This window comes from Ornithodoros turicata, chromosome 7 (assembly GCF_037126465.1).
Source record: "Ornithodoros turicata isolate Travis chromosome 7, ASM3712646v1, whole genome shotgun sequence".
NCBI classification, from domain to species: domain Eukaryota; kingdom Metazoa; phylum Arthropoda; class Arachnida; order Ixodida; family Argasidae; genus Ornithodoros; species Ornithodoros turicata.
The window spans coordinates 17,045,082-17,170,855 of record NC_088207.1 but is presented as its reverse complement, the minus strand read 5'-3'; the positions used below and the strand labels follow the sequence as shown (position 1 = coordinate 17,170,855).

General features: G+C 44.8%; 5 protein-coding genes across 6 annotated transcripts; 3 read left to right on the top strand and 2 right to left on the bottom strand.

Annotated features, from left to right (window-relative positions):
• Positions 1–19,290: 19,290 nt before the first annotated feature.
• LOC135400258 (ribosome quality control complex subunit NEMF-like) lies at positions 19,291–22,393 on the bottom strand. The gene has a single exon (XM_064632039.1). It carries the CDS (start codon positions 22,251–22,253, stop codon positions 19,344–19,346), a length of 2,910 nt encoding a protein of 969 aa, XP_064488109.1. The 5' UTR covers positions 22,254–22,393; the 3' UTR covers positions 19,291–19,343.
• Positions 22,394–22,541: 148 nt separating this feature from the next.
• LOC135400259 (dnaJ homolog subfamily C member 2-like) lies at positions 22,542–48,922 on the top strand. Its single transcript, XM_064632040.1, has 17 exons — positions 22,542–22,809; positions 23,012–23,202; positions 23,266–23,341; positions 23,688–23,786; positions 24,968–25,112; positions 26,883–26,963; positions 27,034–27,099; positions 29,922–30,013; positions 31,486–31,607; positions 32,634–32,702; positions 34,131–34,300; positions 37,077–37,146; positions 40,484–40,656; positions 42,315–42,415; positions 45,516–45,629; positions 46,023–46,189; positions 48,770–48,922. The coding sequence occupies exons 1-17, from the start codon at positions 22,740–22,742 to the stop codon at positions 48,842–48,844; spliced, it is 1,881 nt and encodes a 626-aa protein (XP_064488110.1). The 5' UTR covers positions 22,542–22,739; the 3' UTR covers positions 48,845–48,922.
• Positions 48,923–67,749: 18,827 nt separating this feature from the next.
• Positions 67,750–98,414, top strand: LOC135400257 (MAP kinase-activated protein kinase 2-like). 2 transcript variants are annotated; one of them, XM_064632037.1, is made up of 10 exons: positions 67,750–68,225; positions 74,730–74,869; positions 86,808–86,872; positions 87,536–87,615; positions 87,697–87,823; positions 89,161–89,236; positions 89,951–90,075; positions 92,175–92,260; positions 95,419–95,520; positions 96,977–98,414. In XM_064632037.1, the coding sequence occupies exons 1-10, from the start codon at positions 67,842–67,844 to the stop codon at positions 97,100–97,102; spliced, it is 1,311 nt and encodes a 436-aa protein (XP_064488107.1). In that variant the 5' UTR covers positions 67,750–67,841; the 3' UTR covers positions 97,103–98,414. The 2 variants fall into 2 exon arrangements, with proteins under 2 accessions (XP_064488107.1, XP_064488108.1); XM_064632038.1 differs by having other exon boundaries at positions 67,751–68,225; positions 95,419–95,499.
• Positions 98,415–104,284: 5,870 nt separating this feature from the next.
• Positions 104,285–113,813, bottom strand: LOC135400256 (V-type proton ATPase subunit S1-like). Its single transcript, XM_064632036.1, has 9 exons — positions 113,670–113,813; positions 113,283–113,409; positions 113,167–113,217; positions 111,698–111,920; positions 111,533–111,618; positions 110,278–110,516; positions 109,567–109,617; positions 107,465–107,666; positions 104,285–105,506 (listed from the first exon to the last, which is right to left on the bottom strand). The coding sequence occupies exons 1-9, from the start codon at positions 113,786–113,788 to the stop codon at positions 105,294–105,296; spliced, it is 1,311 nt and encodes a 436-aa protein (XP_064488106.1). The 5' UTR covers positions 113,789–113,813; the 3' UTR covers positions 104,285–105,293.
• Positions 113,814–113,958: 145 nt separating this feature from the next.
• LOC135399600 (small ribosomal subunit protein uS12) lies at positions 113,959–119,573 on the top strand. Its single transcript, XM_064631325.1, has 4 exons — positions 113,959–114,012; positions 114,402–114,561; positions 114,623–114,743; positions 119,397–119,573. The coding sequence occupies exons 1-4, from the start codon at positions 114,009–114,011 to the stop codon at positions 119,541–119,543; spliced, it is 432 nt and encodes a 143-aa protein (XP_064487395.1). The 5' UTR covers positions 113,959–114,008; the 3' UTR covers positions 119,544–119,573.
• The last annotated feature ends 6,201 nt before the right edge of the window (positions 119,574–125,774 follow it).

Sequence of the window (125,774 nt, the reverse complement as noted above, 5' to 3'; positions counted from 1 at the left end):
CCCAAACACTTCCGACAACAAAACATCGAGGCTTAACAACTCTACGATCATCCTGAGTAAATGTCTGTCACTCTGCACAAGTAACATCACTAGTATTGAACCAACAAAAGTCCAATATTGGGAACTAATATTGGTCCCATATGACAATTGCAACCTGACCTAGCCAATCGCAAGGACCAATATTGGGAACGATATCGGGCAGCAAGATTTTGCGAATGACCTTCTGCTGTGCCTTCGATTGGTCCTGGATTCACAAACTGATGCCAGCCTGGTGTTTTCAGCTGGCGTTCTTATCACTAGAGAGAACTGATGTTCTGAGGCTGGAACACCATAGAAAGGACAAACACGTACAAAGCCTCAAATTGCCTAAGAAATGAACGATGAAAGATGAAAGTCACTGAAAAGGTTAGCCAGCTGTAGGACTCGAACCCACATCTTCTGGATTACCGGTAATCCGGAAGATGTGGGTTCGAGTCCTACAGCTGGCTAACCTTTTCAGTGACTTTCATCTTTCATCGTTCATTTCTTAGGCAATTTGAGTACGTGTTTGTCCTTTCTATGGTGTTCCAGCCTCAGAACATCAGTTCTCTCTTGTTCAACAGTTGCCGCTTGCGTCGATCCCGTCGTATGAATGTGTGTATGAGTGAGCAAAAATGTAAAAGTGAAAGGAGGATGAGTCAGAGAGAGTGGCTGGTTTGTCCCTTGGACGCACCCTTGGAAGTCGCTGAGAAGGCGTGTTAGCTTAGCTTAATTGGTAGAGCCCTGGACCGGTAATCCAGAAGATGTGGGTTCGAGTCCTACAGCTGGCTAACCTTTTTAGTGACTCATCTTTCATCGTTCTTATCACTGTCATGGATATAGGCCGCTGAATTTTATAATGTATGTCCTCGTACATGTGCAGGATAGCAACGCCTTCCCGAATAACACAATGGCGTCCAGAAGGCGTCCTACTAACATACTCGCTTAAATGCAATGTTAGGTTCGCAACATCACATAAATGGGTAATCGACCGAAGGCTCACTTTGAAAGGCGCTAGCATTTCCTTTTCAGGACAGGCGTCCTGTACAAATGTCCTGCTCGCCTGAGAGTCAAAATGAACGGTGAGTAGTCTGAAAATAATTAAGGCTACGGTCTCACGGTAGCCATCTTGAATTTACTTACGGACTTCCTACGGCGGGGCGCCACCGTCGCGGTTTCCGTGGATGACCCCGTTGGGGAGAAACGCGCGTGGGACAGCTACTGACTGGACCCTTTGACCTTGAGTCTCTTCTCTATGCTATTGTACCCGGTGTTTATACGTGTGTAGAAGGGACGATTGTCTTCTGAAACTGTTGTGCAAGACGGCGAGTTGATTTTCGTGCTTTCGTGTTTTGAGTGGTACGGGGGTAGCTGTCGCGCGCGTAGCGTGTGACGAAGACTGTGCAAAATATAATATATCTGAGATATATAAAAATATATATCTCAAATGCAAAATGGTCAAACAACCGTCATAAGAAATGGACGCAAATACTAAATAATTGCAGTCAGCTGTGAAGAGTTTGTTCAGTGCCGATCGGTAGCAGTTTTGTCTCAATACAGCTTACAGAAACAGTATTTCTTGAAATGAATTATGAAATTACCAGTTCTGTTGAAACTAGAAGTTCAACTCACAGTGCGCACACAAAATGATAAGAATCAAAGGAATGGCATAACCGGAGTAAAATAGGGAAGTCGACAACTATACGCTATGTAACCTGTCCGTAGCTGTAGCAGTAGTAGGCAGTGGCGTAGCCACACCTCCAAGCTGGGGGGCCAGATACGAAAACTCGCCCCCCCCCCCGCTGATCCTGTGTCGACAACACACACATACTTGTGCACACTGCAAACTGAGGATTAAGAAAATGAACGAAAATAGTTGATTTAGACGTTCACAGTACGATTACATGTATAGGCTGTCATGACCAATGAAGTAGTGTCACGAGATTGGAAGTATTTTGAAAAGCTCATACTTTGAAAACCATTCAAGAGTGCTTCTTAGATAGACGCCATGAACTGCAAGAACTTTCGCGATCGTCACACTGCCCCCCCCCCCCCACCCACATATATTATGTTCTCGGATTTGCACGATTTGTGTGGGTCGGTCCGTGGCAGGTAGGGGGGCTCGAGCCCCCCCTAGCCCCCCGTGGCTACGCCACTGCTAGAAGATGAAGATAACTTTTTTTTTTCTATTTGGCTGCGATTCGTGTTATCGCTTTGTGAGATGACGAGAGGTGTGATCTTTCGCCACGAAATGTGGTCATTTCACTAGTTTATTTCAGTCATCTCCATCGCACTACGCGGCGCTGATTGCCCACAGTTTGTCGTGAGACGATCGTTGTACTTGCGAGTAAACGGAGGAGCTGTCTACAGACTTCAGAGTTCAATCCAAGAAACTGCATTTGCATTGCAAGATAGTTATCGTGCGACAAAAATTCCTCTTAGCAAAATGGATGCGACAGCACTCCTTCCCCTTGCCTACATAATAAACATTTACCGTGGTGCTCCCTCCTTCCATGCTCCGGTTCTTCGTTCAGTTCCCCCACGTGTAGAAAACAAAGAAACTAGTTGGAAAGAAAAAGGAACGAGACAAAGACGCGCGTGCTTTGGGGAAGGGGATTGGCTTATATTCTTTTCTCTCTGGGCAATAGTATTCACGCCTAGCACCCGGTACCCGGGTTCGAATCCCGGTGCCGGCTGTGCTGTCTGGGGTTTTTCCTGGGTTTTCCTCAGACGCTTTCAGACATATGTCGGCACAGTTCCCCTAGAAGTCGGCCCAGGACGCGCATTTCCCCAGGGCGTCAGTCGTGACGTTGCCCACATACGTGAGGCCGACAACGGCAAGCCCTTTCACCATCACCACCACCACCACCCCCACCACCACCACCACCACCACCACCACCACCTAGCACTGACAATTGTTTTGTAACAGCCTGCTTTCCGCCCCTAACAGGCTTTGCTGTCATAGAAGTTGTCAGTGGCACTGGGAGACCGAAGTTGATTCGTCCTGCGCAGCGAAGGGCGCAATTGTTATGATTCGAGCCCATTGCGATAATCGCAGTTTCATTGTGATAAGTATTATAATAATAACGAATACAGTTCTATATACCATTTGACAGCAGGGCCGCTTGTCCGTCGCGTAGCGAAAAAATTGCAACGAAACAGCTGTTGTACGAAATGCCGCAAACGTTCATTGTACACGCACGCATTGCTTACTAGGGGCAAAAATAGGATGCTACGATTTTTAGTTCTGTCTACAACACTTGTTTCGATCCAAAGCCAATATGTTACTCTGTGAAAACCTTGCAAGAATGTCAGAAATACAAGCGAATAGACACTCCAGAGCCAAGCTCTAAACAACAGCTTTGTTGCGTTCCCCTGTGATTCGCTCTTACAATGAGAAATGAGATACAACAACCGAAGTAATGTCAACGCGTGCGCATTCTCGTTGTTTTTCCTCGGTCGTTCGTCCTGTGGCCATGTGTCACGTCGACCCCGTTGCAGCAGCACAGTGGATGCCAATCTCCCGTGAGGTGGTCTATTTCCAGGTCTCGCGTAACGGACTGTTACACTGGTTACACACTGGTCATTTCAGATCTATCCGCTGCGCCGTGGAAGCACTACGTAGAAGGTAAAGAGCATGTTGGTTGGAACTCATCAAAGGAAGACGTCACCTTTGTCGAGAAACACGCCCCCGGGTAGCGGTAGGGAGGATCTGTGTCAAATAAACCTGGGTTGCTAGTTGAACGCCGTCCGTGTCTGTCGTGTTTGTGTTCGTCCACCACGATGCGTCGCCGAGAAAGCACGAATTCAGCTGAAATCGCCCGCAGAGCTCTGTCGTCACTTCCGCACTTCGTTCGCATACCATGGCGCAGACGATATCCCCAGGGTTCAACTGATTTCGGTATTGTCGCTGCTGAGTAGACTTTTCATGCTGCTCTCATTCGTTTTGAGCAACGACCGCTCGTCAAAAACGCTTAGGAAACGTTCCTGGGGGGTTTCCGCGATTCTGCAGTTGTAAATGTAGAAAGGCGCGTGTAAAAAAGGGACAAATAGATTTCCCCCATTTCCTGTCTTTTTTTCTTTTTTTTCGCTAATAGAAAAATGGGGAACTCAGACTCGGTGAAAAGCATGGCGGCAAATGATGCGCAATGGTTCGTTGTGCTTTGTTTCTATGATGTTGTTTTACGCTCGATACACATAACCAACCAGCCAAGCAAATACAGCCGACAATACAGTACGAGAATACAGTAGCATTTTAGTAGTTATATTATTTTTCTCTTTGGAATACAGCGTACTGAGGAACGTAGACCGGGACAACGTCACACGCGAAATTGATACATTAGGGAAACGGCACAGGGAAATGTGACGGGGTTTTCATTTCGTCATTTCGACTGGGACATTTTACCCAACGCCGTTTCATCGAACGCCGATTTATCATCCCTTGCCTTTCGTCGTCCCTCGTCTCGGGATTTTACTGTCACGCAAAGACAATTCTCCAAAGCGTCGGGGTGCACAATCGGTTATGAAAAGCAGAAAACCTAAAAAATTCTGGTCCGCGATTAACCCATCGCAAACCACTGGTACAATATCACTGCAGGACAACGGAGATCCAATACCACCTGACCAATGCGCAGAACTGCTCAGCATCACTTTCGCTGGTGCCTTCATTGCTGAAGATTTGAGCGATATTCCTGAATGCCCACCAGCTTCTTGCCCTCACATGAACCCTATCGTCATAACTGAAAGCGGAATTCTAAGGCTCATTGATTCGCTCCCAATCTCTTCATCGTGTGGTTTCGACGGTATCAATTCAAAAATTTTAAAAGGCACTACATTGGTTTCTGCCTCTTATCTGACAGCTATCTTTCGTCAATCGCTGTCACAGGCTGCGGTTCCGGATGATTGGCGTGTGGGTAAAGTCATCCCCATTCACAAAAAGAGTGATAAGCATTCCGCAGCTAACTACCGCCCAATTTCTTTAACCAGCGTCCCATCCAAAATACTTGAGCATGTCATCCACTCAAACATAATATCATTTCTTGAAAACAATGAACTCATCTCTGCGTACCAACACGGTTTTCGCAAAAGCTTTTCTTGCGAAACTGAATTGGCCTCCTTCATCCATGATCTCCATACCAACCTTGATAACAGATTTCAAACCGACGTAATATTCTTAGATTTCTCCCGCGCTTTTGACCGTGTTCCGCACGGGCGTCTAATGTCCAAGCTACGCAGTACAAACATTGATCCTACAACGCTCTCTTGGATTTCTTCCTTTTTAACATCCCGATCCCAGTCAGTGTTTGTTAACAGTACCTTCTCGGAATCTCAACCTGTATCATCAGGCGTGCCTCAGGGCACTGTCCTAGGGCCCCTTTTGTTCTTAATATTCATCAACGATCTCCCCTTGTCAATTCAGTCATCCATTCGGCTATTCGCTGACGATTGTGTCATTTGTCGCCGCATTTCTTCAACAGAAGATCACCGCATTCTCTGTGAAGACTTGTCTTCACTCGATAAATGGTGTACGAAATGGCTCATGCCGCTTAATATTGACAAGTGTTGTTATGTTCCATTCTGCAGAACAACACCTAAGTACTTACACTCATACTCCCTTTGCGGTTCTTCAGTTCCATCTTCCACGTCCTTCAAATACCTGGGTGTTCATCTACAAAGTAACCTTTTCTGGAACACGCACATAACCTCCATTGTGAAAAAGGCTAACCGCACTCTAGGGTATCTAAAACGGCATCTTTCTACTGCTCCTCCTCACGTCAAACGCTTGGCCCACATAACACTCGCCAGGCCTCAGCTAGAGTACGCCTCTGCCGTATGGGACCCGTCCACTGCCTACCTCATCCATGATCTTGAAGCCGTCCAAAACCGCGCAGCCAGATTCATCACCAATAACGGAGGAGGAGGAGGAGGAGGAGGAGTGTCGTTGGGAGGAACCCGAGGGGTCTGCCTGCCTGATTAGGCGGCATGTTTCTCGGGAAGGGAAAGGTGGTGGAGAGGAGGAGAGGAAAGGGTGAAGTGGAAGACCGAGCGGAACCCGCTCGGGGGGAGGATAGCTGCGTCCATGGGCCGACTTCAGGGGAACTGTGCCGGCATACGCCTATTACACATCTGAGGGAAACCCAGGAAAAACCCCAGACGGCACAGCCGGCCCGCGGATTCGAACCGCGGACCTCCCAGTCTCCAAGCGCACGCGTTACCGCTGCGCCACCGGAGCTGGTATCACCAATAACTACTCACCTTATGAGAGCATCTCCTCTCTCAAGGAACGCATCGATCTCGCTTAACTGTGCATTCGTAGAAAGGTTTCGCGTTTATCATTATTTCAAAAATTTTATCACTCTCCTGCAATACGGTCACCCTACATCATTCCTGCTCATAGAATATCTTCACGTATCGACCATCAACTCAAAGTAGCACGTGTCAAATGTAACACTTCCACGTTTTCGAATTCATTTTCTCCTAAAACCATCATAGAGTGGAATAACCTCCCATCTCGTATCGTCACCATACCTGACCCATCTAGCTTTCGCGTGTCTGTTAGTAATGTATAACGTCCGTGGATAACGTCGATCTCGTCGCTGAAGTCCAACAAGCAAAGGCTGAAGGCAACCTCACCGGTGCAGTTTTTCTAGACGTAGAGAAAGCTTATGACAACGTGTTGCACAGCACCATCGTCGCGACGCTACAAGAGGCAGAAATAGGAGGTTGCGCCGCCTCATGGATCCAGGATTTTCTAGCTGACCGACGCATCTTCGTGCGCACAATGGAAGGTGACACCGCTTTCCATCCAGTCCGTCGTGGTGTCCCACAGGGAAGTGTATTGAGCCCTCTCCTCTTTAATGTTATAATGGCTTCGCTTCCCGCCCAGCTTCGTGATCATACCCGCATCACTTTGTACGCAGACGACATCTGCATATGGACCTCTGCCACCCGTCGAGACACCGTCCAACGCCGGTTACAATGCGCCTTGGATTCTATTGTAGAATACCTTGCCGACCGAGGCTTATCGGTCTCTCCTGCTAAGACCGTTGCCATGGCTTTCACCCGACGCTCATTCCAAAGGTATCCATTGTTCGTCAGTGGGACACCGCTGGACTTTGTGCCTCATTGCAAGTACCTTGGCGTGACATTAGACAGAGGCATGACGTGGTCCCGGCATGTGAAAACAATAGCCACCAAGACCAGCGGTTTTGTAAATGCTTTACGTTGCATTGCTGGATCGTCGTGGGGCCCTTCATGCGCTGACCTCCGTCACGTGCATACAGCGTTGATTCTGGGCACATTGCGGTACAGCCTGCCTGTTCTACACGGCCTCAGCATATCCGGAGAGCGTGAGCTTCTCAATATTCAGGCCCGAAGCCTCCGTGTCTGTTTGGGAGTTCCCAGAACGACAGAGACCTATTCTGTCCTGGCAGAGGCACGCGAAACTCCAGCAGGCGTCCTACGAGACGTGGAAACTCTCCGGATATATGCACGGTACCTCACACAGCATCCTTACCATCATCTTCGGCTCATTGATATTGACTGTCCGGACTCCAGCATTGGTATTGCTGTTGACCGCCTGAGAGTGCACCTCCCCACCACGCCATCAGTGCTTTCCTATGCCCCGCCGATGTGGACTCTTCGCAGGCCTCCTGTATGTGATCACATTCCTGGTCTTCTGAAGAAAAACGCTGTACCTCCCGTTGTTGCTCACCAACTTACACTGGAGCACCTTAACTTAGCGTACTCTCAACGACTCCCTGTGTACACTGACGGATCAGTGTCTCAAGGCGGATCTACTGCAGCCTTTGATATGCCAAATGAAAACCTTGAAGTGGCGCACAAGCTCCCCTACGAAACGTCATCTACAGAGTCCGAGCTCTTCGCCATACTGACAGCGTTGAACCACATAGCGGTATCACCGCCTGGCGCTTGGGTTGTGTTCACGGACAGTAAGGTGGCGCTAGAAGTTCTAGCAAATTATTGTTCCAGAACAATCGGCGGCCTAGATACCATGATAGTCGCAATATACAACCGACTTCTATCCTTTGGTCATAGCCTGTGTTTCCAATGGGTACCCAGTCACACCGGCCTGCACGGAAACACCCGCGCAGACGCCTTAGCACGTCGGGCACATGGGGACGGCACCTCCAGTAACTGTCTCCTACCACTTTCAGCCTCATCGTGTCGGTTACAGACACAGCGACTCCGTTATAACGGCACTCGGCAGTTTCAAGAGGACGCTGTCCGACTGAACGACCATCTCCGATCTATCGACCCGTCGATGGATTTCGTTGCCACACACCACTGCTCGCGTCAAGAAGCGTCCATTCTACACCGACTACGCCTTAATGTCGCCAGGACACCTCTACTCCTCTGTAAAATGGGTCTTCTCCAGTCGCCCAAATGCCCCACTTGCGCTGTTGAAGCTGATGTGCCACACCTTCTCCTCGACTGTCACAGATTCGACACCTCTCGAGCCACGCTGAGACGACGCCTACTCGAGCTGCGGTGCACGGACTTTTCTCTGGCCACTCTGCTCGGCCCAGTACGAGATCACACACAGCAGTCTGTGACCAAAGCAGTGCTGACTTTCTTGAGAGACTCAGGTCTGATGAACAGCCTGTGAACTCAGTCGTCAAATCTCATTCTTCTTCTGTGCCCCACTCTCACCTTCAACGCATTAACCTCATGCTTTCTTTTTAAAGTCATCTTCTGTGATTCATCTCATCATTCCTTCACCGTTTGTTAGTCATCTTTTTTGTCATCTTTGTCTTTAATCTACCTCATCCTTCTTTCATCATCTGGTAGTTTTTCGTTTTTTCCTACTTCTTTTTCTTTTTCTTTATTTCTTATTTCGTAATTTTCTTTATTTATTTATTTATTTATTTTTCTTTTTCTTTATTTCTTATTTCTTTATTTTCTTTATTTATTTATTTATTTCTTATTCCTTCTTATTTCTTTCTTTCTTTCTTTCTTTCTTTCTTTAATTATTCTCTTTTCTTTTTATTTATTTTTTATTATTTCTTATTTCTGGAATAGCAAGCCGACGTCCCGTTTGGCTGACCTTTCCCCGTTTTTTTTCCCTTTTCGTCTAATAAATATATCCCCCCCCCCGTGGATAACCTTTTATGCTCAGTTTTTTTTTCTTCTTCGTTGTTGTTGTTGTTGGTGTTATTGTGTTGTTTAAAATGATCCTTGTCGCTTTTTTTTTTTCCTGTAACCCACTCCTCCCATGTAACGCCCTCCCGAGGGACTCTTGGGAGTAAATAAATTGATTGATTGAAAAGCGTGAACGCAAATACAAGAAAACGTACATCTGGTAAAAACGTCTGTGATCTTGTCAGCCTGCTGGCCGGCATGAGCCCCACGCCATCACCATGTCTTCGTGTGCTTGTGTTGTTGTAATCTTGTATTTTGTTTCGTTAGAACGGATGCGGAAATGTTTTCTTCCCTGTCCCGCAATAATTATACTTGAGCCACTACATGAGGAGTTCCTCGTGGCATTCACACTTTAGGAATTAGCTAACTCTGAAATTAGCCACAGGAATACCGCTGGCAGCCTGAATAACGCGGTCAGTCGGGGACATTTTTGGAGCGGGAACGGGACATTTCGGTGTGGAAGTTTCGGTGTACGGACTTTTTTTTTTCGGGGATATTGTTTCCTACAACCATTCTTCGCTGTTTGCGAAGGCAACGCCGATAGCTACCCCTACAACACAGAAACGTCCTGCGATCGTCCCCAGGATGTCAACCCCGGACGACGATGAAATCCTCAGGAAGTTATCAACTGGTCCTCCCAGTGTTACCTCCGTGTTAAAGTGGGACTCCCGGTCATGTCACCTGCACATCCTCAAGGTGTCAACCTGGAACACTCGCAGGAGCTTGTGAGGACGACTTCACCTGCACCCACCTGTACCTCATTTTTCTGCGTATAATTTATACAAAACCAGACGCAGCCCTGATAACTTCTCTTTTTCCATACATCTTGATTAACTTCCGCAATACAATCTCGCTGTTTGTTTCTAGTACAATTCATAACAGACAACCAGTGCATTGGTTTAAAGAGAAAGCAGAGGGAAATATAAATGACGCAAAAAAAATCTTGTCAGGGGCACGAAGTCCGACCCACTCCGAAAGGTTCTTCTTCATTGAAGTATTAGGTCCACACCAATGCAAAGTCTATGTTTCTTACTCCTTTTGGTTTGAGACGTTCAGGTAGGAGCTTTGAAAGTCAAAAGCAGTGTGACAGAATCGCGCGTTTCTCTGCATTCCACAAGTAATGCGCTCCACTTATCATAGACAGTCATCCTTTTTAGATGCAGAGAATTTTACCCTGGACCACCCTTTATTTCAGAAAAATGTCAATCAGGTTCCAGGATCGGCCCTATAAGAAAACAAATGTGTTTAGAAAGTCTGAACAGGTAAACTAAACAAAGTAATATTTCTCGTCCCGCTAGCTACCCACAGGTACGGGCACAGGACGTACCGGAATGACTCTTAAAGGACAGTCCGAGAGTGTTATCCTCAGGACGTCCTGAGGATAACCTCCAAGGACGAGGACACGATGACATTGTGGGGACCTCCTGAGGACCGCGTGTGTTCTTTGGGTACGGTCATAATAATAATAATTCGAGGCTTTACGTCGCGAGACAACTCCGATCAGTTACTGTCATGAAACAGGTTCTCCGTTCATGGGCTTATCCCCTTTACTATATACTGAGCCTATACTGATATTATGACAACGTGAAGGTAATGGCAAATGCTATGAGCACGATATGGAGAAATGCAACGAAATAAAAGCAAGTTTCTCACAGATACGTAGCTGATTGACGCGTACTGTCAGTGTGACTTCCCTGAGAGAAACATGCGACGCACATGACACGCTATACTGCTATTTTCTTTTCATGTTCACTCCCAAAATCGAAAATTCTCTTTCCACACCCAAGGTCATCGAGTATAGCTTTAGAACAGGTTTGCTAACCAATTTTAGATAGCTTTTAATTATGGCACCCAAGTACTCGTAACGTTGTACTCACGCGCTTTAGCCCGAAGAGGAAAAGCCAGTTCGCCGCGTGACTCAGAAGAGGCACCCGAACATATGTATGTATATCCAATATCTTGTACATCCTCGAAGGAGGAGCAGCAGTCGCCAAGTAAAGATGCTCCAGAGCAGTCGTGTGTTTTGAGCATCTAGACGAGCGAGAAGTTGTCTACACATTGAGCACGCGACCATTAGGATATCCCGAGAAACGTTCGTCCTGAGTGTCAGCTGGATAGACTGCTTGGAGGGGACCTTGCCCCAGCATGATAAAGTTCCGAGGGGCGGTGGGGCAGACACTCAAGCCCCGACGTAGTGTGTTAGTGTATATCACACAAACAAATGTCGTTGACTAACAACGCAGTGTGGGGTTGGTATGACATTTCAGACGCGACGGAGCTACGGCAGACGAGGACAATAGGGCTGTTGCACTGAATTAAGTTTGCACAGCGCCATTTCGGGCCCAAACGGCCGCGGATCCCAACAGTAAGGAGTTCCATCAGAGGGTTTTGCATGGTGTGTCAAACGGTGTGGTGCCAAGGAAGCTACAAAACCTGTAGGAAATCAACAGAAAAAGCGGTGCTTCTTGAAAAGCGCGAACAACTCGAAACCGTGTACTTGAAAGTGCCGCGTCGTCTGCTAAACTGGGGAGTGTTGCATGATTTGGGGCGCTGATGTTGCTGCTCACTCGCGCCACCTGGCCCAGAGCAACAGGCCCATACGGAAAAGGGCGGTGTGGTGCCTTTCCGTGTGGTGTTGTCCTCGTCTGCCGTAGCTCCGTCGTGTCTAAATGCCGTTGATCACACATTTTCCGCGGCACCCTTTTTTTTTTCTTCTTGTTTTGATGGGAAAGTTATGCATCAACTTGTACAACTTCAGGAAGGTGAATTGCATTGTTGCATTTTTGGTGATACGATATGCCATGTAAAACAGTTGACATGGTTACAGAAATACCATGTTTTTATTTTTATTTTACTAAGTTATTTAACTGACTAACTACTAACTACCACGTTTTTGTGGCTTCATAAGAAGAACTATTAGCTGGGAAGCCACATATGTAAGGACGCGTACATGTTCACTTGCAAGAGTCAAGTACGTCGGCAGATGGAAGGAACGTTATACGGAAGGTTTTCGAGATTGTGCAATGCGAAAGACAAGAATACATAACACAGAAGTAGTCCCACAGCATATGCCTAATCTAATTTTATGAATCCCCCCACCCCCAAAAAAAAGGTAAATTTTATCACGATTTGCTGTTTCGTGTTCTCTCTCTCTCTTTTGTTTTTTCCTTTTGCCATAAAAAAAAGGATTTGACCGACAAAATTCCCTTGCCTACATAACGAATGTTTATCATGGTGCAGACGGTACCTGAATTCAGTCATACGCGTTACATTACGGCACACACGTGCGTGATTCGGGGCGGTTTTTTCTTTTGTGTGTTTGCGTGAGTGGCTGGACACGTTTCCTTGTCGACAGACAGTTCTGTGCGTAGCGGCGCTACTAACAGAGCAGCTCTTTTCGCTACTTTTTCAGTAGCGGAGGAGCGCTCGCGCTAAATTTCTAACCAATAGCGGAAAAATAATTCCCGCTACAAATTTTGGTAACGTGTCCGATGCTGCTACCGCTACTTTCCGGCTACTTTAGTGGGCAAGACAAAAGAAGTAACTCGTATTCCACGCCATTTCACTTCGACACGGCAGTATCCGTGTCACAATCCGGCATGACCAAAGTGATATTATCTAATTTCTGTACGCTCTTATTCTGCCTAGAATAAAGTTCAGAGCTGGTATCGACATTTTTCGTGCTTATTGTTCCTGCATAAAACAATATTTTATTGCCTAAGCGTTGTGTGCGGGCTCTACTCATCATGGTTACATGTTCGTCATAAAAAAATATCTTACGAGGCAGCTTGGCAGTAGCGCCGGTACATATTTCCTTCCGGTGGCGGTACCGCGCTACGTTTCGGATTGAGTAGCGGCGTTTCAGAGGAGTAGCGAATACCGGTACTCCGCTACCTAACTGCCGACCGAAGGGACAGGACGCAGGCAAGCTGGTGCATAACCCGGTTCCTTCCGTTCGACTAGAAACAATGAAGCAAAAAAGAAAAAAGAAATAAAGGAACAACACGAAGAAGCGTGTGTTTGGGAGACGGAAGAGAATTAGCTCGTAGCCTTTTCTGTGTTCACATTCATTGCCTAGCAGTGACAATTCTTTTGTAGGAGCCTGCTTGTTGCCCCTAACAGCTTTATCTAACACGCAGGATGTCAGTGACACTTGCAGTAACCGAATATGATTCAGCATGCGCGGCGAGGTGTGCAACTGTTCAAACGTATTGCGATAATTAGGTTCATTACGATAATTATGTTGATGATACCGATTACAGTTTTATATTCCCTTGAGACCGTGGCTGTTTGCGCACCGAAGATAGTACTGCACGAAATGCTACAGTCGTTCATTGTACCGCTAGATTTGGTCCACAGGCACACTACACGCACGTATTGCTCTCTATAGGCGCAAACATAGGGTTCTACGATTTTTAGTTCGTTCACAACAACGATTATGAGCCAAGGCAAATATGTTAGGCCGAGGACACGTTGCGAGAATGCGAGAAAGACAAACAAGGAAGCACACAAGAGACACGTTTCGAATAACAGCCTTATGCGTTCCCCCACGATTTTCTTTTACAATTAGACAGGTGGTACAACAACCGAAGGAATGTGAACGGGCGCGCTTTCCCATTATTTGTCATCTGTCCTCCTCTGGCCGTGTGCCATGCTAACCCGATTGCAGCAGGTCAGTGGTCGGAAATCTCGCGCAAGTCGGTCTATTTCCCGCTCTTGCATAACGTACTCAAAGTGATAGAAGACTTTTGTGGGAGAAGAATCTATACGATAACTTTTTCACGAGACCGCAGCTAGGACGTTGGAGATGGTTAAAAAAAAAAAAGAAGACGAGAACATGTGGTGAGACTAAAGGAATGTACGGGTCAAATTACAGGTATGTTAGTACGGGCATTGTGGTATTGCTATGAACATGCCCATGCTGAGTTCATCGTACTGCGGAAGCGGCCATTCGCTTGGCGAGGGTAAAGCAACGGGATGAGGCAGTGAGGCAACTGTAGCAAACATAGAAAAAGAGGAGATGGAACACAGCCATTAGAAATTGGTAAATGCATATATTGTTTAGGATAACATCCGGGTCGACCTGAACCGCATCACATCGTACGCTCTTGGATAGCCGCAAGTGAAAGTTGGCACCACTGTGGTAATCTGAAAAAGTCAAAATGCACAAAAACTTGGCAATGCTCTCATGGGCAGAAATGAAATATCGAAGTGAGATACACAGCAGAAGACAGTTCCAAATCTAGAGAACGCTGTCCATCCTCACCCTTTTACTCCTGTGTTGTACCTCAGACTATCAAAAAAAAATCATCGGGGGAGAGTCGTAATACAGGTGCTTCTCAGTCCTGCCCCCAGAGTCAAGGCAATGACACTAGACTAAGACCACTGATGCCTAAGACCATACAAGGGGGGGGGGGGGGGGGGGCAAAGGCCACAGTTTGGATTGCCTACGGGGAATAACAAATAAATAAGAGCAAGCGCACTGCCCCAGTACAAAGTTACAATCACTTGGTTACAACTTACCGTTTCTCTTTCGCCAGCCGCCGACGCAGCTTGCGGACTGATTTCCGACCGCAACTATGAGGCTTCCGAGGATTCTTGCACGGCCGTGTCATTGCCGCGCGTTTCCAGTTTGTGCGATGCGGCAGCAGCAACGATACTATGAACGTGCAGCCTACCGCAGTATCAACAGTTCAAATCAGAAGACGACAGTCAGCACCTGTCAACACGGCGTGAATGAATGCGTCCCGCAGCACAGCGGCGGCACAGCCAGAGCAGTACGCAACCAACGTGACGTAACGAACACAAGTGACGCAAGCGCCACCATTCGCAGAATACTGGAGTTGATCACACGGTAGTTACATGCTCCGCCACGATGTGGCCACCGAAAATCCTGTATAGTTTCGGTTTGGTCGGAATGTTTTGGAATGGCTTGGGAACGTAATAACCTGCGCTGTGCTCTTCCAATCATGCTGAAATTTTCAGCAATTGTATTGCGCATAATTGCCCATCCACTGCCACTTCTAGGCTGGTGTGGTGACATTAGAACACCTCGAAACAAGAAGCCAAAGAAAGGCATTTTTTCATGTTTTTCTGAAGGCGCTTCCGGATTATCGGCGTCATATATCAATAAGAGCGAGACGGTCCACCCTCCACGTATCACAGAACAACACAACGCAACAAATTGTGCGCCGCTATCTGCTCTCCCTTTTGCGCCAGTTTCGTACAAAGACCACCCATAATCGGAGATATTGACATGTTCCAGGCCTTATGGCGCCGCAACCGCATGCCTGGCCGAAAATCGGAAGACGGTCCCCCCGAGTCAAGAATCATAGCTTCCGAATGGCACCAGTCTCACCACCAACAGACGAAAATGAGAGCTACAGGTCTGGTACAAAGTTGCCTCTTTTTAAGAGGGGAGTGAGACCATAGCCTTAAGAAAAAGTTCAATCAGGTTCCAGGATCGCCCCAAAAACAAAACAAATGTGATTAGGGAGTCTGAGCAAGTAAATTAAACAAAATAATATTTCTCGTCCCCCCAGCTACCCACAGGTACGGGCACAGGACGTACCTGAATGACTCTTCACGGACAGTCTGCGAGTGTTATCCTTAGGACGTTCTGGGGATACACCTCGAAGGACGAGGACACGATGACACTGTGGGGACATCCTGAGGACCATGTGTGTTCTTGGGGTTTAAACCCAATGTCGTAGCTCCAGAAATATTTCTTACACCCTCATGGTATTTTGTGATTTCTGCAAGCATAAATTTTCCAACATCTCAAATATATCAAAGGTCAAAAACCAAAAAGTGTATATGTATTAGCTAGCAAGTAACTTCAAATTAACTTGTTACTTCGTTATAGCCAGCTAGTACGTAACCCCAGCTACAGTGTTGCTGACAAAGGAAGCACACACCTTCCATCACCTCCATGAAATTAGTGGCAAGGGATATGTACAGTGCCATCAACTAATGGAAGCAATAGACATTTCATAGACAACTCTCATTTAACTTGACAAGCACATGCTGCAGTGTACAAACCATTTCGCGCTTCTTTGTAGACCACTCTCACGAGGTGGCACAAGGAGTTCTGGCACTCATTCAAAGACTTCCAACGTACCAGCTGGCCATCGAGGCTCTCAATGTCTAACCACTTCCTTCACGTGCATCCACACACAGCGAGAGACTGAACCTGGCAGCAGTTGTGGAGCAACACAGAGCTAGGTGAAGTGAAAGAAGATCGCAGCAGCAAAGGGTAGAAATTGACTGACGAGACATTTAACATTTTTTGTATAGGTTCCCGAAGTGAAGAGTGAGATGCTACCAACCACCAGAGCTTGCCACCTGGAGACATGCCACCATGTATTTAAAGTAGCACAGAAGTCATTTTTAACACCCAGTTTTCTTCTCATAAAACTGTTAAGTTTGCCAGTAAGATGCATCATGCAAAGTAATTTACACCACAGAGTCATAATTATCGCAGAAATTGAATTTAAAATACGCCGCAAAAAGCGACCGTGCGCAACGGTGGTGAAGAGCAGTACCAGCCTGTGATCTGCCTGGAACCTCGCGCTGACGCTATAAGGAGAACGCTCGCTGATTGGCCTAGAAAAATGTTGTCTGCTACTCCGCTGTCGTCTGCTACTCGGCTGTTCGGGGTTCTGATAAAGCCTTTCTCCTTGCTCGGTAATGCTTCGGCCGCTCCTTCTATCCCCAATTCTCCGGGAAAACTGGCAAAACAGGTTTACGGCGGCAAAGGGACAATGTGCTGACCCCCACTGATCGGCAAACCAAAACGAGTCTCCTTATGCCGTCATCGGTGACGTGCCATCATACCTCCTCATCCTCGTTATAGCTGGAGTGGCGAGTTAAGGGTGAAGGCGCGGAGCTATGTTTATGTGAGTTCTTTTCTGGGAAACAAATTGCACACATCAAAACCTTTCGTGCTATTCGGTATAATGACACACACACTTTCATCAGATGTCTTAATCTGAAATTTTTTTGGATGGCCCTCTGTACTCCTTTAAAGGGACTATGAAATTTCCCGAACCCCCATACTTTTTTTCGATGGAAACTGTTCTTCCCGCAGAGAAACTAATATGCCACAAATTTTTCCGGACGAAATCGCTCCACTCTGCTAGGAGCGCGCGCTGGAAATGTCTCTTCCGCGTTCCTCCTCTCCCGCGCATATTTCCCTGCCGATGGTGTAACTGTACGGACCGCTCTTCGGTTCCCCGTTACGTCACCGGTGTTGCACAATGGCAAGTAATGCCGCGAGCTCGCGCTGTGGTGCCACTGCCGAAATCTGCCGATCGCGCGAAAGCTGCTGTCATGGAGATTTCCACTCCCAATGAACGCATACGCGGGATCCTACGGCGCATGTTCCTGGCGGGATTCCTCGGCTCGGCAACACGTCACGATGACGTGTTGCTGAGCCGGCCGTGGTCGCGTCAAGTTACCCGTTGTGTCTCCGCTCGGCAGCTCGTCACGGCGCGGCGCCAGCTGTCCTCCCTTCGCCGCTCCGTTTAAATTCGCTCCTGAGAAATCCGCTCGCGCGACGAAAGTAAAATTTCGGTTCTAGACTCAGAAAAATGTCTTCTTTCGAACGAAACGAAGAAAAAAATCGTTTCATAGTCCCTTTAAGAACGGCCATTTTTAGGACCGCCCCAAATTAAATTACGCAGACGGCAGTGCAAGAACCCACCTAAACCTGTGCAGTATGTTGGTTTAGTTTGTGTCTGTGTGTCAGCTGTCACCTGATGAAGTGCAAGCTCTGCACGAAGGTCTCGTTCATGTTAATTGTAATAAAGTGTTCCTACCCATTTTACCTCCCCCCAGTGTAATCACAGTTAATAGGACTTTGGCATTGCCTTTTATTTCTTTTACTGCGTTGTCATCCCTAATCTTCTATACGTGCTTCGTTTTTATGACAGCAACGAAAGTAGTTGCAGCAGTGAGATTCCACTTTATCACACCCGAGTGTCGTACGTCCACAAATATCTCCTACACCCTCGTGGTACTTTGTGATTTCTGCAAGCATAAATTTTCCAACATCTCAGCTGTCTCAAAAGTCAAGACACAAAAGGTGTATATGTATTAGGTAGCAAGTAACTTGAAATTAACTTGTTACTTTGTTAGTAACTTGGTTACAGTGTTTGCACAGTAGCTAGAAACGAGTTCATTGTCGAGTAACTTCCCCATCTCTTCATCCAATAAACCAAAAATATCCGAGGACGTCCCAGAAAAGTCGCTGACATCACATATGTCCAAGATGTCTATCAAACAGCATCTGCATGCCCACTGAGTCTGATATTGAAATTTGTCTCACTTTGTATATCCCAGGGACATGTCCAGGATGTGGAGATAATAAAGAGACAGTAAACAACAGATGTCCCAGATACGTCCACAGCGATGTTACGCCCTGGATGTTTGGATATCCTAAGGTGCAACCTGCAGATACCAATAAATATCTGGGAGACCAGGATATGGGCACTGATCAAACGATAAGGGAACTTCCCCAGGATGTCGACTAGAGAAAAACGGATGAATGTGGGACGTTTATGAAATCTTGTTCTGTAGTAATATAAAAGGTGAAAGCATAATGTAAAATAATAGCTAAAGCAGCTGGCATCGGGTTCGGACATGCGAACGCTTCCCATGCTCCCACCAAAAAGAAAGCCGTGCAGACGGACAAGGAAGTATGCCGTTCACCACCTGCCATTCAGTCTCGCAGCTGATACATAACGCAAAACATTGACACAGTAAAATGCTTCAAACTCTCGAACTCTCCTTCAAGTCAACAGCTGTTTCCATGAGTAAAATCTGTTGCTTGTAAAAGGGCTGAGAATCCAGCAAAATATCGACATCATAGTCCATTAGAAATCAGCATCTCACCCCATCAATCAACGTGACATCCTACCACATCATTAAACATGCATATTACATCCCGACCACTCAACATCACATCAATTATACACGACGTGATGGTGAATAATGTTCACGACGGCTACCACGACAAATTGCAAACCTATGGCAGTGGCTGCCTATTTGAAAGTCACCTGTAGGTCTACTGGTGCTAAGAAAGAGCGTGGAGAATCCTCTATATTGCGATAAACAACTTTATTGTCACGTAACACAATAAATTCAAACGTATCGTTGCCCTCTCACTTTCGCTTCTGAAAGTTTGGTGCAGACAGCTTCACCTTGCCTGGAAGATTCCTAGAGATGTCTAGATCTTTCACTGCCCGAACAAGATCCCTTTCCCTCGGCGTTGTAGCCTTGTCCAGCATGAACACGTTTAGCGCCGTCTTCGCCGCCTTTCCGCGACGCCCCGTTCCAGGGGTAACCTTCACTTTATGCTTGTAGTTCTGCATAGCAATATATGGTGCCGCGACAGGAACAGCAAAAATAAGCCCATCTTCCGGCACAGGGCATCCCGTCAGAGAAGCGAGGAGTCGCTTGTCCTCATCACCAGCATTAACTTCCTCTTCTACATCGTCATCTTCATCCTTTGGTGCGTCAGGATCAACCACCTTAAGCTCAGTCCCTTTCAATTCACTCGTAGCCTCTGGCAGCCTCACCGTCTGCTGTGGCTGAGGATTGGCATCCGACTTCGTCTGCAAACCAGCAGTTGCCTTGGCTTGTGAGACAGCTGCAGACTTGGCGGCCATTGCCAATTTCTTTGCTTTCTTGCCCTTGCGCTTTGGCTCCTTGGGTGCACCAGCCGATTTTAAAATTTCCATACGGAGCTGACGTTCCTCTTCGTCTTGGTCTTTATATTTTTCCTTGATCTTCTTCAGTTTACCTTTCGTACGTCGGTTCGGTACCCCACTCGGCTTGTTGCTCTCGGACGCGGGTTCAGCAGGTACATCCGGTTTCGGTTCCACTTTTGGCTTCTGCTTGACTTGCGCACTTCTGGAGGGCTGAGAGTAGACCACCTCCCCAACCTCAACTTCATCTTTTTCAGCCTCCTGAATGGTAGAAATTTCGTGAGGAAGTTTGACTACGGTGTCCGGAAATTTCGCACCTCCCATTTCAGGGTCGCCGTCAGCAGCGACGCCTTCGTCCTCCGAGCTCGACTGTTCGGAAACGGCAATCTCGGTGTCGTCTGCCGTATTGTCCGTGCCGTCCCCTTGTAGCGTGAAGTCCTCGCTGGAAGTGCGGGTTTGGCGCTCACCCCGATGCCTCTCTATGCTGTCTTCATCTAACTTGTACATGAAGCCAAATCCCATGATCAGATATGAAGGGGGCAGATAATTCTTTTTACCCCTTATCATGAAGGCACCAGGCGTCAGGAACTGACCCGTGGGCGCAGTCTTCGAAACCTGATGGTGGTACACCCACCAGGCACTGGTGACCACCTTTGCGTCCCACGCCGCACTGTAACAGATGGCCATGGTTCCCGCCTCGTTGAGAGTCTTCGGTGGCACAGGGTTGCCGCCCGGGTTCTTTATGATTATGCTACTGGCGCCGTGCAAGTCGGCGTGGACGTATACGTCGCCGGGCTTCATGTACCGTTTCACGATCATCTCGTTCTGCTGGGCGTCCCGGCCCCCTATGACCAGGTAATCTTCGGAGCTTATGAACCAGTAGAATTTCTCGAACCAGAATGCTTTCCTGGCCTTGGCGATGTTGGTCGTCAGGGCGACCTGCTTGAGGGTCTCTTTCGTTTTCTTCTCTGCAGATTTGTACGCTTTGGTTGAAGATTCTATGGTCTTCTGCTGTTTCTTTGCGGCGTGTTTCTTCTGATCGTAGTACTTCCGAGCGTTGGAGTACGCCGAAAGGTCAAGGTCAATGCTCACAAGCATGCCGTTACCCGCCGAAGTCTCGTACGGGTCTTGGAGGTACATTGTGAAGTGATTGACGTCTAATTTAAGCTCCTTGATTGCCAGTGCAACCGGATCACCCTGCTCTTGAGCTTCCTTTATCAGCACCGATATCTCATTCCACTCAATCTGATTTGCTAGTGCACTACGCAGTACCAAAAGGGCACGATCCACCAATTCCAAGTTTGTCTCGATCAGTTCAGCCTTCTTGATGTCCTCCATCTGAACGTGCTCGAGTGCAGATATCCTCTTCTCGTGGTCAATCCTAATATTCTCTAGCTTCTTCAATGCCTCCTTCTCTTGGTTATGAGCACGCAGACTGATCTTCTGCATTTCGACACTCGAAAAGAACTGATCGACAGCAGCACTAAAGCTCGGAAGCTCAACGAAAGATCCCGATTCGTGCTGCCTGTACAGGAATGGATGGAACTCGTTGTATGTGACAATCTCCGTGCTGCCATCTTCCGCAGGTTGAACACGTTTCTCCACCTTCTGGGTGATGTAACCTCGGCACGGTCGATCTTTGGCTGCATTCATAACCTCTTCGGCCTCTTGAAGACACGTCAAAATTCGCGACATGTCACGAGACACATCAATGTCTTTCCCTATTTTAGAGCCCGCGCTTAACCCTTGTCCACAAAGCACATGGTCAAGGACCGCTGGTCCGTACAGTACCTTAGGGTTTAGCACTTTTTTTATATTGTCACCGGACTTTGCAGATTGCAGGATTTCTTGGAGCTCCTCTTCTTTCAGCATCGGCTTGTCTTGTAGAGCACTCCCTACTGGGTACTTCTCCCGGACGATGAATTTTACGTCATCGTCCGTTCCTACAGTGCGTGGACGCAATATGTTTAAAATGAGGTACTCGTGGTCAGTTAAAACGATATTTCCCTTGTCGTATAACTCTAAGATGACATGGTACGCAGCTTCGTTTATACCGAACTGAATGTCGATTATGCGGTCGACACCCACTTGAGCGATGCTTTCGATGCGTTTATTCTTCAAGTGTTTCCGCAATTTCATCGAGAATCCCGATGGCTGTTGGCTCTTGGGCCAGGCATAGTCTGTCTTATGAAATCGTACCCCTGACTCTATCAACAGTACAGATTTTTCTTCTTGTCTGTTCAGTTTGAAGAGATACGTTTTGTTGTCGACATCATACACTTGAGTCACACGCATGCCGACGACAGACTCGCGCAGTTCCGAGACCATCGCCAGGATATCGACTGTGCTGAACCTCGACTTCATTTTTAGCTCGGTGAGTCTGAAGCTATTCAAAACAAATCCTGTCCTGTCTCTTTCCGCATCACAGCCGAACTCAACTTAAACGTACACGAAATCACGAAGCTACACAGCGCAAACCGCAATCACAACATGGAAACTGGATTGGATTGAATTGGCCGAACTGAACTGGCTTTCATACCTGCCGTCACGCCTCTTTTATCCGCCTAGTGTAAATTTTTTAAATCATCTTGTTAGGACACCAATAAATCACTACGTGTCGTACATTTTTGTACTGATTTCATTTTGCAATGAGCTCCACTGGATAAAAGACGAAGTCACAAAGCAGTGGTTGCTTTTGTCTCGCGACTTCCGAAATAAACACGATAAAAACACGTGCAGTGCGCGTTGCGACATTGCTTGCGCGTTTCGTGAGTTTTGAATGTCCGTGTAATTCGCAAAGTTTTCTGAAGTTTAGACACTTAGAACTAGGTATATCTATATCAGATACGAATGGCAGATGTAATAATTCTTCCCCCGTGTACCGACGATGACAAGACGGAAGTATTCAATAAAATATCTCGTACGTATTGCATGTGCCTGGCGTCTATAGCTGTCATCAATCCATTCATTCACTGTGATCATGATCGTGGCACTGTCCATTCACCAAACTCCGTTACAAGCGTGCAAACATTGAAAGTGGGTTTGAGGCACTTGTGTGAACACAACATGAGAATTTGTTGTTGAACCGGCACGAACGATTTGTTGTACATATTTGCACGCAGCATTCTCCTGCGTCTCTGTTGAAACGGTTGGAAGATGGTTCGAGTCGGTGTTTTCGAACCAAAGAGCGCGGCACACGTCGTCCGCAGCGTCACTGGATTCTGAGTCGTCCGACGAAGAGGATGTCAGCGTGGAGGAAGAGCATCCCGACGAAGTGAAGCACTTGCAGAGCCTAGATCCCAAGGACTGGAAAGTATGCTCGTTCAGTTTATTTAGTCACGAAATCATTTTGAAATGTCGACGTCTTTGCATACAGAATCAAGATCATTATCGTGTCCTAGGCCTTCATGCGAAGAGATACAGAGCTACAGAAAATGATATCAAGAGAGCATGTAAGTCTTGCCTTACACAGGTATACATTGGGGAAAGATGGGTAGGGTTAACTGGTCCTCATAAGTTGCTATAAACCTTGTTGCTTCATGCTGCAACATTTTACCTCGATTACATAATTCAAACATGCTTTTGAAAGTACATCTGTCTGTGATGTCCGTTAGCCTAATTGTTTTTTGTCAACTCTTCGTTATGATTTTAATTTGCTTCCTATCGAAATTGTTGGTTAACATTTTGCACTTGCTGAAACCCGTTTCTAAAGAAAGCTCTATAGTCCCACCTACAGCATTGTCAGGGGTGGTATGCTGGTACCTTGCACCTTTCACTCAAAGTAATTTTGTGTTGCAGATAGACGTAAGGTTTTGCTGCATCATCCAGACAAGCGCAAGACAGCCGGTGAAAAAGTGCAAGACCTGGACCACGACTATTTTTCCTGCATAACGAAAGGTAGGTAGCAGTTCTTATTTCTCAAGGTCTCTACCATGCCAGAGTGTGCTAAAGAAACGTCTTTGTGCAAACAGAATATTGCAAAACAACATACTGTGACGCGTGCAGAAAAGAGGCTTCCCGGCTGCAGCAGGTCACCCAAGCTTGTAATGTGAGCTAGTTGGTACGTCCTCACATCGGTGCTCCTTTGAGCCACGATTCACTCAGTTCTTCAGAAAATGGATGACAGGACTGAACTCCTGACAGTGTTTTCCTTCTGTGTTCTTGGGTGGGATGCGACTCTAGTACTAATATTCGCACACATAATTTTGGAGCGGAATGTCCCTTTAAGAAGTTGGCAGTCCAGGATCATTCTGTAACAGCTTGTGTGTTTGTCTTCCTTTGAATGGTCACAATAATATCGTGCAGATTTGCTTATGTTTAGGCCCTGTATATGCAACCAGCACATGTTTGTGCGCATACAGCGCCCAAAAAAACAAGGGACAAGCGCAGGACATGTCTCCTTGTCCCATGTTTTTGCGCGCTGTATACCCATGCATGCATTACCCCAACATGCCCAGATGGGCAAAGTACAGATGCCCAATGTACCGGCGCATGCAACTACTGGATAACTACGTAGCTACATAAAATTCATTAATGAACTTTGTTATATTTTTCGGGGGAAATGTGAGACAGCAGATGTGGAGGCAATTATTATTATTTGAATTCACCTTTTAAAAACTCCTGACACAAGCGGGCCGATATAAGTAAAGAAGAAAAAAAAACATAAATAAATTAAAAAAACAAGATATATATCGCCAAATTTTGGAATGCAAGCGGGCCGAAACCAGAGCTGCACACTTCTCGATTTATATCTCAAAGTACGTGTTCATTTCCGAGTGTTTAAAAAAAAAAATTGGGTGAAGTTAAATAACGACTGGCACTGATTCTGCTATATCACATCTGATTAATAAGTTGGCTAATGAATTTTGGGGCAATTAGTCGTCCAGTAGTTACATACGCTTTCCAACAGGATGTCCACCTGGCTGCTTTACTCACATGTGAAAAATGTATCTAGGTAACTCTCATAGTTTTATTATAAAAGTTCTGTAAAGGATTTTAAAAAAAATGTCCTGTAGAAATGTGAAGTCTGCAGTAGGGCCTTGGTAGAACCACTGAATGTCATCTTCCTTCTTTTGCAGCTTATGAAATCTTGGGGGTTCCTGCAAAACGTCGTTCCTACGACAGTATCGACCCGGAGTTTGACAATGAGATACCTCAGCTAACAAATGGGGCAAAGCAGAACTTCTATGCTGTGTTCACACCTGTCTTTGAGTCAAATGCCAGGTACAGTAGATCTTGGCCAGTATTTCACGTAAGATAGCTTTAGTTAAGGTAGCTCAGATATGAGGTGAGGTAAAATAAAATAACACGAGCAAATTATACAACTCCTTGTATCAATGATAATTAAGTGTGGTACTTTTGTGTGCTTTTTTTGCGTTTTCAGTAATGCTGCAGTACACTGCTTCGTTTTTGACTTATAGGCATTCAATTTTGATATGTCAAAGTTTCAAATGTCCTCCTGAGCAGTGCAATGCATGACAACACTTTGCATGAAGTGATAGAACAAATTTAAATGCTCCGATGGTATTTTATCCCAAAGTCTCTAAAACACCTGATGGATGGATGTTTGAAGTACTGTAAAACCCTTTGTTTTCGCGAGCCCATAATTTTCGTGAATTTCGTGAATCGAAACAGGGTCGCAGTTTTGAAGGCAGCTCATTCTCCCCGCAGTGTCAGCTTCAACAATGGAGACCTTTGGGAATCCGATTTTTGTCTTCTGGTCACAACTCCCGAAATTTAGGGGCCGCGAACAAATCCCGAGTGCTCAATTCGCGAAACTTGCCGGCCGCGAAAATGAAGGGTTTTACAGTATGTTTCATTGTGATATCCAGCTAAGCGTTACCAGTCTCAAGTACTGAAAGGGTTACTCCATGCCATGAATATCACTCAGCACATGCCATGGCTGTGCTTTGTATACAGTCAACCCATGTTTATTCAGGACTGGTCTTATCGGGGGGGAAACGTCCTCGTAGTGGGGCATCCACATACTGTAAACGTATTTTTATTCACGATGTATTAATTTTCGTGAACCACTTTCGGGAAGTTATTCGCGAGTATTTAATTTCGCGATTCCAGGTCTGCTTCCTTCCGCGGGATCAACGTAAAGCTGTGTTCGCTAGTACAATTTTTTCGCGATGTTTTGGCAGCCGTGAAATTCGCGAAAATTAATACATCTCAAATAAAAATACGTTTACAGTAAGTGGAACTTAGGAGTAGACGGGCCATCTGTTGCCAACAACGAGTGTTAATTTGGGAAGACAAAGGAAGAGACGTGTCAGAAGGTAGGGGGCAAGAAGGGTTACCTTCCCCCTCCCCCCCACACACTTGCCAATCTTTCATGCATAGAGATTGAATAGGGTGCACTATATTCTCTTATATGACATATCTTTGTAGGATTTGCATGTTGATCAGCATGAATTTTGAATAGTGCAGGTAACGTTTTCTAAGTGAGAAGAATTTGTAACTTTGCATGAATAATTTACTAGTAGCACTGCTACCCTTATGACACGAGAACATGTTCCTAGCTTAAATATGGATATACAGTTGAGCCCGTTTATAACAATACTATTGACGGTATCGCAAAATCTCGAAAAAGTTGACTTTATGTACGAGCTTTCGCTCTTGTATAAAGTTGTAAAGCAGGAGCTGTGTCCTTTCTCCTCAGTTATTTTCTTTGGTGCGGAATACTTAAGTTGTCCTTTCATTCTATGCTGGGGGAGCTTTATACGAACATGATCCTCGGCGCCAAATCGCCGGTCAGGGTCACATCACCAAAGTAGAATGGTACAAATAGCTTGCCGCTGAACATTCACATTTGTTGAGAGCACAATAGCATTTTATCTAGCAAACTTACAACATGCCTTTTTTTCCAAAATGTATGGTGCCTGTAGTGCCACATGTGGCTATATTTTTCTCTAACAGTATGGAACTGTCTTTCTAATCTACGTCGCAAAAGTAATGTTTTCACTCTGGCTATTTCAACAAATGTTAAAGGTGGTCCACAAAAAGGCATGTTCCCAGACTGGGTGATGACAATGCAACAAGAGATGAAGTTGACAAGTTTTACCATTTCTGGTGAGCATTTGGATAACGCCCATAGCACCTCTGTAAGTGAAACACCCCATAATGCTGTCTTTTTCTGTAGGTACAATTTTGACTCATGGCGGGAATATTCCTACTTAGACGAAGAAGAAAAGGAAAAGGGTGAAAAGTACGTACTTGCTAAAAAAAATTACCTCCTACCAGAGCTAATGTTCTAGACATCCAGTCAAGTTTCCTTCAGCATTAGCAACATCAATGTCATCTCTGTAAGGAATACGGGAGGAATACTGCGATTGTTACACATTTCGATTGTGTTTGCGAAAATTAATGACAGGGTTAAACTAGCCTCAAATTTTACAGTCTAGGTGATTAACTCACATATGGGCATCCTGGTTCCTGGTAATCAAGGTATGAGATCAAGAGGGCAGAATAATACACAGTCCAGCTTGTTGAAACAACGTCATAAAAAATAATAACGAAAGAATGAAGCACAAAGTCAGCTACTTAACTATTTAATAAGAACTATTTTACAGCACTATTTAATATGTAAGCTTTCGGGCAGAGCACAGGATTACACAGGATTAACTGATCCCCAGGTGGCTACGGCGGAACTACACTCTAAATCTCAAAACAGATAAGCACCATTTAACCAGCTGCTGCATACATAGGGCCCTGGGCTCTATACATGATGAGTAGAGCCTGAGCTTGGGCAACGAAGAAAGCATGGCGAAAGCTCAGACCAGCAGTGTTTTACTGAACAGGGAAAACAAATTACAGTCGCCGTCCGATTTTTCGGAGTCAGCAGGGATCGCGCAAATGTCTGAATAGTCGAGCAGTCCAAAAAACTGAATTTCAGTTCAAAATAAACTTAACCAAGCACTATTAGGCTGGAAAAATTTGTCGATGCTTTCCTAACGAGCTTCAAGCTCTCCTGATAACATTAGCTTCTATTTCCTGAAGCGACATTTCGTCACTCTACACTGACAGAGGCACAGCCGTCAGCGTCATCGAGTCCACAAGACTGCTTCACCTAACGCGTGTGTGCTTTGGGCGAAGCTCGCTTTACAGCGCTGTCGCGCGACTCGTGGGCGGACAGCACGTGCTGGGCCTTTTGAATCAAGGGGTTGGCCAAAAACGAAGACGCAAAAGAGTCACAACAGACCTCTTCTACTCAGAGGAATGGAAAATGAACGATCGTTGCCAATTTTTTTTGCCTCAATATTTTAGTTGGTCGATTTCTTTTGATACGAATTTCGGATGATACCAATATTTCCTGTCACCCCAAGAGAGAAATTCGCTGATGGAACGAACAGAGTCTGAAATTTTGGACGTTCTCACACATCAACTCTATGGGACCCGCGGCCGTTCCGCGAATGAGTCCGAATAATCGAGCAGGTCCAAAAAATTGGGGTCCGAAAAATCGATCGGCGACTGTATTGGCAAATTCGCATTCAGTCATTTCAGGAATTCGGTGATTTCCTGGCAGTTTCCCTGCAGTTTCCTCCTTCTTCTTTTTTTTGCCAGATTTTGAGCAATTGTGTTCGCATAGTATGTTCTCGTGGCACTTTCCAAGTGCCAGGAATTTGCCAGCTAGAACTTTTTCCACCCGGGCCTCGAAGCGACTGTGCAGCGGATTGCCCAGCGATAACCGGTGTCGTCACATCCGCACTGCGAAGGCCTTCATTGGCCAACACGTCGAAGTTCACGTGGGTGATCAGGTATGACGAGCGACCGCAATGCCGGTAGCGTGATCCGAGCAACTAAAACCACTATATCCCTTGCACTCATGCTGACGTAGCGTCAGTCGCGCCATCCAGCACGGGCGTCGGCCTAGCAATTTCCGAGCACTAGGCCGTGTTGCCTCAAGATGGCCTCCCGAATTCGCCATTAAATATGTAAATGTATTCGCAACTAACCCCAAAACTGAGTCACGTTTTAAGAAGAGGCTAAAACAGTTATTTACGAGACACGTGCAGCTACATCAAGCAGAGTCCACCAGATGTTTGCTAATCCCTCCGTAATCAGATGTTTGTGCAAGACGCGTCGTCGGAACGCAGCGGATGTTTTTTCCCACAGTGCCTCACAATTTTCACATACCGTAATTTAATGCGTATTAGCCGCGGCTTATACGCGATTTTTTTTCTTTTTCTCACAGGCGCTCTGCGGCTTATCTGATGACTATTTTTTCCTCGTATTTTCCCCATAAGCCAGCTTTAACGAAAAGGCCGACAGTGTCTCTGGAACAGCACTGCCCTGCCGATGCACGAACAGTGCGTAACAGGGACGGGTCCACATTCGAGTAGATTAATCTTCCTGGTGCATTCCCCCAAGCAGCTTTAACGAAAGTGGTGACAGTGATTTACGTCTTCTGGAAGACCACTGACCCATCAATCCATGAAAAACGCCCAACGAGGGCACAATCTGATCTTCATAGAACTCTAGAGCTGACCTTTTTGTTGTACACTATGCCAACATGGTATGTGTATGGACCACAAGATTTGTGGCCTTCTCTATGGTCTCCTTCGTCGCACAAAGCAGTTGTCTTGTGTTGCCCGCGGCTTATCTGCGAGTGCAGCTTATCTGCCAGAAACTTTTCAAAACGTTCCTAAAAATGCGTCCTGCGGTGCGGCTTATACGTGTGATATTACGGTAATTCTAAATGCGCTGCCAGGTTAGAATCTGGACAGGTTTTATACTGGCCTAATTTGTCATTAATACAATGTGAAGTTCGTCCAACGTAGACACAATGGCACTTCAGTGGGATTGAATAAACCACATTTTTGGTGCACGGAAGAAAAGAAAGAGTTCTCCGGTTTTTATCACAACCTACCCAATGTTTTGAAAAGGAAGTAAGATGGTCTAGGCGGAACCTGTAGCTCTCGTCTCTGTGTCGTGTTTTCTTCGTTGCCCACACTCAGGCTCTTCTCGCCGTGGATCCGTATGTCACATGAAAGCGTTCTTGATTTGTAAACTCCTTTTGGACATTTTCAGCCGAGACGAGAGGCGATGGATTGAAAAGCAGAATAAAGCAGCTCGTCAGAGGCTTAAAAAGGAGGAGATGCAAAGGATTCGGCAGCTGGTTGGTAAGCTGATCTTCTGGACGTTTTGACCTGGAACAGCCTTTTTTGCTCCCCAGCAGAGAGTACGTTAGTTCAAAATGTGTTATACACTAAAGTTTAGGGTTTTAGTAAAAATTGTTAGTTCGCCGTTAATATCAGGGAACGGTAATGGAAACAAAAATGGTGTAGTGGTATTACCAAAATTGGAGGTGGTAAGAATAACGGGAACGTATATCACTGTCCTTCATTACCCAAAGAGAAGCGGAAACGAAAATGATCATCCGGAATTGAATTCGGGTAATGGCTACTCCTGTTGTGCGATGAGGCAACTGACTTTTCATTTTACTTTTGTATTTTGGAGGCCCATTCCCTGTAATATACGCCTTGAGTACTACACGTGAGCACGGCAAGCGCAATATATATTGGTTCTTGATGGTGCATCTGTCACTTACTCGTCCCAGTCCACGGAAACCTGCGATTTCACCACGGCTACGGCCAGGTTTTTTACTACTGACCAGGGTGTCTACCAACCTGGAAAACAGGGAATAGTCAGGGAATTTTGATGTGACTGGAAAAGTCAGGGAATTGTCAGGGAATTTGGCTAAAAAGCAGCTGAAGTCAGGGAAAATCGCAGACAAGTGCCGTGATGATGCGCGGCGAATCACGAGTGCCGACCGGTGGTTGAGAGGCGATGCCGCAGCAACGTTACCGCGAGTAGCAGTTCACCAGTATGACAAGCTCTGACGCAGAAAAGTAGGGTAGCCTCAGTAATACTTAATAAATGGTCCGTTTTATGGGGGATCTGTATCAAAATATAGGAGCAGGCACCAAGTTCCCTTTTGTTTTTGTCAGGGAATTCGCTTGAAATAGTCAGCGAAAAACTTGAAAAGTCATGGAATTTGAAGGCTGCAGTTTGGTAGACACCCTGACTGACGGAATCCGCCTATGAATGCGACATTGGATGGAGGTCTGGCTACGCACTGCGCATTCTATACCCACTCAGCATCTCATGCTTGCTGAAATGCAAGATGCTCTCTTTAGCTTGGTATTTTCCACCGAAGAATTTGCTCATCCACCCGACATGTACTCATAGCCCGATTTTTTACGCTATTTTACGTATCCTGAAATAACATGCAATTTGTACCTTCTGAATTTCAAAAGGCGTAAAACCTAATAACACAAGGCTCTAGTCATGTGCATACTAGGAACTCCTAGGGACTAGGAACTCCTGGGCATTCTCTGATGCGTCCTATGCGCAACGATTAGTGAAGGAGCTGCTTCTTCTGTATTTTTTCATAATTTTCTGTATCCCAGCTGTTTGTGTCTTCTTTTGCTTGAAAGCATTAGGGAATAGCAAGCCCACACCGTGGCTAACCTTTCCCTTCTCTTTTTTCTTACTTTGCATTAAATATATTCCCCCCCCTAGGAACATGGAACATGGTCTGCTTTATTTTTAATTCAAAGACACAAGACAGTGATTCTTGTTTTGTTTGCAGACACAGCGTATGCATGCGACCCACGTGTGCAGAGGTTTAAGGAAGAAGATAAGGAAAAGAAACTAGCTCAGAAGAGGGCCAAGCAAGAGGCTGCAAGGCTAAAGGCTGAGGAAGAAGAGCGAGTCAGTACTCTTCCTCTTATCTGTTGCTTGCTACATAGTACCGTATTTTCACACGTATTAGCCGCGGCTTATGCGCGATTTTTTTTTCTTACGGGCGCCCTGCGGCTTATCCACCGGTGCGGCTTATCTGATGACTATTTTTTCCTGGTATTGTCCCCATACGCCGATTTGAACGAAAGGGCCGACAGTGTCTCTGGAACAGCACTGCCCTGCCGATGCTCGAACAGTGCGTAACAGGGACGGGTCCACATTGGAGTAGATTGATCTTCCTGGTGCATCCCCCCAAGCAGCTTTAAGGAAAGTGGTGACAGTGATTCACGTCTTCTGGAAGATCACTGACCCATCAGCCCACGAAAAACACCCGACAAGGGCACAATCCGATCTTGGTAGAACTCCAGAACTGACCTCCTCTGTTGTACACTGTGCCGCTCCCGGAGTATGGACTACAGGGTTTATGGCCTTCTCTATGGTCTCCTTTGTCGCACAAATCAGTGGTCTCGTATTGCCCGCGGCTTATCTGCAGGTGCGGCTTATCTGCCAGAAAATTTTCAAAACGTCCCAAAAAACGCGTCCTGCGGCTTATCTGCGGTGCGGCTTATACGCGTGAAATTACGGTATTTTTTCTGCCTTCATTTTATTTCTAAAGATAAATTACTATTTCTTTCATGAATTATGTCAACTCAAAGACTGCCTGACATAATCCATGTCATCAGTGAGATTTAAAAAAACGAAAAAAAAAACGGAGAAATTGAATTTGTCGCCCAACAAATTCTGCTTCTCCCATAAGGAACTCTCGAAATCATCAGTGAGGTGGCTATAGCCATCTCCAGGAATCTTGACATGATAGCTTTTCCGTGTTTAAGCAGAAGGTGATTCTGTGTTTTAATTTCGTTTTCTTTTCTGTTCTTTTGTTTTTTTACAATTGCGACTATTCTATGGTGCTACTATTCTGTTCCACTTGCCAGGACTTGTATATTCTGTGCGCTTCTTATGTATGCCTTGACTAAGCTCCTTGTGTACCTTCAGGCTCGCCAAGAAAGACTGGAAATTGAAAGGCTCGCAAGGGAGCAAGAGGAGGAAAATACTCGGCAACAGGTGAACTTTTTTTTGCTATCTTTGAATCTCCCTCTTTAATTTTTTTGCAAATGACTGATGTCTGATTGATGGATGATATTTGCACTGCAATAGAAGCCCCATTCCAGAAAGGAGCCACAGTGTTTGTGGAAGATAGCCAACTTAATACAACCTTAATTGCATTAGTTAATTATAATAATGATCAGGAAAATGGAGGATGCGACAGTTCCATTTTTAAAATACAGCAATCTGCATACGCAGCCATAAAATCTCTGGGCAATACCGTAGTGTGAAAAAATAACATCACTGTGGGGCAATGAATATGGATAGGTTCACATGATGCAACTTCTGCTGCAGTTTTGTTCCAGCAGTAGTTAATGCACAATTGAAGTTGCAGAAAGTACTGCAGGCTCCTTTCACATGGCGAGCAACTCGCCGCATCGTAGTGTGGAACGAACTCACGAGATGACACAAGAAAATGTCATCATCATGAAAGATGAAAGTCACTGAAAAGGTTAGCCAGCTGTAGGACTAGAACCCACATCTTCTGGATTACCGGTCCAGGGCTCTACCAATTGAGCTAAGCTAACACGCCTTCTCAGCGACTTCCAAGGGTGCGTCATCTGAAGGGACAAACCAGTCACTCTCTCTCACTCATCCTCCTTTCACTCTTACATTTTTGCACACTCATACACACATTCATACGACATTATTCGACGCAAGCCTTGAGGCCTTGTATGTGATTGTCCCTTCTATGTTATTCCAGCCTCAGAACATCAGTTCTCTCATGTCATCATCATGTTCATCCACAAGACTGAGAATGGAAAAAGAATATTATTGAGTTTGCAACGATGTATTTAAGAATGTTTCAGAAAAATGTCAAAAATGTTTTCCGTGAACCGTCGGGGGCAGCTTCCATGCTGCTCGCATGTTGTTGTCTGGGCTGCGGAGTTTATGTCTTGGAAGTGGCGCCCCGACAGCGAGCTATTGTGATTGGATGTCTTCGGAGGAGGAGCCAAGTGATTGGCAGGTTCCGTCTCAAAGTCGCATGCAAAGGGCGATCCCTCCTGCAACTCTTGCATCCAGGCCGCACAAACCATTCCTACGGCTTGCATTGTGTTGCGCTGTGTGTTGACCCTATGACTTTTCCTTGCATTTCTGACAATGCCTCTTGGTATCCTTAGCCGGACCACCAAAATAAAGTCAACACAGCCAAAGTAATCTTTATTAACTCATTGCTAGGAGTTCATAATAGAACTTAGTACATTGTGAAATGCAGAATTTGGGAATTACAACATTGCAGGAAATCAGAAGCATTAGTCGAAACAATTTAATTCAGAACGAAATCCCTCTCTCTTCTTTTTTTTTCTTTTTTCTTGGGTTTGAGTTCTGGTCTTATTTTTTGATTACTAGTAATGTAAATACACGTAATACTGTGTTGTTCAACAGAGAGAGAAAGAGAAACGTGAGAAGGAAAACCTGAAGAAACAACTGAAGAAAGAGCGCAAGACCTTGGAAACACTCTGCTCCCAAGGAGACTACTACGCAAAAGATGAGGAGGAACGAGTGCTGCACCTACAACAGTTGGATAAGCTATGCAAGCTGCTGACTCTCCAGAAGTAAGCCCCTGTTCCCATCTGGCAGACATCCTACAAAGGCCAGGCCAGTAACAGATAAAGAGCCCTGACAGAAAGCAACCGGTGAAATCATGGTGTCCCTCTGGGCTGAATAACGTGTCTTTATAACTAGAGCCTGAAGTTTTCGGGAAATATTTTTTCCTACATTCGGGGGGTAAAAATCGGGTAAATAAATGTGTGCACTAAATTCGTGCAAATTCGGGTGAAAAAACTTCCAGCACGCTAAATTCGGGGAGAAATCGGGCTCAGTTATTCAAACTAACTGAAGCGGTTCGGTACAAACGGTGATGTGACTGCATTTTTCTGCCAGACAATTAAGTTAGTGCATTCCAACAGACATCCCAGTGAGGGAAATTTGCCGGGTAAAAATCGGGTTTTGCCCTAAAGAGGCAACCTTCGATTCGGGGTGCAAATTCGGGGAAGAATCGGGTAAAACCTTAAAACGTCAGGCTCTATTTATAATCCTGCCACAATCCAAACTACGTATCTCACATATTGTATCTATCTGTGTGTTATGGTGGAAGGAACGCAAAATTGATTTATAATTTTGAGAACTATGACATGAAGTTGCACCAGCCTACTGCCTGGCAACATTGTCCCTGTAATGTTTTCCTTTTTTATGGCGTGCTAGATTGGGAGGTGCCTACGCCACTGCTTCGAGATGCTAACCTGTGCATACATTCAGTACTGAACTGCGCGTGTCTGTGTTGTAATTTTTGCATGAGATATTCACCTTAACAGTGGCAGATTTTTCAACATGAGAGGGATTTTTCTGCTGCCACACACTCATTCCAACTTTCCTGTCATGCATGTTGACTACACAGTTATGCATGCACACTGCATAAACACTCAAGTGAAAGCAATGAAATAGTGAATATGTGTCGCATTTATCAATTCTTTACGGTCGCCAACTGATTATCTGAATTCGTTTGCAGCCACCGAGCTAACTCCAGAATCAACCGATTTCCGTGTACAATGTCCCAAACTACTTCATTTGTGAGCAGCTTGAGTGTTTGTACGCATTTCGGCTCAGACTTGTCTGATGGTTCGGGATGGATAGTCTATTTTTAGTTAGGACGGGACGAATCCAGAATTTTGCGAATCCGAATCCAAGGAAGGTCCTACGAATCCACAAATCCTTCTAATCCTTTCTTTAAAGAGAGTTTAAAAAGCCAAGAAAAAAAACTTCTACTGGAGAGCGTTTTGAAGCAGAATACGATAGAATTTGTTTAATGCAACAAAAATTAAATAGTAGTTTCATTTCGGGAGAAAATATAAACCCATATAGTTTAACGTATTGTTCATCGACTACAAGAAATACATAAATTCGCGAGTCTGAATTATTTCCATAGGGCTAAAGCAACAGTCAAAAGCAAAACCACATTTACTTTTAAACTCGTAATGTAACAGTTCCTGCATGAACTCTTTCAGTCCAGAGCAACGTAAACAAAGAAACAAGAAAATAGCCGCCGCTCAATGAGGCTTTCGTCGGATTCCGGAGGCGCCAATTTGAAAAGGAAACGAACAAATGTTGTCGCTCGATTCGAAAGATTCGATTCGCCGTTTTGGGCACTAGGATTCGGATTCGCGGATTCGGTTGGCACATCCCTAATTTTTAGTATGCATTAGCAACCACAATCTGCACTTGCTCAACCAACTACACTACTGCACAGTAATACTACTCTATTATTCAGCGTGCACTGCGGCAGGTTGAGTTTTGTGAATGATATAATGCCTTCGGCAACACGTTTGCGTTGTTAAGGAGCTCTCCCGTTAAAGATAGAACATCAGAAGTAGGGCGTGACTTTTTCGGGTTAAATGCCCTTCTCAGATTCGGGGGAGGGGGGGGGGGGGGTAAAAATCAGGCGTTATTTTGAAATCTGTAATTCGGGGATAAATCGGGCTATCATCGTGCCTTCGGGTGTTATCGGGTGTTTTTTGTTTCTCCTCTTGTCTAATAAGTCCTTTCCTTTTTTTTTTTCTTTTTTTCTTTTTTTGGGTGACCTACCAGTGCTAATACCCGAAGGCATAGGTAGTGCTGACACACATGGGTGTATTTCTGGGCACGTAAGTGACATTCTTTCATGTGCTACACGTGGCGACCTTTGTTCATCTCCAGTGGAAGCGTCACTTGAGGATTTCATAGTGACTGGAATTCGGGGAAAAATTGGGTTTAACCTGAATTGGTCGGAGGTCAGTTCGGGAGGGGGGAATAACCGGGCGGAATCGGGTTTAACCCGAAAAGGTCACTCCCTAATCATAAGTGTCACCAACCTGGTGCCTTGAGCGACTGGGGGCAGGCGATACACAGTCTGTCTCTGCCTCAGTCATCACTACATCTCCTGCTCTTCTGTGTATCACAGTGGTTGTTGTGATTGCATTGATCACCGTGCACCTGAATGAAGCTGCAGTCGCAATAATTTGCTGTAAGTGTCCTCTCGCGTTTGTTTGCAGCAAGACAGGGATACATTGGCATCTTTTGAAGCCTCCTTGGCTAATTGAATAAAGGCTTTGGGAAAAAATGAGGATTTTTCACAAAAATAATTCTGAAATTTTGAGCCAGCTCTGTGGCCCCTAGAGATGTGAAATTGTGGTATATCTGCATACTCTTTATTCCTTGATGGTATTGCCTACACCGACTTTTGCAGTGACTCCCATGAGAGGTAGTCATGGAAGATAGACTACACACTACAAAGCACTGTATATGGTCAAGTTCCTTTATTGGATAATAATAATTTGAACTTTTTCATCACCATAGGTTGCAAGATATGAATGAATCTCTGCAGAGCAGTAGTGAAGAAGAGAGGAGAGGCATTTTTCTCAAGGAGGTGACCACATTTCTACTCTGTTTTCATGCATGCACATAATAATACTTACTGTTTGACTGCAGAAATAGTTGAAATTTTATCTAATCATGTTGAAGGGACACCCAATTTGTACATCGAGGAGTTGATTAGGCCAGAATTTCAGCAAAGCCTGCCTGTTTGTCTTTACGTCTGTACCTGTAAACAACAGAGAAAAATAACGTGATGGAAAGTACACATTGTTCTGAAGCTGGAACATACGAATGGACAAACACAACGCAAGCGTCAAGGTGCCTGGGTTCATGAACAGTTGAAATATGATAGCCATCGAAAAATCTCCTTGAGGCCGACAAAGGAAATGCTCAGTTTGTTTTTGCCAAGACCCGAGGAAATGTTCGAAAGTCTTCATGGAGCCGCATCATGGAAATAGCTTAGGGGACTTAGGTGCACATATTCTGTGGTTGTACCGTGGAGCTCATCTGGCGTCCGAGCGCAGGGAAGCCTTGCGAGGACACTTCCATGGAGCAAAAACTCTTCTTCAGCTCACTTGACATCTGTTGTTTTCTTTTTGCTTTCTCTTATGATTGAAAAAAAAAAAAAAAACTTGTTGAAAATGCCCGTCTGCAATCTACAACTTTTGAGTTGGCACCACGCACTTTAAAGGAGCAGCGAGGTGACATATAATGTGGCAGGAAACCCCATTTTGATCTGTCAAGGTGTCCATCACGAGTCAGCATGCAGACCGTTGTCTCTCTGCGATGTGTTGTCACTGCGCAATTTGCAAACACATAGGGACAGAGCAGCCTCGGACAGCGGATCCTCGCGTAATGTCGAAGTGTCCCCGTGCGTTTGTCCTCGTTTCTTTCCTTCGCAGCTCACGTGCTGCACATATTTGCTTGAGCCGTGCCAACCTACGTTACAACCAGAGTTATATACTATGTCACAAGGTTTCAGAGGTGTGCAAGACGGAGGCCTCGCACGCATGCTCTGAGGATCTCATTTTGCTTATCCAGAGTCAGAGCTGTAGTTTTGAACCCACAGGAGTTAGCGCTCATTGCAATAGCAATCAGTAGTGGAAGCCAGAAGTGCAAGAAATCAATGGTGCCCTTCCTTATATTCACCGGCCTTTGTTTCTGTCCCATGATCTTTCACATTTGGGAGTTCTCGGTCACTGTTGTGCAGTCCCCATGTACACCCCATCGTGTGACACATGTAGATACAATTGAACCTCTGTACTATAACGAATTTACGAATGGTCTCTTTTTTGTGTGTGTGTGTGTGTGTGTGTGTGTGTGTGTGAATGAGTGAGTGTGTGAATGTGAGAGTGAGTGAGTGTGTGAGTGAGTGAATGTGAGAGTGAGTGAGTGTGTGAGAGAGAGAGAGAGAAATAGAGAACGTCGTTCAATGAGAACACTCAAAGTAACAAGAAAAAAAATGGCCGCCGCCACCATCACCTGCGCTGTGCATGCGCAAAATGCTATTTGTCACAAAGCAGATACCAAGCTATGAAGGGCACAAAAGATCAAGTTTTATTCATCGTATAATGCTACTTACTACGTAATTTATGCACAGTGTCGGTTGAAACATTTCGCAACTCCAGATGGCCCCTGCTGCTTTCTCCCAGTTCTGCTGCGCGCTTGCGTGTCGACGTTTCTTGGCTGGTCCACTTGCATTCATGACTGCTGACAAACACACAAGGAAAAAATTCCGGGGAAAGAACGAGAGTACACTGGTGTTGAATACCGAAACAAACAAGAAATGGGTATCACACAGGCATTTCTGCCGATGGAACTTTGACCGGTGGCATTAGTGCTGCGAACAAAAACGTCAAAAGCAGCAAAAGACCACAACCTACTCTCATTGGCATCAACAAAAGCGAATTAGACTTCGCGAGAGGCCTGCAGTGCGAGTTTTCGCATCTAAAGACAAGTGTGAAGAGGCCCCTGGTGCGACGTTTTCACGAAGGCATCAACGTACTGGTAATTAGCTCCAGTGGCACACACGTCTACATGCTCCTCGGCATGCCAACAGCACGTGATCGTGACAGCAGCAGTAACCAACGAAAACTCACGTGAGGGCAGTGGAGAGGGGAAAAGTTTCTCTTCCTCTTCTTCGTTGTGAAAGGGAAAGACACGTGCAGAAGGGTTTCTTTGGCTTTCGTTGCCCAGAGACTTCGTTAAATAGAGCCGACCAAACGAACATATTTCGTTAACTCTAGCACAAAAATACATTGGCGTCTATGAGCAGAGCCTGGAATTTTTCGGGTTTTACCCGATTCTTCCCCCGAATTTGCACCCCGAATTGAAGGTTGCCTCTTTAGGGTGAAACACGATTTTTACCTGGCAAATTGCCCTCGCTGGGATGTCTGCAGGAACGTACTAACTAACTTGTTTGGCAGAAAAATTCAGTTACATCACCGTTTGTACCGAGCCACTACAGTTAGTTTGAGCAACCGAGCCCGATTTCACCCCGAATATAGCATACTGGAAGTTTTTTCACCCAAATTCGCATGAATTTAGTGCACATGTTTATTTACCCAATTTTTACGCCCCGAATTTAGAAAAAAATATTTCCCGAAATCTTCTGGCTCTATCTATGATGATGCGTACGAGTGACGGAAATTCTTCGTTAAACAGAGGATTTCGTTAAATCGACGTTTGTAGTTGAGAGGTTCAACTGTGTACATGTATTCTTGTGAGATATTGAAGTCACAGCGATGAACAGGGTTTTACGCAGGTCCCCCAAACTCACCTCGGAAAAGCGTGCAACGAAGAAGGCCGCCACTTGATACCCCACTGTTGCCGTTCCGGATCACTTCAGTGCGCTAAGTTTAGCGGCAAAATGTTTTTGTTGTTTCTACGAATGAATCTAGTCTTTATATGTCCAAATAAAATGCGTATAACAACTTTCTGTGTCGTGTTTCGCTTTTTGGTCCCGTTTTTAAACGTGTTGAGCGATCGGAAGGATCTAGTGCACGGCTGCGTGCACCGCATAGCGTACCTGTCGTACCAGGCGCAGTCGTCCATTTCTCCTTCGGTGACTTGGCCTGGCTTGGATTGTGCTTCAACTGGATCTTTAGCGCGCTACAATGCAACGCAAGCCAACGTCTGGTAACAATGGGGTATCTAAGGGCGGCCTCCGGCACTGCACGCATCGGGATAGGAACAAATACATGGGAAAATGGTGACCTTGGGGGACCTGGTTTTACGTCGCCGGGCAAAGCGACGTCCGAGCCATTGACCCTCGGGTTCTCGTTCTGAAATTGAGTGAGAGCCACGGATCCCAGGCTTCTGTTTTGTCCACCTTGTGTGCGTTTTATGTACCGTGTAGAATGTTGAAGGTCGTCGTGATGCTCTTGCAGGTGAAGGAACTGGACGACCGGTTGGAGCAGGAAAAAGCAGAGCTGATCAGCGCCAGCCAGAAAAGCTCCGCCAACCAGGCCGAGAGCCACGGCGGTCAGAAGGCGTGGCCAGCGGACGATATCCAGTTACTGGTCAAAGCTGTCAATCTCTTTCCAGCAGGCACAACTAATAGGTAATGTGAATTGTTCTTACATGCTAAAAAAAGGTGGAGGCTCTCCCATTTTTGAGAACACTGTGGCCAAAGAAGCATCTATCAGATCAGATATACAGTGCAATGCCGTTAGTTCAAACCCAAAGAGCACCGAAGATTTGTTAGAATAAAGGTGGATTCGAACTAAATGGGAGACGCGTTGTGGCTTGCTAGAGCTAGCTCACCAGCTCGCAGTTATGAGATGCCTGAAATGTAAGAGGCTCGTTTATTCCTAAATATTTATGTATAGGCAAGGATCAAAACATCTCGGGAGGGGGGGGAGGGTAGAGAATAGTCCGTGATACGTGGGTGCATTCGCTTCTTCAGCCGCAGCTCAATGAATGTCGCCCAACCAAATCACGAACATTGACTGTCATTCACACACTTTCGTTGGCTGTGTTGTGGCTTACCTGCTCTGGCCCTTGCATTCACGCAAACCATTACTGTGGCATGTTCTTCATTCCTCTGACACAAGTATTGTTTCTATAAGCAATGGTCCTGTAATAACAATTAAGTAAAGCCGGCTGCCGGCTGGCGCACAACCAGGCACTTCCAGGAGATGCACGGGTTCGCATTTCTTGAATCCTGGTTGAATAAGCTGTTGAGCACGTTCACATGTGTGAATTACTGGGCGTTTCCACCCGTTGGAATACATGGGACTCTGACGGGATCTCAGTGTCAGTTTGAGTTGTCTTGTTGCTCGAACTAACGGGATTGCATAAAGATTAGATAATAAATTAGGTTTACGTACGAAGCACATTGTATTTACTCACATACGGGACGCACCTGACTTTAGTAGCATGACCGGATCGAAAACCTATTTAATGAATAGGAAGCAGTATGTGACAGTCAGTAATGTACATTCCATTCAGCGAAGCATATCCTGTGCTGTACCGGAACGATCCATACTTGGACCCTTTCTTTTCCTTGTATACGTAAATGATCTGCCAGAATTAATGTCATCCACCATGATACTTTATGCGGACAATGCAAACATTTTTATAGAGGGCCCGTCTGTAGTTGAAATATTTTGAAAGGCCAATCTTGTTCTTGAAAAGTTCTCCTCCTGGCTTGCGACGTTATGAGCCCAGATCTTCTAACCTATGTATTAAATTATCCCAGCCTCAGATAAATTTTGGAACATTTACATATAAATACTATGCAGGGAAAAACTGCAATACTCTTCCATTAGAAATACGCAAAATTACGACCTTCTGCATTTTTAAAAGTATGATTTCTCAAGTGTTACGGACGGATTGGTTAGTTTTCTTTTTCCTTTGTGCGTGTATGTGTCTATGTGCGATTTGTTACATTTATTTTCTGTTGCACAGCTAAATATGACTCTTTTCATTGCTGCTGCAGCAATTAAATGCTTTTGTGCCTTAGTGTCCCCTTAAACAACCCCGTATCTTGTAATATTAAAAACATTCCTCCTCCTCTTGACTGAAGTAGAGGAGCTAGGCAACAGTTTTGGGTTAGCCATGCTTCTGAAAGAACCTGGTGTGAGAAAAGGAGTGCATATAAGGGAACAGTTCTGCAGGTCAAATATGTACAGTGTGCATTACTATCCCTGCTATCTCATGTTCATGATAAGTCCACAACCGTGATAGGAACTAATTCCTGCCATCAATTTCTTTCAGGTGGGAAGTAGTAGCAGCTTTCATTAATCAACACTCGACAAGTGGAATTCAAAGGAATGCCAAGGAAGTTTTAGCTAAAGCAAAGAACCTACAGAGGCTGGGTGAGAATTGCGACAAGATTTGGGGGAGGATTGGATACAACAGTGGAAACTTGGACAAGTTGGGGAAGCATACTTAAACCAGTGCAAAAGTGAACAAGAAAAGCACATTTATTACAGCTGTGTTTGTAGTGAATGGGCTTATTTTTGTTCATTTTTAATCCACAGGCTGACCACTGGTAACTTTGTCTCACAACTTAAAGCTACAAATTATTATTTGACTATCATTTATGTCATGTTGCACTGTTCTAAACCAGGGCGTTGTATGTCTGAGTAATAATAAGCTGCTATACTAGAGACAGCCACTGAAGTAAGTGCATGTTATGCATGCGGTGTATCCTAGTCACCTGTGCTTTTTTCATTGTGCCTAATCATCATCATCTAAGGTGTTGGTTTAAGGGCTGAAGTGTAAATTGGAGAGTTGTTGAACCCCTTAAGAGACCCCCAACCGAGGTGAACAAACAGCGGAGCCTTCATGTAACCACCACTCGCTTGGCTCTTGTTACTTCGTCCTCCCACAAAAACTACCAACCATTCTATTTAGGGCTTTCTTTATAGGGCACAAAGACTATGATACACCACCGATGACAACATGCAGCTGGTTTTGATCCCGTGGAGCACTTCGTAGTCTTGTTTGTTATAACGTGATACATCTTATTTGGGACACCCCATGTAAAGGTCAATTAATAGATCAGTCACGGGGTGGAAATACAAGAGAAGTCTGTAATATAAAAGAAAAAATTAGGATACGTAAACATTAGAGGTGTGCAAATATTCAAAATTTCGAATATGAATCGAACATTTGTGATATTTGATTCATATTCAAAAATTTGATATTCGAAAGTTTCAAAAATTCGTAAAAGTTTGAATATGTATTAGATTTTTGAAATATCGTAGCAGCGTCTTACAAACCTGTTGCGGGCTGGAATTTGTATGTTGGAGTAACAGTGACGAACGTGTAGCAGAACAGCTGCAAACTGACGCGCAAAGCTTCCTGGGTACACTCATCTGCAAATGCGTCCCTACACAATCGGAAACCAGAACTATTACACGGTTGTGTGCAGCCTCCATTTAAAGTTCGCTCCAGCGAAACACAAAACCACAGTACGCTTCATGCATCATCAGCACAGTCGCAGCTTTAGTGGATTGCCAAACAAACTCTGAAGATTCGTATGAGGCCTACAGTTCGGCCTAGAAGTTCTGGTTAAATATAGAAATTTTGTTGGCATTGGAACACTGCTGCCACTGCACGCACAGTCAGAACCTGCATGTCGAATGTGTTTCTTCGGTTTCAATATATGGTAGCCAGCGATACATATTAGAGTCATGGTTGTGTGTGGTAACAGCGATAATCGAAGAGAGGGACGTGACAATATTTCAACGTAGTTGCTCCAAATCCGGTGCCCTGCAACCGTATGCTAAAAAGTGACAGCTAGGAGGACAATAACGCTGCAAGTTATTTGAAACTGCACTAACTGTCGTTACAGATGATAGCGAGCCGCATGGAGCGATTTGGCTCGCAAAGTTTTGAGGTGTCTATGCAGATTTTTGCTGTGAAATGAAAGAAGTGCTGAACAAGAATGTCGCGAACACATCAATTATGTATAGGGAGTGTCTTTTTCGGGTTAAACCCGATTTCTCCCCGAATTCCAGTCACTATGAAATCCTCAAGTGACGTTTCCACTGAAGACGAACAAAGGTCGTCACGTGTAACACATGTAAGAATGGAGATGGGTAGAAATCCAGCGAACCGGTAGAATGTAAGAAGGGAGTTGCCTCAGGACAGAAGCCGCCGATATTTCGAACAGAGACTGTTCTTCTTCTGGGCCCAGAAGAAGAACAGTCTCTGTTCGAAATATCGGCGGCTTCTGTCCTGAGGCAACTCCCTTCCTACATGTAAGAATGGGTCACTTACTTTCCAAGCAATACACCCCCAGGTGTGTCAACACTGTCTATGCCTTCGGGGATTACCCCTGGAAAGTCACGTTCTCGCAAAAATAACAACAAAAGAACAAAAAAGAGAGATTGGGAAAAAAGACTTTAATAGACAAGAGGAGAAACAAACACACCCGATGACACCCGAAGGTACAATTATCGCCCGATTTCTCCCCGAATAACAGATTTAAAAATAGCGCCCGATTTTTACCCCCCCCCCCCCCCCCCCGAATCGGAGAAAGGCATTTTACCCGAAAAAGTGACTCCCTAATTATGTATGGTGAGCACAGGCAGACAACATCATCGAGGATTGCGGTTTTGCTGCGCTAATGAATGAGGCTGTTCCAAACTACCGTCATACGTGGGAGCACAGTGAAACCGTGCAGTTTCTCACCCATGCAACAAATGCGGAAGGTGTTGTCAGCGCACTTGCCACCTTCATTTTCCTTCTGAGATGTGCTCATCACACACACACACACGTTCTGAACATGTCATTGCCCTTTATTTCCATCCTGTCTGTTTCACCTGCACTGCCAACACAGATGTTCACTGTTCATAAAATATGTTTGAGGTGGAAGTTGTTTTTATGGTTTCCAGCTTGCCTCAAGAGAACAGCACATTGTTTCATCGTAAAAATAATTTTAGTGTGCGTGTGCACATAAGCTGTACGCTACGCGCATACATTAATACTAGAGCTGTACGAATATTCGAAATTTCGAACATCGAACGAATATCTGATGCCATTCGCAACCTGTTGTCAGTGTTCTAAATTTTTGAATATTTTTAGTATAGTACTAGAGAGGTAGTACTGTCGCCCTTCTGCAAGTGGGCTTCTCCTCATTACACTCGAGTGTTAGGTGAAGTTTCCTTTACACTGTTTACAATGTCCTGTCAAAAGTGTGCAACTTCTTTGGCCTCATGGTCAACAGTGTACTCTTGGCATGGCATGTGCACATTGATATGTTAGAGTTACGAAGTATTTTCCTCTCCCCCATTGAAATAAACGTGGCTTCAATGGGACCCGAGTGCCAGTTCAAATTATTGAAAAGTGCAAAGTAAGAGATTTCGAATTAGCGAGATTGCACTCTACAAAAATATAGTGGACGTTACGGAACATGTCTTCTTAGTCGTGTCTGTTTAAGGCTCTTTTTCTTTCTTTTTCTGCTAGATCCCAACTTGAAAGAAGAAGCAAACAAGAAAGCATATGAGCAGTTAGAGAAGACAGTCAAGAAGGGAGAAGTGGCATTCAAGGATGAGTCAACGCCATCTGAACGCTTTGACAGTAAGTGCACTGTGGACTCCATTTTGAGTCTTTAAATCAAGATGCAGGCAGCCTTATTCTTAAATTTCTGTGTATCTGCTAAATATTACGTTCAATAGTTCTTGCACCAGCATCATGTCTGAGTGAACACAGCATTCACTCGTTGCTTAGGTTATCTGTTTGAGTTCACCACTCTGAAAATGTGCCACTTTTTTGCACCACATGCACGAACATCAGTTGTTTTGGAAAACAAGCTTTCTGCCTTTTTTGGGATCAGGCTGAGGGCACATATGTGAACAGTGGTTTTCGTGGATAGGGCTTTGCATGGTTCCCGTCATCACACAGCAAAAGCTTGATTTGCTGCAGTTGAAAGTTCTGTACCCACTTATTGGTATATGTCTTATCTGCCTGAAGCACCAGCTGACCTGCAAGGTCTCAATCCAAGCCCATGGACTGCTGAAGAACAGCGTCTCCTGGAACAAGCCCTTAAGACGTATTCCAGTGCTACACCCGATCGGTGGGACCGCATAGCAGACTGCATCCCCAATAGGAGCAAGAAGGACTGCATTCGTAGATACAAGGCAAGTATATGTAGTAGTGAATGTAAGGCATTATTCTAAATACCACTCTTGAGATTGCCTGGACTCTTTGCTGGAGCTCATTTCGTCCGCGATCATCGCATCGGACAACACTTCATGCAACACCGTGCCCCAATCAAAAGTAGTGCACGAAATTTGAACAGTTCAAGCTAGTAGTCCATAGTATTTGCAGGCAATTTTTAGCATTATGTTTGGAATTTTCTGATGTTACCGCAGCAAGATATAGCACAAAATTGACACACTTTCATGTCAGTATTGTGGATGAGACAAAGGGTGAAACACTGCAGCAGTGAAATGTGCTGCTCAATTAAACATGTGACACGTTGCATTGTAATCCCAGTTGGAACTGAATCGCCATTCGTGGCGCTGCATTCATATCACCCATGTGTAAGGCTCTCGGTTTTCTACGATTCCGCGAAATTTCGCCGAATTCGGAATTAGTTGCAGAATCCTTCGTTGGCACAGAATTTCATGGAATCCCTTATTTTTAGAGGTGTGCGGATATTCGAGTTCTTGAATTCGGTTGGAAATCAAATATGAATCACTTAAAGTATTCGATTTGCCAATTGAATACCCAATATTAGGGTTTCTGAGTATTCCGACTATCTGCTGAATATGATCGGTAGCTCCCAAAAGTGGGCTTCACCTGGTGATTCGCTGCATGAGGTGAAGCCTGCTCTACAAAATTGAAGCCTGCTTTACGAAATTGTCCATGCTGCAGGACAAACACAGCCAGATTGTAGTTTAGCTTAAAGGAGCGATAAAAAACAAGTTCAGTACATGCTATGTTAATTTCATACTTGTTATCATAATTCAAAACTTTTATTCTCTCTGGAGCCAGAATATTAATTATACCGGACTCTTTCTCGCTTCGGCGCTAAGCAGTGAACGACGCTTCAGCTCGTGCATTGGTGATTTTAGTCGAACATGCGCGTGAACGCGCATGCCACACACGGAGCATTCCCGGATAAAAATATAGCGCTCGTTGCAAAGCGGACTGGCGTTGCTGTCCGAAGGACGTGAAGATAAATGTTGTCAGTGGAACATTTGCGAGACCTGTTGTTGGCTACGATTCAGTGAATCAGTATTGAAAAATGCAGCAGTGTGCATCATGACTAGAGCCTGAAGTTTTTGGGAAATATTTTTTTCTAAATTCGGGGGGTAAAAATCGGGTAAATAAACATGTGCACTAAATTCATGCGAATTCGGGTGAAAAAACTCCCGGTATGCTAAATTCGGGGAGAAATCGGGCTCAGTTGCTCAAACTAACTGTAATTTGTTGGTACAAACAGTGATGGAACTGCATTTGCTGGCCAAACAAGTACGTTAATGCATTCCTGCAGACATCCCAGTGAGGAGAATTTGCCGGGTAAAAATCGGGTTTCACCCTAAAGGGTGAACCTTCTATTCGGGTTGCAAATTCGGGGAAGAATCAGGTAAAACCCTAAAACTTCAGGCTCTAATCATGACGCACATATACAGAACACTATGGTCGTACCCGTTCCAGATCTACTCACGCTCGATAGGTATGCGCGCGCTTCTTCTGCTGCTCTCATTGGATGCCCCCAATCTTTGCCTCCTGGGGATCCCATTTGATGCCAAAGGCTGCTCTGTTTTCATGGCGTTTTTCTTCTAAATGGTGGCATTGTATGAATTAATTTGGTTTGGTTTGTACTAATTGAAACACGGACTTTCATTTGAGAGCAAGTTGCTTTTGCATTTTAGTGTCCCTTTAAGATAACGTTAGCCAAAGTTTGTTGTGCATACTTGGCTGAGAAAGGGGCGGCACCGCTCCCGTGCGCAGTTTAGCGCTGGCAGTGGAGTATTTTGATTTGATGACTGGAAAGTTGCCATTAAAAAGTTAACTCTTAAATAATGCCTACAGCCCAGGAACAAAAAAGGGTTTCTTAAAGTTATAACTTCCCCAGGGCATGTATTATAAACTCGTTCCTATAAAGTTTCTATAAACTCTGTAGATGCTGAAAGATCTTTCAGCAGGTATAAAATGATTGCAGGCGACAGACTGCATCGGAGGAGAATACAAGATATTATGTATGTAATACTGAGCCACAACACTGATTTGGATCTCTAATTTTGTGAAATATTTTTTTGTTCCCACATTATCCAAGAAAGTTTCCTGTTTCAAGCAAACAGTTGGCTGCTTGCAGCAGAACATCGCTGGATTTACAAGTCGGTGCCACGGAATTTTGAATTTGCCTTACCCATGCCTAGTGTTTAAAACCCATATTAACCTTACTTATTAGAAACAGCTGTTCTAGTGCCTATGAGCCAAGCTTTCCAATGGGTAGCAATGGGCTTTCTGAGGTATTCGAATCAGTGGATGGGTAGGGTGACCCCCGTAGTCAGCACGTTTAGGGCAAAATACCACGTGACAAAAAGCGCCGCGATTGCTGCAAGCAGGCACGTTTTTTCCTTTGTTCTTGCGGTCTTTAAAAGAAAAGTCAGTTTCAAAATATTTTCACCGGTGTAGCTTAGGTACAATGCCCCTGTAGTCTAGCTCCAAGTATAACCAGAGGTTCTCTCTACTTTGACAAATTGCAGGAGCTGGTGGACATGGTGCGTATCAAGAAAGCAGCTCAGGCAGCAGCGGCACAGGCAACAGGCCGTCCCAAATGATGCTGCCCTACTCCCTTAGCATTCAAATGTTTCTTGTCACTGCACTTTGGCCTATCTAATAAATTTGTTGTTCTGTCATGACCCTCCTCTTCTCAAATAGATCGACAACGCAGAGTGGGCTCTCATGGGCCTCTGAAGAAGTATAAGCCCGAGCTTGGGCAGCCCTCTCAGGCTTATATTTCTTCATGGATCTCTTCCACCAGCTGGTGTGCATTTATGCTGTCTTGTCTGTCTCCTGAAATGATAATTGCAGGGGATCATCCGAGCAGAACTGTGTGAGAGCTGTGGGGGTGTGAGAAGAACCTGTGAACCTGTGGGGGTGTGAGAAGGGATGTCAGGCGACTGGTCCCAAGAGCTAGGTTGAACGATCCAAAGATTGAGCTAGGTTGAGCAATTCGAAACGAAAGAAATTCGGAAGTACAGATGAGCACTTTTTCGTTTGACAGTTTTTGTTACAAAACTTCTCGTGCCGGAGGGTCACTTCACCTTTATCCTGCACCAGGCGGGGGCTCACCTCGGGACACAAAGCGTCTCAGGAAACTAACCTCCCTCTCCTCTTGTCGCAAGAAGTTGATCTCGTCGGGGGGGGGGATGTTTTATGGTCTGAGGTTTTCCGGGTTTTATCCCGAACTCTCCGCCCGCATCGCACATTTAGTGCTGCGGGCGGGTAAAACCAGATTTCCACCCGAACAGGAGTACTTTTGTCACGCGGCGCGGAACCGCGACGCACTACTGTGGTAGTTGAAGAGAGGGAGGGACCACCGATGGGGGAAGGAGGTTACTCCTCGTGAGGGCAAAACGCATGGGACGCGTTTTCCACAGCGTCAAAACGTCGCGTGTACACGGTGTTCTTGTACGCGCGGCGAAGAAACGCTCGCGGACCCGAAACGCATGGGACGCGGACAGAGCGAGTGACGCGCGCCAGTGTTGCCACGTTCGACGACCACAATCGTTCGTCCTCGAATGTCAGTAGTGGACAGACTCCGGCGTGAAGTAAAAAAAAAAAGATAAACGAAATCTGAGGTCACACGCACGCCGAGCGCGCGCGCATTGAGAAATGGTCGGGAAAACTGCGTCGCGCGTGTCTTCCGGCATTTCCGCGTGTGTCGCGCTCTTTCGGGATGGCTGTTCCGCCCCGTGGCCGAAACAACGCCTAGCGCCAAGCAACATGGATAGTTCTGAAAGGAAATGAGTCAAGTGACATAGTAAGCAGAACTGCCGGTGAATCGCCGGACGTAACGGACTTCCGACACTTATGTTTCCTACTTCGACGCAGAAACGAAAACGAAATCGCCGTAACCGCCTCACGTTAAGCGAAGTAGTACTTTGTACCTTGGAACAACAATGGCGGCCGTAGCATACCAACACATGCAGCGGCCGCCATTGTTGGTCCAAGGCCGAGGCGGTAAAGAGAAAACATGGCACTACAAGCGCGCACAACTCTTTTAAATCCAAAAAAAAATTCAGATTATGACATCTGATGAAAGTGTGTGTGTCATTTTACCGAATAGCGCGAAAGGTTTTGATGTGTGCAATTTGTTTCCCAGAAGAAAACAAGGCTCCGCGCGTTCACCCTTAATTCGCCACTGCGGGTATAACGAGGAGGAGAAGGTATGATGCCACGTCACCGATGACGTTACAGGGGGAACTCGATCTGGTTTGCCGGTCAATGAGGGTCAGCGCCCTGTCCCTTTCCCGCCGTAAACCAGTTTTGCCACGAGAGAACTGATGTTCTGAGGCTGGAACAACATAGAAGGGACAAATACATACAAAGGCATCTTTCACTTCATCTTTCACAGTTTTGCCAGCTCTCCCGGAGAATTGGGGATAGAAGGAGCGGCCGAATCATGACCGAGCCAGGCGTTTCTCAAAACCCCGAACAGCCGAGTAGCAGACGACAGCGGAGTAGCAGGCAACATTTCTCTGGACCAATCAGCGAGCGTACATTCTTCTTACTTCATTACTTCTCATGGTGCATCTTACTGGCCTACTTAACAGTTTTATAGGAAGAAAACAGGGTGTTAAACATATGACTTCTGTGCTACTTTAAGCCCTTTATCACCCTCTCCCAGACGAGGGAAAAACCCACGTGCCGTATCAGAAGTTCTTTGCGGCTAGTCTACTGCCTCCCCAACTCAAATGTCCGGCACATCCATGATCACGTCATCTTCAGCTGGGGACTCTGCCGGAATCTGTCTGGCCAGGGCCCGGGGTTTTAACTGCTGCACCTTTTCCACTTCCTGAGCGAGGGCCAAAGCACCACGAGGGGGAACCTGAGGGACGCTGGCTTTCTGAGGCCGTGAAGGGGTTCAGCACGATGGGTCCGCTTGTGTAATTCAGGCAGGGCACCCTGTATTTCGCATACAAACGAGCCCGCTCCTCCGGTAGAAGGCAGATTCTACATTCTACTGGATGTCGGTCCTCCAGGCATTGCCTCCGAAAGGGCTCAAGAACCAAAGGCGCGCAGGTCGCGTTCGGGAGCAGCAGCCAACGCTCACGTGTCCGACAACTGTCGAGGTGGCGACGTCGTGAACGCTCCTTGGGGGCACTTGGCCACGAGTCCCAAAAGCCAGCGGGCGTTCAAAGGGCCGCCGACGGTGACAATCACCCCGGCGCTTCGAAGAGGCGCCATGCTCCGCTGACTGACTCCCAGGAGCCCCTATAATAATAAAGAGAGAAGACAGGAGAAAATGAAGAACGCGGGAAGAAAAGAGTAACAGAACCATTACAGAAACTCAAAACCGTCATGTATTGGGGGCTACCGGTTGTATCGAAGGGGCACCGAAACCCCGCCCTCAGCAGCACCCTCATTGGTATAATGAGGTCGTGTATGGAGGGTGATTGAGAGAGTGCCTCCCGATCTGTGGCGGATGCAAGGGAGGGGGAGTAGTTTGTCGATCGTCCCCCCCCCCAAACGTTATGTTATACATTAGTTTTCCTCCTCTCCCCAATTACGCTCTTCGACAATGAAACTGCCCCACCCCCACCCAAAAAAAAGCAGAAAGGGAAAAAAACGCGACAAGCTAGAATCGGAGTCACCCTCCCATTCAAGGTGCTCTCGAAGTACCCCCATGAGTTACATGGACAGGTCTGGATTTAGTCGATGTCGCAATGTTCGCGTTCAAAGTAACCGGCGTGAGCTGCACACTCACGCGGCATGGCCCACCCACCGGTCCTTCGGAGAATGTACAAAGCCCTTCGCTGCATCAACCGATAGATGTGTCCACCTCAGGACTTGTCCAACACGGTACTTACCTGACGTCGGGCTTTGTTGTACTGGCATGCCTGCTCCAGCCGAGCGACCTCAAGATTTTCGCGCTCAGAGTGAACTGAAGTTGAGAGGATGGATGGGTGGACGGACGGACGGACGGACGGACGGATATCGGCTTTGCCTTTGTAATGGGCGGTGCGTTGACTAAGCGCCACCGGTATCAGAGTTTGTTTTGAATTTGAATCAGCGGCGTCGTTTAGCCGCAAAAGTTGCAGGACGGCAGATTCGCGTGTCCTCCTGTCTTGCAACTCTTCAAACTGTGTGAAGATGTTACACAGGTATCTTGTCTTCCAAACCCTGCACTAACTGAATCGTGAGAAAGGCACAAGCGATGCATGTGCACGGTTGCACGGTGGGCATGCGCACAAAGCGCGTCTAATTCACCTGGCGAGGGCCTCTTTTCCTGAAGTGATCTCTTATACCCCCTAGTAACAGGCTTATCTTTGCTCGTTTCCCTTCTGCAGCCACAGATATTGAAGGATGAAGAAGGAGATAACCATGTGTGTAGAACGACAAAAAGATATACTTACGCTGAAAAGATCCAAGGTGCTCTCAAACAGGAAAATAAGGAGCGCGTGTTACCTTGTAATGCAGTGCCCTTATGAATGTATGAATGTATTGAATATGGCAAGTAGTAATAGGACGTGTCCAGACTCCGGCACCCCCGCCAGGGCATCTCCACCGTCGCGTCTGGGCCGACTTCACTCGTGTATTTTTTCCCGCGCGTGGCGAGCGGCGCGTGTGCGGAGGGTCGTCCGTGTGCTTATAACATGCATAGACATGCAAAGGGGAGTCATACACAAAAAGTACAAGTTGAAATATATTTATTAAAGCCAATTGTAATGCCAGTAGTGCTGGGAATTGTGCCAATTGTAATACCAATAGTGCTGCCAACTGTGATGCCAATCAGGTGAAGGAGAAAAACCCAGCCGAAAAACCTATCACCACCCGAAACACAAGAAACAAAACGACGCGAGTGACCATTTCTTCGAGTTTTAAGTAAATTTCGTTTGAAAAATATTCGTAACTTTTAATCCACGACATAGAGAATTCGCATTACATTATAGTGTATATAGAAAATATCAATCCATTCGATTAAATTCTCTGTCATCGTGAAAGAGTTCTTAAAACCTTCGCGTGTCAAAGTGAACCAGCTAAAGCTTGCGTATTGTGAAATTACACTTTCTACAACTCAGTCCTTAAATTGCGGCACACGTTCAAATTTTAATTAAACACTGAATACTGATGTGTGATAGTCTCCACTGCTCCGGAATGTAATCTGATAAATTTTAGCAATCAATGCGCAAACAAATATCTTGTAAACAATGTGTGACTATATAGACAGCTTTTTAAACTATATCTTAAAAAAAATTGTAAGAAAGAGTGTACAGTTTTGACTTTGAAAATTTAAACAAGAAAATGATCTTTGTTGTGGAGTTTGCGTTTTGTCTCATTATGAGCTAAAAACTTATAAAATTAAAGTATGCCCTTTCCATTTGTAGTGCCTCATATGCTATGACATTATGAATAGGCTGATAGTTTTTCAGTATGGCTAATGAAAACCTCAGGTACATTTTGCGAATTCAATCTATGTTTATGTGTGATCTGTTCTGCTTTGGTTAAGCTTGCAAAAGGAATATTTACTTTTTGTAATTAAGATTACATATCTTCCATTGTGTTTATGCATAGTGCTCATCTTCATTGTATAGTGGTTAAGCATTTCTGATGACAGTTGTGTGATTCGATTCTCCCAAAATCTGATTGCGATTGTGTGCCGCGTGTTACGATGGTTAGAATTGTAGACTTCGCCTGCGCGTCATGCTTGTAAATCCTTCACTTGCATCGCGTCATTTGATAATAGATTCCTTTCAACATATTGTCAACTGTCCAACTGTTTGAGAAATATATACACTGTGCAATTTAATTCATAAAACAAGCTTTCACAAAATATTAGTAATCCTCTTTTGTGAACAAAGATTGATGTAACATGCCTCTAAATTCCAATGACCGATTCTTCTTCTACAATTCTATCCTTCGGACGTCGATGTTGTATAGAGTGTAGTCGTGTAAAACCTCTTTGAGTGTCATCGCTGATTCCATGCGAGGATCCTTGTACGTAGTGTGGAATAAACGTCTCCTTAGAAATCATTGTGTTCAATCTAGCCGTACTAATAAGCTGTTTTCGATGTGTAGAATTCATTACATTGATGACGAATATTACAATTATCTCAGTTATACAGTTGTTTATTTCGATAAATTACAGTTCTATTCCAAACTCTGAAGTTTTCGCTTGTTGTCTTGATTGATGAATTCCGGAGACATCAAATAGTTTATTCTTATTATTGGGCGCTTGAATCCGGCGTTGATTAATGCAGGCGATACGTTGTCGCCGTGTTTGTATTGCTTCAGCAGCTTGCACTTTGTTGCGATGAACTTGCACAGTCTCTTATTGATGTTTCCTTTCTTTGTATGAAGATTCTTGAATGGCGTACAAGAGAGTATTAGATGAAAATCGTCCGGTGGTCCACCGCAATTGATATGTTCGTTGAGTTTCAATAAGTGATGATACATCAGACCTTGTACAACAATATTGAACTTCTGTTCATTCGACATCATTGCAAGAACTGCTAGTAGAAAATAATTGTGTAGACGCTCTAGTGGAACATATCACATGATAAGATTTTTTAAGTACTTTCCATTTCAACCGTTAGGTGTAATTTCAACAAATCCGTAGTGAATCGCGCGATATAAACTGCTTGTATATGATAATTTGATCTGATTGCTTTCTTGATTAATGCAATGCCCATTGCAATGATTACAATTACATCTGGTCTAGTGTATTTTAATTCTTCATTAGTAAACCTCAAAAACTCCACCATCAATCCCAGTGGCCCTTCCGATGTTGACGTACAAATATTTTTATAACTATTGTAGATTCGGCATACAAGTTCTTGCACCTTCAATTCCGTAATTTGTACCATATCTCCGAATACGACCATATCTAAGACGTATTGAAATGCTGTGATAATAGAATCATTTCGGCAGGCCTCGGTGGCTCAGTCGGTAGCGTGTTCGCCTTCTGATCCCGAGATCGCGGGTTTGAACCCGACCGAGGACGCCAGCAACTTGGTGGCAGGGTACAAGTTGCTTAGACACGGCGTCTTCCGCGAGGGACGTTAAATACGGGGTGCCGTGTGGTGAGATTTCATCGCACGTCAAAGAACCCTCAGGTTGGCAAAAGCAATCCACAGACCGACTGCTGTGGCGTCGCTCATGATCTCAGTTGTCTCGCGACGTAAACACCCAATTATTATTAGAATCATTTCGCTGCTATTCTTTTTCGAAGCAGCTTTTTATCATGTCCTCCCATGACCTATGGTAGCGAGTACAAAATCCGTTTCTTACAAAAAAATGTTTCTTGTTTTGATAGTTTGTTTCGCTATTATTTTCCTGCATGTGTCTGTTGATTACACGTTGGCAGATGCGTCGTTTAGAGCGTCGTCTATTTAGTGTTAAGTCCGTGCATGTTTATCGTTTTGATAGATTGTTTTTTCAATTATTTTCCTGTGTGTACCTGTTGTTTACGTGTTGGATGTATTTATTGTTTACGTGGAGATGATGCGCCGTTCAAAGTGTTTCTCTGTTATTCAGCGTTAGCTCTGTGCTAGCCGCAGTATTAAATTCGTCATGTTTCTAGTTTTGATAGATTGTTTTTCAATTATTTTCCTTGTATCTCTTGATTATGTGTTGAATGATGCATGGGTTTGGCTCCCTTTTAGCTGTTAATCGTGTTTCTCGTTATTTCCTTGCATGTGTGCTATTCACGTCATAAGAAATTGATTAATTATGTCGTGTTGGAATATTCAACTTAGCTTCCTATATTCTTTATTATGTGTATTGCGTTTCTTCTTTTTCTCACGAATGTTGTCTTTTTCAGTATTTGCTACAAGCCCCATATTTTTGAAAGTGGTAAGGAATTATAATGAATATGAAAAAAGTGTTAAAATTTTATTTCTTGTTTCAGCTCTGGAGTCGCCTCCCCCGATATGTATGTATTATCGGAATTTGTTTAATTTGCCGTTAATATACTGTTCTCAGCCACGGCCTGCGCTGTTCACATGAGTCGACCACGGAGTCGACAGCTAAAATAGTTGTCATGTGGTTCCGTTTCGGACTGCAAATGATATTTTTCGGTGAAGGGATACTTGAAACCAAAAGTAACTCCATGCCGCCTTTTGTTGATTGTCAAGAAAGCCGAAATGTATTGTGCCGGACTTCCGGGATTTCGGGACATGAAATTACGCCCAAATCCCGGGATCTGAACCCTACCCCGGAATATTCCGACAGCACCGATTAGGAGTGCCCAAACCCTCTATTGGTACACCATATCTCTACAAGCAGCTTCTCGTTCCCTTCTTACTGGGTTGTTGTGCTGGTTAAGGTCACATTTTGGCATTACGTTGGCAACTACCCCCCCCCCCTGAAATTTCTCAGGTGACCTCACCCAGCTCGGCCACCAACACGTTCTAGTAGTGAACCCGGCGCAGCGAATTACATCTTGTACTGTTAAACTTGGGCTGTAGGACAACAGTCATGCAGATGTTCGTACCATGCATTTGTCCAAAATCATTTGAAAGGACTGTTCAATGCATATATTGCGTGCATATGCAAGCAAAAATGCGTGCAGGCACGCAAACTCAACGTGGATCATCAAAAACCATTCGCGCCCAACTCAATCAAGCAAGGTATTCTGCTTTTTTCGTCTAAGGTTTTCACCGTTGTTTGCTAGGTATTCATTGAGCTTCGTGAGATGCTATGATGAACAAGATGCTATGCTATTCTCTTGTTCAACAAGATGCTAGTCCTTTTTCTTTGTCGGACGTGTGATTATGCATCTTAATGTTAAAATGATGGCGTCCATAATGAATCTGTATTCTAATGTACTGTGTCCTAACATAATAGCAGGTACAAATAAAATGGGAAAGCTGTGCAGATATGTCACAATTGTGCCACGATACTTTCGGTGTCTAAGAAAAATTCCGTAGGTGGAACCTTCACCCCCCCCCCATCCCCCCTTGAAAGCTCGGCTACCCCCAGCAGTGAATTTCTGAGGAAATCAGTGGAGCTGCACACAGCTCTTGGGTGTGCCTGGGAAGTGGAAACTACCAGTGATGGCCAGTAGTTAACTACATGTAGTTAAACTACTAGTTAAACTACCTGATCGTTGTTCAAGAGTAGTTATCAACTACTTGCAGAAATGTAGTGTGCAACTACTAGTTAAACTACTGTTTCGAGTAGTTAACTACAGTAGTTAGGTTACTGAAGCCGCCAACTACTTCCGATTAAGCCGCAAGCTTTACGGCACGATTGTGCTTCCGACTTTTACCTTGAACTACTTGTTTGATGAGAACGGAGGTGCAGAGCAATTGTGCCGTGCATGTGTACTAAATCTGCACTTTTATCGTTGCTTGTGATTCATATTTAGGTGTCCAAGAACACTATAGAATGGGATTGGTGCTGATGGACAACGTTAAGTAGTTACAGATGTAGTTAAAATATGTTGCAGTAGTTAAAGAAGTAGTTGAAACTACCTCCCCTGAAAAGTAGTTGAACTACTAGTTAAACTACTCCATCGCTAAGTAGTTAGTAGTTGTAGTTAAACTACTGTAGAAGTAGTTAGTGGCCATCACTGGAAACTACCGCTCTGTATCGCTAACAGCGCGCTCTTCCTAAAGCCCTTCCACCCCTCCGAAATAGTGAACTCCCCCGCTTCCGCCAGCCGCGGAAGGGCGTCGCACCCAGTCGCACCCAAGAAAAAGTAAGTCGCTCGCGTGTTCCGTAAGCTTTTGTCCCAACCTGTACTTATGGCGGTAAAAAGATGTGCAAAAAATCTCATGGTTGTAGTCTACCGTCATTGCCATGTAATCTGTTCGCCGGTCGATGATTCGCTTTTAATCTCTACCTAATCTCTGACCGCCATATTTTTGCGTGTAAAACGCATGTAAAATTTTGCATGTTTTCATGGTTTTGCATGTTTTGTAGGTTCTTACATGCGTCATGTGTTTGCAAAAAAAAAAAGACACCCTGTATGGGTGTCTTTTTTTTTTATACAGATTTTTCAGAAAAAAATTATTAGGGCTATAGACATCCTGTTTTCACTTCTATCATCTCTGTGCCTGTGGACGTTCTTGGCCATCTGTTGTTCAGCCGTCGAGTGACTAATTACCTAAAAAATCGTTAATTAACTTTTTAACTATACAAGCTACAAGGTCGTCCCAATGAGAACATCTGGTCCCTTCGGTCGCCTGCTATCGTTACCGTTTTCAGAAGAAAAATCCGTTCGGTAGATCGCCCGCAAAAATTCGTGAAACATTTTTTTTATTTATTTTGTTCATTGTGCATCTTCGAAGACGCGTCTTTCCTTCACCCCCAATGTGAGAGGGTGAAGGAGCACACTATCGCCTCTTGTGTCCTGGGAAAAGATTAAAAGGAAACAGAAAATGCAACCCAAGATAAGGGCAGTTCGGATAGCGTCACGCGATACATTTCCTTTTGTTTTGTTTCCGCAAGTTCAAGCTCATCTTCGACGCATGAGCCGGCACTGTGCTCCTTCACCCTCTCACATTGGGGGTGAAGGAAAGGCGCGTCTCCGAAGATGCGCAATGAACAAAATAAAGAAAAAAATGTGTTCTTTCACAATTTTTTTGCGGGGAATCTATCGAACCGATTTTCGTTCTGAAAACGGTAACTATGTCAGCTGACCGAATGGATGTTCTCATTGGCACGACCTTGTAACTTTTGTAATTGAAAAGTTAATTAACGTTTTTTTAGGTAATTAGTCATTCAACGGTTGAGCAACACATGGCCAAGGACGTCCGCCGGCACAGAGATGATAGAAGTGAAAACAGGATGCCTATAGCCCTATAGTTTTTTAATGAAAAATCTGTATAGAAAAGACACACTGTATAATGTCCTGTGTCGTCCTTAGTGTTTTAGCACTGTTTTAGCGATTTTATCATGTGTGACCTACAGGCCCAAATTCGTACTTTATGCAATTTTTCGTTTTTTTCTTCATGCACGCACTTGCCCCGGCGACAGCATGCTGAAGTGTGCATGGCCGTTGCGCCTGTGCTGTCCGGCAGCGTCATTCACGAACAAAACGTAAATGTCATCTAAGCAAGACATGTGCATCTGTGTTCAATTCACTAAAGTGCATCGAATACGACTGCGACCTGGCGCATATAATGGTGTTGCGTCAATGTTTTCTTGACTTTGTAGTGGAGGTGGTGTTCTTCTACATGAGTCCTGACCGGTGATGATGGAATGTCTCAGCGGGCAGATGTGCGTGGCCTCACGCCAGGACGGTGCCGGTAGAACTGGCTACCAGGCGCAGTAGCGCGCGGCAGCAGGGGCGCGTCGTCTTCCACGGGCCGCCACATCACTCCCCCTCTCAGACGCGGAGCCGTGCATGCGGTTGAGGTCCGCGTCGATACTATGAAGAGGAGAATGAGGACGACTCGTGAATGGTGGACGACTGGACACACGGCTTGTGTTTGTGGCTGTTGATGCAGCAGCAGCGGGATGGCGGGAACAAGAGCGCTGCGATCCGGGCGGGTTCCAGTGATGAGATGTGAATGCTGAGTGCAGAGTGCTTGGATGCTTGAGTGGCTGCTAATTGTGTTGAATGGCGCTGAGTGCGTTGTGTGGCGTAGAGATCGTAGCTGCGTTGCTTGTTGCTGAGTAAGTGCGTTGAGTGATCGTTGCCGAGAGCTGATTGTTGCTGGGTGAGTGCGTTGCTGAGTGAGCGACAGTACCGCGACCGGTACGTAAGCGTGGATGCTGTTTGTCGCCAGAGAAGTGCCGGGGAGGACCATCGTGAAACAGGTGAAGGCCGGAAACTCGGCTTATACTGTGGTCTCCCTGCGGGTCCCGGTGCGACTTGCCTGCTAGAGGGTGGTTCGCTGCTGCGTTGCCGAAAAATTTAGGATGGTGAATGGCCGAATTACGCCGAACATGGTGTTCCGTTTCTCGTGTTCCGCCGGCTGGGTGTTCCGTTTCGGTGTATACCGTCCACCCGTAACAACCGACCGCGGCAGACAGTTCGAGTCCCATCTCTTCCGTGAGCTCTGCTGTCTCCTCGGGACCCAACACTGCCATACCCAAATGTAGGGGGGTGGAGGGTATGGTGTTGTTCCTCTACATGAGTCATGACCGTCAATGATGGAATGTCCAGCATGTCTTCCATGTCCAGCATGTCCAGCGGCAGAATGTCTTCCACGGGCCGCCACAACTTCAAGCCGATCATGGCGTTGTACAGCTTGGGACAAAAGTTTACGGAACACGGTACTGCCGTATTTCTTTATTGGAGCAGCCTCCTGCTGGATATAAGGGAGAGATCGAATAAGAAACAGGTGACTGGCTATTCTCTATCCATCTGTCAGTATGTGTGTTCGCTCCTGCTTTCTGGAATGGTGCCGCTCCCATGAAGAAATGTGACACCCCGGTGTTCCGTAAACTTTTGTCCCAAGCCGTACCTGTGCAGTGGTGGTGATGGTGAAAGGGCTCGCCGTTGTCGGCCTCACAGAGGTGGGCAATGTCACGACTGAGGCCCTGGGCCGACTTCTAAGGGAACTGTGCCGACATATATGCCTGAAAACGTCTGAGGAAAACCCCAGACAACACAACCGGCACCGGGATTCGAACCCAGGTACCTCCCAGTCTCGACGTGACATGGCCAGCACGCTAACCATTGAGCCACGCGAGCACTTGTGCAGAAACTTGGCAATACATTACCAGACGCCAACCACTCGTAACAACGTAACCACTCGACTCGTGCCCCTTCAGTCTTTGTAAGCTGCTAGGTAGGGTAAGGTGGTCTATGATGAAGACACTTGAACTATTTCGAACTATTTCGTTTTCGCTGCCAGAATAATCGCCTAAATTGTATCGCAGTTCGTTAACTGAATCCCCAAACCTTTCAGAAATGATCAAAAAATTATTGTGGTGCTAAACCAGATATTTAATTCGTACGAGCCAAGAATGACAGGCTTCATATTTTCATTAACTTACCCCACCGTATGGATAAGTTGAGGACATCAAAAAATTAATGCCGGGTTTAAATTTTGTCGTTTGTTTGGGACAGCCGAAACGGTCAGCCACGAGTAATGCACGTCGAAACACGGGACAGTGACACAGCATTATAACGACGAGGTCATATTTTATTAGCCGAGGAGCAGGAGTGAGCAATCTGTAAGTCAATGCTCGCGAAAGTTACAGATGGGACAAAAAAAAAGGCCTCTCTACCTCGACCACAGCTACAAAACAGCGTCTGACATATTTCTAGAAAGCCATGCGCAAAACGTCAACACGTTACTTCAACGTTGCCTGCAAAGCCCAGACAACGACTGTGCTCATATCCTGGTGTCACAGACGAGAAAAAATTATTGCTAAGAAGATGCAACTCGAAAAACCCAAACTGTCTTGAACTTGCCCCCCGTCTCCAAGCAGCCCCACTTTACCCTAAATGGCCTAGCTCTACATAATCAGTGGCGTATCTAGGGTGTGGCAGGTGTGGACAGGTGCCATGGGCGCCAGGTGAACAGGGGCGCCATTATGTGGTCGAGTGTGAATGTGCCAGGTCGGGCGGGTAACATGATGTCCTTCGGGATGCGTTTTCGTGTGGCCCGCACTAGGTTTCACACTACAACCTCTCTAATGGCGGGTGCTTTAGATCATTTATGAATGTGCCAGGTCGGGCACTCAACCTGGCACATTCATAAATGATCTAAAGCACCCGCCATTAGAGAGGTTGTAGTGTGAAACCTAGTGCGGGCCACACGAAAACGCATCCCGAAGGACATCATGTTACCCATGTTGCCATGGGCGCACGTAGCTCTAGATACGCCACTGTCTACATTACAAAAGAAAGCCGGAGAAAGCCCTCTTCGTTTTTCTTAAAGAAGCTGCATCGCAGACCGCTTCTAAACCTGGACTCAAAAACATTAGACACAAAAACCAAAAGTGTCACATGTCATTCACTCAAGAGCGACACTTGCTAGAGTCACTAAATAAGCTACGCTTCAGAGTATCGACGACACTGAGTTCAAAGAGCGAGCATGCGCCATCTTGTTTCCGCGCCACGCTACCCACGCGCAATGCGCACCTTGGCGCACGAAGCCATATCTATCGTGCGCGTCTAAGTCTAACAGCGACGTCCGCTTCGAGTCTAACAGAGACGCGACGTCCAGCTCCATAATCACGCAGAGCGTAAATCTGGTGCTGTCGTCGCTCCACACACATCGCTGTTGACCCGAAGGGCCAGCCGCTACAGCAGTAACGTCGGTAGCACCGTGGTCGGTAGCCATGCTGTTATCAGGTGGGAGGTGGGAGTACGGTGTGGGAGGGAGCACGAGAGATCCGGCAATGGACGTACGGGAAGTCGCGTATTAAGTCGACTCGTGTGGTTTACATGTCGGAGTTCAAGCGACGCCTGTCGTCTCAACTACCCGTCTCGAGCGACTCATTTCGACTGTGTCGACTTCTGTTTTAGGTCGACATATACCGGTTTACATGTAGCGCATCAGTCGACTTCATTAGATAAGTCGACTTTTATCGTCTTCATGTAAACGCGCCTATAAGGCGCGTTCCTTTCGTTTACACGTTCCTTTCGTTTACAAGCAGCAGTTGACGGTCTTGAGCTCACCTTGACATCCTCGGGACGCTCTTGTTGACATTACATGGATTATCGCGCAACAATCATACACGCTTCTCTATCCCACAAGGAGCATTATGTTAGCCGTCTTTGATCCTCAAATGGGGATTGGTACCGGTGTGGTGCGGAAACAAGATGGGGCCCCTACTCTCCCTTGGACATCAGTGTCGATACTCTGAAGCGTAGCTTATTTAGTGACTCTGGTGAAAGATGAAAGTCACTGAAAAGGTTAGCCAGCTGTAACCTTTTCAGTGACTTTCATCTTTCATCGTTGATTTCTTAGGCAATTTGAGGCTTTGTTTGTATCTGTCCCTTCTATGTTGTTCCAGCCTCAGAACATCAGTTTATCTCTTGTTTAGTGACTCAAACAGATGCTAAAAACTTCACCACCTATACCGCCTACAAGAAATGGAGCTGCAGGTGACATATGAAGTCACCACATATAGCTCCAGCAAACACCCAGTTATAAGAGAAGAAAATGCAACGTGTCTTTTAACGTAAGTCTACAATTTCCTCAAATCATTTACAACAAAGTGGGCGAGATCGGTAAAAAGCCCTTTAGTAAGTCGTAAATCCGTATTCCGTTATAGAGTGTAGCGCACCTCTCTACGTACTGCACGTGTATGCTAGGAGGAGGAGGAGGAGTGTGGTTGGGAGGAACCCGAGAGGTCTGCCTGCCTGATTAGGCGGCATGTTTCTCGGGAAGGGAAAGGTGGTCGAGAGGAGGAGAGGAAAGGGTGAAGTGGAGGATAGCTGCGTCCATGGGCCGACTTCAGGGGAACTGTGCCGGCATACGCCTATTACACATGTGAGGGAAACCCAGGAAAAACCCCAGACGGCACAGCCGGCCCGCGGATTCGAACCGCGGACCTCCCAGTCACCAAGCGCACGCGTTACCGCTGCGCCACCGGAGCTGGTCACGTGTATGCTACACGCACACATGTAAATGCTTCTGGAGCTTGTGACTTCCGACTCAGTCCACAGCATGGGCGTTCCCAGGATTTCTTTTACAAGGGGGGCAAAGCGTACGCCCCCCCCCCCTTTTCCTGGAAATAGGTGCTGCGGACAGTTCAGAGGTCCATATATGACATCAGAGAATAATCATGACCACCTATGTCTAAAGAGCCACAATTTTCACAAGTGACCCTGGAGCTCCGGGGAGACACCCCCTGCCTCCCAATCTCGTGGTATGCCCACGGCCCATAGCGTCACAGCACAAGCCAAATTTAGCAAGTTTTGCGACGGTATACGGATAAGTGTACAACAACACAAATAAGTGTTGGACTACGTGTCTGTTCCAGAGCCGTAGCGACGGGGGTGCGAGAGGGGCAGCCGCCCCGGGCCCCCTCGTCTGAGAGGGCGGCGAACGGCAAGCCCTAGCAAGTTGGTTGGACACAGGCTGCACAGGATAACGCGGGAAAGAACAAAAATCTGAATTTACGATCTCGACAGCGCAAACAAGAGTTCCATTTCTTTGTTTATAGTAGTGATGTCACGAACGTTTTGCGAACCCGCGGTTCGACTGCGAACCTGGTGGTTCGCAAGGTTCGACGAACCTTCGAATTTCTTGTCAGTTTCGCAAAGGTTCGCAAAAGTTCGCAGCTGAATTTAGCTGATTTTTAGCTGCTTTTTAACTTTGAGCGAAACGGACGAAAAGTAAAAAATCGAGCAATAATGAACGGTCACGTGCGCCCTCCTGTGCGAGGTACATATTTCTGCCCACGTTCGAAAGTTTCGAACTTTTGCGAACTCGAACTTTGCCAGGTTCGTGACATCACTAGTTTATAGGGCTCCTGACGGCAGTGGGAGAGGGGCGCTTTGATTTACCCTGCCCTGGGCGAAAATTTGCCTCGCTACGGCTCTGGTCTGTTCCATACAACGTAGTGTCTTAACATTTGTTATAGATCTCACAAGCCCCTCGTACAGTGCGTTCCGACAGTTGCACACTCTAAGAAAAAAAGGAGTAAAACGGGGAGTAATTGCAGTTTCTACTCCCCTAGTGTGCAATTACTCCCCATTTTAGTCCTCTAACCCAACATTTAGTCCCGACATTTACTCCCCAGGACTGCAAATTGTCACTAAACTTCGCGAATGGTCTCCTGAATGCAACAGTCTACGTAAATATGTGCCCTTGGTCAATTTGAACGACATAAGGCTGTATAACTCAGACGACGTAGCAATTTTCCAGCCACACAGAGGAAGAAACAGTTAGCGCATCTTTCTCCGCAAATTGTGCCCTAGTATGGCGCAAGATTTTATATCGCTCGATATATCACGGTTGACGGTTTGCTTCAAAGTATTTTCATGCATGCGCACCAATTATGTACCTGGGACTCTTCCAACAGCGCGTGAAATGCGGTCTTCACTCTGTGACATTCATTTACTCCCGTGCATTTACTCCCGAAAGGGACTATTTTTTGTGGCAACGCAATTACTCCCCAAAAGGAGTAAAAGTACTCCTTTTTTTCTTAGAGTGCACCTGTAAAGCAGGCACAACTGAAAAATGCAAGTATGCTGCAGCTGTTTGCTGCTACGTGAACAAAAGTGCCAACAGTTCGTGCACCAGCAAACCACGCCAATGGGAAACACCACCTGGAAAACCCAAGCGGGATACGCTGCTGTTACCCCAGGCTTCCCGCCTGCCCTTCTCCTATGGTTTGCCGAGGAAACAGTACGACTTTACTGCAGGAATCGGATCTCTCGTGTTCTTCAAGTTGTTAGAACCGTCTAGAATACAACAGTATTGTGTACCCGGCTTTCTTTTCTTTGGTAGAGGTGCCATCACAGTACAGCGGAACGGCGCAAAATACGACACACATGATCCACTAGTACGGCAGCTGGACAACAGGGGCCTGATCGGCGCTGCTGTCGCCGATCGGAACTTTAGTGGAACCAGTGATTTCCCCAGAAATTTACTTCTGGGGGGGTGCCGAGCTTTCAAGGGGGGGGGGGGATTATACTTGGTGAAGGTTCCACTTACGGAATTTTTCTTAGACACGGAAAGAATCCTGGCACAATGGTGACATATCTGCACAGCTTTCCCGGTTTATTTGTACATGATATTATGTTAGAACACAGTACATTAGAATGCATAGAATAGAAAAAGAAAAGAGACTAGCACCTTGTCTCACGAAGCTCAATGAACACCTAGCAACCAACGGTGAAAACCTTAGAATATCTCGCTAGATTGAGTTGGGCGCAAATGGTTCTTGATGATCCACATTGAGTTTACGTGCCCGCACGCATTCTTGCTCGTATATCTGCGCAATATCTGCATTGAACAGTCACTTTCAAATGATTTTGGACAAATGCATGGTACGATCATCTGCATGGTTGTGGTCCTACAGCCCAAGTTTGACAGTACAGGATGTAATTCGCTGCGCCGGACTCACTACCAGAACGTGTTGGTGGCCGAGAGGGGTGGGGTCACCTGAGAAATTTCAGGTGGGGTGTTGCAAAAATGCTCTTGGATGTCACGCGAACGTCCCCAGCATGGATTTCCCTACACCCCACCCCCACGGGGGGTGTACACCCTCCCTGCATTTTTTAAACACCTCCCCCCCTGAAATTTCTCAGGTGACCCCACCCAGCTCGGCCACCAACACGTCCTGGTAGTGAGTCCGGTGCAGCGAATTACATCCTGTACTGTCAAACTTGGGCTGTAGGACCAGAGTCATGCAGATGATCGTACCATGCAGTTGTCCAAAATCATTTGAAAGTGACTGTTCAATGCATATATTGCGCGCATATACGAGCAAGCAATATATGCGCGCGGCACGCAAACTCAATGTGGATCATCAAGAACCATTTGCGCCCAACTCAATCAAGCAAGGTATTCTGCTTTTTTCGTCTAAGGTTTTCACCGTTGGTTCCTTCATTCATTGAGCTTCGTGAGACAAGGTGCTAGTCTTTTTTCTTTGTCGGTGGCGTGATTATGCATCTTAATGTTGAAATGCCGTTCATAATGAATCCGTATTCTAATGTACTGTGTTCTAACGTAATGACATGTACAAATAAAACGGGAAAGCTGCAAATATGTCACCATTGTGCCGCGATTCTTTCCGTGTCTAAGAAACATTCCGCAAGTGGAACCTTCACCAAGCTTACCCCCCCCCCCCCCCCCAGCAGTGAATTTCTGAGGAAATCACTGGTCCCCAGGATCTGCAAACTGAGTACAATCATTCAATCACACTCAGTCACAAGAGTCCGGGTATTATTGTAAGAACGAGATAGTGAAAATTAGTCTTGTTGGTCGATAGTGTCATAGTGAGGAAACCCAAACGTTCAAAGCGCTATTTCGTATCCCGTAGACGTGCCTGGGGCATCGTGATTTTACTGGGTAAAATCACAACGCAAATCTCGTTCTGGGATATCGCGTACATATCACCTGGATAGGATGTCCGGATATTCAGGACGTTCGTGACCATGTAGGGATGTCCCTGAGATATTAATGGTTTGGTTTCTAGGTTTAACTTCTAGGTTTAAATCGTATTCTTGCACGAAATGTATTTTGGCTGTCTGGGTCAAATTAGCGTCTGCAGAATGCATTGTGTCACGTATAGAACATATCAAATGTATAAAGTCCCCATAGAACCCTTTCCGAGATACTTTTCTGGCTACGCCAGAAACTCCGAGAGTCAACCCACTCGAACTCATCCATATTTAAATTTAGCTCACATTCGTTACTTCGCGGTCCCAAGTCCAGCTATATTTCAATGGAAATCCCTTCACATATGTTCTGCTCTTGTGTGCTACCCTAGTTCCGCGGTGTGCAATGTGTAACCGCTTTACGCATACCAGGTCGCCCCCAAAGTTTGGAAAGTGGCCCAGTAGGGGGGGGGGGAAACCGGGGTATCATGATTCACCAGGAAACGCACGTGACAACGCAGCATTTTTGGACGACACGCGAAACAGCTGGCAGGTGGCGGACGGCACGGGCGACAGTCGCGCCGCCGCTGCGCTGCCGTCCCTCGCCGACGTCGGCTGGCGTCATTGCGACACAGTTGTTAACTTGTATGGAGTTTAGCGCGTGGAGAATTTCACCTCGGCTGGATACTTGGGAATACTGTCAACTCGGAGGATTTCTACCGTCGAGCCCAATCACTGTCAGTGAATCACGCTCCTCGTCCCAAGTCGCAGGCGAAAAGAGTGTGGCCGATGTTACCGTGCTCTTGAAACAGGTCGTGCACTATTTACAACGTCTCTTGGGGACTGTGCTCGAAAGTTGGGACAGTATGAACGATTTCGCTAAGCTGGGTAACGCCCGGCCCTCGCACACCCCAAAATCTTGTCCCATAAGTCACGAATACTCCATCACAGACCAAGTGTTGGGACTCGGCATAAACGGGAAAGTTGTGGAGTGTTTTCATCGGGAAACAGGCGCAAAGTACGCTCTCAAAGTAAGTTTTTCTCGTCTCCCGTTTTTCGCTTTCTGCTCCCGTAAGCGTGTTTCCTTTCGCACAACAGTCTTCTGATAGTTAGACACGCGTTAGACAAACGGAGGGGAAATATGTGTGATTCGCAAGTTCTCGGTACGAGCATTGCAAGTGAGAGTGACGAATCCGGTAATTCGCTTACGTAGTTTCCGCCCGATTTAGGGAATACCGCAGAAGAACGGCACGGATGAGATGTGGAGTGGAGGGCCACTGACGAGGTGGCGTCACCTTTACCACTTGTAAATGTCGAGCTCGTCGACCCCCAAATCGTGACGACGGTGCGAAGGTTTTCTGATCACGGATTAAGAATGTTGTTTCTCGTCACGATTGTCTTTCCCTGTATCAGAGGCTGTAGTAGTTTGAAGCGTAATTGAATACACTGTGGGATCTCTGGGTGGGACGATTGTGAAGTTCTTTGCATGGTTCGTTGCGCACAGCAGAAGTCCGTCTGCTACATTGGTCTTTCATTATGCAATCACGTGTCCATGCATGCTGCCGGAGAGGAAACCCCGCGTGCAATACTTCTTCGAAGTGGGTCATCGTGTCTTTCTTCATCTTTTTATCTTCTTCTTCTTTTCGATTGTGTGTTCGCAAAGAAGATGGACCTGACGGAAATGAAAGACCTCGCAGTGACGGAGGACGTCACCTAGACATCTGAGGTTGAGAGGAAAGTGTTATCAAGACTCTAGGAAGATAATTTAACGTTGTTTACAAAGGCTCCATTCAGCTTGCGTCTGGTGCGCGATTTCACGCGAACTTTGCAACTCGAATTGATCCTAGACATCAATCACGGTGCTGCCAAAGACATCGATCTAGATGAGAGACAGCGAGTTACCTCGACAGATAACAGCTCTTAGCTTTACATTATCATGTATTACATGCAAATATTTGATTGGAAAATGCCTTTAAAGAAATACCTCAACTTGTAATATATTCATTGTGGTACTAGAGGCTACTAAATGATTCTAGATAGCAATAAAAAACCCGGTGCAGGAGACACGGAAGGACGGTACGGATACTAAGAGCACTGAACAGTACTAAATTATATAGCACCATTTCGCTGTTGACAGCAGTGTTCTTTGGCAAAGGAGAACTATGCTGATGTGGGCTACACTGCTGAGGCCGAACGTATTATCAGTTGAGATTCTCAATATGATGAAGATTGTGCCTGTTCATCCAGTGAGAAACTATGCTTGATCAGCTGACCTTGCCACAGATTGTGCGAACAGCACTGAAAATTTGTGACACCGCTCTGATTTTGTTACCTGGTCATGGGTTGACATGCAGACTTAGGTGGGAATATTCCCCAGCGCAAGCCGTTGTGTGAATGGCCTTCAGAATTTCCTGAGGTATGAGCACGAGGCTATAATATTGTTATTATTTCTCCAGCTGTTTGTTAGCTGCACACTTTGTGCATGTGGCATGTGGCATGTGTCCTACAGCTCTCAGTCAGGAGTAACATTGCAGATGGTTTTTCGAGTTTGTCCTTTTTCCGTTTCAAAGTAGGATAGAACTGTTGACACACATGGCAATGCATGGCATAGCCTTCCAGCACATGTGTTGCGTCCTGTTTTGATGAGCGGGACTTCCACAGATGTGATTAGCACTGAAAAGCAGAAGGTTGTTTGTATTTTGTTCCCCCCATATTTTTTTTTTTTTTTTTCTGAGAAGCTGATTTGGTGAGTTTTGCTGTGCTTTGCATAGCATCCTCAAATCCAGAAGAGAAAAAAAGGATTATCGTTCCGTTTCTGAATACGAAGAAAATCGTAGAATTAAGCACCTGGAGACATATTCAGTGAACAAGCTTCCATGCAGTGACAGAAACTGAGCATACAGCGAAATATGCGACAAAACATAGGAAAATGGAGAATAAAGCAGGGGTAATGTCAAAAGAAGTCGAAAACAAAGTCATCAACTTACAGATGTGAAAGAAAGTTTGTGGCGTGCAATGACTGGAGAAGGACATAGAGGAAGTATATAGAGAGAACTGATTTGTTGCGCAGTGTCTTAATGTACACATGTGACATGAATGTTTATCCCTTGTGGCTCCACGTAGCAACTTCGGGAGCAAAGGTGGACAGTAATGTATTACTCTGTAGGCCTCTGGCTGTTGGCAGGTACTGAACAAAAAATAAACTCACTTATCACTCTTTGATGAAAATCCCTGGTTTCCTCTTTATGACAAGGAGGAGGACCAAACGTGGTGTGTCAGTGGCAGTGATGGCCACTAACTACTTCTACAGTAGTTTAACTAGTAGTTCAACTACATTTCAGGAGAGGTAGTTAAAACTACTTCTTTAAATACTGCAATGTATTGTAACTACATCTCTAGCTACTTAACTTTGTCCATCAACACCAATCCCATTCTATATAGTGTTCTTGGACACCTAAATATGAATCATATAAGCAGTGATAAAAGTGAAGAATTAGGACACATGCACGGCGCAATTGCTCTGCACCTCCGTTCTCATCAAACAAGTAGCTCAAGGTACAAGTCGGAAGCACAATCCTGCCGTAAAACTTGCGGCAAAATCGGAAGTAGTTGGCGCCTGCAGTAACCTAACTACTGTAGTGAACTACTCGAAATAGTAGTTTAACTAGTAGTTGCACACTACATTTGTGCTAGTAGTTGATAACTATTATTTAACTACAATCAGGTAGTTTAACTAGATGTAGTTAACTACTGGCCATCACTGGTCAGTCGTTTATCCAGAATCCCAAGCATGGGGTGGGGGTCATAATTATAGTTACATCATTACAGCTTACCGACATGTGTCTAAAGCTGAAATTGCAAGGTGACGCCCTGCAGGGGGTACACAGGTGGAAAAGTTAGGTGGGTGTCACTGAACATTTGGGAGGGGGGGGGGGTCTGGATAAATCACTGTTGTTTTTTTCCAGTAGGCCATGACATGTCTGGGTGTTGTTATCACCCTTTTTCTGTTCTAATGCTTTTCAGTCAAAGAAGAATGAATGAAAAAAATAAAAAATAAACGGCCTCTACACCTGAAACAAATGATCGGCTGTTTTTGTCTTGCAGTGGGAACCAGCTACTTCCGCGCTGGAATAAATCTAAAATATGCATTTCGGTACAAATTTGGGGATTATTCGAGTGATTGATACCAATAGTGCAGCGCTTTATTAGGTACTTTTTGGACAATGCAGTGCTAGAGTAATGCTAGAGTAGAGCAGTGCTAGAGTAACATATCACTTGATAGGAGAACTATCTGAAGTAATATAGATGGGTAGAAATCCAGCGAACCGGTAGAATGTAGGAAGGAGTTGCCTCAGGACAGAAGCCGCCAATATTTCGAACAGAGACTGTTCTTCTTCTGGGCACCGTCCTCATCATTGGCATGGTATTTAAAGGGTTAGGTGTGACGTGTTTAAAGGTTCATGCGAATTGTGGGTCAACAGCCCGGAGGGAAGAAAGGGTCCGTACGGGCTTTTACGGCCGGAGTGAATGGCTGCTCCTTATCTTTCGCTATGCTTGCCAATTCTTCCCTGTTGTCCCGTTTCGTCCACGTGTTCGTGAACCTTCCATTTTTCTGTAACCGGTCTGTAGCCTAGATCACTACGTTCACATAATCCCCTCCACACTCTAACAAAGCAGCCATTCACTCCTGCCGTAAAACCCCGTACGGAACCTTTCTTACCTCCGGGCTGTTGACCCACAATTCGCATGAACCTTTAAACACATCACACCTAACCCTTTAAATACCATGCCAATGATGAGGACGGTGCCCAGAAGAAGAACAGTCTCTGTTCGAAATATCGGCGGCTTCTGTCCTGAGGCAACTCCTTCCTCCTATCTGAAGTAATGACATTAATGATTGAGTTTTGCCGAATTGTGATGTCAGCTGTTTAGTAACCAATACTTTGTACATTCATGGAGGTGAGGCATTATCGAACAGTCTCCAAAGTGGTATTACAACCTTTTATAATTGCCTGCCACGTGCATGATGTCTTTTTGCTGACCTGAAAGTACTAATGGGTGGGAGCAAAGATGGAACCCAGTTTGGAACCAAAGATGGAACGATTTGTTTCACATTCTTTCGTATTTCTTTCTCACCTACATTGTTGGCAATATGGAAAACATATAGCAAGAAAAGTGGTGTGAATATATTATCAAAATTTCATGTAGGGGTATGCATTGCATCGACATATGATCAATACAGTGTGTTAAAATAAACTGTCACATTTGCTACACCTCTGACTGAGGCTGTGGAGGTTTATCCACATAAACAATGCTTTCAGTTAAAGCTTTGTGTTTTTCCTTGGATAAGATAGTGTTATGTAGAGGGCTTGTCAATCCATTTTTCAGACAACTGCGACAGAAGAAAGCTATCACAGTCGATCACTATGTCACGTAACATGATACCATAGTAGGAAGTAATACAATACTGGTTAACAAGCAGAAGTGCCACAAAGCTGTTATTACAAAGAAACAAATAGAAATAAAGAGGGAACATATATCAGTATATTACAGTCGAGAATAATAGCATAATCTATATCATGCACAATGAATTTGTAGTTGTGGGGCACACTCTGTAATCTGAAGAACATGGCCAGAATACCCCGACAGCCATCAACACTATGACCGTTCACGTTATCTTTGATGACGTCAGCTGGGATTTCACCTTACTGGTGCTGAATCACGTCATAAATTACAGCTCACTCTTTATGACAAATATTTGTCATTGAAACTAAAGAAGGAACTACATTATGTGGGCACATTGGTTTTCTCGTGCAGAGTGCCAAGTTTGGTTAGTCGGCATCAACATTTAGTACTGTGAGAGCCCTATCTCTCATGTATTTCATCCTGCGACGTCTCGCATTACTCACACCGTTGCAGTGTTTGACGGTTTGTTACACGCACTGTTTACAAATGTGCGCGCTATGCAGAAAACGTGTCCTTGCGTCGCTGTAGGTTGGTTTCTAATTGCTCTCGTCTTGAGGCGGCAGTGGAAATCCCCTCCAGAAGTTTTTGTTTTGCTGACGTATTGAGTGTGCTGCAAGAAGAGACGTGGCATGTTTATATCAGGGCAATTTTAAACGGCGGAAGGGAGCTGACGGTGGTGCCGCTCGCTACGCAATGCTGACCTCTTTACATCGCATCAGTTGATTGGGCAGGGCCTCCAAGGTCATTTTTCGGGGCGATCTTTGTAAGTTGAATTATGCAGTGGCGCGACACCGTTAAAGGTGTTGTGACAGTTGGTTTCCAGCTTTCCCAGATAAATACGAAAAACTAGTCTGTCACCCGACATCATCCCATATTCAAGTTTTCAGGTCCATGACTTGAGCAGGTACGGAGAAAAACGGCCCCGAAGAAGCGACATCGGTGACGTCACACAGCAGCAGCGAGGGAAGACGTGCGTCTCCCAAGCCAAATGGGGGAGAGGTGTCCGTGAGGTCACAGCGGGGGTCGTCATTTTGTAGCTGCGCCTATTTTTGGAACCAATCTAGCGAGAGGAAAAATTCTTTTTTCCACGGTGTTCTCATAATGAGTACGATGCATATATATTATGCTTCAACACGTCAGAGAAAGTGCCGCAACACCTTTAATAGTGAAAGCGTTTTGCGTGATAGCACCTGGTAGACTAAGTTGGGTTGGAGCAATGCTAAGTGCCATTTTGTTGCTCCTTTAAATGTCACAGACAAATTGAATGTTCGCAAGATAGCATTTAAGGGGTTTGGGGTCATTAATTTTTGCATTTCCTTTCCAAGGTAGTACTTCTTCAAGTCAAGGTAGCACTTCAAGGCAGTCTAAGTAGGACGGATAGCGTTATATATTTCCTGAAGTTTTTATCTGATTTGTGTGGCATTACTAACTTGAAAGAAATTTCTGATTGCGCATTTTAGAAGTATGTCAAGATCGAAACACCCAACCCTAGTGTTTTACAATGCCCTGCAGCCCAACAGTGTCTGTCATTGTCGCATCATTGATCATTGTGGTATTATAGGATACCTTATTGACTTCCTTTGTGATAAAATCTCATGCTCCATTTTTATCTCCCATACTTATCTTCTTCCAAGAAATAGGTATAGGAGTGCATCAATACAGCAACTAATTTGCTACTAATAATTAGATCTCTTAGTTTGAGATAAAAAAATTTTCCTGGCACAATTTGCTGAATAAGCTCTAAATAATTAACTGAGCACATCTGCTCCCAAATTAACCTTAACGAGAGGATAGATAGATAGATAAATAGAGGATGTGCTGTCATTTTTTTGTCTCCAATTCTCGAGTTATAGAAATTAACCTTGTTGAATTCTGTGACATGAACATTCGGTTGGATCAGACGTCTGCAACTGAAAGTATTGTAGGATGTGCTGGCAAGGCATAGTGAGTAGTCTGATCCAAGTGAATGTTCTACGCTGTAATCCCAAACTACTTCCTTTGATATGTTTGCTCAATTGTGTTTTATTAATGCACGTGCCAATTGTTTAAGTGTCCGCTCACTGTTGCAGGTGCTGCGAGACAGCGTGAAAGCCCGGAGAGAGGTGAACCTTCACTGGAGGGCCAGTAACTGCAAACATATTGTGAGCATTGTGGATGTTTTTGAAAATGTCTACGCAAGCAATAGGTGCCTTCTTGTTGTCATGGAATGGTGAGTTGGGTTGGTTACCCAAGATACAGTACAGATTTTTTTAGAGCAGTATATTTTGGAGGGTTCTGTGCAGTTCCTTTTCACATAAGCATGTTAACCCTTCATCTTCCCCTTAGCCCTTAACTTATTCTGTTCGGTTACTTCTTCCCCTCCATAGCTCGACAGATTCTGCAATGTCGATACAAGAGCTTGACACCTTCCGTGCTTGTTTTTCTTCGTTGCACAAAGTATGGTGTTTGATTTCGGTCACCGTTATATGCTTTTCTTTTCTCAATATGGCTAGTGACCCAGTGCAATCTCAGAGATATGTGCTCATAATTAGTGTTGGATTGTCACAGATAAAGGTGGGCCCATATGCATAACAGTTGAGTACAAGTCTCAGACTCAATCTCAACCGCCTTGCAGTGCTTTGAGCACGCGCTCACTGCTCGTGCGAGAAGCGCTGTCGAAGCTGTTGAGATTGAGTCTGAGACTCGAGCTGAACTTTTATGCAAATAGACCCTGGTTTGTATAAACATAATCTCGTGTCAGGTACTAGAGGGTGTTGTGTCCTTGCCGCAGGACCACGCTGTCGAACCGAAAATTCTTGTTCAGTTCAGGTTCAGCTCCAGAGTAGGATAAATCATGATTCCAAATTGTTTTAAATGAGCACAGAAAGCCATCTCAAAGATTTTCTGCTTCTCGTGCATTACAAAAGGATGTGACTCGACTTGACGACTAATACAAGAAATTTCTGTGTGCGCGATATTTTTCTTGTAACAAGATGCACTTGAAAGTTGGCACACATGTTCCCACTCTGATCATTATGTAGGGTGAAATGAGAAGGAGCACAACAAAATACGTCACCGGTGATGTCATTATGGTCACTCCAATCAGGATCAATGCTTCCTGCCTTTTTAAATGCGTAAGCATTAGGAGTGTCAAAATGGAAAAGGCTGTATGTATGTGTCTGCGTATGACATGGTGGAGCCCCACCGAGGCAGAGGTATAAATGGACATCTGAAGGGGATATAAGAGGGAAAATGTAAATGGAGGTAAATGATTTGAAATTGAAGTAGTTGAAGGTAATTAAGAGTAAGAGTAATTGAAGGTAATATACTTTGCATCTACAAGGATTTGCGCAGGCTAAATGTACATATGCAAATAGAGAGCTATATATACTACAGGGTCAGCATGGTGATATCGGGCCATCAAACAAAAATCAAGCAAAGTATGAAATGTTAATTGAAATTCAGTGAAACCAGCAGAGAGAAACGTTTGTGACACTCCCTTTTAAGTCCAGTCTAGCATGCAGAATACATTCTATGGGTGTTTCTCACACTCAAAGGTCTTGACGAAATTTTGCACTGAAATATGTTTTTTTTTAAATATTATTATTATTATTATTAAAAACCTATGGGAGCAGCATAGACGTTGCTGTTGCAGTTGAGTTGTGCCAGATGGACTTACTCCCAAAAAGAGTGTGTCGCCAAACGATGACTAAAATTAGTTAGTTAATTAAAATCGATTAATTATCTCTTAAATTGGGGGATTTTGGGCAAAAGTGCAATAACAGACTTTGAGACCATTCTCATTTAGAGTCATTCTAAAAAAAAACCTTGAAATGAGCTGAAAAATACTGGAACGTTCATTGCCAACTTTTGCTATGCAAGTGAGCCAAAATGACTACGATCAGGAGTGGGGAGGAGCCCCGTTAATAAGGAAACACATGTTATACCTACTGAGTATCACAAACACAGCTAGGTGAACCTCAGCTGTGGAATGAGGTACTGTACAAGTGGTGAATTTTGCAGTTTTAATAATTTACGAATTCGGATGGAGGCGTGTTTAGGGTTTCCACCTTTCGTAGCCAAGAATACCGGCTGAGGGAGAGGAGGTGGAATAGAAGGAAAGGAGGAAAGACTCGCGGGAAAGACAAGTGGGTGAGGGATGGAAGAGCACACACAGAAAACGAGAGAGAGAGAGAGAGAGAGAGAGCTCAAAATAATACGAGGAAACATATGTTCCTGTGTGTGGCTGGATCACTGATGTTAGAAATTGCAATAAACAGGCATGAACGCCACACTGGATCGTATGGAGCAACCGGATTGGACTGCCACTTACTTTGAAACACGCATCGACGCAAACAAACCCTTCTTTGCAGGCGGATATCTCACATGATGGTTGTATACGGCCTAAGTTCTAGCTGTGTCGACACAACCACTGATCTTCAGAATACAAGACTTAATGAATAACAATGATAATAATAATAATAATAATGAATAACTAAGGAAACAACTGGTGACTGCAGAGTTGGGTCTGTGCCCAAGATTTACTCAAGCTGTAGTGGAATGTTGAAGGGAAAACCCCGTAAAAGCCCTTATGAAAGGTCCTGAGCCACAAATACCGGCAAAATGCTGCCGGTATCGCCTTCCTACCGGCAACCGGCAGAGCGAGCAAATAACCAGCCGTGCCGGTATAATACCGGCCTGGTGGCAACCCTAGGCGTGTTTGAGGAATGTTTCGTGGTATGTTCATCCTGCGACAAGGGGTTTCTTACGGGTGTCACTTCTCTTGCTGGACTTCAATCTCACAGGAAAACTACATTCGCGAGATGTGCAACAATTATTTCCCCGTGAAAATTACTGCTTACACAGTATTTGACTTCCAAACCAAGTCACCCTGGTACTAGCAGTGCTCGGAAGAGCAAATCGGTTTTTCAACAAATGGGAGTGGAGAATGAAGTGTCATAGGGAGCAAATCCACTGTCACAGAGAGCGTGGGCAACACACATACTTGCTGTTGCTACAGTTCATTCTGTATTAAATGAACAAAACGCTCTGACATTTGTTTCTGCGTAAGTTTGCATGTTGACGGCATAGTGAGGTGAATAACAAATGTCATGGAAGAATGTATATAACAGAGAAGGCATGCTGGGTGATAGGGAAGTATTGCGAACATGTGGACTCGCGTTGTAAAAGGTGCTCACCTATTTTGAGCCACACGACGGCCAAAGTCAAAAACAGAATGACGACAGAATTATTCGAGGCCAATCACGCCTCGTCAGGAAAAGGAGACCGATAAGTCATGTCAGTAGCGCAAAATGGATCCCTTGAGAATGTGCATGAGCAAGACTTACGCATGCAGCGTATGCAACAGTTGAATGCATGAGTACTATTTGGGCTTTTAAATTAGTTTTACCAATTCTGTTGCATACTTTTTGTTTATCCTTGATTTAGAATGTCAAGGATAAACAGTTGAGGGTTGGCTCCTTGTCATCTGTACGCAGTTTGTGCTCCTTTGCGTCTGGTTCGTATTCAGTTTCAGGATTGTGGAAAAAAATATATCAGTCCGGGAAAAAATAACCGTTTAGTCCAGATTTTGTTCTACAACCTTCGCAGAACACATGCTTGACACATTTCCTAGTACGTTGTCCATGATACGTCAATGCCAACCACACTTCTCGGACGTTTACCAAACCATTCCACCGCCATTTTTACCATTCCACCCAGCTGTCTTCTGGGTGATAATGCCCTTGTACCGTTTTTAATGCTTACAATTTCTCAAACGACATTGGTGGTCTTAAACCAATGTAAACCTCCTCTCCATGTCTCTCTTGATGGCATTTTAACTTGCGCGCAACGTGTGCGTAATTTTGGAGCAGCGCTTGCTGGTTTAGTTTAGCATATACCGTATTTTCACGCGTATTAGCCGCGGCTTATGCGCGATTTTTTTTTCTCACGGGCGCCCTGCGGCTTATCCACCGGTGCGGCTTATCTGATGACTATTTTTTCCTGGTATTTTCCCCATACGCCGATTTTAACGAAAGGGCCGACAGTGCCTCTGGAACAGCACTGCCCTGCAGATGCACGAACAGTGCGTAACAGGGACGGGTCCACATTCGAGTAGATTGATCTTCCTGGTGCATTCCCCCAAGCAGCTTTAAGGAAAGTGGTGACAGTGATTCACGTCTTCTGGAAGATCATTGACCCATCAGTCCACGAAAAACCCCCCACAAGGGCACAATGCGATCTTGGTAGAACTCCAGAACTGACCTCCTCTGTTGTACACTGTGCCGATCCCAGAGTATGGACCACAGGGTTTATGGCCTTCTCTATGGTCTCTTTTGTCGCACAAATCAGTCGTCTCGTATTGCCCGCGGCTTATCTGCGGGTGCGGCTTATCTGCCAGAAAATTTTAAAAACGTCCCAAAAAATGCGTCCTGCGGCTTATCTGCGGTGCGGCTTATACGCGTGAAATTACGGTACACAATCTTTCTTAGTAGTTTGTTTTATTATTCCTGATCTCATTGTGTATCATTGTTTGGCAAATCATGGTCAGAGTTGCCTGTGCACCATTTAACCTCGCCTCTCTCTCTCTCTCTCACATGCCTGTGAAGCAATACAATTGTAACAACAATACAATTGTAACAAGAGTGTACAGCATGGATGCAGGCCAGCTGGTGGGCAAACCCCATTATGCAAAAAGTCTGAGTCTGTCCCTCTAGTTGTGCACAGGCTCAGGCTTTTCACATTATGGGCAATGCGACAGGCTTTTCTTTTCTTTGCACAGGTGGCATACAGCACGCATGTACTTTGTCGTAAATTCGTAAAAAATCATGAAAATCGGATGAGGAACTTGTACCTGTGGTGTTCATAATGTCAGTCCAGATCGTTGCACGACCGTGTCGTCTGCATTCTCGCAACTTCGTACAGCTTCCTCTTGCAGACAAAAGCCATTGTTTATACACCGGCATTTCATACTTAATTGTTGTGCACTATCTTTATGAGCGCCATTGCGGGAGATTGAAGATAGACCAAAAGCCAGGGGTACATCATGAGAAAAAACTTACACACACTGGCTTGACGTAACAATGAAACAAAATGTAATATGACGTTTCGATATATATATATATATATTATAAGTAGAACTCGGATGGCGTGCTGTTTTTTGATGAAGGAACGAATAACCGAGAGACACGGGACACGAAGACAAGCACAAGAGTTCTCAGTCTTTGGTCAGTCTTTGGTCAGTCAGTTGTTAGGTATTTAGGAGGTTTGTGTGTTATTAAATCATTACTGTGTCTACTGTACTTTTGTGCTTGTCTTCGTGTCCCGTGTCTCTCGGTTATTCGTTCCTTCATCATCATGCACCAGTTAGTCTGCGCCCTATCTCTTTTATCGGTACTGTTCCTTGTTTCATTCTGATGATGATGCCCGAACAGGCATCGAAACGTCATATTACATTTTGTTTCATTGTTACGTCAAGCGTGTAAGTTTTTTTTCTCATTGCAGGAGATGCAAGGGAAAGAGAAAGAGAGGGAAGAGTCAAGAAACCATTAATTACAAATGTAGATTGCAAGGAATAGTGGAAACGTAGCCATAGCTAGTTGTTTTCAAAAGCATTACCGTCTCCCGAACACATCCAGGAGACCAACCGTGAGCTTAAAAAAGATACGCTATCGAGATTTTCCTTAAATTGTATGCGCAAAAGCTCTTAGTATAAAACTCGAGACATAAGGCTGTGAATCATGAAAAGTAGAAATCTCGCCATATAAAACTACACTGGAGTCCCAGTCACTTACTTTACTGCTTTGTACTGAAAATGTTAATCCCGTATGGGTACTACATTGTGGTGGTTACAGCATTCCGCATAAAAGCTTCAAAGAGTCCCTACTATATAGTAGGCAGTGATGGCCACTAACTACTTCTACAGTAGTTTAACTATAACTACTAACTACTTCACGATGGAGTAGTTCAACTAGAAGTTCCACTACTTTTGAGGGGAGGTAGTTAAAACTACTTCTTTAACTACTGCAATGTATTTTAACTACATCTCTAACTACTTAACGTTGTCCATCAACACCAATCCCATTCTATAGTGTTCTTGGACACCTAAGTATGAATCACAAGCAGTGATAAAAGTGAAGATTTAGTACACAAGCACGGCACAATTGCTCTGCACCTCCGTTGTCATCAAACAAGTAGCTCAAGGTAAAAGTTGGAAGCACAATCGTGCAGTAAAGCTTGCGGCAAAATCGGAGGTAGTTGGCGCCTGCACTAACCTAACTACTGTAGTTAACTACTCGAAATAGTAGTTCAACTAGTAGTTACACACTACATTTCTGCAAGTAGATGATAACTACTTTTTAACTACAATCAGGTAGTCGAACTAGTAGTTTAACTACATGTAGTTAACTACTGGCCATCACCGATAGTAGGGAACCCATCCTGCATATCTTTTCAGAAACGCATTTGTAATTTTGTCAGGCCCTGATCCATTTTTCTCGTTCAAAGCTAACAGGTGAAAAAAATATTCCTTCTTTCTGAATTGGACCAATCTCTGGCTGCCTGAACAAACCCTGGGGTTGACTACCTGCAACTCGTGTGTATGAATTATATACACATACAAAAAAAAATATATTAAACTTATTAGTAGACCTGTAAAGTAATTAATTACAAGTAATTGAATTACTGTAATTAATTACTTTCTTAGTAATTAATTACTTCTGGAATTACATTATGTTTTATGTAATTGTAACTGTAATTTAATTACTTTTACAAGTAACACGTGACGCATTTTGAATTACTTTCGGAATTACTTTGAACGCTGTTCGGGAAGACCCAATGTTTAAGGTTTGGGTCAGTTCCACGCCGTTTCTTTACTTTTTTTCACAGTGATTACCCAAAGACTCGATTCGGATCGGTACATTTTTCATTTCGGTACAGATTTTTTACATTCGAATATGGAAGGAGAAAAGCTCTTGTGCCTTGGGAAAAGGAGTACGAATTGTGGGTATCGACCCGCACTTCAGCCGTTAGAGTGCTTGAAAGATCTTCCTTGTGTTCTCGAGGTGTTCATGAAGTACAATGTTGGGCTGCCCAGCAGTGCACCAGTGGAGCGTCTGTTTTCTGTTGGTGGTCTGGTTATGACAAGGAGACGTGGCAGCCTTACAGAAAATAACTTTGAGAATACCTTACTCTTGAAAGCCAATGGACGTTACAAGCTGCACTCATGATCTGCACTTTGTTCACATACCTGAACAAAGAAAGCCTTTTGACTGTGATTTTCGGCGTTTCTTTAACGTGGCAAGAGACTTGTCCTTGTGTTAGACTTCTCTAACTTGTTTTTCTACCACAAGCACAACTACCACCATCTTTCAGAACATGTGCAACAAAAGTGTACATGAAATTTTGTGGTTTGCACGTCGTTTGCATGTTGCAGTCAACTTTGTAAATGTAACTCAGTGTAATGCAATTACTTTTTCAGTAATTGTAATCGTAATTGAATTACAATAGAAAATGAGTAACTATAATTTAATTACCTTTGTGAACATGTAATTGTAATCGTAATTCAATTACTTTGGAAAAATAATTTTTACAGGTCTGCTTATTAGCCATTTTCCTACTATCCATTATTAGTATACTTTTCTACTGAATCTGTGTTATTTTAAGACTGTACCCTCAGTAATAAAAAGTGAAGCAGCAGGATTGCATTTATTGTGCATACTTCTGGAATATTCTCCCCCAGAGATTACAATTTTTAAAATGCCGTTGTTGCAATGACATGCCTCGGAACACAAAGCACATGAAAATTAGTTACTGCTACATGATGCAACAGTAAAATCGCTTTGTGCATGTTTCTGGCTGTGTCTGAATGTTTATGTCGCATTGGCCAACCTTCAAGGAGCTATAAAGGGAGCACATAGAGGCATGCAGACAGGCAAGATTACGAACAGTCCTGCACTCACTCCTGATAAAGGGGCACTTCCTCAAAGATAGGAGGCAGGATCTTGGAACACACCTTAAATATAACTTAGTTGACATTAGTGCCTATTTCATTTAGTGAAATGGGTGGAAATGGCATGATGTGGTGTGTAAAACGAAAACATGAAAGAAAAGATGGCGCACTGCATAGGCCAAACAAAAAGAGTGATTTGTTTGCCGAAAATGTCCTCTCTTTGCCTTAGATATCCTGCCTCAGGGTCCCGAGGAATATGGGTACTTTATTACAAAGCACTTGGATCATATATCTTTTTACTGCGTAATTTTTTTTTGCATTTTTATGTTATGTTATGATTGAAATTGCCTTGTATGTGCCTGTCGTTTCTCCTTTAGTTTCTTGTCCCACTCCCCTCTGTAAAGCTTATGCCCTGAGGGTACGAAAATAAAATAAAATAAATAAATGAAACGTATTGCGTCGTACTGAAGGTAGTATGCTCATATGAATTAATGAATCAGTTTAATCGGCCATTCTTGGGCACATTAAACTCATTCATTCATTCATTCATTCATATGGGCATACTACCTTCAGGAACCGTCACATGAAATATTTCATTTGTGAAGTCTGAATTTACAGAGAAAATTGCTTTACAAGAGAGCGTGCAGCGGCGACACCCTCGCCCAGCGGCCCCTCGTGTCTTGTTACGTCAGGAGGCAGAGAGTTCTTTCATTGGCCACAGAGAATCGTCTGCTAGTGAGAGTGACCAATGACAGCACCACCTAGATAGAGAAAGCCTGCGCATTGCCTCCTCTCCCTCCTTCAATTAAGAGTCAGAATTTGTCTGCTACTGCGATTCACCGTTCTGCAAATTCAAGAACCCGCGAATGATTTTTGCTCACCTGGAACCTGCAGACCTAAATATTTAGACAAAAAAAGTGCAAGGTGCTTTCCAGAAAATCAGTTTTGAGAAAGATTGAAACCATTTTGTGCTTTATTTCCAAGTTTTCCAATTGAGTACGCGGGGACGTTCAATCACGACTTGCAGACGACGGTGGTTCCTCTCCATGGCCACGACTGCTGAAAGCATGCTCGTGATTGGCTACGGCCGTTGAAAACACAATCCTGATTGGCTGACTCTTAATTGGCTGACTCACGTCGACGAATGCGAAGGCTTTCTGTCGTAATCTTAGGTGGTGTTGTCACTGGAGACATGGGAAGGGCAGCGCTGCAAAAAGGAAGAAAGTAAAAAGAACGTGCTCACTTGAGTATTGTGGAGGCACATGACGTTGCAGACTGGCAGCTGAGGGGAGCAGATTTTCTAACCCGCAAAGCTGAAAGCTCTCGTGCGCTCCAGGATTATAATCACGTTTTTGTGCGAATGTGCGTCCTAGGGCTTGTAATCCTAATTTGTAGTTCTACCGACATATTTGTTCTCATGTCTATCTGTGCTCCTTTAATGTGGCAACATTTTTGTTTTAATATACAGGGCATTTCTATAATCCTTTACAGAATTTTTATTTAAAAAGTATGGGAGCAGCATATTTGGTTGAGTTATGCAGTCGGGCGGACATCCTCTCGAAGATAGTGTGTAACTACAAGATGACTAATTACGTAAAATTCTTTAATTAACTCTAATTATGGAATTGTGGGAAAATGCAGAATGGGAGACAATCCTCATTGGAAGCCACTCTGTGTTCTAGTAATATCCGTCGCTGAATTTTGCTTTGCAAATGAGCCAGAACTGTAACATTGTGCCTTAGGAGCACTTCACTTAAATGATCACCATCACTTTAGCTGGTGGGAGAGCAGAGTGGTTGGTCTGGCCAGCCAATGGATCTGGCCAATGGATATTTCAACGCATATGCACGTTTCAGAATTTTTTAAACAAATGAAATGGTTTTCAATGAGGGTTGTCTCCCATTCTGCCTTCTCGCTTTTATCAGAAATTCCCTACTCAAATAGTTAACCGTTTTCTTACCGCTGCAAAAATGGCCATTTTTGTGTGCTCTGACAACTATATCTTTTGTGGCTGACATTATCACTTCAAAATATGTTGCTATATAGGAAAATGTAGCCAAATGAGTATCTTATCGAATAGTATGGTATCGTGTAGTATAGTATAGTAGCCTATTGAATGATGTAAGTTTCGGAAACAAAGCTACCCATGTACTTCCAAAATTAATTCTGGAACAAAAAAAAATCTGTGCAAACAGCAGAAACCTGATGAAGGTACGCCTGTATCTTGAACAAAAATATAAATCTACAAGTTACAAAATATACAAAATGAGGCACATTTTGTCAGAAATAATATCTGCAAATATCAACACTCTGACGAAGTTCATGAGTTGCAGAAAATAATGTCAACACCCATGTTGTCAATGTAACTGGGTGGCAGAGTTCATTGAAGGAGTAAAACAGAAATGAACATCATAACTTCTGCAGGAAGCATCAGTTTCATGCTCAACTTTCCTGTTCTTCTTCAACTTTCCACATTTTGCTATTTCACCCATGTTCCATCCCTCCCGGTTAGTTTCGAGACAGGAAGAACAGCGATAGTGCACGTTATACATATCCACACATTTAGGACCAACATCTGACATCTTGTCTGACACCTTCAGAGTCAGTATTTGCATTCTAATAAACAAACTCAAACTGAAATGTGCTTCAAATACGAGTGCATTGTGCATTTGCGAAAGGGGTCCGCCGCGAGAATGCAAGCCGGCGACCAAGATAAAATCTCCACGCTGCCTCCTTGATGCAGAGCCAGCTTCGTAAATCACTACCACCAGGAAAAGCTATAAGTGAAAATGAAACTTGTTCTGTAGAACATGAGAGAACTGATGTTCTGAGGCTGGAACAACATAGGAGGGACAAACACATACAAGGCCTCAAATTGCCTAAGAAATTAACGATGAAAGATGAAAGTCACTGAATAGGTTAGCCAGCTGTAGGACTCGAACCCACATCTTGGCGTGTTAGCTTAGCTCAATTGGTAGAGCCCTGGACCGGTAATCCAGAAGATGTGGGTTCGAGTCCTACAGCTGGCTAACCTTTTCAGTGACTTTCATCTTTCATCGTTAATTTCTTAGGCAATTTGAGGCCTTGTATGTGTTTGTCCCTTCTATGTTTGTCCCTTCTATGTTGTTCCAGCCTCAGAACTTCAATTCTCTCATGTTCAACATTTGCCGCTGCGTCGATTCCCTGTCGTATGAATGTGTGTATGAGTGTGCAAAAATGTAAGAGTGAAAGGAGGATGAGTGAGAGAGAGTGACTGGTTTTGTCCCTTCAGATGACGCACCCTGGAAGTCGCTGAGAAGGCGTGTTAGCTTAGCTCAATTGGTAGAGCCCTGGACCGGTAATCCAGAAGGTGTGGGTTCGAGTCCTACAGCTGGCTAACCTTTCCAGTGACTTTCATCTTTCATTGTTCTGTAGTGTTTATAGTATCTACCAAATGCCACCACTTGTCCATATCTGCTTTGGAGGCCGAGTAGCGCGGCTCTTAAACCGTCGATCACTGGTGATCGACAAGGTATGGGTGTGGTAAGGAAAGTGTTAATGAAGGAATTTTAGGTAATTAGTCATCTTGTAGTTACATATTCCCTTCGGGAGGATGTCTGCCTGGCCATATAACTCAACTTCAAAAGCAACATCTGTGCTGCTCTCATAATTTTTCATTAAAAAATTTGTGAAGGATAAAAAAAATACCCCGTATATTATCATTGTTATTATTATCCTTAATGTTTGTAGGGAAGCATAAAAATTAACCTTATGTAATAAAAATATTCAAATTCACAAACAAAATACCAGCAGGAAAACTGTTTGATGCATCTAGAAATAAAGAAAAACAAAATTGTAAGTTTACAGTAAGTTTCATACGCATTTCAAGTGGGATTCCATTTTCTTTCTGGTTAAAAAAAGCCTTTCCAAATACCTTTAAGTTTTCTGAAAAAGCATAATCCCCTTGTAATGTATTTCTTCATGCATTTTTAACATAATTATTCCTTCAGTTGTTATATGGATATTGCAAATTTTGTTTGGTCTGACAATACTGTAAAAGCCTGGTCAAATGTTAGCACACTTGAACACCAAAAGGTTACTTTCCAGTTTGCAATGCATGACTTAGCTGCTTTTGTCATGTGTCAGCATGTGTGCATCCACTTGCAGGTGCAGAACACAGAAATGCTTCTATGCATAATAATGTGGCTTATGTGCTCAGTCTAATTTTTGTTGTTTTCAGTATGGAAGGTGGAGAATTATTCCAAAGGATTCAAGACCGGGCAGAAGGTGCATTCACGGAAAGAGGTGAAATAACTGGTGTCCACTTGCATGTATTTAAGTTCTGAGCACTATTTTAGGCTGTTCGTTGTTGTTACGATGGTGAGGTTGATGCCAGAGTCCTCTGTTGTTAGACATGGTTCCTTATCAATGTTTTCTTTTTTTTTTTTTTAACAAGGTAATTTGGGGCGAAAAGTGACTTTATGAAAGTGACGGTTTATGCGGTTCAGTTACTGCTATGGTCAATATGAACCCCAGCAACCCAAGTCGTATTCATCAAACATTTTCTTTAATGATTTTTACATATTTAATTTTAGTTTAAGTACTAGATAATTGCACTTTTCCTTTCTAATTTAGAGGTCAGGCTAGTGTATGGTTCTCACTGATAACAGTAAAATGTAGAGGTGATGTGTAGAGACAACACCAGTGCCCTGGATCAGGAATTTTCCTAGCACCCCCCGTGATCTTATAACACACCCTGCAGTACCTGCAAGAAAAAGCTCAAAGAGCAGTGGCATAGGCAGAATAATATTTCGGGAGGGGGTCTGTGGGGACTTAACATGGGGGAGGAGGATTTCCCTCTGGTTTGAATGGTGTATAATGGTGCATGTTGAAAAAGTGCTATGTTCTAGCAAACCTAGGATAATGAACAAACACCAAAAGTTAGAGGGATTCTTCTCTTGCCTTCAGAGGCTGCTGAAATTGTACGAGACATTTGCATGGCAGTTGCTCACCTGCATCGAATGGACATTGCTCACAGGGACCTGAAGGTACGTGAACCCATTCCTGTCTTACAAGAATATTGCGTATGTTTCGTTTGTGCAATATCTAACGCAACCCTGTCGCTTCAGCCAGAGAACTTGCTCTACTCGAAGGCGGACTCTACTGGGGTACTTAAGTTGACAGACTTTGGCTTTGCCAAGGAAACCACGTCCTTCAATTCCTTGCAGACACCCTGTTATACACCTTACTATGTAGGTAAGTGCCGTATCCTTCCTGTACCATCCATTTAGGATACTTGATAACAGACCCTGATATTTAGGTTTATTAGTATAATATATACTTATGTATATATTATTTTATGTAATATTAACTTCATCTTATTTAATCTCTATAGCGTTTCATTAATATGTATAGGGTGTTCCACCTAACGTATTAAAAAAATATATTAATAGATCTACTTGTCCAAAAATTTTGGTCTCTACAGTACTTACATTCAGCAGACCTTTGCAGCGCTTGACGACCACTTCAATCACTTTTCCGTAGTAACAAATAGAGTTTTCTGAGTTCACCGAGTGAACGTAATGTTCAAGCAGGAAGTGCATGTCAAATTTAGCACATTCTATTACAAAATATGTTATGTGTATACAGTATGTTCCCTGGCACAGTGGTAATGGCTGCGAAAAAAAAATGCAAGAAACCGTCGCTTCGAGACACTAAGGGTGATTCTTTGCCAGTGAAAATGTCAAACTGTAACCGGCCAATGATAGCACGCCTTTAAAAGGCGACCGTGCGGGCATCTCATAGGATTATGGAGTGTCTGGACGGCTCCCTTCCTCCTCTGCATGCCGCCCTCTCACTCCTCCGCTTACGCAGTAGCATCATGCCACTGGAGCTTCTGCAGCTGCGGAGGCAGAGCTGGACTTCAAAATTTTAGTTAATACCAATTTTTAATCCACTAATCAATTTTAATTAAATTTTAAATTAATTAATTAATTAATTTAATTTAATCGATAAATTAATTAAATTTTAATTATCTAAAATTTGTTCAGTTAATATAATTAGTTAATTAATATAGTTAGAAAAAGTTTAGCCAGGCAGACTGTTGGCTGATGCCGAACACAGTAATTTCGGTTTCACAGATGGGTTTCCGGACGCAACACTCCAGAGACCAAACACGTTATATTTGTTTGGTGCGAGATTGGGGGTGTACGCTAGATGTGGCAAACACTACGAGCGGAGCTTTTCGATTTTCGCTGCCGTTCCACGACCTGAGATCGCGAGAACTCAGCATGCCACAACATTTAACTTAGTAGTAACCGTAACTTAGTTACGCTTTATACTAGTAGCTTGCCCATGACTGCAAAAGGTATAAACAAAAATATAAAGAAATTTTTGACAAAAATTGGACAGTATCTGTCCAAGGGCTTTGTTTGTTCTCTTACTGTACATTTTTTTAAGAATATGTTTATATAATTATGTATTATATATATTTATACATATATGTTATGTTATATATACATATGTTATGTATATATGTTATGTTACATATATGTTATATATGTGTATATAATTGTCTGGTCTGATACGTGCAGCACCAGAGGTCCTGGGTCCTGAAAGATACGACAAATCCTGCGACATGTGGTCCCTAGGTGTCATCATGTATATTTTGTAAGTACATACTTTTATGCGCCGCATACTGGAAGCAGTGTACACAGAAATAGGCAGCCAGGTGCGTCTAATCCGCAAAAAGTGAAACATGCCAAGTGATGTACCCAGCAATGAACTGGCATAATAACTTGCTTTCATTAATGCGGTTGCTTAATGTATCCATTTTCACTATCTTCTTAGTTATCATACCATGTGGAAAGACATTGACGTAAATGCGGGAGTCAACCCATTGGATAACAGATAAGAGGAAACTGAGAGAAAGCAGAAAGCTTCCTGGCAACCTTTCAACTGTTTGCGCAAGAGTTAGTGTGCTATACGCAGCTACTATAGTTGTACGAAATTTGGGTGTTTCGATTTTGGAGGGTTTTGTTGCGAAGAATTTGTGATACAGCTTTTAAGTCAGAAATAACTTTCCTGTCTTTACTACTTATGCTGTTTGCTGTAGAGTGATGTTTGCTCTCACCAAAGAGAGGGGAAAGGATGGACTTGTTTTGTTATTTGAACAAAATTTGGCTTTATAAATACTTTGAACTTGAAGTCCAGCTTGTATATCAGTTTTACTAATTGTACGAAATACTCCTTTTGTGGCCACTTTTCACCATGCAGTTATGTTCTTCACTCAGTTGAAGTTTTCATATATGGCAGTTGTGTTTGTTTGAAATCAATGTGTATGTATGCTGAAATAAGCAACTGTTTTGATTCGATCTTTTCTAGGCTGTGTGGGTTCCCTCCATTTTATAGTAATCATGGCCTGGCCATTTCACCTGGTATGAAGAAACGCATTCGTGCTGGCCAGTATGACTTCCCTAACCCTGAGTGGAAAAATGTTTCACAAGATGGTAGGTAGTCACAGTCTTCACCTTTGGTTTCTTCAAGTTCTGTTCCTTCAAAAAGACAACACTCTGCGCATAAACTCTCACATGCAGACGCTTCTAACATGCATATGTGGATACCCTGAGGACACAGGGCCAATTGCGATGTAGCAGTCATCTCGAAAGTGTCATCCAGCTAGCTAACATATGGGGTCTGTGTGTGTGCCTGTGGTCGCAGGAAGAAGCTTAGAACAAAAAAGTCCTCCTTCCTCCATGTGACATCAAAAGTTGTGAGAGTTACAAGTTGTAGGCTCAGCAGTTACATGCGCTTGGGAGGGAGAAATTGAAATATTTTCAGATATAATTCATGCTGTTCTGAGCAGGTTAAACAAATAAAGGGTGTTTATTGTGTTCTGTGGATCACCCTCAAATGGAGCGTGCCACATGTCAACATTGCCACAATACCAGCACATGCTCCACAAAAAGAAGAGCACGACTGACTTAGCAAAATTAATTTAGAGCAAAAAAAATAGTACAGTGCAATCCCGTTAATTGGAGCTCGAAGGGGACCAAATGTCGGTTCAAATAAGGCGGAGTTCGAACTAAAGGGAGCTGCTCTTACTAAGGGCTCGATGCATGGCAGCGCATACATATGTCTGAATGGGTGACCCCCCGTCATGGCTCGCTAGACCTTGTCACACATTTGTGGTCACACGATGCCAGAACTACCTATAAGAGACTCGTTCATTCCAAAATATTGAAGTACAGGCAAGCATCAAAACATCTCGAAGTATAAAATAACGGTTTACGTGAATCCATTCGTTTCTTCAACCGAATCAACATCGCCCACCTCAATCACGGACCCTGCGAATGCGAATATCAACTGTTGTGCATGCCATTTTGTTCGTTGCGTTGTCAACAGGAGGGGTCTTAATCCATTTGAAACAGTAGGTCTTACTTGCTTCGCCGACCACAAGTAAGCAGCACTGTTCCGCACATACGTGCGCACCATTACCGTGATTCGTCTGAAGGCTGAATTTTTGGGCTCTGAAAAAAGCTTGCAGCAGCTGTAGCAGGATGATAGAAGTAACCAGTTCACTCACATGGCCCTAACTGTAATACTACCGTAATTTCACGCGTATAAGCCGCACCGCAGGTAAGCCGCAGGACGCGTTTTTAGGAACGTTTTGAAAATTTTCTGGCACATAAGCCGCGGGCAATACGAGACGACTGATTTGTGCGACAAAGGAGACCGTAGGGATGGCCATAAACCCTGTGGTCCATACTCTGGGGTCGGCATAGTGTACAACAAAGGAGGTCAGCTCTAGAGTTCTACCAATATCGGATTGTGCCCTTGTTGAGCGTTTTTCATGGATTGATGGGATTAGTGGTCTTCCAGTAGACTTGAATCACTGTAACCACTTTCGTTAAAGCTGCTTGGGGGAATGCACCTGGAAGATCAATCTACTGGAATGTGGACCCGTCCCTGTTACGCATTGTTCGTGCATCGTCAGGGCAGTGCTATTCCAGAGACACTGTCGGCCCTTTCGTTAAAACCGGCGTATGGGAAAAATGCCAGGAAAAAATAGCCATCAGATAAGCCGCAGAGCGCCCGCGAGAACAAAAAATTGTGCATAAGCCGCGGCTAATACGCGTTAAATTACGGTACACTGTTGTTGATTTCTATGTATTGCCAGGTGATGAGCTAAATCACCCACCTGTGTGCCATTCAGTGCGACTCAATCACTCACAAGCCGTCCTTATAAGGCATCCACTGATAGTAATTCATTTTTTTTGCCGAACCATTGAGGAATGAAATTCACATCACACTCACCTCCCTTGTTGTGTCTCTCAGATGTTTCGACACCTTTGTTAAGAAACTAGAAACTTTGTAATCATATGGGCATGTTCTTTACCTAGTGGTTATTTGAGTTGGTGATTGTGGGCTGCCTTCTTATTATTTAGAGTTAATTTTTCTTTCAAAGTGTTCTGACTAGTATATGTTTAAGGGTTGTTTGAAGTCTATTGATATAACATCACAGTGTACATTGAATGTGCCTGCTCGGGCATGGGATAGACCTGCAGTATTGCTGAGTAAAAAATAAAAATAAATTAAAAATTCACAGCGAAGGACCTAATCCGTGGCCTCCTGAGGACAGATCCAACGCAGAGACTCAACATTGAAGAAGTGTTAGCTAACAAGTGGATTGCTGTAAGTCCAACATCTCAACTTCTTTTTTTAGAGGAGTTTTCTTAAAACCATTTAAGGGAGAGATTCTTTAGAGTGAACGGTAAGCAAAGAGCGTGTTCTTCTGAAAGCCTGTAACGTCGATGCTTCAGATACATAACTGCTCTGTTGCGGATTGAGCTTCTTTTTAGCAATCGAATTTCAAAGATTGCTGCGCCAAGCATAACGTGCAGAACTTCCTTGATCCACAACACTGAGGTGGCTCATACGTAGAGCCTGAAGTTTTAAGGTTTTACCCGATTCTTCCCCGAATTGAAGGTTGCCTCTGTAGGGTGAAACCCGATTTTTACCCGGCAAATTGCCCTCACTGGGATGTCTGTAGGAACGCATTAATTTACTTGTTTGGCAGAAAAATTCAGTTACATCACCATTTGTACCAAACCACTACAGTTAGTTGAGTAACTGAGCCCGATTTCACCCCGAATTTAGCGTACTGGAAGTTTTTTCACCCGAATTCACACGAATTTAGTGCACACGTTTATTTACCCGATCTTTACCCCCCTAATTTAGAAAAAAATATTACCCCGAAAACTTCAGGCTCTACTCATACGCCATCTATTGGGAATCCTTCATGTGTTGTCACGGCCGGGCTGTATTCTGCGCACTTCTCTTCTTGGGGCCTGCACATTGGGGTTTTTTATCCCCGCCGACGCCGCAGCTTCGGCGGGGGAGCTGGCACCCTACCCCTCTTTTGCAGGCTGGAGGCTGTTCCTGCGAGCAGCGACTACGTATCTGGCGTAGTGCTGCCGCGTGTCTAGTTTTTCATTTCGGTTCTGTAGCTGTCTCCTGGCTTTCCAGGTTGCCGCCAAGTACGGGACGAAGGCAGCAGCAAAGCAGGAGACGCAAAGCGCCGTTGCGTACGCGGGAAACGCTTTGTTTGTGTGTTGTCGTACGTGATGAAATCAGCCTAGATGATTTTCGATACAAACATGTCGTTGCAACAGAGAGCCTTACAGAAGACATACTGCCGCAGGTTTGTGGGATCGCGACACAATATGGAGAAGGCTGTGAAGGTTTTTGGCAGCGTAGAAACAATGTGTGACACCGCATCTTCTATAGGCACGGCGCAGACCCGAATAACCGGCTATTTCACGCAATAATAAAATGCCGTAGGCGCCTGTTGGCGCTATGCCTATTTGCGTTGTCGTCATTTTCCAGGAAAAAATTTGCATGTCGTAGCGGGAGTTACAGACGCTTATGTACTGCGGGCACTCTCGCAGTTTGATTCAATATAACGAAAGAAATTGTGATCCCTGCGAGTTTCGTTATACAGTCGAGCCCGTTTATTACGATCTTCGATAGAACGATAACTCCGATATTGCGATCGAATTGTTGGTTCCCGTCAGCTCTCCCATTGAACTACATGTAAACAAAACATCGATATAACGATCGCCGCGAAAGCGCTTGCTCGCATATAGCGATCGGAATTCTCCCGGCGGCCGGTATAACGCGTGAAAATTAGAAAGCAAGATTGCGCCATTTCACTGAAAACAAATTACATTGGCATTTTTAAGAGCCTTCGCCTCCGTGCCCGCTAAAATGAGAACGCGGTGCGTTTATCCGCGCATGACTGCCACTGCCGGGGATTAGATGCGTGTGTTGCAAGGCACGCGACTTCGAAAGGGCTGAAGGAGCTCGCGGGAAGTAGAGGAGGTTGCTCCCTCTCCACACCGTTCTCGCATCTTCAAGCTTTTTCTCTTCTTTTGCTGCGTGCTTGCTACGATGGCGTCCGCGGTTCCGAGAAGCGTTTTGGCCAGGAAGGACGCGTGGCTCGAGTCGAGCCACGCGTCTTTCCTGGCCAAAACGCGTATAACTCACGCGTAACAAACGCGTGTGACTCAGGGTCGAGCCGCTCGACCCTGAGTTACATGCGCTCTACGGGTTTCGTACTGGTGCAGAACCGCGTTGTGAAGTGCCGCGGCTTCGAAAACGTGTATTGGCAGACAGTTGCGTGTCATCACCCAAACACGCGTCGACTGATTACCCGTGGCGGAAGCGCATTCTGATGGACCTTGCAGTCCCGATCGTGAGAATGATGATGACTACGGCATTGGATGACGAGCAATGAATGAGGGCGTCGATCTCAAAAGGTGCTGCGCCTCGCACGATATCGGCGGTTATGCTATCAAAAGCTTTCGACGCACAGCTGAGTCAGCTAGATAAAATGCTTCTGTGCTCCCAACAAACGCGCATGTGCAGCGGCGCTCTACTTGTGGCGATCTACTTCGTTTGCGCGAACCCGAGCGGCGATTTCTCGAAAGCTCGTTTCTAACGATACTCTGATATAACGATCAGATTTCGCGTTCCCGTCAATATCGTTATAAACGGGCTCGACTGTACTGAGGTATTTCTATGAGGATACCAAGTGTGGCAGCTACGTATAAAGCTGAGCGTGTTTTTTGCAATGTGTGCACACTTGGAAAGTGCCCGGTGCTCGAAGCCCTCAGGTTTTTGCGCATAAATAATTTTGAGGATTGCACTACGTGTGGTGACAGACATCCCAACTTTTCTTCTTTTTTTTTTTTTCTTTTCCTTTTTTTTCCGCATAAATATTCATAATCAGGGCCAGATGAGGGCATGATCATTTGCCATAGAGGTGCCCAGAAGGCAGTGCAAAAGTGTCACCGGAGGGGGTACGGGGACGGCGGCCCACCCAGCTAGGGGCAGAACAGACCTCTACCTGTTTGTAAATAAATGACGTCATAATGTTTGACAGCGCCACGAGTTTGGTAGAGTTGAACTACGTTCAAAGCTAGTGGAGAACAAGGTCGCGCCCGAAAGCCACCGTCTTGAGGGGATTACGATGGTCTCTGAAAAGGACGCGACCTTCGGTCCTATTTTTCTTTCAATGGGAGACAGCGAACAATTGCCCATTCGTGGAACCCAGCTCTCCCCTTCCGATCTGTTTTGGTTTCGGTGTGTCTACCAACGTCATGATGACGTTTCTCGGGTAGAGGTTTGTTACCCGACAACTAAACTTCCCACTGTCTCCTTCCCGGTTTCGATGACCATAAGAAGAAAAGTGCACGCCCTCCATCCAGTCCGGCTGCGATGTTGTAGCATTAATGCCTTTTTCATAGCCACTGATGCCTAGTATGCCTTCAATTTTTTTTTCCCTCCAGAAATACACGGAAGTGCCGCAGACTCCACTGCACTCCATCAGGATTCTCAGGGAAGAGGGAGACCAGTGGCCTGACGTACAGGTACCAAGGCTATGGACTTTTGTTAGTATAGAGAGGTTTCCTTTGGTTTGCTCTGAGGAAGGCTTGTTTTCACAGACTGGAGCTGTTTACGGCTTACAGATACCACAACACCTAACCTAAGGGTTCCCTCACAATCGACTAAATAAATAACTCTCGCGCTTGTGAGGTGATGTGTTTTAGGCTTCATAGCTGCATAGGCTATTGTTTTTTTGGTATATCCCGTTTCTACTTGCCGACTTGTGTTGCTGTGACTTTGGGTAAAACCCAAAAGCTGCACTAAGCCTCTCACACGGGAACGGCAGTGGCTCACTGTGCCTTGTTGGAACTCCTCACACGCTAGAAGCACTTCTGCAGATGCCAAGTCCAATCTAATCCAGTCCGCTGCTGCAGTGCTCGCACATTGTTATATCTTACTGCATATTATTAAAGGTTGCACTAAAGGCAGGTGCACAGCTTTGATTGCTGGTGGGTGGCATTGTATCTAAGTTAAAAGCGATAAAGACTGGGCTGGTTGGTAGTCCATGTTAAAAGCGATAAGATACCCACGTGCAGGGGACACAAAAGCGGAGTGTGCTCGTGATTGTTTCCTCTTTGTGACCCATGCACTGGGGAATTTTATCGCTTTTAGCGTTAGCATTACCAGTTTTTTGTCTGCCAATCTGTACTTTCCTGGACTAGCCCTCACTATATAGCTTACTCGTAATTACAAATTACAAATGTGATGCAAATTACAAATTTGGAACGTAATTACAAATGTAACGCAAGTTTATGTCAGACCAGGGTTTCTGGTTAAAACATTACCAGTTTTTTGTCTGCCAATATGTACTTTCCTGGACTAGCCCTCACTAGCTTACTCGTAATTACAAATTACAAATGTAACGCAAGTTTATGTCGGACCAAGGTTTCTGGTTAAAACATTACCAGTTTTTTGTCTGCCAATATGTACTTTCCTGGACTAGCCCTCACTAGCTTACTCGTAATTACAAATTACAAATGTAAGGCAAATTACAAATTTGTAATGTAATTATATATGTAACACAAGTTTATGTCAGACCAGGGTTTCTGGTTAAAACCTTACCAGTTTTTTATCTTCCAATATGTACTTTCCCAGACTAGCCCTCACTAGCTTACTCGTAATTACAAATTACAAATGTAACGTAATTACAAATGTAACACAAGTTTATGTCAGACCAGGGTTTCTGGTTAAAACATTACCAGTTTTTTGTCTGCCAATATGTACTTTCCTGGACTAGCCCTCACTAGCTTACTCGTAATTACAAATTACAAATGTAACACAAGTTTATGTCAGACCAGGGTTTCTGGTTAAAACATTACCAGTTCTTTATCTGCCAATATGTACTTTCTTGGACTAGCCCTTACATGTATATATCGATTTATCACGTTAGAAGCATGGCTGGCCCAAAACTTGTCTCTGTGGAGAAAAATGACTACAGCGCAAACTTTTTCACATTTGCAGGAAGAAATGACGCAGGCTCTGGCAACTATGAGGGTGGACTACGACACCATACAGCTTAAGAAACTGGCAGACACCAACAATCGACTACTGACAAAACGTCGTCAGCAGGCACCACATAAAAACTAAACTAGCTAACTAATCCCTCAATCCAAAGAGGCATCAAAACCCAAGGTGATAACTACATCTTCAGCATCATTGACTTTGCCTCTAGCAACATCATCGTGGTGGAAGTAGGTGTTCAAGGAGTCCGAAAGTATCGAGGAGTTCCAGGAACGGGTACGGGAATGGCCATGGGTACAGCACAAGGCTGCTCCGTGCCCCAGACGAAGCCAGAACATTATGTATGAGGCATGCCTACAACGTTCTAATCATAGATTTAGTCAGTGCCCATGATGGTGGTGCCAATGGATGTTGCAAGGGCACTTCAAGCCAGTGTTGAGAGGTTACAGCAAACTGTGAAAGTGTAGCTCTTATCAAAAAGGCTTATCAAGGCTTATCTTATCAGAAAGGCTTATCAGCACTGAGGTGCAAAAGAGGGTGTTTTATAGCCTAACAAATGGAGTAGGTCTGTAAGTTAATCTAATGTTTTTCTTTCTTTTCTTTTTTCCTAGGCTTAGTAGGATTAATATGCAAGCAAAAGGATGTACTTCGGGTTCTTTAAATTAAAGGCACGTTCCCGGGCCCAAGTGCTTAATTTATGCCGCGAAACAGGCCTCGCTGTTCTGAACGTTTTTAATCTGTTGCTGGAATCGCGGGTATCATTTTATATACTGCAGGATTTTGACAGGGCCTTAAAGGGGCTGTTGTAAGCTTGCTTAGGATCCTAGATAGCTATCTTGTCTTCTAAGATAGGTTTCCTAGATTATGATGGGAAAAGAAGTTGCTAGTTTTACATGGTGCCTATATGACTTTCATGAATGCACTCATGTGGTCACCTTTGTTTGTAGGTAGAATATTTTAGACCATATGAAAGTAACATACGGGGCACTTCACCTGATCTGTCAAGAAAGCATATTATTGCGGATGAACTTGCCATTCGGCCACTTCTGGGCCGCCGTACGCTGTGATCTTGCTGAAGTTTCAGTGCAGCACAAACTTGTTATGTAAATGCAATAGCTGTGACATTCGCTTTCTTTTTTTTACTCAGACATCTCGCTTCATTTGATTTTGAGAAAGAAACAAGGGCTAAAACTGCAGTTAATCAGTCAAACCAGTTATCCCCTCGTAATCTGGCAGATTCGCTCGTCATGTTGGCAACGTCTGCAGCAGTTCACAATTTTTGACAGGAACTGTACGAGGTGAACCTCGCTACAGTAAAGTGTAGAGGAACTGGAGAAACATTTTACAATTTGAGTATGGACACTACACTGGGGCCCCGGGGCAAAAAGGCCACCGTACCAGTTGTTTAGATTGTCTTTACTGTAGGGCTGTGCGAATCTGAATATTTTAAGTCGAATCGAATATCGAATCGAATGAGGGAAAAAATTCCGAATACCGAATCGAATATCAAATATTCGTGCAAAATTTACAATATGTGACTTTCGCACTAAAAGTTTCCATTTTGTAGCCCATGGCTTTAGTGTAATTTTTCTGGCATTAACTGTCACAAGAGAGACATGCAATTCTTCTGTTTAAAGCCCCTAATCTTTAATTTCACATGAGAGTGCTTCCTGCTTTTCAGGTGAGCCTACACTTACTGGAGTACTGGAGTGGTTACCTTCATTTCAAAATTTTGTCAGGCAGTAGCATGTTATACGGATGAGGCTGTAATTGTTTCAGACAACCACAGGCCATTTGTGAAACAAACTAATTGGCATCCTGCCTCAGCTTTGCCATGAACACACTTTAGTTCCTTTGCACTCGTCCTAGGAAGTTGCACTACTGAAATTTTAGATGTAAAGGACATCTTTAAGACACCCTTCTTGTTCGTGGGCTGTAGTCATTATTCAAAAGTCCTAACTTTTTAAAGGCAACCTCACAGACATCAAATCAAAGTCCCTCGTCGGCACCGCTAAACTGCATGTGGGAGGGGCGCCGCCCCTTCCACAGACGATGTCTACAAAACTAACTTTGGATAACGTTATCTTAAACTAAACACCGTCCCGCCTGTTTTTTTCCTGCAGCAAGGGCAATTTCTTAAAGGAGGCTTCACCTCATGCACGGAAGCATCAGGTGAAGCCCACTTTCGGGTTGTGTCGCTCATATTCGTGGAATAGTCGAATATTCGAAACATCGAATATTGGATATTCGATTCGCGAATCGTATAGTTCAAGCGTTTGGTATTCGATTCGAATTCGAGAATTCGAATATTCGCACACCCCTACTTTACTGCAATCATAATTCACTGTAACAAGGTTTTTACCGTTCTGCACGTCAGACACATAGAATTAATTGAACACGACCCCATTAAATTTACGCGTCTGCAGATTCAATGTATACAAGTCTCTCGAGAGTTAGGAAAGTAGGGACCTAATTTGTACCTGCGCTCAGTGTTTGGGCGGTCACTATTCGCGCACACCCTGGCCATTTTGTCCTTGATGCTCTGACAGAGGTGCTTGGTTCACAATGCCTTATTATGATAAGGATTGCACAATCTAAACAGCAAAGCTACAAAGTGCCACAGAGTCCCTAACAAACTGCCAATAGGTTTAACTGCTTCACTCCATACTGGAGGATTTTTGGCCTTTCTCCAACTGTTCCAACTGTTGAATTCCAACTGTTATATTTATAATGGAACAATTCCTCAAACAGGACAGCAGCACACAAAGGTACCGACGGGAAAGATTTCCCGTCCGAATGCTTTTCCACTATCAATATTTTATCCCACGTACTTAGGTAGCACATTTTTTAGGAGAAAATAATAATGTGCCTGAATTGCGAAGCATTTGTGAGCCTTCTTAGTTGAGACTGTTTTAAGCTCCATTCATGTTGTTGTTGTTGTTGTTTTTTTGCCCCCTTTTTTTAGCCTGCACGGTACCATTTGACACTTACCTACAGGCTGCCTCTCAGAGAGTCGTTTCTTTCGGCTTAGATTCTAGGACTGTTACGGGCAAATGGTGAATTATGTGCACGGCTTCGCGAGTCACATCCCAAGTTTTGTTCTACTCTGTTGTACTATTTACTCTGAAATCTGTGACAGCAGATCATGCAACTGCAGATGTTACCTTTTAACGTCTTTGCACGACTAAACACATGCGATGTGCAAACGTACATGAGCACCTTAAAAGTTGGGGTATTTTATGTTATTGTTGAGTGCACACACGTAATATCCCCTGGAATGTTAGTAGTGCAGGGGGCTATGTTTAACCTGCATTTCATATCACACTTTCAGCATTTCTTTTTTTTCCTTTGAATGTGTCAGTCATAGCGAGTTAACTTCTGGTCACTGTAATGAGATAGATTTGATTGTTCCAGTTGTTTTACTTGAGACAATTGAATCTTACACCCCATTTCTAATACACATGCACTTCATCATCGTGGTTGATAAATTGTCGCTCCCATTAAGAGGAGGAGGGCAGGTGCAGATGTTGTACAACTAGCATTTTGTGTAGTGTTTGTTTCAATAATAAAACTATTTTTGGTAACAAAACAAACATAGATTCGTTCATTGATATTGTGTTCGAAAGAAGTTGTCACCAGTTCACGTTGCGATATTTCGTATTGTCTTTCGTACTGATGTGCCATTTGTGTTGCATGGACTCCAGATATGCAAAATATTATGGAATTTAGACGTGTGTGGAAAGCTAATTATTTTATAAATCATTTTGTGGTTAATAAACAGTAACAAAAGGATTAACTGGAGACATGATTTGACAAATTGCTTTAAATGGTTAGTTTCGAAGCCGAAGTTCCATTAAAGTGTGCAGAGCTGAAGAATAAGCCACAGAGATGGAACCTGAGGAAGACACATAGGACAAGACTTATGCCTCAAAGCTTGAAATGTTCGAAAGGACGAAATTACTGAAATTACCAGTGATGGCCAGTAGTTAACTACATGTAGTTAAACTACTAGTTAAACTACCTGATTGTAGTTAAAAAGTAGTTATCAACTACTTGCAGAAATCTAGTGGCAACTACTAATACTGACAACTACAGTAGTTAGGTTACTGAAGGCGCCAACTACTTCCGATTGTGCCGTAAGCTTTACTGCACGATTGTGCTTCCGACTTTTACCTTGAGCTACTTGTTTGATGAGAACGGAGGTTGAGAGCAATTGTGTCGTGCATATGTACTAAATCTTCACTTTTAATGCTTGTCTAGTGAAGCCTCATTTGCTGCGAAATAATTCTGCAACTTAGTTTGTCACGTAGGTACAGAAAGAATCCCGCCGCATGCTTTGTATTTGACGATCGTAGCAATGGCTTGAGCCAAAGTTTATTATTGCTTGTGATTCATATTTAGGTGTCCAAGAACACTACAAGGGATTGGTGTTGGTGGACATCGTTAAGTAGTTATAGATGTAGTTAAACTACATTGCAGTAGTTAAAAAAGTAGTTTTAACTACTTCCCTGAAAAGTAGTTGAACTACTAGTTAAACTATTCAATCACAAAGTAGTTAGTAGTTATAGTTAAACTACTGTAGAAGTAGTTAGTGGCCATCACTGGAAATTACACACATACAATTCCTAAGAATAGCCACTGCATCATGCGTATACTAGATCTGCTGCAGATGTTACGGGGTATTTTTCCCAAATTCCCTGCCACAAATCATAGTACGTGCATAAAACGATTTATCTCAGATGCCCAGCAATCCAGTTACCAGTACCTGAAATTGTAGCTTATTTAACGTAAACAAGCTTATCTCGAAATACCAACATCTTGAAAACCTTCATCTATAACAGACTCACTTCATGTATATGTACCCCATATTATTATGCGTTATTATTTTAGACTTTTTCGCGCTACAGTCGTGTCCCGATTATCCGGACACCTCTGGAGTCATCCGTCATTTTCGTCCAGATAACGAATTTCCCGATAACCGAACCAGGGAAACTTCCGGGAAACCCGAAAAATTCGGGAGTCCTCTTTATAGCTCCAGAAAAGGAAACAAGGACAAGATTGTCGCTTCAAAAATGCATGCAAAGTAGCTGCTTGAGATCAGACGTGTGATAGAACTCTGGTCACAGTCACGACATCCAACGCATCTCCCTGCTGTTCAAAGGAGGGTAATGTCTCAAAAAGATTGTCCCGCGCACATGTTTTCGTCTTTTTGCAAATGCCCTTGGCATGGGCCAAAAGACAGGCGATGCTTTCAGACGGCCTGGGAATTGACGTCCACATGTAGATTTCTCTACCAAGTTAAAATCAATCAATCAATCAATCTCTACCGTGTGCCCGCATCCACCAAACGGGAGTGACCTTTGAAGAAAGGGGAGTCAAACGGAGAGCACAGAATGCCCCGGTGAGATGTGACCCTTTTCCGGAGTAATGCCAACACACAACATGCCACGGAGAGAGGACGTTGACACTTTTCGTTCGTTCCTGGTAATGTAGTCCGGATAACAAGTTTTCCAGATATCTGAACTCCGGATAAGCAAGACATGACTGTATATATTTGGAGTTTATTAGAGACTGTCACATCAATCAGACTGTTTACTCACCACACGTCGTGTAATGTTATAGGAGCCCTGCATTCTAACAACACGTTCAGTTCATCAAACTGACGGAACATCATCATTTTGGTATGCAGGATTTTTTTTTTTTTCACTTTCTTAAAATATTGCCATATTGACAAGAAACCATTATTGGCTTTCAAGAAGGTGAGGAAGGATGTTTTGTTAGAGCAGTTGAACAAATTCTGCTTATTTGTAAAGGAGCCACTCAATACAGTCGGACCTCGTTTTATGAACCCTCGATATACGAATTCCCTCGACTTACGAACGGCTCCACAGGGAACCAAACTTTTTCCCTGTATTTTGACCTCGTTTTACGAACCCTCGATATCCGAACTATGAACGGATTATTAGGGAACGGACCCAAAGTAGCCAAGCCATTCTGACCTCGATATACGAACGGGCGTTATGAACATACAGAGGACAGGCCAATTGACCGGAGGATAATGAAAGTTCCTCAGTACATGCTGCCAAGGTCAAACATACAATGTCCCAACGTCGCTACGTTCCACAAACATGATTCACCAGTTCCTGAAATAATAATTCGGGCGTTTACAGCCGAACGGTTGTGAGTTTGGACCAGGTCTCCGAGATGGAAACATCTTGCCGTTCCAAGAGAAGGCGTTCAGTCCTGACAGCCGGTGACAAGCGTAATGTTTGCCGTTGGAAACAGTCTCATCCGCGCGCGATACGGTACTTTGAGGACCGGGTGGATGAGTCAATTGTCAGACTTCTGTCATCTCTTCTGAACAGGATAGACCCTGCAGAAAGTATGGTGCAAAGCACAATTACGCAGTATTTTCAAAAATAAAACTTATTCAAATCAATTTCCCGTGTTTTTGTGAGGTATTTGTGCACTGCACTCCTCGGACCTCGATTTACGAATACCTCGAGTTACGAACGATTTTCTGAGAAACGAAGGGTGTTCGTAAAGCGAGGTTTGACTGTATTTGACTTAATCTTTGTGGTCCAAAAATACAAAACATTTCTAAACTCTGAACTTTTGGATAGTCCAGTAAATTATGCCTCGAAACATTATAGCAGATGCAGATAGGATGGTCCGCCAAGGTCTCAGACTCCAGGGACGTACTCCTCACAGTAGATCTAGCGCTCTGTTGTATCAGGCCTTTTTGTAATACCTCTCACTTATAAGTGGAACGGAACCTTTATGGAACGTGCCATAGAAACGTGTCAGACAGACAAAATCGAGACTACAATGAATTTGACGACTTCGCTTCTACATATTCTTTAGTGATAATCTCATTGGGACCGTAATTTGTATCTTTTTCCCAACTAGCATCGCGTGAGCATTTATTAAACCAGCAGATTAAACTGACTTGGCACACTGTTCGCAAATATTTGGAGAACCACCTGAATCAGCAAAGGAACTACAGTAAATTCAGAGCTCAATGGCCATTGGTGAGAAGCAGCTTACACAACCAGATTAAAGTGATATTCTTGTTCAACATGTATGGTAGAGCTGTATGGAAGAGCTGAAATTTCTGAACCACTGGTACTGGAAGGTACTGGTGGAAAGGTAGCAGAAGGGAATGTGGATATCCAATTGTAACACCTCATGTACACATGCATGTTTTCACCCACATTGTTTCCCATTATCGTTACAATTATATCTAGTCCGACATAGCCCTACAGACATCAAACGAAATTCAGCAAGTTATGGTTTGTTCATCATGGATAGGATTCACCAACTTTTATTTATCTATGCAGGTCAACTTTAGAAGAGGAAGAATGTCCACACAGATGTAGCAAAGCTTATTTTCATCATTCTTTCAAATCCAGACAGCAATATTGGCCAGTTCTCAAGAGGCAAACCTAATGCACCATCCTGCTTGCCATCCACTTGTTCAGCAACATTGTGTTTCCTCGTGGCTGTTAAACGCAGTTACTGTATCGGAGTATCATTTAGTAGTTACCAAACTAAACTATCGGAACACTGTTCCCAACATATGTATTGAAACAACACTGTAGCCGAACCAACGTCTTTTTATACACATGCAACAATCGCTTTTATCTTGCACTGACACACATACAGCCATGTTCCACACAGTCTTTTCTAGCGAAGAGTTAAGCCTTCGAAATATGCTCCTTCTATCTCCCAGCAATGTCTTCACGATCCAGAAATGTTGCACATCAGTGGGCACAGTGACATGTGCCGTGGAATGTACGGGAAATGTGAAACAGCAGCGGAATATTATATTTCAATTTAAATTAAACGTGTACATTCCCAAATAAGTTCCCTAGCACACCTACATTTCGATAGTAGTCCTGCACACATACGATGCAATCACAGTACATGACTAAATACACACCGCAAAATCAAGTCTGCCGCCTTTCAACATGGCAGTTCATTTCTGCTCGTGGTAGTAGCTTAAGTGGGAAGAGACATGCACAGGAAAAAAAAACAATGGAGCAAAACACTGTTGCCTTGACAAGTCCTCATTGTTGTAAACATGAAAACACTGTTTTTACAAAAAATCTGCCGTTAGAAAGCCATTTTACAGCGAGCCGATTTCAAATAAAGTCGGTAATTTCAGATTTGTTCTACGAGACGCGCGCAATTTTTTTTTTTTTTTTTTTAACGAGCGCCCTCGAAATTCTCGAAGCCTTCCCTTAAAACGTAGGCAGTGCAAACGTAGCCATTTATACATTTGTACACCGTTCTCAGGAAACCGAGAACTTCTTCCCTAATCCGTGGCCGTGACCGTGATGGTTTTGCCCTTGGGATCGTCAAAGCGATCGTTTGTGCGTATGTCGTGCAAGAAGAAGATTCCCACGCCGAGGATGACTAGGTAGAGGAGGATGACGAGGAGTCCCATCCAGACGGGCATCGTGAAGAACCCCGAGCAGTCGTAAGACTCCGAAAACGGCGCGTCGGTGGAGTTTGGGAAGAGTTCCACCTGGAGGAAAAATTCGGGGGTTAGTATAGAGCCGACGAGCCAATGCGGAGAGACCCCCTAGCTTTCCGCGGCGCAAAAATTCGCTCTTCCGCGAAGTGGGATTTACAAATTTGCGGGATTCCGCGGGTTTCGGGGGAACGAGGGAAAAAAGGAAGTGCAGCATTCTTAGGGCCCCGTGTTTTAGGGTAAAACCCGAAAACCCCCGAAAAAACGGTACTCGCCGAAGATCCCAATTAGGCCACACATACAACACTTCCCACTCAGCACAGTTGCTGGGCATCTCGTGTTCACATGAAATGCGAGATGTGTTTTTTTTTTTTCACCCGATATGGCCCGATTTCACCCGTTGTATAGCTCCCAGGATAAAACCCGATTTTTACCCCTCGATTTTGAAAAGACATAAAACCCGAAAACACAGGGCCCTAAGCATTCTCCCAGGATCGCGCATCGACTCATTCCACGAAAAGTTTTCCAGCGTTTTGTAACTTTTCAGTGCACAAAGAAAACTGGCTAGACTAAACTTGGTCGATCTCTCTCTCTAGGCATTGCTGTCGTTGCATTTTACTTTCGTCGCAGCACGTTCAGCCGCGAAAGTTTCCAGCGTTATCGGTGGCGTCGGGCATTGCAGTCGTGACTGATCGGGTTGAACCCGAGGAGATGTTGCAGATCGATGGAAATCGTTTCGTAAATAAGCTTATTGAAAGTGGTTCTGTACGAATCGAAAGGCTTCGGTTGAAAGCTATGAAAATTTGTTTACCTCATTATTGCTAAAGGTAGTTCTACTATATTTTCCGGTGCATAAGTCTCGGTTTTTTTTTGGAGTATCTCGACGATGCGTCTTATACAAAGGTGACACTTATAGGCATTTTTTTGTTGATTATCACCATCATCGCCAATAACATTGCATGCAGTCCTCCGCCTGCTCCCACATCTGTCACATTTGTATATGTCTCACTCCCCCCCCCCTCCCCCCCAAAAAAACAAATGGGGGGGGGAGGGAGACTTATAGAAAGGTGTGACTACAAGTCCGGAAAATACGGTATATCCCTATTTGCAGTCCTGTCCAGCAACCCTGTACTAGACCACTCCAGTAGTGAGATCACAGGAACCCAAAAGTTGTACATGTTGACTGCTTTGGAGCACTTCAGTTTCCTTTCCCTTTGACTGATGGTCTGTTGCAGATACAGTAAAACCCGCGGATAACGATATCGCGTATAACGATATCCCTCGTAAAACGATGGTTCATGATTTTACCGTCAAAATATACATTGGTTCTATGGGGAAACGACCCGCGTATAGCGATAGCGACCGCGGTTCCGAGTACTCGTATAACGATGTTGGACGCTGTCCCGTGCGCGTAACCACGCGGCGATTTTCGCCGCGATAAGATACAGTAGAGTATCGATGCAACGAATCTCACGGGGTACCGGAAAAAATTCGTATCATCTGAAATTCACATCAAAAGATTTAAACCAAAATAAAAATTGAGGCAAGACTGTTCATTTTCCAATACTGTCAGTGAAAGAGGTAGGTGGTAACGCTGGTGGTAACAATGTCTCCGTATTTGGCCAATTCTGCTCAAATTCGCGAGATGATGATTCAAAAGGCCTAGCACGTGCTTTCCACCCGCGAGTTGCGCGACAGTGTTCTAAAGCGAGCTTCTCCTAAAGCACGCAGGCGTTAGGTGAAGCCGACTTGCGGAATGGTGACGTGTAGTGCTGCTCTTTTTTGCTACACGTGGGGTGGCGCGCGACTTTTCGGGGACGCGCTATTTAGGTCAGCCCTCGTTTAACGATGTAGCCCATATAACGATGGAATTCGCGATTACCGTCAATATCGTTATACACGGGTTTCACTGTATTCCATTGACACACGAAGCGAGATTCCATTTTGTGGAGAAAATAATGTTTACTTTAAATCAGAATTTAAAAGGAATTTCACGAGCTGTCTCAACATACCTGAAGCTTGGTGAAGGTGAGCTGAAGGTGAGGTTCCTTTGTGACATTGCGCTGCCTGAAGGAACTGTCTCCGCAGGAATAGGAGAAATTAGCTGGCCACCATGTGTCACCCATGCGCATCGCCAGGTCCTTGTACGTTCCCATGTCCGCAGTGATGTTTTCAATCATGTAACCGTCTGCCCCGCTTTTGGCGATGGTGAGACTGCATGGCCGATAACAATACTGTGCTTACGTATTTATTCCAAACACAATTTCAGCCCAAGGGCTATGACTATGGCTATGACTATGGCTATGACTATGGCTATGACTATGGCTATGACTATGGCTATGGCTATACTACTACAACGGCTATGTTGCTGCCGCAACGATAAACAGTCTAGTTGCATTTCCCGGATTTCAGCTAAGGTGCCGAAGCATGGCAACTATGCAGTATATGTAGGGCCTGACTTTTTAGGGTTAAACCCGTATCCGCTCGATATTTACCCGCCGAACAAAATCTGTAAAATTCGGGTTTAACCCGAATCTACCCGAAAACATCTGGGTCGCGTGGCACACTCATAAGCGTGCATTAAAATTAAGTTTGATAACATTGCTAAACATTAGTTCCATGTTAAGACAGATTTTTATTAGACAAAAAAAAATCGCCCGAATTCCTGACGACAGAATATGCCGTAACGGGATTTAACCCGAATACATCCGAATTTTTCGGATGAAAAATATCACCCGATATTTACCCCCCGAATTTGGCCAAAAATAAAACCCGAAAAAGTCAGGCACTAAGTATATGTTGCATATGTATGCATGCATGCATGCAGTATGTGTTGTTATACAGCAATTTCGAATGTGTGAACTGAAATGCAATCACATTCACGACAGCAGACGACCAACAGACGACATCCAACTGCACTCTCGCATTCTTTGCAGGCCAAGGGGAGGCTCCACTGGCCAGAAACCTTTTCATTGTTTCTGTTGCACCCTCGATCAAATGCGGCAGCAGTTTCATCATGATGAGAAGAATGCACGTGACATTCAGTTGGATTAATTCATATAGAGTGCTCAGTCCTTTATTATTCTTGGTGCATATTAATTGGGATACAAGAAACAGGGCATTCGAGAAAGGCAAATTTTTTTAAGTCCTCCGCTTAAGCTGCATTAGAGGTGTTACATCCATTACCTACGAGAGAGATTTAAAAAACGTGCGCTCAAAATCATCTGGAAAGTGTTTGTATCCGATCCACCTTTGTATAGCATCTGCAGTTTTGACAATTAATTTCCTGCACGGGAATGCAACAATCCTGCATCGCATTCTTCGCGGGTTCACAGTAGCTTTTCTCCCGTGGGACAGCGAAAATATCACTTCACCTTAGAGTAAAACATGGTTAATCCCCCGTTAATTTGGAAATTCAGATAATTTGGGCAACCCACACAATCCCAGCACGGGTCTCCACGAGCCTATGGGAAGTAACGCTTGTTAATTCTGCAGCTTAATGCTGCAATTCAGGGCACGGCAGTCACAGTGGACAAGAAAATAATAGAAAAGAAGGCAAAGGGCAGTGGAGACATTGCCATCGTCATCAGCGCCATGACATCAGCTGCCATCTTGAAGCGTAAACTTGTTTCTTTGTGCTGCCTGCATGCTGTCTCGACATGGCTACCCCTGGGGCCTTAAAAGCATTGGAAGGGTGGTTTGCGTGGTTCGAAGAATGCCATGGACTTGTCTTCCAAAACAACTGCGGGGAGAGAGGTGCTGTTCGCGAAGACATTGTCAGGGGTTGGTAATGCGTTCGGCTCCGGGAGCACATAACCGCCAACAGGGCTTGTGACGTGTTTAATGCGGACGAGGTGCAGAGGCAACTAAGCACTTAGCAGCGTCCAGCAAAGGTGTATCGAAGACTCAAATTTCCTGTCCAAAGCAAACGACATTCTTGCAGTTCTTTTCGCAATAAAGGTACGCCGATAACGGCAAGTTCACCTCGTATTTTGTTGCCCGTTCGATAATTTGGACATTTTCGTCGGCCCCGCGCGATTGACATGGTTCTACCGCATATGCGGTCAAATACGGTATATTACACAAACACGGACAGCAATGTGCCTAGACTTACAGTATACTGAAGCCAGTGATTCCACCTTCGTCAGGAAAGTGTATGGTTAAACTGCAAACATAAAACATGCATGTTATACATAGATCACATTCTATCCATATATCTATAGATGTCATTTTTGCAGTTGAGTTACACGGCCAGGAGAGGTATACGAAAATATTTTGCATGGTGGCTCTTGATGAAGAACTTGGCAACACACTTTAGAGCCAGATTAGATGTCACATCATTCCTCCTTTAAGCCACTTTGAATGTTCTGAGTGAAGGTTCTTGAAATAGAGTGGATTTATGCCACTCACTAAAAACTGGGACTGCCCGATAAATTTGAACTGATTTTGTGACTCCCAGAAGTCAGAAAAATCAGTCGCCGACAGTACGGTGAATTGACTTAGTCGCTAAATAAGGCTGCGATTTTGTGCTACAGGAATATTATGCGCATCCTTTTTAAAATATTTACCTTTACTACAATTTCCTTGCAGTCTCCCAAGTCTCGTAGACGAGGAGACTGACTGTACTGTAATTGCATTTCTGTTAGTGGCAGTGGAGAAACGTGGCATGCATTTCCATATTTCCATTCTCGTTAACATTCTCTTTACATTCCTCTAGTTACACTTCACTAATCTTCATTCTATGTGTCTGTGTTCAAAAGGTGTGTTAGTTGTATGTTTTTTTTCTCAAAGTTCTTTTTCTTTTTTTTGTGTGTACACTACTCACTTGGCTCCTTTGCTTGAGCACTCTGGTACTGGCTGGGCAGGCAGGGTGTCATTGTAAGTGTAAGAAGCCTTTGAAGTCCTGTTTTCATGAGAAGCGAAGGACACTGTGATGGCCTCACAGTACAGGATGAGACACTCGGATCGTAGCATGAGCACGCCATAGACGTCACTAGCATTCTTTTCCACCGGTGGTGCCTGAAGAAGGTGTCTACGGGTACGTACACCCGATTCTTCTCCACCCTGTAAAGACATTCAGATGACGATGATCAACCATCCTGTGGATGACAGTGATGCACCACTATCTCCACGCGCCAATTACGCTGTTCTATCGATATTGTCTCTATTCAGGCCATAAGCTGAGAAGCTCTCCTGTACAACAGGCATTCTGGAACATTCCATCGTCGCTGATCAAGGCTCATGTAGAGTGACAATGCCTCCTGTACATTTGGTGACCTATACGATGAACACCACTGGCTGGTAGAGAGTTCGGTCCATCACCAACTAGAATTTCGCGATGATTCCGAGATCATCTGCCGAGCGCTCCAAGGGTCATCGCTAGAGCCTGAAGTTTTCGGAAAATATTTTTTTCTAATTTCGGGGAGTAAAAATTGGGTAAATAAACATGGGCTCTAAATTCATGCAAATTCGGGTGGAAAAACTTCGAGCACACTAAATTCTGGGACAAATCGGGCTCAGTTACTCGAACTAACTGAATTAGTTCCGTAGAAATGGTGATGTAACTGCATTAGCTGCCAAACAAGTTAGTGTGCATTCCTACAGACATCTCAGTGAGGGCAATTTGCCGGGTAAAAATCGGGTTTCACCCTAAAGAGGCAAACTTCAATTCAGGGTGCAAGTTTGGGGAAGAATCGGGTTAAACCCTAAAACTTCAGGCTCTAGTAATCGCTAATGGTTCAGTGCCTTGTTCCATCAATCGCCAATCGGGACTTGTGTAAAAAAAAAAGAAAGAACCTGTCTCCTCTACATTGATAATGATTTGCTCTTACGGTGTGATAGACACCTTGTTTTCCCAGACAACGCTGACTAAGAAAACTTGATGGGCAATGCAAGGATTCCTGCAATCTTTCGCGTCAATTGCACTATACAGGTTACATGCCCTTGTGACAAGAGCACTTCTGATGCAATGTGAAATCTTGTGGATCTATAGGGAACCACGGAAAGCACCTACAGAAAGTGCAGCGAGCCATGCAGTACTGTGCACACTGACGACGAGTGAATAGGTTTTACAGACTTACAAAAGATGGCCTGCGCCCCGTGTACAGTCCTACCACATTCCTGCCTCCTGCAGTCAGTTGCTGCATTGAACTCTCGATGATGTCATCTGCGGGAAAGAAATTATCAGAGTTGTCGCAACATCGGGTACACGACGACGATAAAACTGAGAAGTGCGTCAAAGCTACCTATGTTCTTCAACGCATCATCGCGGTTAGGAGATAACTGGGTGCTGGGAAGCTCCAGGAGGATGACATTGGTGTGCTCGTTGTGGTCCTGCAGTTTTTCCTTGGCTGATGCAGGATCCCTGACGGACACTTGGACAGTCTTCACACCCTTCAGCGAACTGATGGCATCGACGGGGTTTTCCACTGCTGGCAGCATCAACACAGGGTTGTTTTTGAAAGCAAGCTGCACGGGAAGTGGACCGCGTAAATAGAAGTAAAATAAACAAACACTCAGCTTGAGAGGGTTCTAGAATTTCATAGGGCCGTGTGACACCCATATCAGCAGGCTCTGTCATGTGTAATGACCATGACCTACTAGATTATAACGACCATGTCATAACTCTTATGAGGCAACCCCTATAGGGCTGCTGCAGTGAAGTTTGCACAGTGCCATTTCGGGCCCAAACGGCCACGGATCCCAACAGTAGGTAGTTTCATCAGCGGGTTTTGCATGGTGTTTCAAACGGTATGGTGCCGAGGAAAGCTACAAAACCTGTAGGAAATCCACAGAAAAAGCGGTGCTTCTTGAACAGTGCGAACAACTCGAGACCGTGTATTTGAAAGTGCCGCGTCGTCTGCTAAACTACCGCGTGTTGCATGATTTGGGGCGCTGACGTTGCTGCTCACTCGCGCCACCTGGCCCAGAGCAACAGGCCTATGAGGAGCCCGCCTGTAGGAACCGCTAGGGGCGCTACTCGTTGGCCTGCAAGATCTACGTCACGATTGGGCAATGGAAATTTGAATTTTGAACGCACAGAAGCGGACCTACGACTACCGTAGCAGACGACAGCAACAGCTCCTATGAAAGCACGTAGATTGATGATGATAATCAACTTTAGAAAGAAGCATCTCTCCTGGGACATTCACCGCTTGTACAAAGATACTTAGGAAAGCTGAAGTACAAAGTATTGCAGAAATTGAGGGAGCAATAATCGGGCCGATGAGTAGCGCCACCGCTAGCTTTCAAATGCGGCGCTGGGAAGGGGTGCCTATAACATGACTGTTATAATCTAGCTGGTCGTGGTAATGACACAGATTGCCTTCATACCAGAGTTGTGCCATTGGCATTAGCAACACTGTGTGTGTATGGAAGGGCAGTAGAGAGCATAGAAGATTAATGGCAATTTTTTTGCCATGAACTCTGAGTGGGACAATACATGCCACATAATTTTCCACAACCTGTCAATGTAAGGTGGGTGTGAGGTCACAACATTAGCCACATTATGTGTGTTATACATTGCCACCTCTGTTCTTGAGCGTGTTCGAAAAACAGGTTTTAGCAGGTCTAACCCTGAAACATAAGGTGTGACTTAAATTCACATGGCTCCCCTCCCGTTCGTGGGATTCTGGATAAACCGCGCTGTTCTGCAGTATCTAAGCCTACAACACACAGACGAGGTGGCGATCCAGTTTCCAGAAGTAAGAAATACCTTTAAGTATTTGAAAGAAGGGCCATCTGGTTGAAGGTCTTCCACACTTAACTGTAAAAAGAGGAAATATGCGGTTACTGCAAAGTCACATGACTCTCGTCGACTGCATTACTTACGGAATCTTGAATAAATACAGCGAGCACAGTATCCTTGCTGGACAGCACATTGCGTACAAATTTTTCAGTAAAATCACCGTGGCTAATTTTTTGGAAAGCCGAAACAGCGGGGAAGCTGCTCTGCTCTCTGAAATGAAAAAAACACATTTCACGTCAAGGCGAATGTCCCGAGCGACTGAACAGTCTTTTTGCATTTGGCATTGTGTCCGTGCTTTTAACTACATCTCATTAATATCCGTCCTACGAAAAACCTATTGCAAAACAAGGTGCCTTCAATATTTCAACCAGCAAATTCACACAGCCTGCTCTATGTTCAAAACACCCCTAATTTCGAGCTGAGATAGCTATGCAAAAAGCACATGCGTAATCTTGAAGGTGGGAAATTACCCTCGATGACCCCAAAGGAATGCTGGAACTTCCACATTTTCGCAGTTATACAAAGAAGCTAAGGAAACCAATAATACAAAGTAATACATTTCTCTCAAAGGCGGACCGGCCGCTGCCATGTTTAAATGATCATATGACTCCGCGAATCACCGCGAACGCCGGACCTGAGTTCGGCAGCAATAACATAATCTTTTTGGAATATAAATCAAATACGAGAATTTCTTTTGCAGTAATAAAGTTTTCTCACATTTATACAGTTCACAATTTAGCAATGTTATATTGTCCGCAACTTCTGAAGTGCGGAGCTGCTGGCCCTTTTCTTTCCGACATTTTGCAAAGATGGGTACGTCTACCGCTGCTGTCTTCCTTTGACGTGAAAATACTCGTTATTTATCGGCGATGTATTCAAGAATGTATGAATTGTCATGATGTGTTTCGAGCTTTTTATTTTCGTCAGTCATTTGTACCGCCAAAACGTACATGCTCATTACAAATTACGTTCCGAACACCCGCTTTCGATAATGGCGGATATATTCCACGTGCACGTTGCAGTGATCGCGGAGCTGTGCAAATTAGTTGGCATTCTGAGCGTGTAAGGCGTTCAGTGTGGCCCTCCCGTGCTAGTAGCGGAACCACATGTCCCACTTGTAGCATCATGCTTAGTTTTAGGCCGTTGATTTCAGTCGGCTTCTGTCAGGTCGCCCTTACCATGTTGTGCCTAACATATTTCAGGAAAGCCCCGTGGACTGCGAACCGCCCGCAAGCACCGTGATCACCGTCGTGAGCAGCGGTGGCACGACAAGGATTACAAGAAAGCTCACTTGGGAACACGGTGGAAGGCCAACCCTTTCGGTGGTGCATCCCATGCCAAGGGCATTGTGCTCGAGAAAGTGTACGTATTTCCGCGGGCGCATTTCGACGCAAGCCCCTAATAATTTATCTGTTGTACGCAGGGGTGTAGAGGCTAAGCAGCCCAACTCCGCCATCCGTAAGTGCGTCAGGGTCCAGCTTATAAAGAACGGCAAGAAGATCACAGCCTTCGTGCCCCGGGACGGTTGCCTCAACTTCATTGAGGTACGTTGTGTCGTACCGTGCCAGTTCTAGAATGCTTAATTCATGACGTTGGTGATGCTGATCTAATCAATGCGCCTCCTCTCGAGATAAAATGTCCATAAAAGTGCTGTTTAAACCTCATTGGTCTAAGTTATAGCGATAATGTCATTTGCACCTGTTCCCAGCACCGGAAATTCGAAGGTTCCATTTGCTCACCTCGGCCCGTTTAGCACTTGTTCCAATGGGTGGAAGGGTGCACTGTCAGCGACACCAGTTCAAACCACGTTTCGAGCACATTCAAGCGATACCGAAACTACAGCGGTGTGTGGCTACCAGCGCACTCGCTCACCCCTCTGAACGAGTAAACGAGCCTCTTTCTGCTCCGCGGTAGGGTGTCACACCGAGGAGGAAATACACCGCTCGTGTGTTCCGTAAACCTTTGTCGGGTCCTGTACTTGGCTTACCTTTGGAGTTTTGTACAGGTGGTGCACGTTCGCCTTGAGATGCATTCTTGCTAAAGTCGTAAATTGATTATACTTCTATATGTTTCCGTGGGAGGTGCTGCTGTCGTCTGCTACGGCTGTATGTGCGTTTCTGCAAATTTCATTAATTCAAATTTCCACTATCCAATCACAACGGAGATCTCACAGGCGTACGTGTAGCACCTCCAGTGATGGAACTGCTGCACCGTAGAGGGTGTTTTTGCTCCATTTGCACCAAGGTTGCGCCAAAGTGTGGAGCAGACAACCACTTCACAATCCACGGAGGTCGCACGTGTCACGAGAAAACAAAACCCGAAGTAAACTGGGCGAATTTAAATGTGAGAAGGAGCTGCCGCAGCGACTTACTAGCTTGCTGATCGGTCTATGCCAGTTAGGCCTAGCCAAGCAGTCTCGGGACGCACATGTGGACAGTCACGTTGATGCCCCAACCATGCCTGCCAACTCTCCCGGATTATCCGGTAGACTCCCGAATTTCGTTCAGGCTCCCAATTCTACTGACGCGCGCTCCAATCTCCTGGGAAATTGGGTCCTTAGGCTTTTCCTGCCTTTAAAATCCATGCCAGCACATCGCTGAAGAATTGGACAACCATTTATGGCGGGAGGTCGAGGCAGACCGCATGTTTCTCGAGAAGACGTGTTCTCGTCCTCTCGTCAAGCCGAGTCTCGCACAGTAGTTTTGTCTCTTCCGATGGCGCTCTCAAAACAGAACTACCTGCGCGATTTCCTGATGCGTGCCAAGTGCCTTTTCACGGGTTTTCTGGTCGAGCACAACCCGACGCAGAGCATAAGCGACTACGTGTATGCGCTGTCCACGAAAATGTTCCCAAATTTTAACGAAGCGGAGCGCCACAGGTGCGGACAGACGAAGACCACTGTCATCATCAATGAAATGGCTGCGATCACTTAAAATGCAGTGTTGGAAGAGCCTGAGACTAGGCAGCTTCACAATTGAGGTTGATGGTAGCAACGATAGTGCGTCGCAGCTACACCCAGTAGTGGCTACTGATGATGTAGAGGAATCAATAGGCATGTGGGTATGAAATGAATGGCCCCCTCAGGGACATGTTGCCAACATCAAGTACACATCAACTAGCTTGGATTTTTCCTTCATCGCTTGTCCGAGCTGAGAGGCACAAGGTGATCTCTAAGTGCTTAAGGCCGCTTTTCGATTCCTTCGGGTAGCTCGGCATGTCTCTAAAGATAATGTTTGGACCTGTTTGTGAGGTCAGTAACTTGCTACCTTTGAGGGTCGCTAAGCTCTTAGATAAAGAAACACATTGTGTATGTGGACACACTTATTTATTTATTTACAAAACCCTCCTGTTCCACTTAGGTGGCTAGTTCACGCCCACTGTACAATGACTCCTCCGAAGCAGGTTGGGCTCGCTCATATGCCAGTACCTCTCGTATGTCGGCTGAGTACTCCCCTTTTTTGTGCTCATAGAGTCCTTCGTGTGAACGGTACAGTGCGAAAAAGGTTCCCCTCCGCAGGCATAACACTGCACCCAGGCCGTACCCAAGTGCATCAGCTCTTAGTTACAAGCAGGGTCTTACATGCACAAGGCTGAACGGATAGATACAAGTGTTCGAGCATTGTCAAAGCTCGCCTGAGCGTACACATTCCACTGAAAAGCTTTCCCGCCCAGCAGTTATGGTTGTCACCCGTCCGGTATTTAACTGGCATCGCCAGTTATTCGATACTCATACCTGTAGAATTTGGCCAGTATTTTACCACAGAAGGCATTTCACAGATAACTTTTGGGCAAATTCCGTGAGCCCATCCAAGGAGTTTGACCCAACTCCGCTCTGGTAGTACTTTTTCGTTTTCAATCTGTACTGTGACACCGAGAGTGCAAAGGGAACAGAAGGTTCAATTTTCTGTCCGTGCTCGAACGCTTCCTCTCCCGGTGCGGTTTTCTCTCGCCCTTGCCTATTCTCTCTCCTATGTACTGCGAGTCTCAATGCCCCTCGCTCTTCCCCACCTCCCTCTTGGTCTCTCCCTTTCGGCCTGTATATAACCAATTGTGGCAACCAGGGAAGGGTAACAGACATATTTTCGTTTCTGTTATCCGTTTCTGATACCAGCCTTTCAATGTCGTTTCCGTTACGTTTCCGGTAATGGAACGGCTGTTACAGAGCTGCTGGAGGACAGTCAATCCGACTCTGGCAACAACCTGTTTTGCCCAAGTGCTGCTTCTGTGTCACGCGTAATTTTAAGTCTTGCAAGATTTTTTAAAAATCTAGGAACATGTCTTCGGTCACTCTCAGTCCAGCAACTCAAGATGGGTGTGACCTTCATCCAATGTCGCATGCATAAGCGAACGCTCTCAGTAGTAAATAATACTGCCATAGCCACGGTGAAATGAAAAAAAAAAGTAAAAAATAAATAACTAACAATTGCAGCCCGTCATACTCGTGCTATGGTGGAGTTTAGTCATGTGTTGATGTCAGAGTTATGAGGAATGGAACAAGGTAAGAGAGGTATGCACCCTCGAGATCCAATATTGCGCTTTGTTTCCGTGCCCTCGGGTAGTATATTTAAGGTATTACACGGAATGAAGTCACCAAAATACAAAAATAAAATGAAAAGTCACTCAAATGTCATCGCACAACGGGAATAGCCATTACCCGAATTCAATGCCGGATGATAATTTTCGTTTGTTTCCGGTAATGAAGGACCGTGGTATGTGTTTCAGTTATCGTTACCATCTCCAATTTTGGTAATATACCGTTTGTTTCCATTACCGTTACCCTTCCCTGGTGGCAACCCTAGCCACAGTGTTGTTGCCTCGCTCGATTCCTTTCTATGTGTGCTCCCATATAAACCGAGGTTACGCTTCACACGTGTAATTTGTATGAGCTCGCTACAGCTGTGGCAGCCTGGCCAATCACATGCCCCGGGTGGTGTGTGATGCACAAGTGCCTACTACAGTAAACTTCCGTTAATTCGACCCTGACGGGAACGCGAAATTTGATCGAATTATGCGAAGGTCGTATTAAAGAATAGGCAGAAAAATTGTAGAGGTCGATGTCACCTTTGTGCATTCCTCTGCTGTCGCTCACGCTTGAAACGCGCATCTCGACACATTGCACATAGAGCGCTCTCGCGCGCGCTACAACATCGGTGCCAGGCGTTTCCTGCCCGCGCAAGATGGCGGAAGCGAAACTGTAGACGATTTCGCGGAAAGCTCGCAGTGTGCGTGCGTGCACGCACCCACCCACTGAATGCGCTCGGTGACATCGTCTTCAGTTTCGCTTCCGCCATCTTGCCCGGGCAGGACACGTCTGACGACGACGATGTCCACTTCCACGAAGTCATCGAAATTCGAAACTCGTCGAGCGCACGTTGTGTATCGGACTCTTGTTGCACGAACAGTTTCCGAACGAAAGCCCGGTGAAACGTAGAACAATAAACGGAAAGCAAAAACGAGAAAGAGACGTCTCCTCCTCGCACGGCACGAACCACCACCCACCACCACCAAGTGAATTCGAGTTTTAGTGCATCGTACGCCATTGGCTTTGCGTACGCAAGAGATGCGTGGTGGTTCTGCACAATGCGCGAAGCTCTATGTTTTGCGCGTGCGCAGAACCACAAATGCTATCGCTTACGTACGCAAATACGATAGCGTTCGGTGCACAAAAACTCGCGGTTATCGGAACGGATCGGTACTGTTCAATCGCCGTCTGCCGATCTGCCACCTGAACTTCAGGGCGAACTTTATCTTGTATGTGCGGTGCGGGCGACGCGGATGCCTGGTTCGCGGACGCATCGATCGAATTACACGATGTGCACTGATTTCACGTTCGAAATAACGAACTTTTTTATCAATAGAGGCATACGGGCATTTGACGGGACCTTCGAATTCGATCGAATTAAGCGGAAAATCGAATTATCGGAAGTCGTATTAACGGAAGTCTACTGTACATACGTTTAGTTCCACCGATAAAAAAATTGGGATGACGGTTCTCTCAACCGACATTCCGTTCCTTCTGGGACAGTGTCCTCTATTTGGATGGTTTAACCAGAACTTCTGTGTGTGGGACAACAGTGGAGTAGGTACACAAGTAATTGAGATTGTGACATCAATGAAATGTTTTGAGAGCATCTATCTGTGGCCCTTCCCCACTTGATGTAGTTGATTGATGCAATACTGGTCTGTTTTCATTTCAGGAGAACGATGAAGTGCTAGTGGCAGGCTTTGGTCGTAAGGGTCATGCCGTGGGTGATATTCCCGGTGTGCGTTTCAAGGTGGTGAAGGTGGCCAACGTCTCCCTTCTCGCCCTCTACAAGGAGAAGAAAGAGAGGCCAAGGTCCTAAGCTGTGGAATAAACACCTGTTCTTTTTCTATTTGTCACCCTGGCTCCTCTCTGAGTTGGTGCACAAACATGGAGGACGGCACTCCACTTCCCTTTGGATCCCCTTCATAGTGATGCACAACACTCTGAATATGTAGGGCTCTGCGGTTTAGGGTAGAACCTGCTATTACCCTGGCTTGCATCATTGCTACTTTTCCACCCGATATCTTACGATTTTACCATGTTTTACGGCTCCTGAAATAAAACTCGAATTTTACCTGGATTTAAAAAAAAAAATGCGAAAACACAGGGCCCTATGAATATGTGGTAGTAGCTACAGCAATGGAGCGTGAGATGAACACAACGCTGAAGGCATCGCAATGCCCACTTCGAACGGTGAAGGGCACTTCATGCAAAGGCACCAGTACTAGGACCCCAGATTTGTAGTAAGGAGAGGTGGTGCAGCTTGGGGAAAAAAAGTTCATGAAACATGGCACTGACTCATTGCTTAAAGGGATGGTCTCGTACCCCCTGCCCCTTTCATAAAGTGTACCATTCGATTGCCCTTTGTTGAAAGTGGAATACTGCTAATTTACCCGACAAAACACGCCACAGTTATTAAATAACCGAATTAAATTGATAAAGATTGCAGAGCATGCCGCGATCTGTGTTGGCAACAATAAGAACAGCCACGTCGCCCTGCGGGTAAGTCCGTGGTAGGATACAGAAATCGTCTGCTTTTGCGCGCGATAGTGCATCGGCCTGAGCAGACGACTTTCAGAAGTTACTGAAATGTACTCTGAAAATGTACTCTCGTACATTTTCTTTCAGTTCTCAGGTGAAAAACGCGCATTCTAAGTAGTGGCAAGCATGGTGGTTCAGAACAACTATGTTAATCCTCAGAGACAAGTTCGCAGAACAACCCCATCCACAATCACAAATCTGAAGTTGCTCGCCATCGGCGCGTGCGGTCGCATTACAGCTCCGACCAAAAATATATTACGCGCGCTTCCATTACACTCCCCGTTGTACACTGGTCATGCTTCGAAATGAAGTGTCGCTGTCGACGTACACGGAGAAGGAGGACGTGTTTATTTAACAAACGCATTAAGTACTCGCGGAAAGAAAACACGTGACTTAGCTTCCACGTATCCGATTGTGCGCCACATTATGGGAGACCCCACAGTCAATGCTCGGACTACATTCTCCGCTCGAGGAGGTATATGCCTCAGTGTCCCCATTTCCAGAGCAATATAAAGGGGATTACTCAACCCAAGGTGCTTCTGCAAGTTACAATTACCATGACAACGACGACGCACCCGCAGGCCGACGTCATACGTGACGTATGCATGAGAGAAGCGGAGCTTTCGTCGTCTGCTATTACTGCACGTTTCGACAAATTCCTCGGAAACAACTTGGTTATTCCGAATGAAACTTTGACGGTTGTATGTGTACAGTACTCGTGAAATTAGTTTTGGCTAAGTTTCGGAATCGTCCCGGCTGTACGAGACCGTCCCTTTAATCGGAGCAGTCTGATGCTTGCTTTCAGGAAGAGATAGAATAAAAGACGGGTGACTGGCTATTCAATCAATCTCTCAGTGTGTGTGTGCTCGTGTTTGATGCCAGGGGCCGAATTATGGGGAGCGCTCTGTGGTGCGGCTTCTAAAACCAATTTTTAAACACGGGAAAAAACGAAACCACAAGCCATAGCAACCTCGAACCACTTTAGTTGCGTCTTTTGCGACATGTACTACAACTTCATCATTGACATCTGAGAGCTAAAACCGATAATTAAAAAGTTAGAAAATTAATTACCGCTTATTATTTGACAAGGGGCGATGAAAAAAATATTTTTGGATAGACCACACAACTGCCAAGCACGTACAGTTGGTTCCATTTGTGTAGAGCACTCCGTTTTTTTTTTGTTTTTTTTTTTAGTCCCTGGCCCTTTTTCGGTGGGACATCCTGTATACACCGCATATTTCTTTCAAAGTCGGATGCCTTACACTTAGTGGCACATGACCTTTTATATTTTTGCTTTTTATACCGCGGCACTCATTCTTTGTCATCGAAAACAATCGAAGAGGAGAAATGGAAAATGACAAGCTAGTGGCCGAGGTTGAAAAACTACAAAAAAAGAGATGTGTTTACAAATCAAGCGTGCCACAATTCCCACTTGACTTGTAAGCACATACCTTACGTCCGCCATGGAACATTCGCTCATTTCTCTATTTGTACGTACAAAAAAGAGAGTTGGTTTCTACTGTAAACGTCTGCTCACTTCTAAAAGAGAGAAATGAAAGAAGATTCACTATAGCTAGAGTCACTAAATAAGCTTCGCTTCAGAGTATCGACACTGAGGTCCAAGGGAGAGCAGGAGCGCCATCTTGTTTTCGCACCACACCGGTACCATCCCAAATTGAGGATCAAAGACGACTAACATAATGCTCACTGTAGCATAGAGAAGCGTGTATGATTGTTGCGTGATAATCCATGTATTGTCCACCAGAGCGGTCCGAGGATGTCAAGGTGAGCTCAAGACCGTCAACTGCTGCTTGTAAACGAAAGGAACATTTAACCCGCGCACGATAGATGGCATCGTGCGCTAAAGTGCGCGTGGGAAGCGTGGCGCGCAAACAAGATGGCGCATGCTCCCTCTTGGAACTCAGTGTCGATACTCTGAAGCGTAGCTTATTTCGTGACTCTTAACTATAGCTACATGCAGAAGAACATGATCCTATGGTGCTCCTGAGACTATCTCATTTTTGTCCCCAGATGGTTGTCCCAAGGATCATCTCTGGAGTCTCATTCTAACAATTTTCTAATAAATTGAGGATTCTGTGGGGATATTCCCTGGATGTCATTTCCGTCCCACAGTGACATCCTTAGGATGAGTGAGAGATTTCAGCGTGTTTGAAATGCAAGCTTATATCGATGCATGAAACAAGCGTCCTTCACATTTATCCGGCGTAACTTGTGGGGAAATGTCGCAACTTCGATGCCTATAGTGCTCCACCTCAAACGTTATCCCAACACATATTCACGTTTTCCCATCCGTACGACGTGTGTGCAATTTCGCCACACTGTAGTGACTGTGGCGCTACTATGTTGTCAAGTGAATAAATCTTATATGTCTATTTACGGAGGACGCCGTTTCCCCCAACATCTTTCTGCGACTCAGTCGTCGCACGCAGTGGCGTAGCCACGGGGGGGCTAGGGGGGGCCCGAGCCCCCTCTACCTGCCACGAACCGACCCACGCAAATCGTGCAAATCCGAGGAGAACATAATATAAGAGGGGGGACACCATTGACACCATTTCACACCTCCCTGGAGGTGTTAAATCCGCCTACGCCAGGGACATCTGTTTTCTTTGACGGCTTTCCATCTGAGTCAGAACTCATGTCTTTCTTCCGTCTGGTTTTCTTCTTCGGTTTTTCATCAAACAAGTGTGACAATCGCGAAGGTTCTTGCAGTTCACGGCGTCTATCTAAGCAGCACTCTTGAATGGTTTCAAAGATGAGCTTTTCAAAATACTTCCAATCTCGTGACACCACCTCATTGGTCATGACAGCCTATACATGTAATCGTATTCTGAACGTCCAAATAAATTATTATCGTCTTTTTTATTTCATCGCATTTTGAAATGTGCACAAGTACGTGTGTGTTTTCGCACCCAGAATCAGCGGGGGGGGGGGGGGGGGGGGGCGAGTTTTCGTATCGAGCCCCCTCTGCCTTGGAGGTCTGGCTACGCCAATGGTCGCACGACACTCATCTCGAAGAGAAGGATCGATTCTCATGTTGGAAGTAACTGTTCTGAGGCCCCTTTTCTTGAATGGGGCTCCCTTGGTAAGTGGTCGGAAAGCCGATGCCAGCGTAGCGTAATTGGTTAATGCGCTCGACCGGCACTTTGGGGATACGTGGTTCAAATCGCGCCGCTATCTGGCTTTTTTCGACGGCTGCCACATTTCAATCGATCCTCTTCCGTTCCGTTACTTTTGTTCAGCATCGCCTATCATCGCCGCTCAGATACGCCGCATATCGCCTATTGCACTGTCAAGTATACATCGCATCTCGTGACACACTCATCTGGCGCCTAGCTGGCCTGGATGTACAGTATTTTCTTTGGAGATCTTACCCGGCTCTACACAGCATTCTCCACAGTGGAGCGTGACAAAACATGTACTCCACTTGCTCAGAGACACAGAACTTATGTACAGCCTCTGAATAAGTGAACCATACAAGCAGCGTGCCTCCTGCATATATAGGCTCCGGCTGAATGTCCCGTGCAGCGGTAGGTTGCTCTGCAAACTGGCCAAGTCACCATCTTCAAACTGCAGTGAGTGGGATGTTGTCGAGGACACAGAGCACATCCCCGTCACGTGCTCCAAGTATGCCGACAGTTGCAGGACACTGGAAGCAGGTCTGGCATCGTCTTGACGTAGGGTTGCCACCTTTCGTAGTGAAAAATACCGGCTGAGGGAGAGGAGGTGGATAGAGGGAAAGGAGGAATGGCTCGCGGGAAAGGGAAGTGGGAGAGGGGTGGAAGAGCACACACAGAAAACGAGAGAGAGACCTCAAGATAATACGAGGAAACCTATGTTCCCGTGAGTAATAATAATAATAATGAATAACTAAGGAAAGAACTGGTGACTGCGGAGTTGGCTCTATGCTCCAGATTTATTCAAACTGTAGTGGAATGTTGAAGGGAAAAGCCCCTATGAAAGGTCTTGAGCCACAAATACCGGCAAAAGGCTGCTGGTATCACCTTCCTACCGGCAACCGGCAGAGCGAGCAAATAACCGGCCGTGCCGGTATAATACCGGCCTGGTGGCAACCCTACTTGACGCCCTGCCGTTTGACCTTGTAAAACCCCTGGGTACTCAGCTATTCAACCATCAAGCGGCTGCATTAAAAGCGCTCCTACGTTTCCTTGAAGAATCGCATCTGACCGACATTTTGTGACACTTTCTGATCCCTCGTTTGTGACAAGTGTTCCCACTGGTTCGGGATGTCTGTTTCTCCCCCCCCCCCCCCCAACTACTGGGTTTTCTCCTTTTTTTTTTTTTCGACTAACTTTTTGTCGTGACTTACGTGCCAAATGTTTTCTTCCCCTATCACATCACAAGTGAACCATATGAGTGGTGAGCTACTCTGTATATTAGTGACGGACCACAAGTGAGATTTTTTTCTCTTCATTTTTTGTCTTTCACTTCTTTTCCTTTCCTTCTTTCCAATGTAATACCAACCAGGACTGACTGACACGACTGACCGTTCCTTAATTTTTTCTTCTTCGTTTTTCCTGTCGAACACACACATACCGCCTCCTTCATATGCCGTTCGCAACGACTCTCACGAGACATCTTCAAATATGTTGTAGTATATTCGTTGTTAACCTTCCACACCGTTGGCGGCTATCATGCTCGGTGGATATCCTACCCGGAATGATTTTACTCTTTACAAGCTATTTACCCCGTTTACATACAGATGACGTCAGATGATGCAACAGCGTCGCCAATTTCGTAGACTGGAACTTAGAGTAGAAAAAAAAAAATCAATAACTTACAAGACGACCAGCACTTCATATTCTAGGAATTTGATGTAATTTCTTACATATTATTAGTTTTATGGCTTCGTTCTGCTCAAGTCTAAAGGTAACCCAATCTTTTCTGACACTTTACATACGTATGTGTTTCTCGGATCGGAGCACATATGATGCGCTTGTCCACAAAGCTAGCGTGAACCACGCGAACTAGGTCGTACTAACAAACTACGTTTCTGGGATTACGACATCGACTTTGGAGACGACGCAACCCCTGGGTGGGAGTCTTATTGATTTATTTTTTATTTTTTCGTCGTGGACTTTGGAAACGCGAAGCACACACTCGTGAAGACACCAAGGCGCGACTGCGAGCGTGAACTCATTTGTGTGTGACCTACCTGGAGGAATTCGTTTTTTTTTTATTCCTTAGTTAGCACCGCGAAGCAAATGCGGCTATGAACGGAGCGGGGTACAGACGTGGACAGACGGAGAGAGGACAGCAGGAAGGAGTGAGGGAAGGGGGTTTATTATGCGTCCTGGGACGACTTCAGGAGGAACCGTGCCGACGTTCCTCTGGAGAAAACATCAGGCGCCAATAGACGAGTTCAGAAAATCCCAGCGCGCTTTGCGCACGCATTGCATCCTGGGCGCTTGCTGAGCGGGGGAACAAAGAATAATCCTTCCGATTTCGCTTTCGCTGACCTTGACACGTC

Excerpts from the sequence above, each read along its gene's own strand:
- LOC135400256 (XM_064632036.1), bottom strand. The coding sequence starts at position 113,788 with ATGGCAGCGGCCGGTCCGCCTTTGAGAGAAATGTATTACTTTGTATTA. Across the intron at positions 113,218-113,282 it reads CTGTATTTATTCAAGATTCC|TTAAGTGTGGAAGACCTTCA; the intron begins GTAAGTAATGCA and ends CTCTTTTTACAG. Across the intron at positions 107,667-109,566 it reads ATCACTGGCTTCAGTATACT|TCTCACCATCGCCAAAAGCG; the intron begins GTAAGTCTAGGC and ends TCGGCCATGCAG.
- LOC135399600 (XM_064631325.1), top strand. Across the intron at positions 114,562-114,622 it reads GGCATTGTGCTCGAGAAAGT|GGGTGTAGAGGCTAAGCAGC; the intron begins GTACGTATTTCC and ends TGTTGTACGCAG. Across the intron at positions 114,744-119,396 it reads GTTGCCTCAACTTCATTGAG|GAGAACGATGAAGTGCTAGT; the intron begins GTACGTTGTGTC and ends TTTTCATTTCAG.
- LOC135400257 (XM_064632037.1), top strand. The coding sequence starts at position 67,842 with ATGGAGTTTAGCGCGTGGAGAATTTCACCTCGGCTGGATACTTGGGAA. Across the intron at positions 87,616-87,696 it reads TTGCTCACAGGGACCTGAAG|CCAGAGAACTTGCTCTACTC; the intron begins GTACGTGAACCC and ends CTGTCGCTTCAG. Across the intron at positions 92,261-95,418 it reads TAGCTAACAAGTGGATTGCT|AAATACACGGAAGTGCCGCA; the intron begins GTAAGTCCAACA and ends TTTTCCCTCCAG.
- LOC135400258 (XM_064632039.1), bottom strand. The coding sequence starts at position 22,253 with ATGAAGTCGAGGTTCAGCACAGTCGATATCCTGGCGATGGTCTCGGAA.
- LOC135400259 (XM_064632040.1), top strand. The coding sequence starts at position 22,740 with ATGGCAGATGTAATAATTCTTCCCCCGTGTACCGACGATGACAAGACG. Across the intron at positions 23,342-23,687 it reads AAATGATATCAAGAGAGCAT|ATAGACGTAAGGTTTTGCTG; the intron begins GTAAGTCTTGCC and ends TTTGTGTTGCAG. Across the intron at positions 25,113-26,882 it reads GTCTTTGAGTCAAATGCCAG|GTGGTCCACAAAAAGGCATG; the intron begins GTACAGTAGATC and ends CAAATGTTAAAG.